The 144,179-nt window shown below is 41.6% G+C and overlaps 2 protein-coding genes and 2 long non-coding RNA genes across 8 annotated transcripts in view; 1 reads left to right on the top strand and 3 right to left on the bottom strand.

Annotated features, from left to right (window-relative positions):
• LOC137298546 (uncharacterized) overlaps window positions 1–6,566 on the bottom strand; it is a 9,716-nt gene extending 3,150 nt beyond the window's left edge. Inside the window, exon 1 of the long non-coding RNA XR_010957754.1 lies at window positions 6,315–6,566. This is a non-coding gene — a long non-coding RNA (uncharacterized lncRNA). The remainder of the gene's footprint in view (window positions 1–6,314) is intronic.
• A 14,396-nt stretch (window positions 6,567–20,962) lies between these two features.
• On the bottom strand, window positions 20,963–28,131 carry LOC137297719 (uncharacterized). The gene is made up of 5 exons (XR_010957697.1): window positions 28,014–28,131; window positions 26,962–27,018; window positions 25,960–26,098; window positions 23,491–23,629; window positions 20,963–21,729 (listed from the first exon to the last, which is right to left on the bottom strand). It is a non-coding gene; the product is annotated as an uncharacterized lncRNA (long non-coding RNA).
• Window positions 28,132–39,983: 11,852 nt separating this feature from the next.
• On the bottom strand, window positions 39,984–67,784 carry LOC137297721 (CUB domain-containing protein-like). Of its 4 annotated transcripts, none has more exons than XM_067829655.1 (5): window positions 67,669–67,784; window positions 53,153–53,510; window positions 51,770–51,904; window positions 41,854–41,992; window positions 39,984–40,096 (listed from the first exon to the last, which is right to left on the bottom strand). In XM_067829655.1, exons 2-4 carry the CDS (start codon window positions 53,499–53,501, stop codon window positions 41,859–41,861), a joined length of 618 nt encoding a protein of 205 aa, XP_067685756.1. In that variant the 5' UTR covers window positions 53,502–53,510; window positions 67,669–67,784; the 3' UTR covers window positions 39,984–40,096; window positions 41,854–41,858. The 4 variants fall into 4 exon arrangements, with proteins under 4 accessions (XP_067685756.1, XP_067685758.1, XP_067685757.1 ...); XM_067829657.1 differs by lacking the exon at window positions 67,669–67,784 and adding an exon at window positions 65,633–65,660; XM_067829656.1 differs by lacking the exon at window positions 67,669–67,784 and adding an exon at window positions 63,529–63,759.
• On the top strand, window positions 65,407–98,346 carry LOC137297720 (uncharacterized). 2 transcript variants are annotated; one of them, XM_067829653.1, is made up of 11 exons: window positions 65,407–65,538; window positions 74,197–74,299; window positions 74,676–74,788; window positions 75,329–75,416; window positions 75,886–76,001; window positions 76,887–76,989; window positions 77,600–77,724; window positions 78,065–78,101; window positions 79,560–79,687; window positions 81,175–81,201; window positions 97,024–97,736. In XM_067829653.1, the coding sequence occupies exons 1-11, from the start codon at window positions 65,412–65,414 to the stop codon at window positions 97,080–97,082; spliced, it is 1,026 nt and encodes a 341-aa protein (XP_067685754.1). In that variant the 5' UTR covers window positions 65,407–65,411; the 3' UTR covers window positions 97,083–97,736. The 2 variants fall into 2 exon arrangements, with proteins under 2 accessions (XP_067685754.1, XP_067685753.1); XM_067829652.1 differs by having other exon boundaries at window positions 65,424–65,538; window positions 77,996–78,101; window positions 97,024–98,346.
• The last annotated feature ends 45,833 nt before the right edge of the window (window positions 98,347–144,179 follow it).

Raw genomic sequence — 144,179 nt, forward strand, 5'->3', positions numbered from 1 at the left:
ACAGAGTAGAAGATAAAACTAGTAACTATATCTAAAACAATTTATCTATAGAGGACAATACAAGATAAAAATGGGTGCTAACAACTGAAGGTAGATCACCATACTAGGGACCATGGGGACTTACAGTACCTTGGCTACCTGCATGGACCCTAGATGGATTTAGATCATCCCCCCAGGCGTCAGCAATTCGGGAAGTCTAGCCATTCAGTAAAAAGACACTTATTCTACGATTAAAAACATGGAAAGTTTGAATTTACTTTGAATATTTGTGGACTTACGTACCCTCTCAGGAGGACAATAGTTTTACAGTACTTCAACCCCCTTTGAGGATACAGCCACTAACAAGCACAGTTACCAATTTAAACTTCCGATAATAAAAAATTATCTATTTACAATTCATTTAATAAATCTAATTCTTTTAAAAATCCAATAATTAAATGAGAACTGATATTAGTAAAAAGGTCCTTCATACTACGTGATTTAAAATAGGTATCCCTTGTGATGGAATATTCCACGCAGTCAAGCAAGACATGCTTCACCGTGATTCTTTCATCACAAGGGATGCAAAATAGAGGATCCTCACCTTTCAAAAGGTATTTATGCGTATATCTGGTGTGACCAATACGACATCGTCGCATAATGACCTCTTCAAATCTGGACTGACAGCCCAAGTAGGTGTAACCAATATACGGTTTTATTTCATGTAATTTATTTATACCTACTTGGGTGTCCCACTTCTTTTGCATCAGATCACGTATATCAGTTCTAACGTTCGCTTTGTAATCTGAGTATGGAATAAGAAGTGGTGTCACAGATTTGTTGAGTGCTGCCTTGGCAGCAAAATCGGCAATTGTGTTCCCTGAAATGCCTACATGGCTGGGTAACCAACAGAAGACGATGTCGTATTGGCCAGTAGCAAGATTATTATACAATTCAATAATGTCAATTAAAAGTGGATGTTTACATGATAAATTTTTAATCGCCTGAAGACAAGAAAGGGAATCTGAATAGATTATATATTGTTTACGTTTAGGGTGTCTTTGAATATATTTAAGAGCTGTTAATATGGCGTTAGCTTCTGCTTTAAAAATAGAACTATTATCTGGTAACCTAGAAGATATTGTTCTGGATCCAATGACAGTAGCACAAGCCACTGCGCCACCGTCCTTGGACCCATCTGTAAATAAGGATTTATAGTTGTTATATTTATGTTTCAATTGATTATATTCTTGTTTATACTGTAATTCATTCGTTTCTGATTTTTAAAATGTAGTTAAGGTTAGGTCAACCTGTGGTCGAACCAATTGCCAAGGAGGAAAAGAAAGAAGACGTGAAGGAGCTATATATTCCAGCTCAATGCCGGCTGAAGAAAGAAAGGGTTTAATTCTTAAACCAAGAGGCGGAACAAGAGAAGATTTCTTTTTGTATACATCCTCATACAGAGAACTGAAAACACAGTTATATGCAGGGTTTGACTCACTGGAATATAATTTTGTTACATACTGTAAAGCTAGTTTTACACGTCGCTGCTCAAGAGATGGCTCATCAGCCTCAACGTACAGGCTGTCAACAGGTGAAGTTCGAAATGAACCAAGACAAAGTCTTAGACCTTGGTGGTGAACAGAATCTAAAAGTTTTAGGTTGCTTTTAGAGGCTCCACCATATACAATGGAGCCATAATCAAGTTTTGACCGGATCAGTGATCGATAAAGCTGCAGGAGGGTAGCTTGATCCCCTCCCCACTTAGAATTTGAAACGACTTTCAACAAGTCAAGTGCCTTCAGGCATTTAGTTTTGAGGGATTTGATATGTGGTAGAAACGTTAAATGCGAGTCAAAAATTATTCCCAAGAACTTTGCCGCCTTTACGACTTTTATGGGAGATCCATTTAGAAACAGTTCAGGATTTTTATGCGGTTTATATTTTCTACAAAAGTGTATACAATTAGAAAATTTAAAGCCGTTTTCTAGACACCATTTATTTATTTTATTTAAGCACAGCTGCAGTTGCCGTTCAATAGTATGCATATTTTTACCACGACAAGAAATATTAAAATCATCCACAAATAACGATCCATCAATTGAATCGTTTAAAACTTTTGACAAACTATTTATCTTGATACTAAAAAGTGTGACTGACAACATACTGCCTTGTGGAACACCCTGATCCTGATTGTAATGATCAGACAGGGTAGAACCCTCGCGGACTTGAAATTGTCTGTCATTTAAAAAGTTTGCTATGAATTGAGGCAAACGACCTCGCAAACCGAAATCATGTAAATCTCTCAAAATGCCATATTTCCAGGTTGTGTCATGCTTTTTTTAGATCAAAAAAGATAGACACAGCATGTTGTGTATGAATTAGTGCGTTTTTAACAAATGATTCTAAACGCACTAAGTGATCGACAGTACTTCTATTTTTACGGAAACCACATTGTATCTGTGGTTGTGAGGTTATTAGTTTCCAAGTACCAAACAAGTCGATTATTTATCATGCGTTCCATGGTCTTGCAAACACAGCTAGTTAGTGAAATCGGACGATAATTGGACGGATCCGTGTGATCACGTCCAGGTTTAGGTATTGGTACTACTATGGCATCACGCCATGAAGAAGGAAATTTCCCGGAAGTCCAAATATCATCAAAAATTGATAAGAGCGTCTCTAAACAGGATTCTGGTAAATGCTTCAGGAGTTGATGATGTATCAGCTCCAGTAGCAGTGTCATGAGCTTGATCAAGAGCAGTATGGAGTTCATGAATGGAAAACGTTTCATTATAGTCTTCCCCATTATCAGAATTGAAATTAATAGTTTTCTTTTCTTGTTGCTTTTGATACTGCTGAAATTTAGGTGTATAATTAGGAGAGGAAGAATGTTTAGCGAGGGTTTTGCCCAGTTTATTCGCAATATCTGATTTATCAGTAAGTAATTGATCTCCATGTTTAAGATGATGGATAGTAGATTTAGTACCTTTACCTTTAATTTTCTGGACCATGTTCCATACCTTGGACATGGGTGTCCGAGAATTTATTTTGGATACATAATTTTGCCAAGACTGGCGTTTGTTCTGTTTAAAAGTACGCCGTGCTTTAGCGTTTAAAATTTTAAATTTATTTAAATTATGCACCATAGGATGGCGACGGAAATAATTTTCTGCTTTTTTCCTTGCCTTTCTAGCTCGTTTGCATTCATCGTTGAACCATGGTTTTCTTATGTGTGGAACTGCAGAGGACTCTGGAATACACTCATCAGCTATGGAGTGCAATTCATCAGAAAAGCACTTAATAGCATCGGGAACGTCAATAAAACGTTGAGGTTTAAGTTTTTCAGCACACAGTGTTTCATAAAAAGCCCAGTTAGCTTTTTTAAAATTCCGCCTTGATGATGAAGGAACAGCAGATGGAGTGACAGATTTTAGTATAGTAGGAAAATGGTCACTTCCACAGAGGTCATCGACTGACCATTCAAATTCATTAAGTAGATTGGAGTCTGCTAGAGACAGATCCAGAGAAGAGTAGGTGCCTGTTGCAGGATGCAGATATGTGCTCGAATCATCATTACATATACACAAATCAGTATTGACAATAAAATCTTCCAGTGTTTTACCTTTAGTGTTTATATGTGTACCACCCCAGAGTGGATTATGACCATTGAGATCGCCCATTATTATACAGGGTTTTGGAAGTTGGTCATAGAGAGCCTGCAAATCAGACAGTTGAAGTGTTGAAGAAGGCGGAATATACAACGAGCATACTGTGAAGGCAACATGAAGAGTAAGTCTCACTGCAACGGCTTGAAGATTAGTTGTAAGTGAGACAGGGCTGTGTATAACATTCTGATTTACAAGGATTGAAGATCCTCCTGTGGCCCTATCACCTGGAGGAGAAAGAGAATGATATCCAATGAACTGACGTAAGTTAAAATTGTCTGCCTGTTTCAGGTAAGTTTCCTGTAAGCAGAAAGTTGATGGTTGTAAATCCTGAATCAACAGCTGTGATTCATTAAAGTTGGTTTTTAGTCCTCTACAATTCCACTGGACAATACATGGAGAAACTGTTTCTATGGGGGATTGATTGGGGATCTACCCCTTGTCTTTTTGGTGGGTGACAAGCTACGAGCTCTACACCGGATGTTGTCAGAAACATCCATATCTTCAAGAGATCCAAACTTATTATAAATTTGGATTGTATTTTCTGCCGCTTTTGAGGTTCTGCCCTTATGGTATTTTTTTGCAGACTCATTTATTGGTTTGATTTTTTGTTTTGGTAGTTGCTTCCTATTATTCCCAGAGGAAAGTTTGGAAATGGGCTGTGATGATGATTGTTCCTGGGAAGATGGCCGAGACTGAACTTCTTCTCTAACAGTTGTTGACGTAGATACAACAGTTTGCGTTGACTGATCAGGACAGTAGATTTCGGGTGCAACAGTGTCAACCCATGTCAAATTAGTTTGGCATTGCGTTGATGAAGTGGACACTGTTGAAGTTACAGTTTGCTTTGTTGATGTTCTCGAAACTGAAGCATAGGACTCGTTTGGTTCTGATGTGTGAACAACAAGTTTCTTTGCATCAGCAAAACTAAGATTCCTTGTGAATTTGATTTTATTAATTTCCATTTGTTGTTTCCAGATCGGACATTCTTTTGAAAAAACTGAATGTGTTCCAGAGCAGTTGGTGCATGTTTTAAAGTTGCTGTCACGGTCTTCAGTAACATGAGTTTTTTCGCTGCAGTCAGCACATGTAATAGCATTTGTGCAGTTCGTAACACCATGACCATACCTTTGGCATTTGAAACATCTCAACGGGTTAGGGATATAAGTATCAACATTGAGATGACAATATCCTGCTTTAATTGCTTTTGGAGCAGTTGGAGAAGAAAAATGGAATAGGTAGGTGTTTGTTGGTTTAGTTTCTGAGTTTTTTCGGGTTGTGAATCGTTTCACAAAAATCACTCCTTGTTCTTTCAATTCTGTGGCTATATCTAATTCACTCATATCTGCAAATAGTTGATCCCGGTCTCTGACAATTCCTTTGCTAGTGTTCATAGTTCTATGTGGAGATACCGAAACCGGTATTCCAGCCAAAAGCTGTGTTGACATCAAATTTGTTGTTTGTTGTTTCCTGCTGCATTCGATGAGCAAAGAGCCTGATCGCAGTCGTTTGATGTTTGGGTCTTCACCTGCAATACCTTGTATACCTTTTGACACTGCAAACGGGTTTAATTTTAAAGGTGACTTGTCAAGTGTCTCAAGAACTAAAAATCGTGGCCAGTATTCAGTTGAGTTAGAAGCTCGTTGGTCATCATCATCACTGTCCAGTTGACGTTTGTTTCGCTTTTGGGGGGTTTTGTATTCCATAGTTAGTGTAGAAGGTTCATCATCCGAGCTCCCCACCCACCACGGAGTATCAGAAGGACAAGGCTATAACCAAGTGGGCCTCCAACTTGCAGCACCAAGGATACCCGGATGATATACTCCAGTAGAAGAATTAGAAATAATTAGTCTACCAGATTGGCCCATGAACCATCGCCTTCTAGCATAAGACTCTAGGCAAAGTTCAAAGCAATATAATTCAACATCAAACATGTTTTAGACATTAAACCCAAGACCAAATCAATCAAAATCAGTTCCAAATCATACTTATGCAATGATAAATAAATGTATAGTCTATGCACAGGGCTTGGCATGACCAGCCGATTGGTTGAATCGGGCCCATTCAACCTCCCGTCTAGGTGAAGTAAGGGTCGAAGGGGTGTGTTGAGCAAAGGGAACACGATTACAGGCCCCCGTTGCCCTCAACCCCCAGACTCCCGTCCTCCACCGACACAGGGCCGCAACCCACGGCAAACGGGTTGGTGGACCAAATATCCCCCCGGGTCCACAACGGGGGTGTCGGCGAGCTCTTAGCATTACCCAGCACCCACCACGAGGAGGTGGCTCGCCACAGGTGCCGTGTAACATTATGACGCAAATGTTTTTAGACAATACGTTCTAGACATTTCATGACAACAGATGTAAGTGCTACAGGGCGGTAATCGTTAAGAATAGATGGGCGTTGTATTTTTGGAACAGGGACAATGTTTGGAGTTTTCCACAGAGATGGGATTTTAGTGAATTTTGGAAATTTGTTTGAAATACATGTGCTAACTGCTGTCCACATTCCTTTAAAATAAAACCACCCAGTTTATCTGAACCAGAAGATTTCCGCCCGATAAGCTGTTTAAAAGAAAGTAGTACATCTGTGATTAACAAGTCCTCGCTCGGAGGTAGTGATAGACACATATCGTCAATTTCACATCTGAAGTCATTAACATCTCACCTGATTGCTGCTCCAACAGCATCAGATTTGACACATCAGGGCTCGGCAGCTCGTTTGTATCCTGAAATGAGTGCCAAGCAGACCATTATTCATTTTAGAACTGGAAAATTCAAGTCAGTGTCAGTCAACCTTGGACAAAGCTTATGAATAAAGTGGTAGACAAGTTACTCGACGCTGTTGAACTGTAATATCACAGACTCTGGTCCCCTCACACACCTCGAGAATAGAGACCAGTCTGAAATGGGTCGACCTGTTTCACTGGACAAAGTATAAAAGCAGCGGCCAGCCCAGTTAGCAGAGCTGTATGATTGCTTATTTCCAAGTAGAAGGTTTTAGGAGGCATGGAATTTGACACTTTTACTAACATACCACCAGAGCCGTGTCTTGCGTTGACGTGTAGAGCAGTTCGGTTTTGTCCAATCCATCGGTACCCTTCTACACTAAGTTTATCTTCTCCAACCAAGTGAGTTTCCACTGTACTTTACTACAACTGAATCAGTCCTTGTTACACACAACTTAACGTAACTTGTGATTTTCAGAAAGGAGGTCAACACATGTTCAAGAACCCGCATGTCACCTATCCACACCGTTGACTGGCTGTTTAGTTGTCCTGACGTCTGACCCCGTGGCGTGGTCTCTGCTGATTGGTGCAATGAGTGACATCACGTGACCTATGTTGTTAAACATTTCCACGCGTTTCTCCTTTGTCGTCTGTGCATGAATTGCTTCTTCTCGCACCTTTGTCGTCGTTGCAGCCCCGATCGCCCCACTCCGAATCGTCCCTCTGCCAGTGGTAGTTTCTGTAGGGGTCTCTTCGACTCTTGTCGGCTCTATGCAGCATGCCGCTCCGTGGCATCCTGATGTTGTCACTCATCGCCTCAGAGACTCGAAGACTCGCTGTTGCCAGGTTTGGTCGCTCATGATGTAAACACTACTGTAGTTACGACTTTCTCTCAGGATTTTCTTTGCCTCGAGTCTAATCTTCTTGTCCTCCTGTGAACCACACTCAGCAATGATTTCCCCGGGGTGTCTATTGTTATGAGAGACCCTTCACTCAGCACATTCTACCTGTATGTGTCTAAGTTTGAGCCCATCTCTGATTACCGTTCACCTCTGAGTTCACATTTTCATTCTCTGATTCAGGGAGATTTCGTATGACAGTGTTCATATGCGTATCTATGAGAATATGATCATGTTTGGTCACTGGCGAATATGGCACATACATATATGACTATTTATTCTAAGAGACGTTGTTCACTTTGACAACGGTCTAAGGGAAACAACTCTGAGACAACTGCATCGATGGAAACCCAGGCCACTGATTGGCTGGAAAGTGTCTCCGCCATGTTTGCTTTTGGAAGAATAAATTAGTGATCACTTCTCTTGACATTTTCCTACTATATTCCAGGTAATTATGACTTCTACATAATAAAAAAATATCCATTGTACTGTATATCTTCACGCCACATGTTGACGAACACAAATGTATACTTAGTATCTGTTAAGTAACATGAAGCTGTGTGTACTGTAAATTTAGCGTTTCGGATATGATGCTATCATACTATGTCCTTTCTCGCCAGTGGCAAGAGGGGCTTCACAATTGGAATGTTTATCGTGTGTATTATTCTGATCACAGGTCTCACCTCGCTGTTTTTAAAACTTGTTGCTTCATTGTTTGTATCATTTTCATCGATAAAGCTTAGCTTTCTCCTGTTTTTTTCACTTCTTGAAGTCGGGACGCCATGACAGCATTCACGAAATTCTGTGAGTCTTTCACATTCATCGATGAAAGTTGAAGTTCAAGTTTGTGTGTAGCGATCCGGGTTTTCAAAGTTTATGTAACTCCTCTTCGAACCTTCATACACACCTTGATAACATGAACAGTCTTCTGAGCGAGTAAGAAGATCAGAAGATCAGAAAATTACTGCTCTACGGGAGCGATAACAATGTCGAGTGTTACCGTGGGACCTTCAGCATGTGTAGATGTGTCCTGAAGTGACACAACCCTGTAAAATTTGCAGTCTGTCATAACTTGTGATACGACGTGACATGATGAAGTTGTTTTAAAAGACTTCGGTTTGGTCACTGTACACAATTTGACTGCACAAGTGTTGTAGATAAGGAAACACATATCTGTTGCTTGTTCAGTCCCTCCTGGATTCCGCGATTCCGTGGTTGCAGAAAAAATCGCAGAATTTTCCTTGCCATGGAGAAAAACGTCTAGTCCGCGGAAAACGCATTTTCGTGCAGAATCCGTGCACTTTTGTGCCGCGGAATTTGCTTATTTTAAGAACTGTGTGAAAACTGACTCAGCCGAAACGACAAGTACAATAATGTCAAAAGTAGGATTATTTACACTTAAAAAGGACTGACATATTTATTGTGAGAACATTTTCAAAATAATCATTTTGCACATTGAAATTATTTCACATTTCTTTTAGGTATGAAATAGTTGTTTGCAAGAAAGCGGAAGTTGTTCGTCTGCATCAAAGTTACGATTGAGAGGAGAAAAATAACTTTCAGCGAGTGTTTAATTCTGAAACACAGAAAAAGGTATACGTGCTTTGTCATCAAACTTGCTCCAGATGTGATGTGTACTGTCGACTTGTTGTAAATGTTTAAATGTTGTAACCGAAGAATGTTTTGCAGAATATTGAAAAGTGGATGTGCAGAATTCGCTTAAATTTGCCGCGGAATTCTGAAAAATTTGCCGCGGAATCCAGGAGGGACTGAAAGTTGTTCTAATCGATTGATCATTTCATCAAAATATTTGAAAGCCAAAAATCCATTCCATGAATTATTTTGAGTGACATTTAGAGGCTGGTGTGATACTTAATCATTGAATGAATGTTGAATATTGAAGTTTGCGAGAAATGGTGGAAATGAACAAATGTACGGGTAGGATTGGTTGGTGTTGGTTTTGGTTAGGTTAGGTTTGGGTGAGTTAGATTAGTATGCATTCGATATACAAGCGTCCTAAAAGGTCGATTGTAAATGTAAAAAAACACCCGAGGCACTGAATGTTTATGAGTAAAGCAATGTGCAGTACTGTGGATAAAGAATTTATATACAAGGGTAAAGCCACCTCAATGTAGTGATGGATGTTCCCACAATATGTATTGTATATTATGTATTGTTACGGTTAAGAATTTACTGTGACAACAGTTTAAGAAATCCTCTTGTAAACCAGCAAAACAGAACAAAGACAAGTTGTTTACGTTCAAATTCTATTATTATTATACCACGAGAACAAGGTATACAAAGTCACAAGTCAATATAACAATGCAGATTTCAGGTACAATTCAAGAGAGACAAAATCTAAGTCAGTGGGTCACAAAATTACAATATAGCATATAACTCACCAATGGCAGAATGTAAACTCTGCGATCGGTGCGACATCAGATAATGTAGATTCAGGCGTTGACGGGATTTCAATCGTTGGCGGTAATGTGAATGAGTATGAGTGTCACCCTCTGCATGGTAACCAGCCCCTATATATATTTACAAAGCCATTTCTCGAGAGTTCTGGCACAAACGAATATCGTCAACACTGTAGAATGGTGACCCATTATCACGAAATGTGACCCATCATATTTAACATTAAAAACACTAAATGTTGTGACCCAAAAATAATTATTACTTAATTAATAACAAACATATACAGAAAATACACACTCATAACACTCTCCCCCTTGAGGAAAAGCGTTGTACAACCATAGCAATAGTAACATAATAACATGACAAGTAATAATATGAGCAATATGCAAACTTCTTGTAAAAGTACAACGACAAAATGCAGATACATACATAGAGCATCATCAAGTCATCAAACATTTATACCCTGGAAAGTGCATCAGCACAAACATTGTCTTTGCCTTTAATGTGTTTGATCACAAGATTGAACCCTTGCAAGGTCAAACTCCACTTCATAAGTCTCTGATTCTTGTTCTTCATTTTGTGAAGAAAAGTCAAGGGATTGTGATCAGTAAAAACTTCAATTGGCAAAGTGGTGGTACCAAGGTACACTTCAAAATGCTGTAAAGCTAACAAAAGACCTAATGTCTTCTTCTCAATGGTAGAATAATTTCTTTGGTGCTTGTCAAATTTCTTTGCAAAAATAACAGACTGGATCTTCAATCAATGAATCGTCCTCTTGAATAAGCACAGCACCTGCACCAACATCACTTGCATCAATTTGCAACTTGAAAGCTTTCTCAAAATTTGGTGCCTGCAATACAGGAGAATTCATGAGTATGGCTTTGGAAAATTACCTTTTCCCCAAAAAGGTTGGTTAGTGGAAATACAACATCTGAGAAGTTTTGACAAAACTTTCTGTAATAGCCAGCCATACCCAAGAATCTCACGAGTTCTCTCTTAGATTGAGGTACTGGAAAATGTACAACTGTCTCAACTTTAGCATGAACCGTGCCAAAAGCCCTTCAGTAAGTCAAACTTAGTTATATATTTGGCTTGACCAATGCGATCAATGCAATCGTCCACTCTCGGAATAGGATACGAGTCAGTTCGTTAGAGTGCATTGACAGCTTTCATGTCAGCACAGCAGCGCTAACCACCTCCACTCTTCGGCACAAGAACACATGGTGAACTCCACGGACTGTCACTGGGTTCAATAATGTCATTGTCCAGCATGTATTTCACCTAGTTCCGTAGAATTTCACGTTTCACTGGACTCTTCCGATAAGGGTGTTGTTTTACAGGCACAGCATCACCTACATCTATATCATGGCTAACAACATCAGTTCGACCAGGCACATCAGGAAATAAGTGAGAGAACTCATAAATCAAATCTGACATCTGAACTTTCTGCTCAGGGGATAAATGTGATAGTTTCTCATCAAGGTGAGCCAACACATCAACATTTCTCAACTTTTGGTGAAACATTATCACTAAGATCATCACACTTCACATCGCTAACACAGTCATCAATGTTGTCAACATTTTCACAATTGTCTTTAGTACAATCAGAAACTGGGGAGAGTGTGGCAATACAATTGACATGTTTGGTTTCTAACCTGTCATGGTATTTCTTTATCATGTTGACATGACACAATCTCATTTGTTTACGACGACCAGGTGTCAAGACGACATAGTCTGTGTCGCTAACATTTTTGTCAACAACATATGGACCTTGATATCTTGCTCTCAGTGGCTGACCAGCAATGGGAAGCAAAACTAACACTTTCTCACCACAAGTGAAATTTCTCTCTTTTGACTTTTTGTCATAGTTAAGCTTAATTTTTTTCTTGTGAAACTTTCAAGTTTCTTCTAACCAACTCACTTGCTTTTAAGAGTCTATCCCTAAATGTAAACACATAGTCTAAGAGATTGATCTCGGGTCTGTCATTGAGCCTTTGTTCTTTTAAGTGTTTTAGTGGCCCACGCACACTGTGACCAAATACAAGTTCAAAGGGGCTAAACCCTAAACTTTCCTGAACTGACTCTCTGACAGCAAACAACAACAAATGCACACCCTCATCCCAATCTTTCTCTGTCTCAAAACAATAAGTCTTGATCATATTTTTCCAAGTTTGATGAAATCTTTCTAAAGCTCCCTGTGACTCTGGATGATAAGCACTAGACTTAAATTGCTTAATACCTAACTGGTACATAGCTTGTTGAAACAACTTAGACATAAAGTTTGAGCCCTGATCAGACTGAACAACATCTGGCAAACCAACTAAGGTGAAAAACTTGATTAAAGCTTTGACAATTACAGGAGCAACAATCCTACGAAGCGCAATTGCTTCAGGAAATCTGGTAGAAGCACACATGATTGTGAGTAAATACTGATTACCAGACTTAGTCTTAGGTAGTGGACAAACACAATCAACAATAACTCTACTGAAAGGTTCCTCAAAAGCCGGTATAGGTTTCAAGGGAACGGAAGGAATTTTCTGATTTGGTTTTCCAACAATTTGGCATGCATGACAGGTCTTACAAAATTCAGCCACATCATGTCTCAAACTGGGCCAAAAGAAATGTGCCAAAATTTTCTCACGGGTTGTGTTTACACCCAAATGACCTGCCATGGGACTTTCATGTGCCAATGAAAGTACATGTTTTCGAAATACTTTCAGTACCACAATTTGATGGTACAATTTCCATTCATCCTCCACAGGAACATCTGGCGACCTATATTTCCTCATCAGAACACCATCCTTGTAGTAGTAATAACAAACTGGAACCTTGCCAACCTCCTCAAAAGAAACAGCCTTGCTAGCCAACTTCTGCACTACAACATCCTCACTCTGTGCACTAATAAGCTGCTCTCTGGAAAGAATGTGTTCACCACCTGACAAACCATCTGACTTATCAAGAAGTCCTGAAGTGCTACTACTCTCTGAAGGTAAGTCCTCTGTCTCCACCTCACACAAAGAATGATCCATGAATGTACCTGACAAATCATAAATGGTATCATTCTGCAAAGAAGTCTTGGAAGAAATGCCTTTCGACATTGAACGAGTCACTGCACAAGAGGGAAAAATACCCGGAAATTCATCCTCCAACTTTTCAGTACTAACTGAACTCTCCGGAAAAACAGTGACAATAGGATCAACGCCAACTTTGGGCCCCATAAAATCATTACCGACCATAAAATCGACACCCGGAACTGGGAGAGAGTCAAGAACACCACCTGAAAACAGACCTGAGGTCAAATTCACAAAATGGAGAGGAGCAGAAAAATTGCCACCTATACCCTGAAGCAAAACATCTGAGTTAGCTGAAGACTCATCACAAAAAGGCAAAATATCCTTCAAAATCAGATACTGAAGAGCTCCAGTATCCCTCAAGATAATAAGGGGCGTGGGGTAGAATTATTTCCCATAAGTGACACAGAACCCTTATACACAAAGGGCAAAAACTCCTTCCGAACTACAGAATCTGGAGACTTACTCTCACAGACAAAACTCTCCTCAGAACCACCTGGAAAGAAAGGCTTAGGTGCGATGGACACAAAGGCATTTGTGGAACCTGTAGCCTGATTTTTAAACTGGAGTTTGTAACATGCACACACCAAATGACTTGGCTTCTTACAATACGCACAAACAGGATCAGAACCACTGGTAGTCTTAGGCTTAGACTGAAAAGTATGTGACTGCTTGCCACTAGAATTTGAACCTGTTCTAACACCACTGTAACCTGCATGTCCTGAAGCCTTAACCGGGGAAAGGCCCTTCAGGCCAGAGAACTTTGTATTACCCGGAGACCAAAAAGAACTCTTGTGAGTCAAACAATAATCATCTGCCAACATTGCTGGCTTATGTAAGTCATCAACCTTTTGTTCATCCAAATAAGTCTTAAGGTCAGCATGAACACTCTGCTAGAAATCTTCCATCAACACTGTCTCAAATCATCAAAATCTGTGACTTCCTTTAACCCACACCACCTATCAAACAATGTTTCCTTTTCTCTAGCAAACTCTACAAATGTCTCATTGTCCCTTTTGTGAGCATTTCTGAATTTCTGACGATAAGCCTCAGGCACTAACTCATAAGCTTTCAAAAGTGTACTCTTCACACAATCATAATCTGAGCTTTGCTGTACTGACAAAGCTGAATAAGCATCCTGAGCTTTACCCTTCAAACCAGTTTGCAGTAACATAGTCCATGACTCTTTAGGCCACTTGAGATTTTCAGCAACTTTCTCAAAATGTAGAAAATATTTGTCAACTTCTTTCTCATTAAAAGGAGGTACAAGACTAGCATTCCGTGCAATGTCAAAAGTGGAAGAATCTGAGGAATGAGAAGGGTTTTCAAGTTTTTTCAACTTAATTTCTCTATCAGTTGCCAATTTTTTCAGTTCTATTTCTCTCGCTATTTCTTTCTCCATCTCAAACTTTTTCAATTCCCTTTCTTCTTTTTCTCTTTCCTTCTCCATCTCAACCTTTTTCATTTCCAACTCTTTCTCCATTTCAAACCTTTTCAATTCTAATCTTTTTATTTCCAACTGGTCTGAACATTCGTCTGGCACCATTTCCAAAACACCATCTTCAAAAATTCCCTCATCAATGTAATGATTCAACACTATTTTCAAAACAAAATCTGAAATTTCGTCATTGCAGGTTTGAGATGTGAAGAAATTTGCAATAAATCTGACTTCCTCAACTGACTAATTGTCTCAAAGTCAGGGGACAACAATTTGCTGGTTCAACAATTAACTTGTTGCAAAATTGCAGAAATTTCGAATATATTTCACGAAAGGTCAAATGTCAAATGAATTCTATCCCGGACAAGCCCCCAATTTTGTTACAGTTAAGAATTTACCGTGACAACAGTTTAAGAAATCCCCTTGTAAACCAGCAAAACAGAACAAAGACAAGTTGTTTACGTTCAAATTCTATAATTATTATACCACGAGAGATCGATTGACCAAGGAGTCATTTACGTCAAGCGTTTTACAAAGACGAACACTTACCTGTTTTCATTTTCTTCTCCTAACGCTCCCAGATCAACAAAGGCAGGATATTGTAACATGACCGTTGACACCTACATACCAAATCCTTTGAAGTGTTTCAAATGCCAGAAATTTGGTCATGGTGTTAGTACTTGTACATTGTCCATTGTATGTGCTCACTGTGGTGAGAAGACACATACAACAGAAGATTGCGAGAGTACTTTTAAGAAATGTTCCAACTGCTCGGGTGCTCACTCCAGTTTGGAAACAGCATATGGAGATCAACAAGATCAAATTTACTCAAATCATTACTTTCTCTGGTGCAAAAAAGATTGTCTTAGGTTCTGAGATTAAGGAAACGCATGCTTCCATATGCAAAAAAAAACACCGTCTGATAAAACCCCTACAGTAACCACGTCATCTGCAAGCTGTCACACAAACATAAAACCGAATCTCCTACGATGCTACCGCCTGTAATATCTACACAAACTGTGGAACCACTTCCTCACACGCCCCAAACCCAATCAGAACCAACGTCTGCTTGTAGCACATCTTCTCAGGCATCTCAAATGACTCAGTCTAACAGAAACGTTCAACCAGTTGTCAAAAGCAAAGCCAAACCGAAACCAGATTCTTTCAAAAAGCAAAGTGACAGGGTCCCAAAGGGGTCAGGTGATAAGATCAGATTATTTAACAGATACGGATCAGTTGAGGACATGGACGTGTCTGAAAACGTCCATTCTAGGGCACATAGCTTGCCGCCCTCGAAAAAGGTACGGGGTAGATTCCCTATTAATCCACCTAAAAGATAGGTCCATCTCAGCATATCGTGCAGTGGAACTGTAGAGGACTACGAACAAATGTTAATGAAATACAATTTTTAATCTAGGATTTAGCACCATCAGTGTTCTGTCTGCAGGAGACATATCTGAAACGGACAGATAACTTTAGTTTACGTCAGTTTGAAGCGTATCATTATTTTTTCCCCTCCAGGTGATAGGGCCGCTGGGGGTTCCACTATCCTTATACGACGGGATGTTATTCACAGCCCTGTTACACTTAAAACTAATCTACAAGCTGTTGCTGTGCGACTGACTCTGAGAGTAGCAATTACACTATGCTCTCTGTATATTCCGCCTTCTTCAAAACTAGAACAGACTGATCTTCAATCACTCTATGACCAACTCCCGAAGCCATGTGTTATTATAGGTGACCTAAACGGTCACAACCCATTATGGGGCAGTACTAACACTAATACTAAAGGCAAAATACTTGAAGATTTCATTTCAAATGAGCACCTATCTGCACCCTTCAACTGGCACTTATTCTTCTCTAGATTTATCTCTTGCAGATTCTAACCTCCTCAAAGAATTTGATTGGTCTGTTCATAATGACCTTTGTGGAGGTGACCACTTCCCAACTATCCTCTCAGAAATTACTCCATCTGATTCTCCATCGTTTACGAGATGGATTTTTTCGAAGGCTAACTGGTCTTTATATCAAACTATGTGTGAATCAAAACTGCGACCTGAGTGTTTCAGTGATATAAATGATCCCATTCAAACTTTTTCTGACATTTTAAATGAAATAGCTGGTTTAATGTAAATTGTAGACAGGTCAGAAAAGCTAGGGAAAAGGCAGAACATTATTTTCGCCGTCATCCAACAGTGGATGATTTTAATATTTCCTGTCGTGGTAAAAATATGCATACAATTGAACGGCAACCGCAGCTATGTTTAAACAAAATAAATAAATGGTGTCTTGAAAACATCTTTAAATTTTCTAAATCCGAAACGAATTGGACACATATTTGTAGACAGTATAAGCCTCATAAGGACCCAGAATTATCTTTAAATGGCACCCCTATCAAAGTTGTAAAGGAGGCCAAGTTCTTGGGTTTAATTTTCGACTCTCATTTAACATTCTTACCACATAGTAAATCCCTTAAAGCTAAATGCCCGAAGGCACTAGATTTGTTAAAAGTTGTTTCAAATTCAAAATGGGGAGGGGATGAAGCTAACATCCTTCCCTTATACAGATCATTAGTACGATCTAAACTTGATTATGGCTCCATCGTATATGGTGGAGCCTGTAAAAGCAACCTGAAACTTCATGATTCTATCCACCACCAAGGTCTAAGACTTTGTCTTGGGTCCTTCAGAACCTCACCTGTTGACAGTCTCTACGTTGAAAAATATTTCTTGTAAACATCCACTTTTAATTGAAATTATTGAATTGTATAATAATCTTGCTATTGGCCATCGTCTTTTGTTGGTTACCCAGCCACGTAGGCATTTCTGGTAACGCAATGGCCGATCTTCCTGCCAAGGCAGCACTCAACAAATCTGTGACACCACTTCTTATTCCGTACACTGAATTTAAGGCTACCATTAGATGGTATATCCGTGATCTGATGCAGAAGAAGTGGGACACCCAAGTGGGTGTAAATAATTTACATGCAATGAAACCATCTATTGGGTATACCCACTTGGGTTGTCAGTCCATATTTGAAGAGGTCATTTTGCGGCGATGTCGTATTGGCCATACACGATATACGCATAAATACCTTTTGAAAGGTGAGGATCCTCCGTTCTGCATCCCTTGTGATGAAAGAATCACAGTCAAGCATATCCTGCATGACTGTGTTGAGTATTCCATCACATGGGATCAGTATTTTAATTCACGAACAATGATGGATCTTTTTACTAATACCAGCTCTTATTTAATTATTGTATTTTTAAAAGAATTATATTTGTTATCAGAATTGTAAATAGATAAATATTTTATTATTGGTAGTCTAGATTAATAACTGAGATTGTTAGTGGCTGTGCCGTCGAGGGGGGTTGAAGTATTGTAAAAGTATTGTCCTCCTGAGAGGGTACGTAAGTCCCAAAACGTTAGATGTAAATTTAAATCTACCAGGTTTTCAATCGTAGTATTCTTGTTGTTTTAATTTTGGTTAGCATTTTGTACACTCGCCAGCAGCTGAAGGGAGGGTGTAAATCCAGCTAGGGTCCATGCAGGTAACAAAGGTACTGTAAGTCCCCATGGTCCCTAGTATGGTGATCTACCTTCTGTTGTTGGCGATCTATAGCCTGTTTTCATATTGTATTGTCTAAATAGTGATATTAGTTTTAACTTTTCATGCTAGTTTTAATTGAAATTGTGATATTCTCGTTGTTTTACTGTACTTCGTTGACAGATTTTTACAATATGCATATATTTCATTTAAGTGTTCATTTAAGTGTTCTCGTCACGCTATGGCTGAGATATTGCCGATGTGACGTTAAATATTAACTCACTCACTCACTCTAAAACACCTAATTGCTGTTGTATGCTGATATTATTGTTCTCATTGTGAACACGGGAGAAAAGTAACGAAAGCCCCTAGAGAGTCTACATCAGTGGTCTAACAAGTGGAATTCAACAGTGAACAGAGAGAAAAGCCAACATTATGCACTACAGAACAGCTTAAACACCTAGATCTAATATTCAGTACAAATGTGGAAATGTTGATATTGACTACTGTTCAGAATATTTATATCTTGGTTTGTGGATTAATGAATATTGTGACTACAAGAAAACATTGAAAGAAACATGTAATGCAGCAAGCCCATCACTTGCAGTTATTTTCAGCGAGTTCAATCATCTGGGAGGTTTACTCCATGCAGTGTATACAAAGCACATGTGTGGCATTAATATGTGTACAGAAATAGGTTTCATCCAGAAAAAAGTGTAAGGGGTTGTGAAAAACATCCCCCCAATGTAGGTGCAAGAGTAGAGACGGGTCGTAATAGAGAAGACAGGACACCATGACTTAAATTGAAGTTTTCGAAGATTCTTAAAATCTTTACCCCTTGAGAGACTTCTGTGTGGGCCATAGTTCAGAAGTGGTTATATACAACAAAAACCTTTAAAGATTCGACATTCATTCAAGTTTAAGATTATTGTCTTCGGAACAACCGTGCTAAATGTCTCTATACATGACTTACAAGTGACAGAAATGGACCTTAATGGCAGGCCTTACTGGAAATTAACTGACGTAATTATCCGAATTGATTAACAACCACCAACATATGGTATCTTCCCTTTACACAAATTAATTGCTAATTATATGATATTCAAAATTATATTTACATTTTCAAAGTTATGGTTGTTTCACATATTCATTGATTGGACCTTAAACTGCTCTATTGTCTAACTGCTCTACGTGTCTATTTAAATGGAAAATCATACTGACTTTATCTGAAAGACGGAATTAACCCAATTAACAGATGTTTGCTCTGTGAAAAATAACCAATATTAACCTAATAGAATACTCTAATCAATTATATTGTTCGCACTGGTCATAGTTAATTTTACAGAGTCCTTTCAGTGACGTGCCCGTGAAGATCCGGGTTAGAATAGAGTTTCAACAGTCCATGTTTGCCATAAAAGGCGACTATGCTTGTCGTAAGAGGCGACGGGTTCGGGTGGTCAGGCTCGCTAACTTGGATGGCACATGTCATCGGTCCGATGCTCATGCTGTTGATCATTTTAACTTTTGATAGTCGGTTTGCGTCGCAATGGCGTTACTGCTTTTAACTCATAAGTGCTTTGCATTATAAAGTTTATGTAATCTCATGAATTACATGAACAGAGAAGCCAGAATCATATTTGATGCTCTGACGCGTCGTTTTTTTTTAATATTCTGGGAATTCTGACAACAGGAACCATGTAATCCCTATTCATCATTATTGATGAAATGTATTTTGTATTCTTCCTCACTGAATTGTCCAGCTGATGGTGCTTGTTGTTATTACGCGCCCTCTGGCAGCAAGGACGTTGAAGGACGTAGCTAGAGGCACTTGTTTACCGTATGATTTGGAAGGCAATTAGTGATTTAATTAAACGCAATTAATTGACAGGTGAAAGTAGTCATTTTCACACCAAATTACCTCCTGGGATAGTTTGCATTTCCCTTCATTTTAGTGATTATATTTTGTGAAATCAGATTCCACAAAAGAAAAAATTTAACATAATGGAACGTAATATATCGTTATTTGATTGGTCATATAAAGACGATGAAATCTATATTGGGACATTTTGACTTTGCCAATCTACTGGACAGTTTCAATCGAAGGGTACATAGCTCATCCGAAATTGACCTGGGTTTGAGCAACCGCTCTGTCCCATTCCCGGAAACGGGGCAATTCATGATTCAATTTGTACAACCCCAGGGAATGGGCATTAGTTAACCGATAATCCAGATGAGTGACAATATGACTAATGTTTATTCTAACAAAAAAAGTATCTTGATACAACGTAACACATTCAAACAATTAGTAATTTAAAAGTTCGAATGTATTTTTTTAAAGCGGAAATTGAAATTGAGATGAAGTTGGTTATTCATTGACATGTGATTAGGCGATTAAAAGATCAAACATTACAGCGGAAAGTACAACAGCTACTTATTTTCATAATTGATATTACGAAGATGCCAATGCTTAGAACATTTATTTACATCTTTGTAGCACATCCTAGATTGCTCATTACCATACATTGTTGTAGCCCTGACCAGTGCCAATACTGACCAATGTTGCAGGGTTTAACATAATTTTGAGTCCCAGCCGCCACAATATTGCTACTATGTGATAAGCTTCACTTTATTTTCCATGTGCATATGTTGTGGAGATGTTGTATATCCACAGTATCGTCCCTCCTTGTCAGTTACATTGCATTATCGGCTGAACCGAAAAGGGTTTACTTGAACGCACAAAAGGTAGGAGCTAATGAACAATAGATCGACAACTTGAAATGTTGTTGTCTTAACTTGTGAATGCTTTAATATCACCTGAAATATTTTTTGCACTGATCTTTGGATGCAATGGTCTTTTGTATTTCCAGCCCAGTGAATGTGTAAGAGGCGACTAACGAGATCGGGTGGTGGCTCGCTGACGTGGTTGACACATCTCATCGGTTCCCAATTGCAAAGATCGATGCTCATGTTGTTGATCACTGGATTGTCTGGTCCAGACAGTCCATTATTTACAGACCGCAGCCATATAGATGAAATACTACTGAGTGCGGCGTAACACTAAACTCATTCACTCACTCCCAGTGCTTGAGGTGAAGGTAATTATATATTTGAAAAAAATAAACCTTGGATAAGTCAAAGGCTTACATTATTAAGATTTTAGCCAGAGTTCTGATTTAGCCAGTCCCAGAAAAATATTGTGCATAAATGGCCTCCCGACTTTGATTTGTTTATTTCAAGAACGTTCAGGTTCCATCAAATTTGCACTGTACTTGTACACGTTTCCTGATATGATATATCATATAATTAAGTATAAAAATAACAATGCTTCTATCGCCAGTGACACAAGATTCTTCAAGTTTTCCCAGTGAACGCTCCACTTTCCAGCTCTTGTCTGTGGAACGCCCCGTTTTCTATCATTCGTCTGTGAAGATGCCATTGATCGCCCTCACTTTCTATCATTCGTCTGCGGAGATGCCATGGAACGCCTCACTTTCGATCTCTCGCCTGTAGAGACGCCATTGAACGCCGCACTTTCTATCATTCGTCTGTGGAGATGCCATGGACGGCCTCACTTTCGATCTCACGTCTTTAGAGACGCCATGGCACGCCGCACTTTCAGCCTCACACGTATGTAGACGCCACTGACGGCCCCGACTAATTCTCCACCTTTAGCCTATGAAGACGCCACTGGGCGCCCCATTCTCCATCTCTCGTTGGAGAAGAAGCCAGATGTAAGAAAACTGAGACCACTCGTATTTCTACTTAGCTGATATAAGCATAATGAGTTGCAACCTGCTCCCATGATATATTTCTTTTCATTCAAGAAGGCTTTAAAGTTGTCCGCTGACACATGATAAATATATTTTATATTTCATTTTATTTTGCTGTAACAAAGGTTTTCAACACACTTCAACCGACTTCGCGCGAGAAATGTAGTATTACACAATTTACTCCGTTTAGCATCTGAAGATGAGGTATCATCTGAAAATAAAAATTATAGACTATATTATCATCAGTGCAAAAAGGATATAGAATATATCATATCACGTGTGAATATTTGGTTGCAATTTTGTAAGTAGCTTTAGAGACACTATGATTTGAATTATTCATGAAACGGATTTCTCTGTGTGCACGGAAGCGTCAGATGGTTCACTGTAAAACTAGGAGAATGGGGCTCATTTGAGGTTCAATTAAACATTTTGCCATATTAACGCAAGCTGTCATACCACATATCATAAATTCTTACGTCAAATGACGATTTCAATACGTACACCGAGGCAGCCATGCTTAAGTTCGATCGCCGTTTTATGAGCAATTTCCCGAGTGGCATACGTCAGTCCTAAAGCTAAACAGATCGTGGAGAATCAGCGAACGCAATAACAGTAGATTTGTTACAGATGTACGCCTAGATATGAGAACTTCTTTTTTTTAAGCGATGACCATTATCGAAGTCCTTAATGGGTGCACGTAAAGGACCATGTCAGGATAAATACTTCTGTATCGCGGAGTTGTATCGCGGCATTCATGGTATCGCGCAAACAACATTTCTGGTTTTCCGTGCAAGACACGCCCCCTAGAGATGATTTGCATATGTAAATCGACAGTCAGGCGTCACTGGCTTGTTTACTTTTTTTAAACCAGTAGGATGTATCGAATTTCCGTAAGTATTATCCAGCAGAAATATCATCATGAAAGTTTAGACTCTTTTGGAATCAATCTGACCCCCATCCATCAAATATCTGCTGTAATACATTTCACATATTTACATTTGTTTTACATTTCACATATGACCCTTGCCAATTTGAACAATATTGTCTGCATATCATTGTTGCTAGAAGTATAGCGGAAGTGATGTCATGGGCTATATTTTTCCCCGTGGGAATGAATTTTGATGCTTACCGCGATCCGATTGAGTAAATATTAACTGGCTTCGTTTGTCTATTGGCTCTCGCCTAAACACTATCAAAGTACAAGTATTACTTTTTCACAAATGCTCTGAATAAATGTCATGTTAACAGGATTTCACAATAATATAGGCGATTTAAGTTCAAGATAATATTTACGATTACGGATATGTCCAGTCCAGCGATATAGCGAGGTCGCAGGCTAACGGTGACGGGCACATACTGGCTAAATAATCAATCAAGATATCATATCAGATTTTTTACCATGTGGGGCAAATAACAATGGACTCTTGAAACTGCAGACGTTATTTACATTGCCATGGTAAGATTATCTTCAGTCACGAGGATGTCAGATAAATGTCAAACCTGGCTATGAAAAGCTCATAATTGTCAAGGTCTTCAAATCCCCGAGGTCATGAAGTGAATGAATACCAAAACCCAAACTACTCCTCGTCAGAGAATGTCTTTTCAGTGCATGGTTCACCCAGTTTCTCACAGCCAAGCAAATAGGTCTCAACAAAGAAAAAAGTTACGAATCATCCTGTATGCAAGCAAAAGTTGGCAACGGACTCTCCGCGCTTCGGTTCTAAAAATATTTTAATGTCAAAACTAAATATTGTCACCATCATTGGTAGACAGTCATTTGGATCGGGTGGTCAAGCTCCCTGAAATGTCATCATAGATCGATGCTCATGCTTTTCCACACTGATTTATCTGGTTTGGACTAGATTACTAACAAGCCGCCGCCATATAGCTTAGATTTTGCTGAGTGTAAAATAACTGAAGTCACCCATTACAACTGTGTTAACACTACCGTGAGAAGCATTCTGAGACTCACCTGGCTTATCCTTGGCAGCAGGTATATTGACCATCAACTGCTGGAGCATCTAGATTGTTACAGGCATCGGATAACAACATACCACCGCATAGACTTGCCACTAAGTCGTTACGGATACATCGCTGTTGACAAGCGGTCGCTGAAATGAAAACACCCACGACTAAACACTTCGTTCTCTGATTGTAGTCATACCAGTTTACCTCTTACACGAAGTACGCTCTATATTAGATACCTATCGGACAAAGCACGCTCTATCCTAGGTACACCAAACTCGCTCTATGTTAAATACATCTCATACCAGACTCGCTCTATGTTAGATACTTTTCAGACTAAACACGCTATATGTCAGATACATCTCACACGAAGCACGCTTTATGTCAGAAACATCTCAGGCGAATCACGTTTAATGTCAGATACATCTCAGACGAAGTACGTTTAATGTCAGATACATCTTAGACGAAGCATGCTCAACGTCAGATACATCTCAGACGAAGTTCGCTCAGTGTCAGATACATCTCAGACGAAGTACGCTCAATGTCAGATACATCTCAGACGAAGTACGTTCAATGTCAGATATATCTCAGACGAAGTACGTTTAATGTCAGATACATCTCAGACGAAGCACACTCAACGTCAGATACATCTCAGACGAAGTTCGCTCAATGTCAGATACATCTCAGACGAAGTACGTTCAATGTCAGATATATCTCAGACGAAGTACGTTCAATGTCAGATACATCTCAGACGAAGTACGTTCAATGTCAGATATATCTCAGACGAAGTACGTTCAATGTCAGATACATCTCAGACGAAGTACGTTCAATGTCAGATATATCTCAGACGAAGTACGTTCAATGTCAGATACATCTTAGACGAAGCATGCTCAACGTCAGATACATCTCAGACGAAGTACGTTTAATGTCAGATACATCTTAGACGAAGCATGCTCAACGTCAGATACATCTCAGACGAAGCACACTCAATGTCAGATACATCTCAGACGAAGTACGCTCAATGTCAGATACATCTCAGACGAAGTACGTTCAATGTCAGATATATCTCAGACGAAGTACGTTTAATGTCAGATACATCTCAGACGAAGCACACTCAACGTCAGATACATCTCAGACGAAGTTCGCTCAGTGTCAGATACATCTCAGACGAAGTTCGCTCTATGTCAGATACATCTCAGACAAAGTTCGCTCTTTGTCAGATACATCTCAGATGAAGTTCACTCTATGCTAGGTACATCTCAGACAAAGCACGCTCTATCTTAGAGATACATCTCACACGAAGTACGCTCTGTGTCAGATACATCTCAGACGAAGTACGTTCAATGTCAGATACATCTCAGGCGAATCACTATTTATGTCAGATACATCTCAGACGAAGTACGTTTAATGTCAGATACATCTCAGACGAAGCACACTCAACGTCAGATACATCTCAGACGAAGTACGCTCAATGTCAGATACATCTCAGACGAAGCACACTCAACGTCAGATACATCTCAGACGAAGTTCGCTCAGTGTCAGATACATCTCTGACGAAGTTCGCTCTATGTCAGATACATCTCAGACAAAGTTCGCTCTTTGTCAGATACATCTCAGATGAAGTTCACTCTATGCTAGGTACATCTCAGACAAAGCACGCTCTATCTTAGAGATACATCTCACACGAAGTACGCTCTGTGTCAGATACATCTCAGACGAAGTACGTTCAATGTCAGATACATCTCAGGCGAATCACTATTTATGTCAGATACATCTCAGACGAAGTTCGCTCAATGTCAGATACATCTCAGACGAAGTTCCCTCTTTGTCAGATACATCTCAGACAAAGTTCGCTCTTTGTCAGATACATCTCAGATGAAGTTCACTCTATGCTAGGTACATCTCAGACAAAGCACGCTCTATCTTAGAGATACATCTCACACGAAGTACGCTCTGTGTCAGATACATCTCAGACGAAGTACGCTCAATGTCAGATACATCTCACACGAAGTACCTTCAATGACAGATACATCTCAGACGAAGTACGTTTAATGTCAGGTACATCTCAGACGAAGTACGTTCAATGTCAGATACATCTCAGGCGAATCACTATTTATGTCGGATACATCTCAGACGAAGGTCGCTCCATGTCAGATACATCTCAGACGAAGTACGTTCAATGTCAGATACATCTCACACAAAGCTCTCTCTATGTCGGATACATCTGACACGAAGCACACTCTATGCTAGGTACATCTGATACCAAGCTTGCTCTATGTCAGATACATCTCAGGCGAAATGCGCGCAACGTCAGATACATCTCAGATGAAGTTCGCTCTATGCTAGGTACATCTCAGACAAAGCACGCTCTATCTTAGATACATCTCAGACGAAGTACGCTCTGTGTCAGTAAAATAACTGAAGTCACCCATTACAACTGTGTTAACACTAACGTGAGAAGCATTCTGAGACTCACCTGGCTTATCCTTGGCAGCAGGTATATTGACCATCAACTGCTGGAGCATCTAGATTGTTACAGGCATCGGATAACAACATACCACCGCATAGACTTGCCACTAAGTCGTTACGGATACATCGCTGTTGACAAGCGGTCGCTGAAATGAAAACACCCACGACTAAACACTTCGTTCTCTGATTGTAGTCATACCAGTTTACCTCTTACACGAAGTACGCTCTATATTAGATACCTATCGGACAAAGCACGCTCTATCCTAGGTACACCAAACTCGCTCTATGTTAGATACATCTCATACCAAACTCGCTCTATGTTAGATACTTCTCAGACTAAACACGCTATATGTACGTTCAATGTCAGATACATCTCACACAAAGCTCTCTCTATGTCGGATACATCTGACACGAAGCACACTCTATGCTAGGTACATCTGATACCAAGCTTGCTCTATGTCAGACACATCTCAGGCGAAATGCGCGCAACGTCAGATACATCTCAGATGAAGTTCGCTCTGTGCTAGGTACATCTCAGACAAAGCACGCTCTATCTTAGATACATCTTAGACGAAGTACGCTCTGTGTCAGATACATCTCAGACGAAGTACGTTCAATGTCAGATACATCTCAGACGAAGTACGTTCAATGTCAGATACATCTCAGACGAAGTACGTTCAATGTCAGATATATCTCAGACGAAGTACGTTCAATGTCAGATACATCTCAGACGAAGTACGTTCAATGTCAGATACATCTCAGACCAAGATCTCCCTGTCTAACACAGATTAGAATCAAACAAATTTGTCTGAAAAGGATCAGCTGATTTGGATATGGGTTTTATGAACAACCCTCTTGTGCGTCACTGAGGCAGGGTTCGTTATTACCTGCCACGTGATGGACTGATGACCGACACAGCTTTACCCGGCCAATGTTCCAGAGAACAACCACTTTCAAACACTACGGTTAGGCACAGAACAGATGGTAAATTGCGCAAATACGGTCCTACCGAACAACGTCGTGGCGATTTCCGGTCCTGTAAGTGCACCCTGTGTTGGTGAGGCCGCTGGAAGGACATAATACAATAACCTAGGCTATACATTTTCAAATTGTTAACTATATGAGTAGTATGGGTAAATGACAAAAATGTTGTTGAAGATGAATTTCATGTATTCCTGAAGTGTGAACGTTTTTCGGATTTAAGATTAAGATATATTCAGAAATATTTGACTGATTTTGATCCAAATGCCAATTTTATTAATGTTACGAAAACAAGTAATGACTATGTTATAAAAGATGTTAGTATGTTTCTGTACTTTGTACTTCAGCGCACTAGAATTGCTTCTTTTAAACAGCATGTGCACTAAATCCAACACCATATGTAAATGACTGTATGATGGGCCTGTGGCCTTTTACTGAATAAACTTGTCTGTCTGTCTGTCTGTACGGGTACTATAAAGTTTACATAGCTTCGTAACAATGATACAGATGCTGTGACTTATGGATTCATGTATTAATTTCAGCCTAATGTTCCTTAACCCTCGTAAAACTTCACACAGAAAATCAAACCAATTTGATAGTAATTTGTTAAGTAACTTTTCTAGTTTGGAGACAAACGACATGAAACTTTTTCCAGTAATTATCTGACGTTTTCATTTCATTCTGCTTTGAAAGGGATGTTTGATCATGAAGCGTTCTGGATTTAGATTTAGAATCCAACAGTGGACAAATATATATGACTTTTGTAAATTCAGAAGTAGAATGCATGCCAATTAATGTAAGCCTGAATAACACCTACTTACACACACATAACACCTACTTACACACACATTTATGAATCAATATAAACTTCAGTACTGAGAAGTACACTATATTACACGAGATATTCAAATGTATGAAAGGTAATAATCATGTGTTTAGCAAAATATATTAACAGTCTGGCATTGTGAATCATTTGTTTGAATTCCCGTGTACTGAAGTACATTTGAAACAATACATCCCTTACTTTTATGGCTTAGTATACAAAGATTATTTGCTTATTTAAATACATAAGTACGTTACATGGAGCAGAGGTCGCACTGCAGTCGTGGTTGGAGGCGGACAGAGTAACCGCCCACATGACCAGGAATGCACATATCATCATCATCGTCGTCGTCGTTGTCCTCGTCATACTGGTTCGCTGTAATTACATAAAGGAGACTACTAATATAATGCTTATAACTCATACTATTGAGAAAAGATGTAGGTGCGTGTGTGCACTTCTTTTTCACCCTAGTTTCAACGGTCTTATAACGAAATGTCATGACCAAAGTAGTAATCTCTAGGGATGGGCACCCCTGCAACACCACCACCACCACTCCACACACCCCATTACCCATCCATCCGTCTCTGGAGCCGCCTGTGGCGTTGTCTGGACAAAGTGCCATATATTTCAGTCGAAATGCGTATAACGAACAACTATTATAACGAACAACTATTGTAACGAACTGAGTGTCGCTCTGAGTACGTAATAATATACTGACCAGCAAAAGAAACGCAAGTCTGGATTTTTGTCACGTTTTTCAATAGAAGACATAAACATGAACGCTTACTTTTATGAGAAAATTGCGTTTCTTTTGCTGGTCATTAAGTATAGAGTATTGTACACGTATACAAACTAGCGTCCAAAAGAAACGACCCAAAACACTAAAACAAAACTTAAAGGTCACATGCAACGTAAAACACAACTTCGCAGATTCTGATACCTTTCGGCATGCAGTTACCGAAACTAATCATCAACATGCCAATTCGACCTATAAAGTTGAGAAATTACGCGATAAAAAAGGTTCGGGAAATCGGTGTTCACATGATTCACCAAAATTCTCCCAGCGCTGGGGGGAAAAGTGGTTTCAACAGCTGTGTTTCGCTGCACCCATAACGCATGCGCAGTGAATAGGTTCGCGGAGCTTGAAACAGGACGCATGCCCGGAGTATGAGGTCGTGAGCAGTAGTCTAATCTTGGTTGTATAAACAAACAAGTATATAATCTACTCGTTACATAGAAAACCTGAAGATTGTGGTAAGCAGCCTCTGTCACAGAGAAAGCTCAGTGTCTGGTTTATTGACACTTATATGTCTGCCTGCCAGTCTGCTAAAGACAATATGCAATACACGGCTTCAACCATTGACCACATGCAATGTAAATTTAACACAGGCTATACGCAATAAAGAAAATATATTGATTTATGATTCGTGCACCCGAGTCCTCTCTGACACATTATGTAATTATTCAGGTGTGCTACTTGTACACATGACATGTTTTTATATCTGTGGGTTGCAAACAAACTACATTCATTAATTCTCGGATGACTGGCTCTGACGGAAACTGGAGCAAACTCTTGTCAGTTTCAAATCCAACTTTGCACTTTGTACAGTTTCCAGCCACGCCGTCTCTACTGAAATGATTTTTTATTCGATCAAACGCAAATTCAGGGAACAATGTATTTACAAAGCCTATCATCTCTGTATACATTATTGATGGATTACAAGTTTTTCTAGTGTATATGATTATGTTTGGCAACGGTATATGAATCTATATTGAAACCACGCATCACGTACAATAAAAGAAGTTGTTAACCATAAAGAATCTTACTTTCTTGTGACTCGCCATACTTCTAAAATGCCCATCAAACAGATCATCTTTCTGTAAACACAATGAGCCCTCAGCGTATCAGCAAATGAATCAGCCAATCGGAAGCCGTCGTTACACTTGAGTGCACATCCACCCGCTACGACTGGATTCGGTCTCCCGAGGACTTCATTTCGAGGGAAGTAAGCCAAAGTACAAAATATGCCACTTTTAGGTCGCGATTGTACGCTTATAATTATGTTTATTTGTTTTTTAACAACCAGCAGTGTATAGCATATGTCATGAATAAGTGATAATTGTATTTTAATTATGTTTGATATTTTTTTGTTGCATGTGACCTTTAAGCACAATATGGTAACATTAAATGTTTTATTGCAAAAAGCAATCAATCAACAATAGTATTTAATGAATAACAGGGAGAAAAAAACACAGCTTGTCATCGAATATCACATGACTGACAGTGGGTGCATTTTCCACCAATGCAGAATCGATTGGGTTTTTTTTCAACTTTCTGAGCAGCACATATTCTTCAATACCGAGTGTGGCCACCCCTAGTAGTGATGTAAGTCTGACCCGGCGTCGAGCTGAGTAGGTGAGTCTTCTGACGTCTTGATTAGGGATTCCATTCCTTTTGCAGGACAGCTGCCAAAGCGTTCCTCGTTAATAGCTGATTTTGTCGTTTCCGAATATGACGTCCCAGTTATTCCCAAAGGTGCTCAGTTGGGGCCAGATCTTGGAGAGCTGGAACTTGCATTCGTGAATAAAGTTCTTTCTTCGCCAGTTACGCTGCTGCCAGTTGGGATTTGGATGGAGAACTTTGACAATGGGCCATTTTCATGATTATTAGCCATTTTCAGAATTTAGAATGGACCACTGCCCTTGCATCATTAGTAAACATCGAATTTTAATAGGCCATTTTGTATTCTAATGTGCAAAATGGCGCATAGCCCCTGCCTTTCCTAATCCTTGTGCCGGTCCTGGTTCATCTCAGTCTGGCACATCGGTGTTGGCCTGTCTGCAGTGCTGCCAGTTTGTCGTAGATGTAAGACAAGTCTTCCGACGGTGGATTTGTTCCTGTTCCATCTGTAACATACCCATTGCGCTGTCCCTCTGCTCTGGTGTTAAATGAGTCATGTTCCTGGTTGTCAATCGATTAAAATGATGTAAGAGAATAAACATGATTAGCTTTTATACCCTAATTTGACACAGTGCACAGTTATTCGTCTTATTCGAATAAATTCGGGATTTTTTTTCACAAAATACGATATGTAAGTGCAAGTCTCTGGAAACAGATATGTTGTGTTCGAGTGATGTGTTTTTCGCAATATTTGAACAGCCTGACAATTATTTTGACTATGTACGGTCGTTTTTATTTTGGTGGCGTTTCTTTTGCCCGCTAGCATTGACGAAAATGCTTTGAAGAAATTTCCAAAACAAACACCAATCCTCAAGTAACCGGGTACTGTAACCTTGTTGTCCGAGGTACCACAATTTGATGTCCAGGCACTAAAATGACTGCATGTGGTTTTGATACACAGGATCGCGCATATTAATATTGATTCTTGATTTATCAGCATCATAGTTATGTGCTCGTAGGTTTAATCAAGAATGTCGAACTCTTAGGAGGCCACTATCTGTATTGGACGGAGACAGATCATGTCTTCCCATTAAGAGGCCACTGTCTGTATTGGACGGAGACAGATCATGTCTTCGTCATAGGAGGCCACTGTCTGTATTGGACGGAGACAGATCATGTCGTCCTCTTAGGAGACCACTGTCAGTATTGGACGGAGACAGATCATGTCTTCCTCCTAGGAGGCCACTGTCTGTATTGGACGAAGACAGATCATGTCTTCCCATTAAGAGGGCACTGTCTGTATTGGACGGAGACAGATCATGTCTTCCTCCTAGGAGGCCACTGTCTGTATTGGACGGAGACAGATCATGTCTTCGTCATAGGAGGGCACTGTCTGTATTGGACGGAGACAGATCATGTCGTCCTCTTAGGAGGCCACTGTCTGTATTGGACGGAGACAGATCATGTCTTCCCATTAAGAGGGCACTGTCTGTATTGGACGGAGACAGATCATGTCTTCCCATTAAGAGGGCACTGTCTGTATTGGACGGAGACAGATCATGTCTTCCCATTAAGAGGGCACTGTCTGTATTGGACGGAGACAGATCATGTCTTCCCATTAAGAGGCCACTGTCTGTATTGGACGGAGACAGATCATGTCTTCCCATTAAGAGGGCACTGTCTGTATTGGACGGAGACAGATCATGTCTTCCCATTAAGAGGCCACTGTCTGTATTGGACGGAGACAGATCATGTCTTCGTCATAGGAGGCCACTGTCTGTATTGGACGGAGACAGATCATGTCGTCCTCTTAGGAGGCCACTGTCTGTATTGGACGGAGACAGATCATGTCTTCCCATTAAGAGGCCACTGTCTGTATTGGACGGAGACAGATCATGTCTTCCCATTAAGAGGGCACTGTCTGTATTGGACGGAGACAGATCATGTCTTCCTCCTAAGAGGGCACTGTCTGTATTGGACGGAGACAGATCATGTCTTCCCATTAAGAGGGCACTGTCTGTATTGGACGGAGACAGATCATGTCTTCCCATTAAGAGGCCACTGTCTGTATTGGACGGAGACAGATCATGTCTTCCTCTTAGGAGGCCACTGTCTGTATTGGACGGAGACAGATCATGTCTTCCCATTAAGAGGGCACTGTCTGTATTGGACGGAGACAGATCATGTCTTCCCATTAAGAGGGCACTGTCTGTATTGGACGGAGACAGATCATGTCTTCCCATTAAGAGGCCACTGTCTGTATTGGACGGAGACAGATCATGTCTTCCCATTAAGAGGGCACTGTCTGTATTGGACGGAGATAGGTCATGTCTTCCTCCTAGTGAGTTAGTTTAGTTTAGTTTCGCGCCGCAACTCCTCAATATTACACCTATATGGTGGCGGTCCGTAAACAGTCGAATAATCATGAAAGTTGGACAGGCCTTCAATACTATCTAAATAGCAAGCTTTACTACCTCTCCGGGCTACAGAACAAATTGGCTTGCTCCGGTTTCAGGATCTTCTTCCATACGCGCAGCAAGCCATATTTTCATGTAAACCTTATATAGTCCAGTAGAAATTGCCCGGAACCCGTACATTTAGTATAACAAGCAAATTTTATGAGTAAGTGAACTTAAATGCAGTACAACGGAAAACCCAACCAAAATGAACCTTTGAGAAAATATAATTTGTGGACCCACATTTTCAAAAACGATGAGAAAATTCTTAAATATTTTAGAACATAATCAAATTCAATAAAATAAACATATTATATAATAAAGGAACCCAAATAGGGTACTTGTTGACCAGGGAAAACCCAATCAATATCAACACTGGGGAAAAGGTCACTTTGGGGCAAAATCCTAAAAATACTTTTCTAAAATCCAAAATCCTAAAAATAGATGAGAAAACTGTTAAGTATGTTTAAGAAGAATTACCCGTAGGATAACAAACACATTTTACAACAAAATGAACCGACATGGGGTACTTGTTGACAATGGAAAACTTATCCCAAATCTACCTGGGGAAAAATGTCATTTTGAGCCAAAATTCTCAAAAAAAAAAGAAGAGAAAATTGTTAAATATTTTTAAACTAAATTACGAGTACGTTAAGTAAAACAAACCAATTTTATGACTAAATGAACCCAAATCGGGTACGTGACCATGAAATACGCAATTCAAAATCTACCTTTGTAGTGTGTACTGTCTAAGGACATTGAATAACTGATTAACAGAAGTTATTTGGGTCCAAAAATGAAAGGAAAGATAACAACACCACATTAACATTTTCTGTGACAGTTCATTCAAAGTAACACTTTATTTTCAAATACTGATGTTTGTTAAATTCAAGGATTGGGAAAAGCGGGGACCTTGGGTCATTTTGCACATTTGAATGAAAAATGGCCCATTAACATGCTGAACTTTACTGTTGATACAAGAGCAATGGCCCATTCTAAATTCAGTGAGTGAATGAGATTTACGCCTCAGTAATATTCCAGCTATGGCGGCGGTCTCTAAACAATCGAGTCAACAACATGAGCATTGAACTGCGTAAATGGATACCAATGACACGTGTCAACCACGTTAATGAATCTGACCACCCGATTCCGTTAGGTGCCTCTTACAATAAGCATAGTCGCCATTTTTGGCAATCATAGCATGCTGAAGCCTCATTTTACCCTGGTTTTCTAAATTTAGAAAATGGGTAATAATGCCGAAAATGGCCCATTGTCAAAGTTCTTTATCCCAATCTCTGTAAATTTTTCATTTTGTCGCATCTTTGACACACCGCCATACATTAACCCATACCTTACAACTACTGACAAACACGAAGTAGGTGGTGCATGGCAATAAGTAAACCCATTTGGTTTGGGAGAGCAGATGCAGGCTATTGCATGTGCATGAAATTGCTCGCTGGACGCGGTCGGCGTAACAACTACACTTGATCGCGGACAACCTCGGACCCCTTCGCTCGCAATGGCCAGGATGGTGGCACGGATACATGCTAATACCGGTCATTTGTCCGATCGATGCTCAACGTATCTTTGTTAGCCACTACATATGTACATTGTACACGATGTGAATTTTAAATACATCAGACACATTAGCAAGAACGTTTAACTTAATCAAGTATATAAATACATAAGTTGAAGTAGTAAACTGCATGTTATTTAGGGGAATCATTGAACAGTATGTAGTCACGCGGAAGCAGTAAACAATATGTTGGTGAGGGGAAACCTTGGGAAAACTCAAAGCTTTCCACAATATTGGTATAAATAAGGTAAATTCCAATAGATGTAGCGTTATTTACTAACCCACTCAACATAAAATGGCATTAGTTTTCAACGGTGGTATGTTAGGGATGATTCAAACAACAGTGTTTCATTACAAGTGACTTTTTGTATTCATGTTTATTGGAAATGGTAAACATTTTTGTTGAAGAATTTGGCAAAGTGATCACAGTTTTCACTCACTTACTGCATTCTGTAATATTTTCTAATATTTCTAAATAAGTTCTATTTTTGAAGTATTAAAAATCTGCTGTTTGGACAATATTTTGCAGGTAAAACGTATCTGCTTTAGACTGATATCAAGCAAACACACCAGAATAAAATCTGCCTATCCAAATGTGTATTAATTAATATAGGCATGGTAGGTAGGTATTGCATAGTGACCAAAAATAAAATATTTTCATTGAAAGCCTATATCTGAAAGATGTTTTTGACTGTAATTGACTACAAATTATTCAAAGACTTTATAATCAACAGACACCTTCATCTTATGTAATGAGTCGGAGGGAAAATAGTATGAACAGGAATGCATTGGTAGCTTAACCAGTAGTTCTATCTATTTTCAAATAAAGTTTTCAAGGTAATATTTCACTTTAGATTTGATTTGATTTGTGCTATAGAACATCCTAAACATCTAATCCATCAGTGTAGGACAAGAACAGCCAGTAGGAAAAGCATCATATTAATCAGACTTGAGGATTATAATTTCAGTAAGAATTCTGTTTAACCTGTTAACAATTTCATTGATCAAAAGTGATTAATAGCATTTCTCAATGCTGTATGTTCTTAACAACTGCCAACAGTTATGACCCTACAGGAAAGCATTCTTAAAACCCATCCGTTTCAAAACTGTTGTCACAACAGTGTCAGCCGTTTGGGCTGTTGCCAAGAAGGGAGATAACTCAGATAACCCTAATCATTCAACTGATATCATATATAATTTCAGCACATCATTGAGGTACGTTTTCAAGTTGATTTTGGTTGTTATAATAAATGTCCAGTTCAGCTTAATTTCATGTCGATTTCTACTGGACTAATAGGACTGCAAAGCTTTCTATTTGGATAACATTAAGGGCTTGCCCAACTCTACTTTTTAGTTGCAATCATGTGTAAGCCCGGACCTTTTTCTTGTAATGGTATCCGGGGTAGAATAGGTCTTCAGCAACCTATATTTGCCGTAAGAGGCGACTAACGAGATCGTGAGGTCAGGCTCGCTGACTTGGTTGACACGTCATCAGATCGATGCTCATGCTTTAGATCACTGAATTGTCTGGTCCAGACCGCCTCCAAATATTTGTAATATTGTTGAGTGCGGCATAAAACTAAACTCACTCACTCTAATAATGGTAGCTCCGCCCCGGGATTCTTGTTAATGTGACAAAAATAACTTGTAAAATTTAGGCTTTTCCTTAAAATAAAAAAAAATACAGCTAACAACACAACATGTTAAAAAATGTGTTTCAACCATGACGTAAACGGAAAATTGCAGACAAAAATATAATTGCATGAACTTATATACAAATGCCCGAAAAGTCTCATTCCTCAAGCTTACACTTCACAACGTTATTGCAAACAGAAGTAATAACGGTATAAAAACACCCCAAAAGAAAACACATTTAGGAGAAATCAAAATAATCCTTCACGCACAATATATATATTTTTTTATTACAACACAATAGTGTTGCAATAGCTGTTTGTATCTGAAAAGCGGTTAACCTTCAGATCTCATTCAAAGCGTTGGAAATCCCATGATATATGTGCAGTAGATATTATTGGGGAAAGCGTTCCCACACATTATGGGATTTTTTGGAGAAGAGAAATGTAGTGCGTAAAACATAACATATGATTGACAATTGAGAGAAAGAGAGAGAGAGAGGGAGAGAGAGAGACTGCGAATACTTACGATGACACTTGTCTTTGTGTTTCATAGTATAGTGAGATATAAATAATATAGCGCCTGTTCCACAGCTGTTGCTGTCATATGACATTGACAGGTGTGGGTAAGACCACGCCCTCCATGGCTGAAATCGTCCCGAGACGGTAAAATGGACCAACACCATTACAACACAGTTACATTTACCGTTAGCCATCAATATATAGGGAGATCCAATTTCCTATGGAAATACATCGGTTGACAGGAAAATACCTGTAACTACCCTTGCTTGTCGTAACAGGCATCTACGCGCAACAGGATAGAGCGGTAGTGCTCACTGACTTTGTTGACATGTGTAATCGTATACCAATCGCGTTGTTTGATCGGATGATGTTGATCACTGGGCTGTATGGTCAAGACTCGATAATTTACAGATCGCCCCCACATACCTGTAACAGTGCGCAGTAAACAAACAACCAGTCAAACAATGTTACAAGTCATTTCAAGGAGGTGTACTCTCATTTGCAACACAAAGTTGAAGGTCAGAAGTAGACACTGAATGTTTTTTCATTATGTTTAGTTGTGAATATGCTTCATGATGCAATATCAAAGTAAGATTCCGAATCCTCCAGCTATTTCATATGTGCTACTCGAGTGAGTCCTGCAACTGTACACATAAAAAATGCTTCTGCAATAACTATTGTTACGACAATAAGATATTGTTTCACAATTTAAAGAGCTTTGTTTTGGAATCATATTCTGTCAGTGCAACTCGCGAATAAAATTATCTTATGAATTCCATCGGGAGCTGATACATCGGCAAAGAAGAGTGAGTGAATGAGATTTTACGCCATGCCCAGCAATATTCTAGCTGCATATGTGTAAATAATCGAGTCAATGCTTAACAGGGTCAGAATTGATAAAGACCCGACTGCTACACCATTCAAGAAAGTGAATTTGGATTGGTGAACAAGCATTGCTGCTTGTGTTAACACGCAACATAATGTACAACATGAAGAGGATGATTCGACGTCATAGATATTGACTAGCGCATAAATATTATACTGGAATAATATCGGAAATGTCTTGGAAACATCATCTTCCCAAAATTGTAAATGTCTTCGAAACATCATCTTTCCAACGTGAAGACATTTAAAAGCTTGTAAATTTTGTTCTTTCAATGCTCTGCTAAATTTCCAAAATATCGCCAACACTTGAAGGGATGATGTAACTCCAACTGAGATCAATGCACAAAGGAAGAGTATTTTAAGATCCCATGGTTCCTGTTATGGTTACTTGCCTTCAGTTGGTGGCGACTAGTAGCACTATTATTTGTATGCATTTTGTATGACAGTAATAAAATGTAATACAACAAACTACTTTTAATCCAAATCTGTGATATTCTTGCATTTTTACTGTCCTTCGACGACGGGCTTATATGACAAGATTTATTATGGTTTTATGAATAGATTGTTTTGGTCATGATATGTCTGAAATACTGTGATGCTTGTTAATATTAAGACACTCACTCACTCGAATTATTTGAGTTGTCCTCCTGCAACATGACTCCTCTTGACCCGAATAAAGGGCACCACAAAGGGTCTCAACACTTCATCCTTGTGTCACAGGGAATTCAATTTCCTCGAATAATAACCAGTATTGTTTTCCTCTTGCCACATGTGACGCCCCATACCATGACGGCTCCGGCATCGAACGGATTTTTGAATGTCATGTTTGAATCGCCTCTACGTCGAAAAACGTGAACTCTGTCATCGTTTCTGAACAGATTGAACCGACTGTCAGCTGTAAAGAACACTCTTGCCTAGTCATTTTGCTGCCATCAAAGTACAGTTCATGCTCATGACAGTCTGGGTTGACAGGACCCGTGAAGGTCCCGGGGTAGAATAGGCCTTCAGCAACCCATGCTTGCCATAAAAGGTGACTGTGCTTGTAAGAGGCGACTAAGGGGATCGGGTGGTCAGACTCGCTGACTTGGTTGACATATGTCATCGGTTCCCAATTGCGCAGATCGATGCTCATGTTGTTGATCACTGGATTGTGTGGTCCAGACTCGATTATTTACAGACCGCCGCCATATAGCTGGAATATTGCTGGAGTGCGGCGTAAAACTAAACTCACTCACTCACTCACTGGGTTCACAGTGTAGACCGGTTAGGGCCATTTCCGGTTAGGGGACGTCTGCTCGTATACCAGCCATACTAACTCGTCGAAGGACTGTTACTCTGCCGGTGGCGCGTCCTTATGCTGTCGCTGTTGACGTTGCCGTCACAATTCTGTTCTGGAGCTGGATCTGTCGGACGTAGTGGTCTTCTGCCGCTGCCTTGAATTTTGGTCTTCCTGATCTTGGGGAAGATGTTACCGATGATGGCTAGGCTGCAGCTGAAGGTCCGTGGCAGCTGACGTTGTCTCCATATTGGTCATATCGGCCGCCCTGTCTCTTATCTCTTCATTATAACTGCGGGCTTCATCTGTACTTATGCCACAAGCATGCACGTGCATTTGGATCAATGTCCTATAGTTACATTCTTCACATGAATTTTGGGAAAAATGCACGATTCGCTTAAAGTCCTCCGACAGCTGTGTTGTTATCGGGATCAAATTGCGTTATGGAATGTTTTCTTCTTGGGTTGAAACCTGTGCCATGCATTGTTTCTGTGGTTGATACAATTACTTCAAAAGTGATAATTTCCTTTTGCGTACTAGCTATTAATTTGTTTCGCACTATATGGCTCAAACATTACCGACTTAATGTATGCGTTTACCTTTAAACGTGTTGGAGCAGAGGTTAAGCAGAGTGTCTTAATGATACGTGAACAGCGCTACCAGATTTTTCTTTCTTATTGAGGCCAATGAACGTCCAAAGCACCATCTCTTGAATAAACACCATCTCTTATTCATAGAGATCGATTATCTTTCACCGATTACGCACGTTGTCAATGCCGTAGTCTCCGTCTTTTATACATAATCCACGTTTTAACGTCTTATACTTTTACATGTAACTCACAAGGCCAACTCCCCATACTCCATCTTTCACCTGCCCACCTTTCAACGTCCCACTTACACTTGTGTCCCATTTACCTTGATGTCAAAGCCCCACTCTCCGTCTTTTACCAGTACCCCACCTTGTCACTGCCACACTCTCCGTCATTTACCTGTACCCCACCTTTTCAACGCCACACTTTCCATCTTTAACGTGTAACCCACTTTATCAACGCTACGCTCTCCATCTTTTACCTGTACACCACTTTTTCAATGCCACACTCTCCATGTTTTATTTGGACCCCACCTTTTCAACTCCCCATGCTCCTTCTTTTACCTGTACCCCACTTTTTCAATGCCACACTCTCCATATTTTACTTTTAACTCACACCAGCGCCCAACCATCTATTGCCTATAACATTACAATTTTTACCTATCGCCTGAGGAGATTCCATTACCGAGGCAATGATTGAGGCAACTGAGGTCAGATCTCAACTTTCCACTGATTGTTGACACAACCCGCAATGATTCCTCAAACGAAAAGCTGGTTCGTCACACGTTATCGCTAAATTTTCCACCCACATGTTTATGAAAAATAGGAATATGTGGCAAATTGCTGCACGATATATATTTTTTAATCTATGAAGGTAATGACATAAGACAATTGTGTGCAACCATTTTATTATATTGTATTCAGGTTGTTATTGACTCTTAGTGACTCTTCCCCAAGGTTGACGCTATTGTTATTGCGCTATGCATTCCGCGTGGGTGTGTCATCTGAAAATTAAAATGATTGAACTGATTAGAATCGGTGTTAACGTGATGGCAATGTAGGTTGACTGAAGTGTGATTATATAATTTACCCCCGATTGTCATGTTGCGAGTAGTTTATCATTGTTGGAACTAATCTCGTGTGAGCTTGAGTGTAAGGTTTAAAAAAGTAAAAAATAAAAAAAAACCCAGACAAATGAAAAAAAAATAAAATAAAAAAACTGGGGCTCATTAATGGTTCGATTAAACATCCATGACATAAGATTAAAATTAGATGCTATATCACATACCATAAACTTGCTACATATCAATTATCATAATGATGTATTCGATGTATTCCTCAAATATGACTCTTCCAAAATATCCACTGTGGCAGTCATGTTGAAGCTTCATAGCCATTGGAGAACATTTACAGATACGGTGGCATATTTCAGTCCTACAACTAAGCAGATCGTGGAGAAACAGACGACAATGTATCTGTTACAGAAGGACGGGCGGACAACACAGTCACATAAGTCGATAAAGAACTTCTTAATTTAAGTTATGACTGTACTCGAAGTTCTTGAGTTACAGATCGGTACAATATATGTATACGCATTAAGGATCACGTCAGTACATAACATCGTGACGGACGCAAATCGGCTAAATAGTCAGCAAAGATATCATACCAGATTATGGTTACCAGAATCATGCGGGGTACATAACAATGGACACTTGGATCCGTACACGTTATTTGTATTGCCATGCTAAGATTATCGGAAGTCAGGAGGATGTCACATATATTTCAAACCTTGATATGAACATAGCCTAATTATCAAGCTCTATAAATCCCCGAGGCCACGGAGTGAATGAATACCACAAGCAAACTATTACTGGTCAGAGAATGTATTTTCTGAGCATGGTTCATTCTGATTCAGTTTGCCACAGCTTAGCAAATGGCTCGAACCCCATCGTCTTATATAAGGAATAATTAACGCCCACTCGTGTAACGCGCTCTCTACCCTGCCTCTTTAAGACCGATGCCGACGCTGAAAATAAATCGTCCCTGTTCAGTTAGACAATTCTCACTTCTACCTTGTCTAATGTGATAACCCTAACGTCACCATCGAAATAGAGGGATAGACCCACGTATCCCCGGAATGGCGTCAGCTGTACTCATACTTTCCTCCAATACACCCATACAGATTAACAAGGCGATATTTATTATATTCCGTACTACATTTACTCCAAAAGTGAAATAAGCTCACTTCCAATGTTTGAAAATGATTTGAATTAAAAACTGTTTCCAAGCACTGTCTGTAAAAAAGATATCAAGTGTAGCATTCGGTAATGAAAATCATGTCTGTGACAAAAATGGGATCTGACGTGGAGAAGCCAGTACTTGCAAAAGCAAATATGACAAGATTTTCCGTTGGCATTCTGACTCATATTAACCAACTTTCTAAACTAGCTAGAGGCCGTCATTTGTTTGCATATGGATCCATTCCAATTGGACCCGTGACGATCAGGGTTATAACTGGTCTTCAGCAACCCATGCTTGTCAGTAAGAGGCAACGAACGGGATCGGGTCGTCAGGTTCGCCAACTTGACTGACACATGTCATCCCATCTCAGATGTGTAGATCGGTGCTCATGCTTTTCATCACTGGTTTGTCTGGTGTGGACTAGATTACTTACACCACAATATAGCCGAGTGCGGCGTAAAACTGAAGTCACCCATTACAGCTGTGTTAACATTACCGTAAAAAGCATTCTGAGACTCACCTGGGTTATCCTTGGCAGCAGGTATACTGACCATTAACTGCTGGAGGATCTAGATCGTTACAGGCTGCGCCTAACCTATTACCACCGCATAGACTTGCCACTAAGTCGTTACGGACACATCGCTGTTGACAAGCGGTCCCTGCAATGAAACACCCACGAGTAAACATTTCGTTCTCTGACTGTAGTCATGCCAGTTTACCTCTTACACGAAACACGCTCTACGTCAAATATTTCTCAGACGAAGCACGCGCTATATTAGATACCACTCAGATGAAGCACGCTCTATGTTACATACATCTCAGATGAAGCACACTCTATGTTCGATACATCTCAGATGAAGCACACTCTATGTTCGATACATCTCAGATGAAGCACACTCTATGTTCGATACATCTCAGATGAAGCACGCTCTATGTTAGATACATCTCAGATGAAGCACGCTCTATGTTCAATTCTTCTCAGATGAAGCACGCTCTATGTTCAATTCTTCTCAGATGAAGCACGCTCTGTGTTAGATACATCTCAGATGAAGCACGCTCTATGTTACATACATCTCAGATGAAGCACGCTCTATGTTCGATACATCTCAGATGAAGCACGCTCTGTGTTCGATGCATCTCAGATGAAGCACGCTCTACGTTAGATACATCTCAGATGAAGCACGCTCTACGTTAGATACATCTCAGATGAAGCACACTCTACGTTAGATACATCTCAGATGAAGCACGCTCTATGTTAGATACTTCTCAGATGAAGCACACTCTATGTTAGATACTTCTCAGATGAAGTACGCTCTGTGATATATGCATCTCAGACGAAGCATGTTAGATACTTCTCAGATGAAGCACGCCCTATGTTCGATTCTTCTCAGATGAAGCACACTCTATGTTCGATACTATGTTAGATACTTCTCAGATGAAGCACGCTCTGTGTTAGATACTTCTCAGATGAAGCACGCACTGTCATATATGCATCTCAGACGAAGCATGTTAGATACTTCTCAGATGAAGCACGCTCTATGTGAGATACTTCTCAGATGAAGCACGTTCTATGTTAGATACTTCTCAGATGAAGCACGCTCTATGTTAGATAATTCTCAGATGAAGCACGCTCTATGTTAGATACTTCTCAGATGAAACAAGCTCTATGTTAGATACTTCTCAGATGAAACACGCTCTATGTTAGATACTTCTCAGATGAAGCACGCCCTATGTTCGATTCTTCTCAGATGAAGCACACTCTATGTTCGATACATCTCAGACGAAGCACGCTCTGTGTTAGATATATCTATCTGTCTAAAAATCAGAGTACAATCAAACAAATGTACATGAGAAGAAATGACTGATTTGAATACTCTCACAGACGCAGGATGTACAGTTACCTCAGTAGTGTAGGGAGTGATAGTCCGATATCAGGGTGATAATTTTACGATGTGCTGCCCCTGTGGGAGTAAAACGTATTGTTTGAATGATGGTGGAGAATCATTCGGGGAACTTGCAAAATGTCACGAAATTCGGCCGAACAGTTCAGGTAATATTCACTTTTAGTGAGCTTGGGGTGGGTCGGGCGAAAGATTAAGTATCCAACGTATTACTTGTTATAAAGTAGGGAGGTGACGTATGTCTTAAGGTAAGCAATTGTCGACAGTACGCCCAGTCAAAAGTTCGCGTCGCTGACATACACAATAAAGAACTAAAGAAAAAATGTACGAACCGAAGTGAACGCAGATTATATGGGATATTTTACACTATTAGTAAGTAAGAGATGACCACTGTAACATATATTCTGACTTGTGCATGGTCTGGACCTTAAATTATGCCTGGAAAAGAAAATCGTGTGAAAGCTTGAGCAGACAGTGCGAGGGATTTCGTTGACAGTGTAGCACAGATTTGAGCCGAGATCCCAGATCAGACCAACTTGAAAAAACCCTACAATGAAACCAGCAACAATAGTGAAACAGCCACTGAATACATCACAAAGAAACGACGGAGTGAGGTCATGCATTGTAATATTGATAAAGCGAAAGGTGTCGATCCCCCGGAATTTCCACCAAGAGCAAGCTTTTACAATACGAGAAGTCGATTGAAGATGTACGAAAGGCTATCGCTGATCAAACTGTTCACCTTGATGCCATGGAAGATAGGATCCTAGAGAAAATGAAAGCTATAGCGAGGAAAGACATCGCTGGTACAGAAAATGGCGTAAAGGGTCAGGTGTCGTGAAATCTGAAGTTTGTATGGATGAAAATCTGAGGAAAGAGAACATGGAAATCAAAAGTATAGATAATAGACAGGAGGACTCTGTAAGAAACATTATTATACGTATTAGTTGCCACTCCTTTGGCGAGGCAAAGGATTTTGTACAGACACCGTGAGCGACATCATTAGCGCGGGTCTGAGTCTACAAGATATTAGCGTGGAGAAGGCTGTAGAAGAGACTCTTGAAACCCTATATTCCCTGTGGTTATAGTTGCCACGTGTAAATCTAGTACCGCCAGAGATAGAGTTATGAAGGAAAGGACTGAAAGACAATGACGAGTATAGTAATGTGTACACTGATGCAGACAAACCCCTACTCGAGCGTGTCATGGAGGCGGACATGCGTGTACAGGCTGACACAATAGGCGGTGGAGTTTCACAAGTGAAAGGCACGAGACTACAACGAGCAACATACGAGACAACAGCAACATCATATGGATAGATCACGAGTTAATAGACGAATGGAACACATCAAGGGAGAGACCAATGAAGGCCCCAGATCAGAGAAACACCTGGTGAAAATGTTTACAGTCCGCGTCACGACCGGAACGACGGCTACTGGTCGAGAGTATATCGCCGTGACAAGAGGCAAAGCCAATCGTTGAGGGAGCAACGACAACCGATACAACAGAAACAACCCACGCCGGCAACAATACTTCAAGTGTGGGTCATGCAATGTCAAGGTTGGGCACGAAATGCTCATTCGCTGACGATATTGCTACAAGAAACCAGGGAGACAGTAACAAGCAGATTAGCCGTAGAGAAATGTGTTGTAAACATGCTGATTGTGACGTCATCGGAATAACTTGAACACATCTTTGTGATAATGAAGCTGTACGTGTAAATGGCTACGCATGGTTCGGATATGCGACTAATCTAATACAACTTCATAAAAACGCATTGAGGTAGTCTTTGTTTTCTAGTAGAAATGTCTCTCTTAAATAATTGTGATATCGAAATTAAAGATTAAACATATTAAGGCATACAATGGCTTAGCATTAAATATACACACAAAGGAATTACAAAATATATGATGTGTTTGCTATTTACCCCCTGAGAACCCCTCTGGAATTATTGATGCTGAACACTTTATAACACTTTATTATCACAAGTGTTCTATTGATTTGTGCAATATGAGACTTTAGATAGCTATAGTAATTTCTCGGCAACAAGGCCCAGTGTTTTAGCTAGTGATGCAGGGTGCGCAGGCGTTATTGATGGGGAAGCTCTCTCCTAGCTAGATCACTAGATGTTGTCATAGCAGTGTGTAGTGTGTGATTCAGTCAGCGGGCATGACTTAATAGACGTCTGTGATGACGTAAGAGAGATATTCACGACGCTGTCCACCAAGTGACTTCCTTAAGTCAGAAGACGTTTAACTTTAAACTTTCAGAGGCAATAGAAAATTTAGAGAAATCTAACAGAGATCGGTTTGAAATGAATAATACGTATAGCAGCTATGCTGTGATAATTTATTGCGAGATTGGGGATAAACTTCCTGTTACGAAACTGTAAACATCCCAGCGTAATACTGCTAACAAGAAACGCCGACGTAACAAGCCTTGGTGGATTGGAAATTTAGCTGATAAGTGGAACGTTATGTGCATAGCAGAAAAGTATAGGCACAAAACTAGTAGTGCGGATAAGAAGAGAACCAAATCTTATTTCACTGATGCCAGGAAAGGTTTCGACTGATGTGTCCAACGTCCTAACAGACAGTACAGAAGTACGGTATACCAGGACCTAGAGGAAATGTGTAAAGAGAACCAATCCGAGTTCTGGAAATCTATGGGGAAAATGGAAGTGGATAACGAAAGACTGTTCTTTGGCAGATAGTGTTTGATGATAGAAACGTGATAAAGGATAAGGAGGCCACATACACAACTGGAGAGATGAGTACAATAACCTGTTGAATGGTGACGTCACGGCTGAGGATGATGTCATTCAGAAGCATACGAATGCCAGAGGTGTCACATTTAATAACGCCATACGTCTACGAGAGGCTGAGCTAGCTGTAAAAATCTAAAGATGGAAATGCTCCAGGCATTGATGAGATCCCTAGCCACTTAATTAAGATTGAACCGATGGTCAAATTGAACCCTGACAAGTATGTAAGGTTCTTTGACAACATCGGAGAAGACCAATTGGAAGTCGCATGTAGCGCTGCTAGTCAACGCCAACAATGCAACACGACATGAACGACAGGTGAAAGTCCCTTTTTCCAAATTTTTGGCAAACAGCCACGTTTACCTGTTGACGTTGTATTTGGAATTGGTTGTCCACAAGGTAAACAACCGAAGACCACCTACATCAAAGATCTGCACCAACGACTCGATGACTCCTACAAGTTTGTCACAACTGCAGCACATAAAACCAGGGAGAAACAGAAGAGTCGGTATGACATCAAAGTCAGAAAAGCCATTCTTAATATTGGAGACTGAGTCTTAGTGAAGCAGCTTGCATTTGAAGGAAAGTACAAACTGGCAGACAAGAGGGAAGACGACATCTATGTTGTGATGAACCAGCCGAACCAAGAAATCCCAGTGTACTGTGTACAAAAGGAAGACGGATATGATCGGCAAAGGACGGTTCATCGAAACTTGTTGCCGCCAGTTGGTTCACTAGACATCAACACTGAAATAACTAGGACTGTTCTCGTCCCGAAACCTAGAAAGAAGTACGTGGGGCTTGTACAGAAGGAACAGGAGTCTACCTAACAAGTATCAGACAGTGATTCCGATGATGACCCAGCAGTACTGGTTGTATCAGAGCCTGTGGACCCCACTGATATATCTTCAGTGGTTAATATTCCATCGAATGCTTCCCCACAAGCTGAAGAAGAAGGACCTGACCAATGAAGATGTTGAATTCAAAGATTCCGTTGCTACAGTTGTTCAAGGTGTGAGAGAAGGTGATTCCACTGCTGGTGACAGTTCTCAACTACTAGCTGAGGGCAGAGAAGAGCCAAATTCGGAACAGGAACCAGAACCATACCCGGATCCAGTACCAGAACCTCTACTACCTAGGAGATCCACGAGACAGCGTAAGCCACCAGCCTGGATGGAAAAGGGAGAGTTTTGCATGCGACAGGCACCGGCATTATTAACAGACTGGAAAACCAGAGCACTGTTCCGAAAAAAAACTCTTGCAGAAAGCAGACTCTTCCAGGACCTCCCGGAAGACGCTTACATGGCCATGTTCTTCCTGCTAACTGGTTCTGGTGTATCATAGAATATATGTCGGGACATCATTTTTCGTGGCAGGGGAGAATGTAGCAGTATGTTTGTAAATAGTATATTGTTAGATTTTAAATCACCAATAATAGTAAACTTATGTAATTAAAAGTAAATTGATAGCCTAAATATTTAATAACCTAAGCTACCTTCAGCACTTGCACAAATCTAATAGTTCATAGGCAAGCTTGGATAGTTCAGCCTTGTCATTGCATATAGGCATACAGGTTTGTGTGTATTGTCACTTGGGCAGTCACAGGATTGGCCTGTGATTAGGGTTTTATTGTTCTTTGGGGTGACATGATTGGTTTAGTCATATGGGGGTCACGGTTGCAAACATTTTGCTATCAGTCAGCCTACTTCTCCTGACCGGCAGTGAGCACGTTTCTTCAGCACAAAATCACATAGGGTAAGTTCATTTGTTACTTTACCTAGAGTCTTAGGTTTGGTTATGTATTTTAGCATTGTTATATATATGTAGTATTTTAGCTAGTAGTGTATTATATAGTAAGGTAGTCTTTATTCAACTTACTTGTGTTCATGTATTTAACAAAGGTACACGCCAAGCGTATTTCATCTGATATGTACATATGCATGTATATGTACATGTAAATAGGTAGTCTATGTATCATGTATGTATGTATTCTATTTTTGATATGTATAATGTAATCTGTACATGTTAATGGAAATGTATCACAATCATTATCCTACATGCATATGATATATTTATTTCTGCAGGGCTTTTCAATGTACTGAGGAATTCTACCTGCGTCCCAGAGACGAGATAATATATATATGTATAACTGTATGTGCATGATATGTATATAAAGTGTAATATGTTTTTATCTAAACGAATTTGTAAAGTGACTAGAAATGGACTGTAAATCTGCAACCCCGTTATAATACTGAACGCAAGACTTGTAACCTGGGCTGAAAAGTACGATATTTCAAACGATGTCTAAAATGGATTCCGAAAGGGACGATCTACTATTGATCACGTCACGACTCTAACTACCATCACTGAATACAGGAAACGAAGTCAGTAATCTGTTTTTGCAGCTTTTACAGACTTTCAAAAGGCATACGACAGGATTACCAAAGCACAAATATGGAAGAGGCAACTGACTATAACATCTGACGTTTCTCGCTACACAGGAATGTACAATGCTGTGTGTGAGACAAAGACGGAATTTTTGGATGTCAATCGAGGACTAAACCAAGGATGTATTTTATCACCATTGCTTTTAATCTATACATTAATGAACTTGTAGATACTATGACTGAACTTGGAAGAGGCGTATTTATAGGAAATGATGTTTTCCCCCCATCCTCGCCTATGCCGACGACATTGTCTTAATTGCTGGATCAGAGAATGACCTGAATTTTATGCTGTCTGTACTTTACAACTGGTGCCAAGAAAACAAGATGTCAGTGAACAGGGATAAATCAAAGACAGTCCACTTCAGGGGGCCTTCAATGCCACAGGCCGAAATCACTTTCAACTTCGGGGAGATAGAACTGGACGATTGCTCACAATACCAATACCTGGGAATCATGCTGTCAGAACATTCGAACTAAAACGTAATGGTGAAGTGTGCGGTGAAGTCAGCAAACACAGCCTTGTGTTCCTCGTCGCTAAATTCAAACGCCTTGGAGGGATGCCTTTCAGTGTAAACACGAAGCTCTATGACTCGATGTTTTGGCCGATTCTAGAGTATGGTATGGGATATGGGGAACAAGTGAACATCCTGCAGTCAACGCCCTTCACCATTGAGCAATACGCTTTTTCATGCGCGTAGGGAAATACACCCCAAATCTCAGTGTGAACGGTGATTTAGGTTGGACACCTCCAGTGATGAGTGCGTGGACAGCAGTAACTAGAACATATGTACGGTTCTTCAACATGAGTGAAAGGATGACAAATAAACCTGTTTTCATCTGGGCTAAAACATAAACAGAAAGTGCTGGACTCGACGTGTTAAGGGCTAGCTAGAGGACAAAGGAATGGGTCAGAAAACTGTCTGTGCAATTCTAGAGATCCACTTTTTAACTAGACAGTTACAAGAATATCTCTTAAAAACTATACATCGAACTGGAGTGAGAAACTAAATGCTAATCGTCAACCGGTCTCAGCAAGCTTCGACATTACAGACTGAGAGCTACCTTACAAACCCTCTAAGTTTAGGTGAGAATTAGCGCCACCGAGGATTGAAACATTCAGACCACAGATATTTTATCCACAGACATTGTTTTAATTGTGTCAACATTATAGAAGATGAAATTAATATTTCACTTTATTGTCCTTTTTAATTGTTTATCCTGCTGTAGTAAGACAGAGGGTTTTGAAATTCCTCAACACGAATAGGTTTATGCTTTGGTTAGTAACCCGATCCTGACCTTCTATACAGCCAAGCTAAGCAATATTATTCTTAATGTTCGTCGTGATATCATCTGCAAAACGCCCCCACACGCTCATTCCGCCATAAGTCATCGAGACCCAATATCAGTTTTCGTCAGAGAAAACTACATTTCGCAACTTCCAGACCACTGGAGACGAACACAATTATGTAACAGTGAGGATCGTACCCAGGTAATACCCCCATATGACCATCGGAATATCATCTGAAGCCCATCTGATCCCAGTTTTACGAAAACCTCAGGGTTCCGATGAAAATTCACCTCCTCAGGGTTCCGATGAAAATTCACCTGACATCCTTTATCATTTTGTTATTTTTCCGGTTTTGGGGGGTGAGGGTCTTCTTTTTCTGTGAAATCCGATAGAGATCAATTAACACTCTCCCGACACCAGTGCGACAAATCCCAATAGTGTTCGAATTTGTCGCCAAAGTCGGCAGTCGGTATATAAAACGGGCTGGACCTCCTGACATTACGTAATATTCATGGATCAACTTACTCGCAACGCTGCAGCTTTGGGCTTCCTTTTCATGTGTCAGCAACAAACCATGCGACAAGATGCAATGACGCTTTAGGTACTGTGAAAAAATAACGATGTCGTTATTGGGTTCGACCATGCATGCAAGCTGGCAGACGGCTGTTATATAGCACACCACCAGACTCGTGAATGAACTCAGAATACAACAGCATTCTTCAACCTCTTGAGAGTTACGCTACAGTTTTGTGACTCGCATCAAGACTCACGAAGGGTGATACCAATGCCAGGAGAAACAATGAACCCGTCTCAAGTTAGTATGCACCAAAAGCACCTTCAGGGTTGCTCGAGAAACCATGTACAAGCTAATCTCCGAAGTCTGTCAATCCATAGTGGATGAGTATGTTGATGAAGTGATCCAGTGTCCCACCACTGAACAAGAAAGGCATGCTTCCATATGTGATAGTGGCACTTGGTGACAAGCACATAACACTCACGAAACCGATGAACTCTACAATCTGTACCTGTCTCTACCATTAATTAGAGACGTTTCCTCCCGATGTCGAGGTAAGGTCTAGGCTTAGTTCCTTCATTGGACAATTTCGCCTCATATCGGATCATGCCCAACACGTCAGTCACTGATCCGACAGTCGACAAACACAAAATTGCTTCCTGTGAGTGACCGATGAGTCGTAAATCTATGGAATAGGGGTATTAGGCCTGACGTTTCTCTGCCTCAAACATCTCCGGACTGTGTCGGCGGGTTGTCCGTGCAGTCTCCTTAGCCCGTGCAGGTGATGACAGACAATCTGTCGATTTATCTCAATGTTATAGGCTGTCTTAAACTCCAACGACGGTCGGATGATTTGGACTCGTTCCTGAAGGCGGCATGTTATTCGAACATGAACACAAAACTGAATGTGTTACAGTGTGGCCAACATTCAGTCTTCCTAAACTATTCCCTCTATTCTATTGATAATCGTGACATGTCGCTACTGTCGAACAGTGAATGATTCTTCTTATAGACATCTCGGAATGCACATGCATTGTCATTTTCATGAAATAAACACGAAACCTCCTCTCATCGTTACTTTAGTAACTGCGTTTTGACGACATGTTTTTGTATCACATACAGAACCTGAAACCAAAGTTTCTTGAACATTGGATACGAAACATGTGTAGCTAACATATAAAAAGTTACAATTTCTTTCTTGTTCGGATTGTGACCACAGCGGACATTTTGCCAGAAGTTTTGGTGTATATCAAGAATGGTCTCAGTTGCCCAGGCTCCATTGGTTCATAATTGTTGGAGCCTATCTGTGTACCTTTTCTACTCCCAGATGGCCAGTGGATCACAGAAATATCACTCATAAGGGACCGGATCTCGGACTATCACTCCCTATATTTCTACCTCCGACGTGATGGATTGATGACAGCCAGCAGAACTTACCCGACCAATGTTCAAAAGAATACCTAAGATCAAACACTACGATAACGCACAGAATAAGTGATACTATGTGGAAGTACGCTCTTACTGAACGATGGTGGTGCGATTTCCGGTCCTGTGAGTCCAGATGTCGTTGTAGCAGATGTTGTAGATGTCGTTGTAGCAGATGTTGTAGATGTCGTTGTAGCAGATGTTGTAGATGTCGTCGTTGTTGTAGTAGCCGCTGGAGGGACATTATGCAATGATCTTGTCTATAAATTGAGGCATTTACAAATACACCAATGTATGGGTTCTATTAACGTCTACAGAGCTTCACGTAACCATATATTGTTATGATATATGGATTCGTGTTTATATATATATATAATTTTTGATTGCGTAAATGCTTGTAAATTATAAGTTGTACATCAAATGTAAGTAACAACTGAAGTTCATTCAACATCATCTGCACATGAAACACACTAATGAATACATAAAAACCCAGTTGAAAGCATACAAATAACCACATCATGCTGCAAACGCTAAATATAATATTATAAGTTATCACATCGTGTCGAGGGAAATACGGGGTTTTATCAGTCCCCGTATTTCCCTCGACACGATGTGATAACGCATTTATCTAGTTGAATGTTTTCACTAAATCAAAACAACACGCATCGAATCGACTTGCTATGCTTGTCGTAAGAGGCAACTAACGGGATCGGGTGGTCAGGCTCGCTGACTTGACACATCGGTTCCCAATTGTGCAGATTGATGCTCATGTTGTTGATCACTGGATTGTCTGGTCCAGACTCGATTATTTACAGACCGCCGCCATATAGCTGGAATATTGCCGAGTGCGGCGTAAACCTACTCTCACTCACTCACATGAATCGACTTGCTGCCATGTTGACACCAGCTGATCGTTTGACCTCAATGCACCGCACGTTACTATGCACGCTTTTCTCACTTCTCGTCGTCACCGAGGCGTAACGGGGTGATATGACTTTCGCGACTTTTATACGACTTTCACACTCCCGCTGGCGGATCGTGATGGATGTACATGGTATTTTATCAGTCACGTGAACCAATCAAACGTCGACATTCTTATATGAGGCTAGATAATTAGGTTTTGCTATTCATTTTGCAAAATGGTCATTGTGATGAAAAACGTTTTCAAGCAGGATTATTCCTACATACATTCCCTGCTTTGGTTTGAAAGCTCAACAACCACTATTTTGTAACAAATCAGGAAGCTGCCAGTTTGTGGAGCTCTGGACTGACTGACTGACTGATTGACTTGTAACAACGCACTAATCATTCTGCTCTGCAATGGGATTTGTGCCTTTGAATGAATGAATGAATAAATATATAAATGAACGAAGCACTCAGTTGTAGCAAATTATGAAGACACCAGTTCTGCAGTGAGATCTGTGTTATTGAATGAATGAATGAATGAATGAATGAGTGAGTGAATGAATGAAGTACTCACTTGTAACAAAGCAGGAAGCAGCCCGTTCTGCAATAGGGCACACGATCTGATGTACCCAGGAGGTGATGGAACGACAGTTTTGGGTAAAGAAGGAGGTGATATTTGAACACTGGAAGCCCTGGAGCTTTTTGCTGCACTCATTCGCACCACATCGACACAGATTCCTTACGGTCTGAGGAAAGCCTGTTTTCACTGAACACCAGTTACAGGATGAACAGTTGCCAATGGTGCTGACAGCATCACAGACATTGGTAATATCGTCGGTCGTAAGGACTTGTGAGGCGGATGTGGCAATAGCCCACGTGACCAGGAATGCACATATCATCATCTTCATCGCTGTCCACGTCATATTGGTTCGCTGTAATTACATAACATAAACTTCCATAATAACGAGCACACTTACAACATATTGATGAATATAACAAAGCTTTCTTTTGTCTGGACCATAAGTCGAAAAGCACATAACGAACTAATATTACTAGGAACTAGGTTCAGTTCGATATAATAGTAGATTGGTGTATACGTACATATCATTGACGAATATGGTTTGAAGGAATCTCCAATGCAAGCATCAAAGATCAATGAATTACACTCTTCTAAAACGGAAACGCAAAGCCCAAATATCAATGGAAATTTGGTGTTATTCAAGGACGTGTAGACCAGCGGAAAACAAAGATACATGAATGAAATTTTGTAGAGCAATGCATTTTGCTATATGTTCCACATTTCATGAGAACAGTCATCACAGTCACTACTACTGTCCACCAGGTGGTGTTGAAGTCAGTAGCCACTTCCAGCTGCTACCACTGCCCGACATCTGGGTACAGTACGAATCAGTCCTTGGATGTTTTGTTGTGGAATCCTTCTCCATTTCTCCTGCAGCATGTGGAACAACTGTTGCAGTTAGGAAGAAAACGTTGATGACGTCCTCTGTAGACACGGTCTCTACCATCATGTTGCCTGAGGAGATAACGGGATTCATCGCTAATGTGCGCCTCCAGTTTGCCAGGTTCCATGACAGCACCGTGTTACACCATCTCACTCGCCGACGTCAAGGTAGTCGTGCCAAGGAGGGGGCAATTTTTATACATTTGGCACGTATCCCTACTTCTCGGAGACGGTTCCTGATTGTCTGATCGGACACTCTTAAAATTATAGAATTATAAGCGTACAATCGCGATTCAAAAGTGCAACATTTTGTACTTGGGCTTACTTCCCTCGAAACGAAGCCCACGGGAGACCGAATCCAGTCACAGCGGGTGTGTGCACTCAAGTGTAACGAGTGTTTTGTTGTCAAACAAAATCATATACACTAGAAGCAGTTGTTATCCATAAAGTATCTATACAGAGATATTGGTGTTTGTAAGTACATGTTCCAGTAAAAAATCACGGTGAACTACTGCGTGGCTGCAAACTGTCATTTGTCCAAGTACAAAAGCAGGACTTGAAACTGACAAAAAATTGCACCAGTTTCAGTCAGTTCCAGTCATCCGAGAAAAATGGATGTAGTTTGTTTGCATCCCACAGACATAGAACATGCCATGTGTACAAGTATCACCCCTGTCTAATTACGTAATGAGACAGGACTCGGGTGCACGAGTCATAAATCAATTTATTTTATTTATGGTGTGTAGCCTGATAGGTGTTAAGTTTACATTGCATGTGCTCAGTGATTGAAGCTGTGCATTGCTTATTGTCATTGTTACGAGTGTGTATTTCCTGTATATTTATGTTATGAATTCGGTAATAATTATTATTGGGTCACAATGTTTAGTGTTTTGAACAGTAAATATTATGGGTCACATCTCGTTTTAATATCTGGTCAACACTTTTAGCATTCTGGCATTCCGGAATGTACCTGCTCCTAGTTTTTGATGTTTCACTTCCGGGATACTGTTTCGAGACCATTCTACAGTATTGATGACTTTCGTTTGTGCCCGGAAATGACTTAGTTTATATATAAATAGGCTGGTTGCCGTGTGGAGGGTGACACTCATTTACATCTCTGCCACGCTTGATAAATCAAATCCTGTCAACGCCCGAATCTACATTATCTGCTGTCGCACCGATTTTGCCATAGCTGTTCCCTCTCACATCAAGACTTTGGTGAGTTTGCTATATTGTATTTTTGTGACCCACTGACTTAGATTTTGTCTCTCTTGAATTGTACCTGAAATCTGCATTGTTATTTTGACTTGTGACTCTGTATATCTTGCTCTCATCGTATAACAATATAGAATTTTAACGTTTACAACTTGTCTTTGTTCTGTTTTGCTGGTTTACAAGGGGATTTCTTAAATAATTTGTGACGGTAAATTCTTAACCGTAACAACATTAGCTAACAGGCAGGCAGACATATAGGTGTCAATAAACCAAACATTGAGGTTTCACTGGGATAGAGGCTGCTTACCACAATCAACGAGTAGATTATTAACAGGACACATTGTTTTGGATAACAACTTCTTTATTGCGTGACTGCGACGTTTCGATACAGATTCTTGACAACGGTACAAGAATCCGTATTGACAACGGTACAAGAATCTGTATCGAAACGTCGCAATCACGCAATAAAGAAGTTGTTATCCATAACAATGTGCCCTATTTGTACACTTTAACTTCTAAAATGCCACTCAAGAGTAGATTATTTACTTGTTTGTACACAACCAAGATTAGACTACTACTCACGACCTCATACTCCGGGCATGCATACTGTTTCAAGCTCTGCGAACCTATTTCACTGTGCATGCGTTATGGGCGCATGGGAGCACAGCTGTTGAAACCAGTTTTCCCCCCAGCGCTGGGGGAAATTTAGTGAATCGTTTGAACTTCAATTTCGCGGGCTTTTTTTCATCGCGTTTTTCTCAACTTTATAGGTTGAATCGGCATTTGTGATGATTTGTTTCGGTAAGTGTATCGCGAAAGGTATCCGAATCTGCAAAGTTGTTTTACGTTGCATGTGACCTTTAAGTAACTGTGTACTGTAGCCGTGCTGTCTGAGGTACCGCAATTTGATATCCTGAGACAAAAATGACTGCATGTGGTATTGGTTCACGGACTCGCACGTGTTGATTCTTGACTGACCAACCATACCTGTGTTTTCGTAATATTCACAAGAATGTCAGAAACTGTTAAAAGTTGTATCGCTTTCCTTAACCCGAGATACCTATGACACTCTGATTCACAAAGCGTTAAACCTAACTAACTCACTCTCAAGAACAGCACATCCGCATCCTTCCAACCAGATGGGTTTCAGTGTGCGCAGTTATGTTAAAATTTAAACAAAGACAAAGGACAAGGTATGATAGAGGCCCTTATTAACCCACAACATGTCATGATTATCAAAATTTTACAACACGATAATTTTAGCATAAAAGGAGCTAAATTAATTGTTGAAGTTACCTCCAATTGCATTTTCATGTTTTTAGTGTTGTTAGTGTTCCTCTTTGAAGACCTCAAAGTTAACATATTTTACAATATCTTCTAGAAACCTACATTTCCTGATTTTCAGAGTGATAGATAAGTGTGAGCAAAAGCGAGACCCATCCCAATTTTTTCACCACATATGAAGAGAGTAAATTAGAATGCACATCTAAAAAACTGTGGTGGGTCACGCTTTTGCTCACATCAAAATCTTAAAAAAGTACATTTTTTCGGTTTATGAAATTGCCCCCTATGAAATTGCCCCCTATGAAATTGCCCCAAGTAATCATTGACACATACTAACATCTTTAAAAACAATCCATCACATTTACACATCTGTGCTATAATACATTATATTTTGAATGGTTTTGTGCACTATAATATACATATCAAACATCGTTATTAAAATTTTCAATATCATAAGGCACTCACAAGGTTGATTTATGAGAGGTAAACATTGGTGTTTGGTTGTTGGTCTCTGCTAGAAAAGTAAGAGAAATGTCTGAAGATTTTTCAAAATATGATCAAGCAGCACTGTAAAGGTGAGAATCTTTGTTATCATGTAAGAATTTGATCATAGTTTTTCTATCATCTGTGTATCAAACACCTTTGAGTCACCTGTCACTGGCAAAATAACACTGTCATTCAACAGGATTGCCATATATAAACATATGCATTTTCCAAGAACTTATGTACCTTGATGTTTCCAATAACAGGTGCAACAGATTTGATTTCATTTCACCAAAATGACTACACGTAACTGTATGTAAAGGATTTGTTTAGCTAGAATACGAACATTGTATCAAGGTCTAGCAGATGATGAATACAAGAAGACGTCAAGTCATACATAGTTGTAAAGTGTAATATATAAGCTTAAATTCAAAGTGGGAGGCAAAGGATTATGTAGCCTAATGGTTGCAGTAGTGGACTGTTGTTGTTTTTTTGTTATCAGACATGCAGGTTCAAGTCCATGTTACTTTTTTTCCCCTGTTTTTTCAAAGTTTGTTTATCAAGTCTACAATGTTTAACTAAACTGTTTCACATCAAATCCAAATATTGCAATTTTTTCTTAAGTTTGGTAATCTATGTTACAACACTGGTGAAACAAGCTTTAATTAATATCATGTAAACCTTTTCTTTAGACACTGACCATTCACCTTTTCAAGTCGGTCTAGTTTGTTCCCAATATTTTAAATTCAGATTTTATACATTTTGATCTACTTTAGGCTTATACACTTTTGAATACTGCTGTTCTTGAGAGTGAATTAGATACTGAGATTGATGACTGTGTGAATGAAGAGTAATAGTGGATGTTTTATATCCTTAAAGTGGATAAGTTATGAATAATTACTCTGTGAAGCATTTTGAATACAGACTTAAACATGCACATGGTGTTAATATGAACCTGCGCTGAGGTCAAGACCTGTGATTTTTAGTGCAACATGGTTGGCTATTGTAATAACATATGATGATTGAGACGGTAACTGTATATTTGCTAAAACTGGTTGTAAATGCTGACTTGCAACACTTACTAGTTAGAACGAAGCTGTGCCCAAAATGAAGCTTCACCCAAAACAGGCCCCTGTGAATCTTAGTGCAACATGATTGTCATCATGCTTACATGTTGTACAATGGACCCATGGATTACATTTGCAGAGAATGCTGTGAATAATGACTGAGTTTTGGGGACACAATTGGCAAGTAATTGAATTAACAATATTTTGCAACCCTAATTGTGCCCCTTGAGGTTAAAACATTATGACATTGACATGTTTTTCAGCATGACTACCTGTCGCAAAACTGCTGTAATTTGTGTTTAAATAAAATAACAGTTGTAAATAAGCCATTATGGCACATTGATATTTCAGACTTCTTGTTATTTTTCATGGGAACTGATAAAACCCATTTTGGGCCCCTCTGCCGTAAAATTACACCTCAGAACATTAAAAATATAGCATTTTTACGCAAAGCTAACTTGTCTCTAAACAAATAGCATGTTTTCAGCCAATTCTGTTAGTGGGCCAAAAACACGGATCTGGGTCAACTTGCCATCGGGCATGAGAAAATACAGTATGCATGGCAGGTCTAGCGAAACACTATACGTAAGTGTTAGAGCTAGGTACATGTTCTGTGCAAATTTCATATCACATATAACCAACCATGTTATCATTCAAACCAACCATGCACGGCTGTAGCGTTAATCGGTGAGTATAGTAGTATAATTATAGAGAGGAATATTACAAAGCAAAGGAGAAATTGAATAATGCATTTCAAATCACCTTGCTGAGGAGTACTAGAAAGAGCACTATTTCTAGAAAAAAGTCCTTAACATGAGCATACTGGCATTGTAGAAGGATCAAACACATGTGCTTGTCCAATTCATGAAATTTTCTGTTCCCATACCCTGTGTAAGTCGATATGATAATGAACTATGAACATCTGATAATGAACTACAAACATCGGATAATGAACTATGCAGTAGATCTATGTTGTGATTCTATTAAAATACGTTGACACATATCAAATACCGACTGTGAACGGGTTCCAGGAGGTAAACAGAAGCGTCTAAAAGAACGGTTTTTGCCACATATTTTCAGTACTCTCAGAAAATAGGTTTTTTTCTTCGTTATTTGCCCATCTCCACACACAAATACAGATGGAAAGCATTAATTGTGATAATAAATACACAGTAGACACACCTGAGCATTAGTATAATTTGTGATGTTAAATATACAGTCATACACATTTGAGCTTTAGCATAATTGTGCATGTGATGACACCCATACAGACACATTTGAGCTTCAGCAGATTTGTGATGTAATATATACAGACACATTTGTGATTAGCATATAGTTATATATACGTTTGTTATAGAATTATATAGTTACGGAGACATTCAAAACTGAGCTGGAAGAAGGCAAAGGTGAGAGAAGATGCACAATGTTGCCCTTGAAGAAGGCTGTTGGGAACACAATAGAAAATATGCTTCCCGGGTTCTGTTCCCGTTGTTGATGAACACCTCTTATTGAGGGATGGTTTAGACAGGAATAAATCATGTTCCTCTTGGAGAGTCTAGAAGGACACTGTATTGAATGGAGATGAATCATGCTCCCGTTATCGAAGGACAATGTCTCTGTTGAACAGAGGCAATTCATATCTTCATCCAAGTAGGTCACTGAATTGGACGAAGAAAAAAGAACATGTTCCACAAAGGGCACTGTCTGTATTTGGTGGGAACAAAACCATGTCCCTCTTGTTTAAATAAACTCTCGGTATTAGACGAAGATGAACCATGTCTTCTTCACTGAAGGCCACGGTTTGTAAATGACAATGATCTGTGATGCTAATTCTAGATGTAGGATACAGCGTCGATCTTATTAATAACATTACTATGAATACTTTAAAGATCGTACGAAGAGTCAATGATAGAATACTAAACTAGAGCAAGCAGTCGGGTAGGAACAAAAACAAACTAAACAACAAATGCATAGCAGAAAAATAATACATATTATGAAGCAAAGGATTAACTTGACTCATTTTGTGTTGCTGAAATAAATAGCTTCAGACTGATGTTGGTGGTTTTGTATGCTTCAATCACACACAATTAACAGCTTGGGTTGTGATCATGTTTATTAATCTAATATCGTTCGCTGACACCCGAGGCAGGTTAACATTTTGTTAAGCACGACTCTTTCCTTTGTTGATGTGAAAGTGCATTACGGAAATATAAGACAGAAGGCCCACCCGTCTCAGTACAAATGACATAAGTTAAGTAGGCCAATTATCACTAATCGTTAATTAATTTACTATATATTTGCAATGACTCAATAGCCATGTTAGCATTTGTTTTGATGTTGTGAGATTTTAGCTTTTAAGGCAGTAAAGATGTATTGTAGTATACAAGATATACCGAAGATTTCGTATTTTAGTCGCGCTTGGATGAACACCTCCAGGTGTATACAGTTCGCAAATATTTGATATCATAAATATTTTGTAATTACATGACTGTACATACGCGCCACATAAATAACCTTCTTTCCACTTTGTGGGTCTGTTAGATATATGGATTATATCAGGACATTTATTTTCTTGCTGGAGGTTACCCGTCTGACAAGTTCCATCAAGGGTAAATGAAAGTATATCGAGTTTTATATGTAACTAAAATTTGAATGGAGTTTGATTATGCCTGTTAAACCGCCTCTCAATCCTGCACCATTTTGTAAAAGTAATTCGTGGCTGGGTAACTTTGGGTAAAAGGGAAAAAGTTCGATGGACACAAATCTACGACATGTATTTATTAATTTACATTCCTTATCATATCTGAAATATTCTCAGGAAATATATAATGGAACACACATGAAAGAGCGATTGCTCCTAAATTCTCTTCCAGGTTTCTCCAGTAGGTATGCATTGCCCTGTGGGCGCAATTCTGGAAATAAATAAAGAAAAACTCGTACTGTCATGTTAACGTTACCTTATTTGTTTCCATCAGTCTACTTTCACTTTGTTCCGATTAATAGTAAACATATCGATTTGCAATGCATAGCTGATAATGTTCGAAGCATTCATCGGTATCTTGCTATTATTCGACTCTTTAGTTTCAAAAGTATTAAAATTCTAAAAGAAATTATCTTTTTAAAAAAGATCCATTTAGAAATATTCGCTTACGTTTATTCATGTTGTTTCAGTTAACAAAAATTAAAGGTATCGACAAATTAACTGAGATGTATGGTTTCTTTGCTCTTCAGTTATGTCTGATCATGCTGTCTCAAAATACAGAAATAGAAATTTCTACACTTTAATGCAGCCTAACCCACAGGACATACGCCAGATCAGGAACACCATGACCTCGACTGAAACATCCGCGACGTTCTAATGCTATCGGTTTACAACCGATCCGGTCAGCATAAATGACTCAGCCGTACAAATAGTTGAATCGTTGATGATACTGTGACAATAATTATAAAATAAACATTGTCATGAAATCCATACGATAATAGGAATAAACAGGTCATCACAACACACACATAGTCATGTCATTGTATTTCATAACGTGGTGGGTTTTAAGAAAATACTATACAACTACAGAACTATACAACTCGACGTCTTTAAGGCATATTTGTAGATAATCCAGTGAATAAACAGACTAGTTTAAGAACAGTCTATAAGTGAGTGAAAGAGTAAAGAGTGAAAGTTTAAAATCCATACCAGTGTTGTTTTCCATCCCAGGGACTAAAATAGGTAAAATGTTAAATGACTCATGTAAGTATGATCGCAGTGAAATAAAATATTACAATTACAATAATTATAAGGTTTATATTTTCAATTAATTTCCATGCTGATTGGTATCTTACGCCCGACAACGTTACCACAAAATACCCTCCACCTTTGGTAACCTACTAGCAAGATATACACAATTACTGCGTAATTAGAGCAACGGATTAACATGCTTGGCCTAGTCCCGAGATACCTGTTTCTAGTTGCCTTGTTATTTGTCAGACAGGAAACATGTACTTTGAAATGCAAAACTTTTCACATTTTAAACGTGTTTTTGTCATATTTATCGCTTGTCATTTTACTATTAAAGAGACTCGTCAAGTCTAGGCTCTGACGTCACGTAGAGATAGGTGTAGACTAGCAGACGCTGTTTCGGGAACACGATTCATCCTTGTTGCATACTTATCCCACGAATGACTTAACAACCAATTTCCCCAGAAATAGGATGGCTGACAAAAACAGGAAAGCATCTGGCTCGTCAACATCTGATTACAGCTGTTGTGTTCCTCTATGTCTGTACATATTAATGTTGCCATGACATGACATGCAGAAATTCGGATGCTTGGTCATCTATGACCAACGCCCTAACCGTCTCAAGTGGACACAATGTTAAACTATAGCATGATTTAATGTGTGTGTAGCCATAGTACTTGGATATCATGGTATACAAAACAAGTGTACAGGTTAGACTGGTGTGTCGCGACCTGTCTCAAATAGACAAGAGTGAACACAGCCACGGCACATATTTGTATAATGGACACCTACCATTGGGTTGGGGTTGCACGTAGACTGGCTTCATGAAACTGCAGTATATTGATCCTGTTCACAAAGGCCTGGTAGGATGAATGGTAGTAATCTGATAGCCAGACAGCTTCAACTGTCAGTTGGATGTATATAGTTGTTTGTGTCGAATATACTTGCATTGCACGGTTGGTTGCCCAACTGGTATCCCTGTGAACTTGCCTCTACGCGCCGACTAAATCTTAAAGCTCACAGCGACTACCACAGTCCACAGGATATAACATTTTAGTGTTACACACAGACACACAAATATAGATACTGTTCACACACAAATGCCTCCACCCCTCCTCCATATACAATTTATATATTGATATACACAACAATTACTGGAAGATTCATAAAAGTAACTATATGTCCCCAAATTAAGTGCAATATATGTATATATTCGTTATTCCCCGGTTTACCAGAGGTAACACTAAGTGTGTGTATGTATATATTATAATTACAATGATTATAAGGTTTATAATTTCAATTAATTTCCATGCTGATTGGAATCTTACGCCCGACAACATTACCACAAAATTATACACACACACACACACACACACACACACACACACACACACACACACACACACACAAACACACACACACACACACACACACACACACACACACACACTTAGTGTTACCTCTGGTAAACCGGGGAAAAACGAATATGGGGGAACAGAAGGAACTCTTTCCCAAACCTACAGACATGTATAAAGAGACGAAGTTCAGCACTATATGGTTGTGTACCCGAGTTACAGTGTATGACATGTATACGCGTGTATACAGTATACAAATTGTGATTACAGTCAGCTGTATAGTTTGTTTACAAGCACGTTTGGTGATTCATTGAAAGCAACAGGTGCACTGTACAGTAAACAAAGACCTACCTCCTACCTCCCTGCTCTGTCGTAAATGTTTCTTCTAAACCCTGTTATGTAATAACAGAATGTTATAACGTAAGTTGAACTCGACGATATTAGGTCACTAGACACATTTCCGCCCCACTTTACACGAGAAGCTCGTCATGAAAATTCAGCTGACTGCTCACCGGTGTTTCGGTTCAAACTTCATCAATGTATGGACATACTAGATAAACATCTCTTTGCTTGAGTGGTTGTGGTCTTCTGACTACACTGACAATTGAGTTCATGTAGTGCAGCAAGCCCCCTGAAAACACTACATAACAATTAACAGGAGTGAGTTTGTAGCGTGAGGGCACGTCGCATGCATCATTATTTCTGGTAGTTTGGGATTAGAGATTGCAATGTCCAAAATTACTCGGGCTAACATACAAGTGGAAAACGTTAGACAAATCAGGGACTTTCTGGATATTCTGTTTATACTTGACTTTCCGCTGCATGTGTTTCTGATGGTTGCCATTGATAAGACATGATACAGTGACCTTTCTGCGAAAACTAGCGTCATCACGAATCGATAATGAATCAAACATATGTTGCTGTCGACATCGTACTGTCTGCACTTTAGCAGAGAAGTCTTATGATTACAGTATAAGTTATGGCCCCTATCTAGCTTACCTGTCTATCTGCCTCTGCATGTGTGTGCGCTTGTGTTTGTGCGTGTGCGTGTGCGTGTGCGTGTGCGTGTGCGTGTGCGCGCAGATTGCATGAAAGTAGGCCATAGGTCAGTATTCATACCAACAACTGGTGTATAAATCATCCCAGTCATTTCATGAATACAGAACAGTGCTACACATGCAATCTGCTTCTATGCGACAAATGCACATTGTCTATTTCTATATCTGGCTCCGTTTTTCTGACATTTTGTAGTAGACGGTGGACCCTAAGTCTCATTACCTGACAGCAGATTCGACGTATGTTGTAACCGGGAAGGGTTATTGCCAGCTATTCATTTGTACAGTACAGACATACTGCTTAGAACATATACAGTGTGTCGGTTTCCACAGGTTTGATAAGTTAGTGTTAATGAATGTGGTGTCGTTCTAATATATCATTCAGTTGAAGCATATGTTATCAATATGTCGTAGTGCCTGTATGAGTGTATTTAATGTAAGTGTAAGAAATGGCATTTGTAAAAAATATTTTTATGGTCATAGGGCATCTGTTTAATTTGATGCTGGTTTTATGACGATACGTCTTGATAATGTTTCATTGTTCTCCACTACTAAACTCGTTAATTTCACCAAATGGAAAACGTTTAAGACTAACATACCTTTGGTCTTTACTACTTCAGCGAGCCGGCACGTGGTGATAGAGCCGAAACAGCTAACAGCTTTAAAACATTACCAGCCACTTGCATTCTACAATACACATTGCTTGATAAGAAGTTCCAGTGTCTCCACTACCACCACCACAACAACTAACATCACCACCGCCGTCGATTATCATAACATTTTGTGTCAGACATATACTTTATGAGGCATACATAGTGTACTCTGACACATATACACGTACCATAATGCTCGCATTGATGTGTATGGTAAATAGAATGTATTGTGTTAGACATATCCATAAGGAAGCATTGATTGTGTGTACTGACACACACGATCACTATCATGCTTATTCTGACGAAAATAATCGTTAATAACATGTATAAAAATGTTAGTAACTGTTCCTGTGTACTGAATAGGGACTGAACAAATATTTTGAACTTGCAACACCTATTTCAATGTACCACTGTTACCGATTCATAACGGACGCACTCACACAAATCTCAAAGCCACGGAAGAATAAAACCCCGTAAAATCTGTTTATAAACACATCGACATTACTGACGCGCCGAAACGCAACAAATGGACGTGAGCGGTATAAAGAAGGCCGGGTATGTTCCTTACTTGAGGGGGCTAAGGGAAATGTTATTGATATCACTGTCGTCACTCACAATGTCGTTGGTGCTGTTGTTGATGTTTGCTCTAACAGGTAAGTGGATAGTTAGAGTGTATGCATTTATTACGTGCCGTTTAAGTTACACAATAATAAGAAAACTGCAGATATAAAGAAAAGTGCACAATACCTGTTGATCTACCGAATCTGGTTGCAATGATATGCACTAAACTGAATTCCCATACATGAATACGTCGTGCCTTTAGAATAAAAAGAGGTAACTCAATATCTGTTCTAAGCCGGATCTTTAGTGGTAATACTACATTACATCCTGGGGTGCATTAGCTAGCAAATATGTCCCTCCTAAATCCTTTGACTGATTTTTTCAAACAGCGATTAAACCCTGGACTATTTCAGTCTCGTCAACCATGTCCTGCTTTGTCGAGAGCATGCATCTGCTTTCTTCACCTTACACATTGACGTATGTGTCATAGCACAATATTAACGTATCTTAAATGCCTGAGGCATTTTGAGGTGGTATATTCACGGAGTTTCTAATGTACGTTGGATCTTTGTTCACAAGGTGTAAAGACCCGGTAGAAACATGCTGACAAACCCAGAAAAGCCCTCAGTTCCTCAACAATCCTCATCCTTGCCGACCTCCTGAGCTGGGTGCGGCACGTTGTATACTATTCATATTATATAAAGGGCACAGGAGTTATACAGAGGACACTATGAGCTGCGGATCCTACGTGAGGGGGACAAAGGTAGACATACACACGCCTAGAAAGCTTTCACCGGGTGAAAGATATATATTATGTTGATATATATTGGAATGTTCATAGAAACTGGGTTTTCTATACCAACTGAGAACCATGCTTTCAAAAACATGTATAGGCATACATACAGTCAGGAGACTTTCATGTGCAAAGATACTTTACCAGATACATACATGTACGCATATAAATCGGCCTGTCAATCAGTATGTCTAGTGTAATTGTATAAACAGGTCATTGATTTTGTCTGTATGATATATTTAGCATGTCTACTGTACTATTTATGTGGCATGTAGAAATACATCAATCTAGAATTTCCATGTTTCGCCTTGTGCAGAATGGTTGTTTTTCAAGCTCGTATACACAATGACGTTCCAGCGATATGACAGTTTTTAACAGATATCAGACATATTATATTCCCATTCCTTAGAAACTCAACTGGACAAGGGCATTCTTTCTTAACTTCATGCGGTGGTAGTTAAAACATTATTTAATGGCGTTAAAATCTGATGTTTGATGTATGATTACATTTTAAAATTGAAATCACTCGGATCCATTATTAAATGTCAACTTCGTGGACGCTGAAGCACACAGAAGCATGCTCATGAAGTAGGACACTTAATTAAAAGTAAAAAAAAATGTGCATGTCTTTGAAAAATTGTGAATGATATTTCATAAAAAGAATTTTGTTCATGAGTACAAGTTTAGTGATCGGAACGTATTGTATGGTCCGTACAAAAACGCAGATTAACTATTGCTGTGAGCAAAATCTCCTCTCCTTATAATCAAATCATTTTACTAATGAATATACACTGTTACTGTCTTGGGAAAATGTTACGTCTAGTCAAACGGTCAAAATTTGCAGTGTACAACGCCTGTCCTCTCTAACATAACACTCAATTTGAACCTGCCACTTCAAGCGCAGTTATCGCTGTAGTTACGCCCTCGTTAACTGCGAGTCTATTGTTATTATTCTCCCACAAATGTGACCAAACGTATACTATCCTCCAAATGAGACCACCTGTATACCATACTGCAAATGAGACATGCATGGCATGCTACAAATGTGACCACATATATACCATCCTTCAAGTAGGACCACATATATGCAGTCCTGCATATATGGCCCCGTATACAAGGTATACATACACACACACACACACACACACACACATATATATATATATATATATATACACACACACACATACACAGATATATATATATATATATATATATATATATATATATATATATATATATATATATATATATATATATATATATATATATATATATATATATACACATACACATACACATACACAGATATATATATATATATTACTTGTGTTATTTGTAATGGTAACTTCATGTTCAATTCATAACAGATTCCTGTATCTACGAATGTACTTATTTGGTTACGATACCAACATTTCAAAATACTTACATCTACAATGCAACTGCGCCAATTGCTTGAATGTGTTCAATTGTACCTTTATAACGGACCTTGACATACAGTTAGACAGCTAACGCATGTTATATGTTGCACCATATGTTGTCATCAGCATGAGGCGTTTCTTAAATCCATATCATATACAAGGTCGCACAGCGTCATGCTCATCCACGTCTGTGTATTGGAGGACAGACATTGCCTACAGCCATACACAATACTTCACTGTGCTGGATTGTTGGAAAACTGAGCTTAAGGCTATGCCATGTTACATACATGAATAGCGTCTGCTTTCTATCTGTCTCTGCTCCTCACATTCAATATTCCAGATGGCCCTGTCTCTAGTTTATACATTTCACAAATTAAACGTACGATCGAGCATTCTCTTTTCATAATGATTTCAAAGACTGTGATGCAACACTTGTTAGTACTTAAGTGAACAATTCATTTTGCACGTGTTGTTTACGGTGCCATACTCATTTATAAACAACTACATGCAATACATTCAGAATCGAAATGACTCTTGAGTCGATTTTCAGAAGGGATTTCTGATAAATATTATATATTGCTAGCTTGAAATCTATAACAATCAAATGTAACATCCAAACATAGAATCGTTAATTATATCCTACATCTGAGGCGTTCTTTTGTTTTGTTCAGAGAAATATACTTGATATTATCAACATTAATTTCCTGCGGGTTCAGCATCATAAAAATGATAGTCTAGTCTTCTTGAACAATCTATCTGAACTCATCACCTAAATCAGCCATATGCTATTTGACGCCAAAGCACGCCTTACGCTTCTTTGACCGCCTTATGTGTTAGTCCGCGGGGCATGTTTTGTAGCATGCTATGTACACGTGTCTAATCGCTTGTCTCCCATACGAAATCGGAAACAATGTTTCAAGTATAATAAATATCATGGGCTATAATATTAATTTCCTTTTATTCCATTTGAATATCCAATCTGACAACAAGATGATGATTGCAGTTCCATGATGCAAAGGGACATGTGTCTTTCTGTGCGATGGCAAATAATAGAGATTACAAAAATGGGATGTACTGGTTACAGTAGAATAGGCCTTTTTTGTTCTTTGTCGATTCTCTTCTCTAGAACTGATCTTCAGTAACCTGTGTTTCTCGGAATTGGTTTCCAACGGTACCGGGAAAAAGTCAGACTCGCTGACTTGGTTCACACATATCATCGCATCTCAACTGCGCAGATCGCCCATGCTATTGATCGCTGAGTTGTCTGATCCAGACGCGAACATTTACAGACCGCCGCCATATAGCTGGAATTTTTCTGAATGTGGCGTAAAGGTAAACATACCTTCTCTTCTCTCAACTGGTGGTCTTAATGTAAATGATGTGTGACGACCGAGACGGGGATCGTAATAACTTCGAGAAGTTTCTTTTCAGGAATATCCCGTGACACGCTGGATCAGACTACGCTGGAATATTCCAACCATAACAAGATGTCCTCATATATACCGTCATATCAGTATGTCCACATATATACCATCATACCAATATGTCCACATATATACCATCATACCAATATGTCCACATATATACCGTCATATCAGTATGTCCACATATATACCATCATACCAATATGTCCACATATATACCATCATACCAATATGTCCACATATATACCGTCATATCAGTATGTCCACATATATACCATCATACCAATATGTCCACATATATACCATCATACCAATATGTCCACATATATACCGTCATATCAGTATGTCCACATATATACCATCATACCAATATGTCCACATATGTACCATCATATCAGTATGTCCACATATATACCATCATACCAATATGTCCACATATATACCGTCATATCAGTATGTCCACATATATACCATCATACCAATATGTCCACATATGTACCGTCATACCAATATGTCCACATATATACCATCATACCAATATGTCCACATATATACCGTCATACCAATATGTCCACATATATACCGTCATACCAATATGTCCACATATATATCGTCATACCAATATGTCCACATATATATCGTCATATCAGTATGCTCACATAAATACTGTGATACCAGTATGCTCACATATATACCGTCATTCCAATATGTCCACATATATACCGTCAAACCAATATGTCCACATATATACCGTCATACCAATATGTCCACATATACACCGTCATACAATATGTCCACATATATACCGTCATACCAATATGTCCACATATATACCGTCATACCAATATGTCCACATATATACCGTCATACCAATATGTCCACATATGTACCGTCATATCAGTATGTCCACATATATACCATCATACCAATATGTCCACATATATATGATCATACCAAGACGTCCACATATATACCATCATACCAGTATGCTCACATATATACCGACATACCGATATGTCCATATATATACCGACATACCAACATGTCCACATATAGATCCGTCATACCAACATGTCCACATATAAACCGTCATACCAATATGTCCACATATACCGTCATACCAATATGTCCACATATATATCGTCATACCAGTATGCTCACATAAATACCGTGATACCAGTATGCTCACATATGTACCATCATACCATTATGTCCACATATACCGTCATACCAAGACGTCCACATATATACCATCATACCAGTATGCTTACATATATACCGTCATACCAGCATGACCAAATGTGTCCCATCACGTCGAATTTCAGAAGATGTACATTCCCGTCATACAAACATGACCAAATCTATACCATCAAACCAGAGATTTCTGTTATGTCCACATCCATGCCGTCATACAAATATGACATGTATACTGTCAAACCAATATGTCCACATATACACCATCAGAGAAAGAGGTACAAGTAAGCACCATCACTAATATGACCGTCAGACTGGGCAAGACCACGTAAGAATATTCCAGACATTTCCTAACACCCACTCTCAATATAAAGACAAAAATAGTTAGGGATATATAAAATTATAAATTGTGAAACTTTGAACAAGGGTGTATTTATTCATTGACACATTGATAAAAGTGTCAGTAACAATAATACCAATATCCCTAACGAATTTTGTCCAGTATACATATAAACTACTATCCTCAACGATATATCAGTCCCTCAATTACATGAGCATTGTTTTACAAGGCATAACGTCACACTATCTGGCGTAAATGTTAGTGAAAAGGGCCAGGATCAACATGTGTCGTATGGATTTATGAAAAGAATCGAAGGCAAGAAAGGAAACAATAAAAAACATATACACAATAAAAGCGAAATAAATTATCTTGTATATATAAACTACCAGGGCCGCAGTGAAGGTCCTGCTCACACGTGAAAGAGGTGAACTGTGTTCCAACTCAATGTCATCACTTTCAAGCCCAGGCTTTGGTAGATTCTTAGGGCTTCCAAATGTCAGCAATACTTGAAAATAAGGACGCTGGGTATATACATTGACATATAATTCAATTATGAATACATGGGCGTGTAATAATATAATTCAGCTCCACGTGTAAATGTGAATGAGGATGGTTTTGCGCCACTGTTAGCAGTTGTGGACGTCAGTTAATATCACGCACTGGACCCATGTTGGGAAGCAAACCCCTGTCTTCTAAGCGACGAGCAAACATCATAACCGCAAGGCTGCCCCACCGACCCTAAGGTCAATAGATACGCGTTGCATTTATACAGTGTTGTGTTCGGGTAGGTGATACCACCACTGTTAGCAGTATTTGAAAAAAAATATGAATATTTTCAATGTATATCATTTCTAGGTTTCAGCTTAAAGACTACAGCTTATAAATGGGAACAGTTTAGTTTTAAGATCATGTACTTAGCATCATTCAGCACAGGATTGCGTTTCTTTAAATTATTCATTTACTCTACACACAACATCTTTTTTTTTATCTTTTAGTTTATAATCCCCTTCTCAATTGAGGATTATCTGACTATTTTCACGTCATGACGTTTCAGTTCAACAAAACATTTGATATAAAGTTTTTGCCTCTCGTGAAATATTGTTCAGTTTGTCCACGGTAAACAACAGACGTCCTAAAAAATAAATTCACTGAGAACACACACATGATATGAAACTGAAGTATTATTTGGTTGAGAGACATAATGTATTTGTGCTTCTGTGTAAATATGACCACCCTCTTTCGTGTATTTTCCATGTCAGCAACTTTCAATATTGGTAGATTTTACTGCAGTCATATACTCGTCAGAAAAATACCTTCACCTCTGCATAGTCCCATTTTACCACGTGATATTTGTGAGTTGTTCTTATATCAATGCCTGTTTACGTTGCTAAACGTTTTATCCTTAAGTGAATTGAACTACCTGAGATATACATGACATAAATCGGCCATCCGTCAACTTTAAGGCTTTTGCTATTATTGAAATTTGTTATTGAAACGTCCCGCTCTCTAGTACTACAATTATTAGTATCGTTTTTGATATAATGGTAGCCATTCTTGTGTAGGTGACGGGTATGCGACAGTGTGCAAAACAATGTCCATCATGCTCCCAACCTACACACATTTCGTAAATACGGGCCAGGATGTGGCCAAACACAATCACCTACACATTCCCTATATAGTAACCAGTGAACCTGTATTAAACCATTGCGATCGATGCTCATGCTGTTGATCACTGGATTGTCTGGCCGAGACGCGATGATTTACAGACAGCTGCCATGTAGCTGGAATACTGCTGTGTGGCGTAAAACTAAAGTCACTCACTCGCTGTACTAAACCAATATATTTTAGAAGGCAGATACGGGGAGGATAGGAACTCATGCATAAATAATGGCAACGCTGAACAAGTGCAATGAAAATAGTTATTTATGTTTCACACACAGTGCCGCATTTGTCATGTAGCACTGTTACGAATGTATGACGTCGCCCTTACTTTGACAAACAAACACACGAACTTGAATGGACCTAATGTCGTGCGATCAGCTTAATGAGGCGGAAAGAGACTGCGTCATACCGTATATTATTTTATTACGGTTTAGAATAAATCAGTAGATGACCCCAGTCTGCTCTTTTACCAATCAGGTTAACGAAGCCAGACTCTTTTAACTGTAATAATTAAATGTGCATAATTATCTCATAATCTAGTTGTCGTTCTTGCACTCGCTTTCATTTTGGCCTGAGAAATTGAACACTAACTAGTGAGCTTCTCAAGACGTTTGACCCTAATTCGTATAACTAAAGACCATGTTATGTGAATCAGTCCACGTATGTTTACCGCAGCAGGGTTAACGTTGGACTACACCTAGGTAAATACTGAACGCTGGATATACCCCATGTTTCAAACTTGAATCCCTTGCTTGATAACGGTGTTACCACCTAAGCCGAAACGTCACACTCATAGCAGTAAAGAAGTTGAGTATCCATAGAACTTGGTTTTCCTTCATCTTTACAGCTTGCCACTCAAAGCAGGATTCTGAAGTCGATTAACGTTTTCCAATCTTTTACACTGTGATATCTGATGATTGTCAGTAGTTTTAAATTTGTTCTTGGTTTAAATACTTTGAATCTTATTATGACATGATCAATAAATACATAAGGATGCATTACTGGCATATTTCACACATGAATGTGAGAAGTTCCCGAACTTGTGGTGGTGGTACCGCCAACTTTGGTTCTACTCTCCACATAGCAAATGAGCTTGTCGTGGTAATGCTGGAACACTGATGAAAAACGAAAAACCTTCACTGCTGTGAAAGTACTGTGCGGTGTCCGTTCCACAATTCGGTCTTAGCCCTTTGGTGACCCCGATTTTTTAAAACAGACATCCATACAGCTTCACTATTGCTTTGTGAAACGTGGTCAAGCAACCTGTTATAGTCATAAGTGAGAGAGTATGGTTTTACGCCGCTTTAAAATATTCCAGCAATATTCCAGCGGGGCACACTAGAAATTGGCTTGACACATTGTACCCATTTGTGGAATCATACCCGGGTGTACGGCCTGACGAACGAACGCTTTGACCTCTATGCTACCCCACCGCCCTTACAGACACAGGACAGAACATGAATGATGTTATTATGATTTTATGCATGTGGCGTTATTAAATGTCGTCAACTGTCACTGTATTAACTCCCACGCTCCCGCATACTCATGTGTCCTTACTCCAGCAAACTACAGTAAAGTAGCGAAACATGGAGGTCACGCTCCCTGACTTGGCTCATGTATTTGATCGTCTTCCAGATCTGCAGTTCGATGTACACGATATCAATGACTGAAATGTCTGGTCCAGACTCCTTGAATTCGATACCTAGGGTAATTAGCAGGACTGTTGATGCGTTAAATAATACCAAACCCATAAAATACATTTATTGTACTCACGTAATGGTGTACGTTATAAAACACGTCAAGGATACCTTGTCGAGATAATAACCCTTCGTCTTTTGTATTTTCATGTTTTGGCTGTGTTTAAATTAGGCCCGTTAGAATTACCCTGATACTTTACAGTAAATGTCATGTTTCAGCTCATACTTTCGGGGAAAAGTGCGTGGACGATTATACCTGTCTGGACAGTCTGTACCTGGCCGTTACCAATCTACAGTCAGGTGACATCAATGGCTATTGTCGGTAAGTCATGTGAATCTTGTCAATGTTGTCAGTGACCAATCTCGAACTGTCTACAGTCTGAAGACTTTAATACTTACTGTCCGTGAATTCCTGGCTTAAACTGTCTACACTTATAAGATCTCAGCGAACACTGCCGGCTGGTCAGCTGTCTACAATCAAACTACCATGCAGGCACTATATATATGAAGTCGATGTAGTATGTGGACATTTGAGTCAAGCTAACTTTCCATTTGTTGCCAAGGCAACATATACAATATTATCTCTGGGTAAAATTCACATTCATTTGTAGGAGATGAAAATGTTCATACATGAATTTTAACACTTAATGTGACTTTAACGTCTCACGTGAAGGGTGTTTTACCTTCTCTCCTTTCAGCAACTCGGAAACGTATGTAACGTGTTACGAAACATCGCATGCTGGGTGTAACACAACCACCTCGAACTTACTCAACCACACCCGACAAACACAAGCTGTTTACTGCGCAAGCGGTACGTATTTGTTTGGTTACCAACCCATGACTGTCACACGGACGTATAAGACTCTGTAACATGTGGTCAATACCTGAAACCGTTTTGGAAATGGTCGCGATACAACTTACTGAGGGAAGAAAGCCGCCGTGTTGCACAGCCTTTCGACATTTATCCCTTCGTGGGAACCATCAAACGCGGAAGTTTACAGAACTTCATACAGCATAGATTAATACGCGTTTTACGTCACGTACTTGTGTCTAGTTTTAAAGAGTGGATGGGTCTAGTGTTGGTAAACGAACTTAAGTCTAGTTTCGCAGATTGAATTGGTATGGTGTAAATATTATTCCAGTACGATCACTGCTGGTGTGTTTTACAGCGATGGGAAATCAGGCTTAGACATTGTTCCGCTTTAGCTCCTATGCTATCTCGCCCCATTGGTTATTTATTATCGAACAACAAATAAATTGCATGTATTCTTCAGGTACTCTGGAAGTAACGAGGCATGTAGTGTCCTTTGTGTGTCTATTATATGTCTGATTGTGTCGTTATATTTTCCAGAAAGTAACCCTGGTTACCTGGAGTGCCTGTCACGTCGCAGAGTCTGCGAGACAATATACAAACTGTTCCAGGCCCTTTCACTGTGCAGGTATTGTGCTATAGTGAGTGACTTAACAAGCCGCAACAAGGTTTCATTTACATCGGGCGTCGGTGTAATGAGTAAGGATATTCTAGGCTCAAGCAGTGCCCATTGATTCCTTTTCCGGAATCCAGACAAGTTTAGGGACATGACACAAGCCACAAGACACTCTTTGTCTAGATATATTCAGCAGTAATTCAGAAAACCCAAGCATCGTTTCACAGACTCTGGCCCGACATTGTACTCAGTGAAATTAATGGAAAACGAGACAATGTTTACCTAACACACACGTATATGTACATATGGATTTATGTCATTTGAACATGTTGTTATTGAACCCATTGTGGGTCTGAAGTCCACATTGCAGTCATCAATGAAATCTCACAAAACAAATGTCAGTCAAATATTATATCTCATATACCTGCATTGTGTATTGGCATGCATGTGTTAATTAAAGCATGACATGGTTTGTTCACAGTGACTTGGATCGATATGTTGTGTGTGTTCTAAATGACCTGTCGTCATGTCACCAATCAGTCTTCAACACCACGTCGATGACTCTAGCATTGAAGGAGAGCAGTAGTTTGTCCTGTGGTAAGAGCCAACTGTCAGTGATTAAAGATGTGAGGAGTAAATTTCTACTTCGCTCAGATAGCTGTATACGTCATTTTTAAGGACACAAAACGTGAAAATTTATTCATAATGTCCAGGGTTGGGTTACAGATTTCCGGTTTAGGTTTCAGTTACGGTAAGGGTTAGACTAAGTTAGTGAGTGTGGTTTTACGGCGGTATTACCGCGATATCACCACTTGGTAAGGATTAGGGATAATACTAAGTTGGCAGACTGAAACCATTATTTTACCCTGGTCCGGATAACTAGATAAATGATCACATACAGCCGTTTAAGCATCAATGCTTGAAACATAAAGCATAAGGACGCTTTTGGCTTAAGAGAAGTGTCATTTACATATTTTATCAAATATGAATAATGATTAATATTTTCGAACTTAACTTGTGTTAAACGTTTAAAGCCACGGAGGCTTATGGTAGGCTAGTGGTTGGAGCATGGAGCATGGAGCATACTACTGTGATACTGTACTTAAAGGAGCCGCTATATTTTGTTCGTTACTGGCATTTCGACTAAGATATGCCGCCATGGCTGGGACCAAGGCTTTGTTATATCAGTCAGTCATGCCTTACGTCATGAACGTATTGGACTGTGCCAGCCATCAAGTGAGTTTATGAGTTCAGTTGTAAGCGGCCCTGAGCAATATTTCAGCAATATAACGGTGTGGGATGCCAGGATGGGTTTCACGCACTGTACCCTTGTGCGCGATCGGACAGATGTCTTCGATGCTAACGAGGCTATACAGACGCATCGTTTAACCTTTCACCTGAACACCATGTTGATGTGCTGATAATAGTGATACAAGATGGTGTACACATTCCCCTCCCTCTATGTGATGATTTTTTCTGTAGGTACTGGGAACGCATCGTGCGCTGTCCAGTACATCACGTGTCTGACTACGTCACTCCTGGTCACCCAGAGTCTGGAGGTCAAGAATTGGGATGACTTCTGCAGGTCTGTTTGAATGTTAGACATGAAACGGAAACGTACTTTATTACGAAAATTCACGTACATGAATGTTCATTCGTGCCAATACCGTAACATCCGACATGGAATTTCTGAATAACTGTAAATCAGTTCGTTCATTTCCAGACGTTTATACTTCCGGAAATAAGAAATATGCACTTTTCTGTTTAGATTCATATTTTACAGCCAACATCTGATGATATATTCCGTATAACATAGATACATTTACGAACCCATGCTTAGTGAGCCATGCTTAGTGTGTGTGTGTGTGAGAGAGAGAGAGAGAGAGAGACAGAGAGAGAGGGAGACTGCGAATACTTACGATGGCACTTGTGTATGTGTTTCATACTGTAGTGACATCCAGAAAATATAACGCCTATTTGACAGTATTACGCCGCTTTTACCAATGTTCCATCAATATCACGATGGGGGACGCTAGAAATGGGATTCAGACACCGTACCCAATTGGGAATCGAACCCGAGCTTTCGGTGTAACAATCGAACGCCTTTACCTCAAGGCTATCCAAGAGACACTGCTTAGTGTAACTTTAAGGAAAGATATATTACTACTCAAGTCACCAATCTCCAATCTCCACAGCCATGCTGACACCTTCCTGACGTGTAGAAGGACTCTGCATGATGGCTGTGGCGACATCTATACCACACTGTTACTCTCGGAGGACATGGTAACGAAGGAAAAAGCTTTTTACTGTACTCCGAATGGTAAGATGTTTCAGTCCTTGGCTGTTTTACAGTTGTGGTCACAGTGATGAGATTTTCAAAATCCTAAACACATATTAATGACAAAATGAATGGACTTAAGTCTTCCTTGTAACACAGTATTAAAACAGTGGAGTGGTATACATTTGATAACGCCTTTGACATTCCGACGAAACAGTGGATAATGGAGAATCAAAATGCTCCTAACAAATTTCAGGTAGAAATGGTCAAACCTGCATTTAAGAAACATATTTCTTACATTTTATGTCACTAGGATCCAGTCCAAGCTATTTTTCATGTTTACAAAAAAAGAAGTTCTGCGAATCACGACTTTATATCACAGGCGACATAGACAACACGGTGGTTCTGTATTACTGTAGGTGAGTATACATATATCTTGTCCTCATGAAATCTGTCATAACGTTAAAACAGCACGATCTCTGTAGCGTAACATTACATAGCTACAACGCCCAGTAAAGGTCGACTGTTATTACTTTCCGATGATCTTGTTAGAAAAGAGGTCCTTTTGACCTCCTGTCGTTCAAAGTCATAGCATGCATGACTAACTTCTTGCGTTTTATGTGCAGTAAACGTTCCTTTCAATGTAAAGCTGGGTTACCTGGAGAGGTGACGTTGGGTGCTCGGTTCTATGATCAATTTAGCCCCGGGAGACTATAGTTAACCCATCTTTACAATCTTGTTACTCACTCCACAATCACAAACATAAAATAGAAATATGCTGGCACTGAGGCAAATGTGTATAGTAGGTCCTTTAAAATAATTTAAACAACTACTGTTTATCATCTCCAAATAAAGTATGTCGCTGTATATTTTTTTTTCAACACCCGGAATATAAGCATTGAAAGTAGGGTATGACAGAATTTGATAAACGCAAATACGAAGTTTTCACACCTGAAAAGACGAATTTAGACTTCAAATGTATTTTAAAACTAAACTAACATATAGCAGAGATAGATGCTAAAGTCAAACTTTCTACAGTCAATAAAACATTGTCTAAGATTATTTCTACAGCCTTTCTGGACAATCATTTTACCGTAAAATACGCTCTGAATTTTGTAGTTCTACACATCGTTACTTCCCGCTGATGGCTATCTTTGATGAGAAGCACTATTCTTAGATATTTAGCTTTCACGATGAATTAGTCATCAGAGCTGCACATTGTAATTTGAAACCAGAGCTGGATCAATTAGAATGAAAGCATCTCCATTCGTCTTGTTTGTAATTTTTCAGCAGCTCACAATGTCGATAACTGTATCTGAACGTTATCGAATTAAAGTATTATTACTTAAATACAATAACACTGACTGAGTATTAATATTTTTGTCTACTCAGTGCTTGATTAAAAAGTGTATCACAACGCAACTGCATTATCTGAATGTTAACATTATCGACTTACAATATCAGAACACAATAGCATATTAGGTAATTGTAGCATTAACTGAATATAAACGGTAACTACAGTAATATTAACAAAATATAAACATGCATCATTTCACAATATCGAACTCAATATAATCATCAATCGCCTAAGAGTATCAATAATAAACATGTCTTGCTGCACAATATTAACTGAATATACAATATCATAAATTGAATAATTATAAAGAGTAAAAGTGATTATAGGACTGTTGTTTATTTCTGTCAAAGGGTACTACATTTCAGCACCATCGTCTTCAATATAACCTGTTGATGTCATTTATTTATAGAAGTGATGGTGTAGTGAAGTAGAGGAACACTTGTCACACGTCGAATGGCAGGATTCGAAGTTTGCGCTCGGTCATACCATGGGGGATTATTAGTGTTGGATTTTTTTGCAGGTCAGTAGTCGAATTCAGGAAGTGTGTGTCACGTGACCTAGCAGCCTGTCAGCAGGACAGCATCAATCTCCCGGCATTACTGGCCTCGATCACGACCAACTTCACACGGACTTGTTCTGGCATCAACAGTGAGGCGCAGTTTCATTTATCTAATTATTACAAGAGTGTTTGGTGGTAAGATTATGTGTGGTCGGTTTGGTTTTCTTTTTTGTTTAGAGGTGAACTGGAGAGGTATGCATGTGGACCAGCGATGTCATTCGTGTATATCGGCGCCGACAAGAGGATGGTTATCACAATGTGGCACGACCGCTGTATCTATTACTTCCTGTCGATAGCGTTGACCATTTAGTGTCTCCGGTCCCGTAATGGTACCGGTATTCGAAATACAGGCAGAGGACAGGCATACCCACACCACTGCGGAGTCACCATTAAACGACTGAAGACCACCAGTAAAGCATAGAAGGTAGCGGCTGTCATCAGACCAATGAACGCTATGTTCTAAAGTTGCGGTTGTCTAGGAGCCACTCTAGTCGCTCCAGTCTGTGACTGACTGTGAAGAAGAGATGTCTGTTCAGCCGACGAGTTCTCAGGCCAGCCTACTTTCTGAATATGATGGTATTCGTCGATAGTCTCTCCGATTGAGTCCCCATCATCTGCTGAGTTCTCCTGCACAAGTCACTTGAATGTGCCTTGACAGACCAATCGTCATTACATTTATAATTGGTCATCCAGGCCACGGCCATCGTTTACAGCATCAGAAATGTGGTGTAGAAAATTGTGCTGCACATATTGTAAGTAGGAAAATGACACCCCAATGTGCCTGGCTGTCAGCTTCTTCATTTTAATATGAGGAACAGGGCGTATGGTACTATATTCTCACACTTTCATCAGAAGGTTTTGAGATAATGCGTTAGCACTTGCTTTACATGAATTCAAGTATGCTTTGGTAGCATTGCCTTTTGGGACCAAATTCTGGAATTTTTCCAAGGATTCAGATGCTTTTAATAAATTCGCATCACATTTAGCATGTTTGCAGAGATTGATATGGTTTGAATGTGTCCTTCAAACATGTCCTACACATGACACGCTGACGAAGGTATTACCTTTCAACAATACGCGACAGCTGGCGTGTGAAAATCTTTATTCAATATACTGAAAAAAACCCAGAATCATTTAACAGGCGGAACTCTAGTCATTGAGGCGTAGTACATGCGACGAAGTATTCATTATGCCTAACGTACATATTAAAATAGAGAACATGCTTTCCTGCACAATCAAAGTATTGATTTATGTATTACGGCCCTCAGCAATCCGATTGCTTAATGGTGCATGTCTTTCTGGTCTACTGTAAATACGTTGATACCACCCTGAAGATACGTGTGTAATGATGATATGATGATGATGATGATGATGATGATGATGCTGATGATGATGATAACCATCATCATCTACTTTCTTGTCGTCTTTTTATAGTACTATTATAAATATCATGACGCTTTACGGGAATCAGTTGTGATTTACGCCTTATCGCCCTAGAGCGTTTGTCCCCCAGATTCCCAGGAAGATTCCCTAGCGATTCTGTAACGATATTCATCTAGTTTTATCTGTGTTTCAGTTAATGTTGGTGTCCAGGAAATGTGCTGTAAGTTGTATAATTACATACACGTAATCTTTCTGTGTATTTATTCCACAAATTCATCTGAAGTGAGAAAACTGAGATACACAAGGCATACTGAAAACACCATATCTCACCACTAAAAGACAGAATAAAATAATGTATCAAGATTTAATCCATTTTAAATGCTGATGCAAATAGGATGTTTCACTTACTTTGTATTGCTCACCCCTGAAGCAACCGACTATTAAAACAGCACCATTATTACACTATGTGAAATGGGGCTAAATTGGCCAATGGTCTTGTTCGGTAGCACTGTGCAACCTTTAAATAAGTGTTGAAAACACTGCTTACTCGTTGTCGAACGGGCACCGGTTGAGAAATATACTACCGACAGAAAATAAGGGAACCAAGAAATTGAATGTAGATGACTTTGACTGTGACAGGGTCCGTTATCGTGGCGTATCTCCCAAACGCAACATCCAATGAAAAAGGAATTTCGCATAATGCATGCCCAGCACGTGCTACACGTGCACACAGAAGTTAACTCCTGTAAATGTACTGGAGAAGTCGCAAATCACTAATGCAATAGAGACACTTACTGACAGAAATGCCTCCGAGGCAGTATCTCAGTGAAGCAACAAAATGGAGAATTGTGGGGATGATGGTGGGGGACATCGTTATGTGAAGTTGCCCGGCAGATGGGTAAATCAAAAAGTGTCATTTCACGCCTGTGGGATAAGTACCGTCAAACGGGTGGGGTTGCAACGAGACCTGGGCGTGGTAGACCAAAATCAACAACATCACGACAGGATCGTCTCATTACGTTAATTGCTCTACGGGATAGGTTTAAATCGGCCCCTGCCATCAATAGAGAATTCCGCACACTCACTGGAAGACGCATTTCAACCTCAACCGTTAAAAACCGACTCTATCAAGCTCGTCTGAAAGCAAGACGGCCTTTTAAGGGTGTCACCCCTTCAGCTCACCATAAGCGCCAAAGATTGGCATGAGCTAGGCAGCATCAGGGGTATCAGGCTATGCACCACTGGCGTTACACCATGTTCTCTGATGAGTCAAGGTTTTGCCTACGATTCACAGATGGCAGAAAATGGTGTTGGCGTCGGAGCGGGGAGCGATATGCCAGAACAGCAATTCTTGACCATGATCGATATGGGGGTGTTAGTGTCATGGTGTGGGGTGGGATTACACATGACAGACGATCAGATTTGGGCATCATTTACGGAGCCATGACTGGTCAGCGATACGTTGACCAAATATTGCGTCCTGTTGTGGCTCCATTGGCTAGAGTTATCGGCCGAAATTTTGTATTCCAAGATGATAATGCCAGACCACATCGGGCCCGAATTGACTCCGCTTATCTCCGACAAGAAAGTATCCAGACATTGGACTGGCCCTCTATGTCCCCAGACCTGTCCCCAATTGAACATCTCTGGGACGTTCTTGGTCGAAGGGTGTACGCCAGGGACCCAGGACCCGCCAACCTAGCCCAGCTTGGTGCAGCTCTAAAAAAAAGTGGCGGGCAATACCACGGGCAACCATCCGGAAATTGATTAACAGCATGCCATCAAGGTGCCGTGAATGTGAGTAGTATAGGGAATGACAGTTCTGGACCACTTTCAAGAAATGTCTCTACAAAGCCTTATTTACTAAATAAGGCTTTGGTTGGGCCCTTAGCTCTTGCTACTATTACCCCTACTACAAAATAGTTGGCGGTAATTACTATGCCTACTTTGTGTTGGTAGGAGGTAACACTGTGCCGTACGGTACGATCAATAATTCTTCTCTTACAAAACCCCTACCCGGCCCATCCCTCAAGTAGTATAAGTTAGGTTCGTCGGCTTTCATATCCACTTTATCTATGTTGTAAGTTTTGACTGACCATATAGGATCGGTGGCCCGCTTACGGTTATCACCCTCGTGTTCCCCCGGCTGGTATAGATACCTCACTTTGGCGGCCTATGTCATGTTTATATCGATGAAACAGTTTAACGTGAACCGCCTACGATCTCTTTGGTGTTCATAATAAAGGCTTGCTGGGCTTTTTGTATCCCCTGTTCTATGTACTTTTTTTTCTCGTCCTCGCTGATAGCAGACTTACGAGACTTGGATCGAATATCTTGTTTCATTCCGTTATATTTTTTGAGTTCAGAGAGGATTGAACGAAACTCCTCTTCTGAGATCTTACTATCAGAGAGTGCCGTGGAAATACGCTCACTCACTGTGTTCAGCTTTGCTTCGGCCAGAACCCTGATCTCGTCGTGTTTCAATGCCTTACGATTAAGTCTGCGTGATACTAACTTAAGCGCCAATCCTGCTAACCCTGCCACCCCTGCCGTTATTTCAATACCTAGCACTATAGGTGCGGCCACGATGGTAGCCAACAACCCAACACCTGCCGCCCCTAGTCCCATGCTGGTTGCCATAAGGGTAGTGTCAGCCCCGTCCACGATATTGAAAGCTCTATTGTACTTTTTACATAGTGCTTTCCGCGTGTCACGGTCTTGTTCTAGTTGACGTTTCACATCACATAACTGTCTCAAGCGGAACCCATCTACGGTTTCCAACGTCTTCGCTACTTCCTCTACGACTGGGTACAGACCCATCCTATAATATATATTTTAAAAGATATTTTAATTGGGTTTCATTTAATAGTCCTTCAATGTATTTGAAGTCTACAAGTTGTATACTAGTATTCAGGGTAATAGGTGAGAGTCTAATAGAATTTTCTGTTGTAATAAAAACCCCACTGAGATTTATTAAGCGGTTTATAGGACCCCCGTAGGTATCCCGTTGTATAACAATACGACAATATTTTCTTGTGTGTTCGTCAAACCAGTGTATTGACACCCCGGGTAAAATTTGGTGTACTTTTGAGGTGTTTTCATTACCTAAAAATACAAAGAAGACTTCTATGATGAGTGTGAAAGGGGAGGATGTATTAAGACTTACGTTAGGATTATAATTGATAAATGCTAATTTATTGTCTTCTCCAGGCATTAACCTATTTTTTTCGGTCTCAGAAGTTGCTATGAATACCCTATCCGGAATGAAATCCCCGGTCCAGATACCGTTGTTCCTAATCTTAGTGACATATTTTGTATATGTATCCATTGTGATATAAGGTGAGGTGAGTGTTAAGTTGATCAGCCATTTGGGCTCTTTAAAATCTGATAACGGCACCCGTCTGTACACGTTGTCTTTGAAGTGCAGGATATATAATTCATCTTCCTCACCAGGCTGATCGAATCCCTCCGTGTCTCCTAGGTCGTTAAGCGTAGTGTTGGGATGATGACTGGTCATTATTATACTATTACGATATAATTTCCAACTGGTTTTCTGATAATAATTCAGGGGTTAACTTCATACCCATGAAGTGTATGTTGTCAGGCAGGAAGATATTGATTAGTGATATCTTGTTTTCCACGATCACGTTGACCCCCTGCAGACTGGTCTTGGAGTCGACACCCACCCGCACGTAAACATTGCAAACTTGATACTGATGTTGTTTGCCCCACCCGAGTTTGATCCCCTTCACGATCTCGACATCATTCCCCGATGGTTCCCCTAGGTAGACTTTGATGATCAGTGTTGAGTTTGCCGGTAGATCCTCTAGTATAGTGACCACACCTTCGAATTCAGACACCAACTGCAATTTCACGTTTTGTATGGCTGGTTTACTCGATAGCATGTGGGCTGCTATAGTGTTGACTGGGCTGACGACTATGCTACGTCTCTGAGTTGGGACGTAAGCCACGAGCAGGGTTCCATTGTTCACGACTTTATTTAGGTGGTTGTCTTTGTTATCAGTAAACACGTAAGGGGAGACGAGTCTAATATTGATAAACCAGTCGTTATCGGGTAACAACACCCACTTGTCATCTTCGGTGAAGACGAGCATATATGGCTTGTTTCGGGCGACGGTAGTGCTCTCAACATCGTCTAAGTCGAACAGTTTACCCCCGAACGATGGGTATATTATCCAATTATTATCACCGGTGTTGACAAGGGCGTACTTAGTGTTGACTGTTGCTCTTGTGGTATCTACTATATCACTTAGGGTTCCACCGGAGGGGATTTCAATGCGTTTGTAAATGTTGTTTTTCAGTTGCAAGGCGTACGATTTACCATCTACTCCGGGAGCGTCGAAACCGCGCGTGTCTCCAAGGTCGGAGATCCCGATATTAACGCATTTTTTCACTCCGGGCCCTTGTGCGCTGGTCATTTTACATGAAGCGTTAAGCTGAGGTATCCTATATTTACAGGATTATGATTTATATCTAACACCGATATTGTCAGCTCAGGTATGTTGCCCTGGATTAATCTCTTATACTGCCGTGGTGAAAACGACTCGGTTCTACCGAGCACCGGCACTGCTCTCAGTATAGTGGAAGGGTGACCTCCTTGAATGTTGTACGTTGTGCTCACCTGATCGAGATGAATGTACAGCTCTCGGTACGGTACTAGGTCGGGTAACTTTGTGCCTGTGACGGTTGTTGTTGGTTTTATCTCGTCAGGAGACATACCGAGTATCCTCGCTAATGGTCGGCCTAGCCTTAAGGGGTTTCTTCTGTTGTTGATTAACACCACTGTGCCGTTTGAGTCGTTCATCTTGAGTTCGGCTCCCAGGGGTTTGAAGACCTCGTCGTTTAGAGAGCACACGCTGTAGTAGCCGTCAGTTATCTGACTGCGAGTTCCACTGACGAACAGCTTATTGTTGCTGGCGTTGATGTTAGTCCATTGCGGTAGGTAGGTGATATCGCAGAGTGCGACTTCGAGTTGACCTGACGTGTTATCGATCGCGTGCGTCAGCTGAACGGCCTCACCGCTCGTTATTCCTGGAAGTGTTATGTACATATTATAATATATGAATTATATATTATAATATGGATTTAGCACACTTGAAAATCGTGGTGAATGCAGATGGTACGGGGTTTAAAACAACCTTTATTAATATCTTTGAAAAATATGTCGTGTCCGTTAATAACGCGCAGGCGGTGGTAAACTGGAATCAAAACCCAATGCAGTTTTGGCAGAACCAACTCAACTTTGCTGTGTGGTGTGCGACGACAGGGTCGGGTGTGACACCAGACTACGGTATAGACGAACTGAGTAAGGCGGTTATTTTGTTTCATATTTATTATCAAACGAGACGAATATTGAAGGAAATAAGTGCTCCTCTTCCCCAAGATAAAGCGTGGAGTATGACGAATAACCCCTATGATAGGCGCGCTTATGAACGTGTTTGTGGGGAGTTTGAGATTCCAACGAATAAAGACTTTCGCCTTCCTGGTGTGAACCATGGTCTCGGTATAGTTCTCGTGTACTTCTACAGGTCCGGAACATATTATGCCGGTTCTAAAGATGGTTCATACAACCCAAACCGGCATACATTTACAGGCCCCACAACGAATGAAAAGATCCATGTCAGCTGTATAAAGCAAACCAGTCCTGATGCAGCCACAGCCTGGACTAAAATGATCTCAAAAACATCGAAAGAATTCACTCGTGCTGGTACAATACGCTTGAACGACTCGATTCGAACGTACGTGTGGGCGCTGTTGGGTGCGCAGTCGATGACGCGTTCCAACATCCTCGGTAAGGGAACTGCTTACGACGCTCAGACACAATTCGTTTCCAACGTTGATGATGCTATCAATTCTCCAGTTGATCTCCCGAGGGCCATCGACCGTTACCAAAACGTGTTAGAATATGCCAGATCGAAAGTCAATTACGTGTTCGGCGTGGGGTTGTACATGGCTCCGAGTGATATGCAACTGAGAATAAAAAAAGTGGTGGGTTATAACAACAAAATAGTCATAGCCACGGCGGACCAAAAGTTGGGTATCAACCCCGATATTAACACCCCCTATATCCCACACATCCCACCACGTGAAAAGGGTATAGTGGCGCCACCTCCGGAGCCTAAAGTTCAACCAACACCACACCCCCATATTCATGTGGGGGTACCCCCCTATCAGCAGCATATTGATAATAAAACAGCCCTAGTGGTTGGTGGGGTAACTTTGGGACTTATTTGGTTAAAGATTTCTTAGCCGCTACGTACACCAGACCCGCCATGGCGACGATGGCTGCCCACAGGTTTTGACTGAGCCACATGGCAGTTTTAGACAGAGCGCTCAACAACCACGAGACGATGCTACCCAGGATGCCGGGAAGGGCTTCGGCGGCTTTACCAGCCAGTTTAGCTAGGCCTTCCCCGAGTTTTTTTATCCAGTCTTTAACACCACCGCCTGTGGGAGTGGGAGTTCCCCCGCCGGCAGGTGTGGGGGTTCCCCCTGTCAGTGACACCACCAGGGTTGATATGATGAAACCCAATGCAGTTAGAATGCTGACGATGGTGATCCCTTGCTCCCGGAACAATATCCGAATCCTGTTGGCTAAAGTTGTATCCTCATTCAGTATTCTATCGATTGTTTCCCGAATACGACTGATCTGGGATCGAAGCTGTTCACGATTCGAGGAAGCGGATTCCAATCGTGTACGTCTCTCGTCTTCTAAATCGCGTATTCGTTCATTGATACGACGCTTCATATCATCGTTTTCAGTTTCGTTGAGTTTGGTTTTTTCCCTAGCGATGTGCTCGTCGATTTCGTTCAGTTTCCCCATGTTGTTCACGAGTTCTCCACGCACGCGTTTCACGGCTTCGTCTAAGCCGCGCAGTTCCCTTACCGGGAAGTCAAACCCCGGTAACGGTTTGTCCCAGTAGGTGCTCAACAGTTTTTCTATGCTGTCCGAGGCTTCTGTAGCACGCTGTGGTGTCATTTCATCTCTAGTGGTGAGGTGGGATCTGGTAGCTTGCAGATCTTCTTTAACGGCCTTAGGTATTGCACCACCGTAATCATTCATGTTTAGATTTTTACGGATAAATTCGACACCATGGCGGCTGGCTAGAGTTGACAAGGCCAGTGGTTTTTTATTGCTCTTGTTAAAGAGGTCAACCCCTGGGTCAGACTTAAGGCGTAGAACACCCTTTGTATCAATAAAAAAATTCTTATGGTATCGACCCTGTGGTTCAACGTAGTTTTTATCTCTTCTTAAACTTTCGTAATAATCATTTACCGTTGTTTCCAAGAGTTCTTGGTTCAATGGTGAACTAGTAAATGAGGTCTCCTGCTCATCATCGAATGCCTAGGCACTAGCGCCCGGCATCTCCGTCATATCTATGTCTTCATCCATTAGTATTAAAAATATATTTCTTTTATATAACAATGTACGGCAGAAAATTAGATCCTTTCAGAAGATTGAGAGAGCCATTAGGGGCCAGAGCCGTGCGACAGTCGGTGACCATCACCAACAATCCCAGCAAGATAGACCAGAATCAAACTCTGGTTAGATTTCCAAACCTTGGTGAGAATGACCTCATTGTACCAGGCACTGTTCGACTGGCGTTCAATATCACGTTGACTTCCGACAACGACAAACGCGAACTAGTGCGGAACGTGGGTCGAGCTATCATCAAGAAAACGACCGTCAAGATCAGCGGTAACGAGGTGCTGAGCATCGACGACAGCGACGTGTTTCACTGCTACAAGGATCTCTGGAAAAGCGAGGGAGAACGAGTCAATGATGTGTACCAGGGTATCAGCAAATCAACCCGGGCGCGCATAGGGTATGTCTTCACGCAAGACCAGCAAGACAAGCTATCGGACGGTGAAAAGGCCATCGCTCGAGCATACGGGAATCGATTCTGCGTGCCGCTCGACTTCGAGTTGCTCACGGGACACGCGCCGTTTTACCAGGCCGCGCTGGGTGATAGGCTCGAATACGAGCTCACGTTTAACGACTATAGCAAAGTAGTGCGTACGCCGAACGGTGACGAGGCCAGTTATGCCATAGACAACATCTCTCTGGAGTTCGACATGGTCACTAGCCCTGAGCTGGCCAGGCAGGTTCGAAGTCAGTACTCTGGGAAGATGGCTATCCTGTACGATCGCGTACTGAGGCATAGATCAGTCGTGCGAGATAAGAGCGACACTGTGTGGAATATCAACCTGAACGTGCCGGCGCGATCGATGAAAGGTATCCTGGTCGTCCCCGTGGAGTATTACGATCCATTCCGAAGGGACAGCGAGAAGTTTTTCAACCCCGAGATTGAAAAGGTGGAAGTGACCATCGAGGGCATGCCAAACCAGCTGTTCAGTCATGGTATGAGGCCACACCAGCAGTGGGATGAGATAAAAAAGCTACCAGTGGGGGATTACATAACAAAGGACCTGGACCTCGGCTCCGTGCAGATTGGTGAATACTTGACCACCAAGTACGCCCTATGGTTGGACATGCGATCCACGGATGATGATAAACTGCACGGTAGCGGGCGTCGTATAGATAACGGCAGCGAAGGGATAACCATCCAGATTACTAAGAAGGCTCAAACCGCTGGTAAGTTGAAATTATATCTGTACGTTATTATGGACGCGCAACTTAATATAGACAATGGGAGATTCGTGCAAGCCATCTACTAGTGGGGGAGACCCCCAGGGATACCCACAACTACCCACTGACCCACACTGCGCTATAGTGTGCGGGCAGACTGGCTGTGGGAAGACCGTTTTCGTGTTGGATATGTTGGAGGGTTACTACAAGGATGTGTTCGATAACATCGTTATCATGTGCCCTACTCTGAGCATGAATAAAACGTACGCGCGACCTTGGGTGATGACGGACCCGGACGTACACAAAATCGACCCTGGAACATGCCTGCAGGACTGGTTGAAAGCTCTTCACGAGAAATTTAAAGGGGATCCGACGCTGTTCATACTGGACGACTGCAGTGCTAATCGCGAGATAACAAAAAAGAGAGAAATGCTATCGTACCTGGCCTTCTCCGGCCGGCATGCAAATCACAGCGTCTGGGTGCTAACGCAGAAGTTCAACTCGGTGTTGAAAGACCTCAGGGAGCAGACGCGATGGGTGGCCTTATTTCACTGCAAGGACAGGGATTCGTTCGAGGAGTGTTTGAGAGAGAACGATGTGATGAGCAAATTAGAACGGGAACGGGTAAAGAAACAGCTCGCTGAAACTAAACACGCTAAGCTCGTTCTAAAAAACGACCAACCAGTAGCATATATAGTATGTTAATGCTAAGCAAAGCTAAGCAAAGCTAAGCTAAAGCTAAGCAAAGCTAAGCAAAGCTAAGCAAAGCTAAGCATATAGCTATGATATTTGAAGTATTTGTCGTGTGCAACTTAACCTTCATTTCTCTGTGTTTTGTCTGCATCGGGTATTATATAGTTAAAACTAAATCTTACTTGTTATATTATAAGATGGAGTGTGAGGAATTGCTCGAACAGTTGGGGGTCTCCACCACGCCGCCGGCAGGCCCCACTGTGGGGGATTCCCCCAAGCGAGAGAAACTGGTGGCGTTGGCTGTTGGCGGCAAAGCCAAACATTACTTTGGAGACTACACTGCGGATAAAATTCACAAAATGTCAGCCTAAGAAATCGATAAGCTGTACGCTAGATACGAGTCCCGGCTTGGAGCAGAAATGACAAAGACAATAGGATCGGCTATGACCCAGATATACACCGGTATTGTATCACACTTCCTTCCCATTCCACCAGAGCGCCGACTTTACCTGTGGGAGGACCTCGAGAAAGACCCTTTTATCGAACACGCCGTGAGCTCTATCAGCTGCGGGCTGTACCACAAATATGGTATGTTGTTGGCTCCAGTGACGGCGGCGATTATCACGGCAAAACATTGTCAATTTGAGAGAAAGAATAATAATAATAGTATAGATGGATGCTGCACAGGAAACCCCAGTGGAGGAGACCCCACCCCCAACAGTGAGTCCCGAGGTGACGGTGGAGACCCCTTCAGTGGGGGTACCCCCAACAGTAACCAGGCAGAAGAATCCTAAGAGAGTAGCTGCCGGTAAAAAACGGTGGTGTAACCAACATAAAGTGACCAACCCCCGACTGTTGTTGGCTGTAGGTGTAACTGCTGCCGTGGTTATAACATGGTTATACGTGGGGGTACCCTCCCACAGTGAGCCCCCACCCAATAGTGCAGGATATGGGTATGCTCATAATGAACCTTGGTATGGCGATGGCCACAAAAGACATCCTAGTAAAACAAGGAATAATACCTGATAATATAATGAAATAAATATAGGGATGGCCACGATAGCTATGATGGTCGGTGGGGCGTTAGTGAATGCCCTGGCATTTTCCGGGAGTAATTTCCTCTTCTTGAAACTACGAGATGATCACGCGGCTGAAATACAGGAAGAAAGGAAGCGGCACGATCTCGCTACTGAGAAATTACAAAGAGCACAGGCTGAGTACGCTAAAAAACGCCTCCAGAGGATCGATTTTATTAACGAACAACTCAAGCGTGAAAACCATGCCATTAAAACATTCTACGATGCCGATGAAGCAATGAAAGAATACTATCTACTAACTGGTAAACAATTGGAACCGCTCAATAAACCCACACTCGCTCGTACTACACACCATCCAAGGGACAAATGAATCGTGAACTGGGCTTCATAGTGTTGGGTATAGCAGCTACTGCGTTGGTTGCGAAGCAATTAAATTAAAATACCTATATAAGTAAACATGAGACCTGCTCCATACCGATGCGAATACATACTTATGGGGAAGACCGAGGCCTGTGGTAGGAAATGCAGGAATCAGGGGTTCTGTTGTTTCCATATGGGAAGTCCTAACTACACGTGTTCTGTGTGTGGTATCGGGGTTAAAGGACACTACTGTCTATGTAAAGCTCACGGAGCGAACGTAGTCAGACATCAACTCATCTACGAGAATAAAAAAGGCTACATAAAAGAACGTAGGCGACTGCTCAAGATAGCCACTTAAGGGTTACCTCCCTTTACTGTGAAGCAATTAGACATTGGTTCTCTTAGGTGTAAACACAATGTCTACTGTACGCGAGCTCAAGCGGGTCGCAAAACAGAGAGGTGTGATCGGGTATTCTCGAATGCGGAAGTCAGCATTGTTGAGATTACTAGGTTTAGAAGCCCCTCCTACGGTAAAACAATTAAAAGCTCAAGCAAAACAGCTTGGATATACGGGTTATTCAAACCTGGGGAGAGCCAGGTTAACAGCATTGTTATCACATGCCCCCGTAGCACGTCCCACTGTAAAACAACTGAAAGCCGAGGCACAGGATTTGGGTTTAGGCGGGTATTCCCGTATGAGAAAACCACAGCTTGTAGAATTATTACGACAGAATAGAGCTATTGACCTACAGTTCGTGCGCACTGAGCGCGCTGTAGGTAACTATTTGAGAGGTTGGCGCATGCACGTTGATAGAAACATAAACATTACAGATATCAAGCCTCTGATAGCTGATAAGGTCAACCAGGAACTAAATAACCTAGGAAGTATCAAGTTTCAGATCACAGTGAAAATGTCGCTCGATAAGCAGGTTGGGAGTACCACTGAGTATGTTCAGCCTTACTTCCGAGGTCAACAAGAGGTCGCCACACATACAGAGACCATTGATACATCAATCGATACCAGTTTTCAGCAGATACGAGAATACCTAGAACGCTACACACACTTGGGGTCCGGGTGGGCTGTAGATAAAATCGATAATGTCTATCTAGACATAGCTAACTACGTGCCGTTCAGAGGCGGGTCATACCTAGCCTTGCCTCCCTACTATAGGAATAAACATGCCATAGTAAACGTTAAGAATAGAGGAAACGATTGCCTGAGGTTAGCTATCAGGTCAGCCTTATTTCCAGCTGGCACTCATTCAGATAGGCTTTCTAGCTATCCCCAAGACGATGGGCTCAACTGGGATGGTATAGATGAACCCACCCCCATATCCCAGATCACTAAAGTAGAAAAACAGAATAATCTGGCTATAAATGTCTTTGGGCACGAAGGTAACACAACAATAGTACACAAGGTCAGCCCGGTGAAGGATCGCCAAGTTATCAATATATTCATGATCCAACTAGGTGAAAAGTATCACTACACGTGGATAAAACATCTCAGCCGGTTGTTGCACGACCAGTCGAAACACGATGGGGAAAAACACTTTTGTGTACGATGCCTACATGGCTTCACCCGAGCTGATTTATTAGAATCCCACCGGGATGATTGTCAAGGTGTGGGGCAGATGGCCATACGAGTCGACATGCCTAAGGAAGGTGACAATATCCTAAAATTCAGTAACCACAAGAATCAAATGTCTGTGCCTTATATTATATACGCCGACTTCGAAGCCTTAGTTGTGGGGGATACCCCCAGTGGTGCCGCCGGCGAGGCTCCCTTCACCCACAAAACACAAGAGCATAAAGCCTGTTCGTTTGGATACATTGTCGTCCGTTGTGACGGGGAAACGAAAGCTCCGGTAGTGTATAGGGGGCCTGACGCGGCTGAAAGGTTTCTAAAGTGTTTGCAGGAGGAAGAAAAAATTATTAGGAATGCATTGTATAAAATCGCTCCCATGCGTCTGACCCGAGTCGACAGGCTAGCCCACGCTAGTAGCACTAACTGTCACGTGTGTGAATCACCACTTAACGGTGATTCGGTGAGAGATCACTGTCACATAACTGGTAAGTATAGAGGCGCCGCTCACAACGCGTGCAACCTCAAGCTTAAAATCAACCCTAAGACAATAAACATCCCCGTTGTCTTTCACAACTTGAGAGGGTACGACTCACACTTCATCATGCAGGCCATCGCGAAAATCGATGGTAATATAACGTGCATCCCCAACAACATGGAGAGATACATCTCCTTCAGCTTAAACGGACTTAGGTTCATTGACTCGTTTCAGTTCCTCCTGTCGTCACTCGACAGTCTGGTCAAGGCCAACAATACCTTCCCTATCACCGATCGATACACAGACGCCGAGACTAGACCCCTGCTTATGAGGAAGGGTGTGTACCCCTATGAGTACATGGATAGTTGGGCTAAGTTCACCGAGACCAGACTACCCCCTATTGACTGCTTTTATAGCAAGCTGAATGAGGCGTCCGTCTCACGAGATGATTACTCGCACGCGACTAACGTATGGAATAAACTGGGTTGTAAGAACCTGGGTGATTATCACGACCTGTACTTGAGGACAGATGTACTGCTGTTAGCCGACGTGTTTGAAACGTTTAGGCGGACATGTTTCAAGCAGTATAAACTCGACCCCGCATGGTATTACACCAGCCCACGTCTGTCGTGGGACGCCTTGCTTAAAAAGACCGGAGTTAATTTGGAATTGCTCACAGATTACGACATGCACCTATTCATTGAGAAAGGTTTGCGAGGTGGGATTTCCATGGCATCCAAACGATACGCGAAAGCAAATAATCAATACGTGAAAGGTTACGATCCTAACAAACCAACCAATCACATTCTCTACCTCGACGCAAACAACCTGTACGGCTGGGCCATGAGTCAGTATCTACCTACAGGGGGATTCGAATGGGTACCCCACGTTGATGTTATGGGGGTTGCACCAGATTCGAACAAAGGTTATATCCTCGAGGTTGACTTAGAGTATCCCAAGGAATTACACACATCACATAACAGCTACCACCTGGCCCCCGAACGTATGAGGGTTAACCCAGACTGGATGTCTGAGTACCAACATAACTTGTTGGGTGGGCGTGTGACAGACGTTGAAAAACTTGTGCCTAACTTAATGAATAAGACCAAGTACATCGTTCACTATCGCAACCTACAGCTGTACCTGTCGTTGGGTATGAGGCTGACCAAAATACACAGGGTGCTCATGTTCGACCAGAGTCCATGGATGGAGCCCTACATCAGAATGAACACAGACCTACGAAAAAAAGCCACCAGTGATTTTGAGAAAAATCTCTACAAGCTCATGAACAACTCGGTGTTTGGTAAGACTATGGATAACCTGAGGAAACGCGTGACCGTGAAGCTGGTTCGGTCGAGTGAGGAAGACAAGCTCAGGAGATTGATAGCCAGTCCGGCATTCAACCGTAGTAAGATATTCACAGACAACCTGGTTGCCCTACACATGAAGAAAAGTCACATAAAATTCAACCGGCCTGTTTACGTGGGGATGAGCATCCTCGATTTATCCAAACACCTGATGTACGACTTTTACTACAACGAGCTCAAGAAACAGTATGGCGACAGGTGTGAAGTGCTGTACACTGACACGGATTCCCTGCTGATGGAGATTCGAACCGAGGACGTGTACGAGGACATGAAAAAACACCTTGATTTATACGACACCAGCGATTACCCTAAGACCCATGCCATACACAGTACTGTAAATAAAAAGGTCCTAGGTAAGATGAAGGACGAGTGTGCTGGCACGCCCATAGCCGAGTACATAGGGTTGAGACCGAAGATGTACTCCATACTGAAAGCCGACAATAGTGAGATCCGGAAGGCTAAGGGGGTTAAGAAGTATGTGGTGAAACAACACATCAAACACGCCAGATTCAAGGAAGCCCTGTTCAAGACCCGTACCTTTAGGCATAAAATGAACACACTTAGAAGTGATGGACATAAGATATACGGACTGACTATAAACAAGACGTCCCTGTCGCCTATGGACACGAAACGTTGGATAGCTATTGATGGGATAAACACATATGCATATGGACATGAAAAAATTTGAGGCTATTTACTACAGCCCGCGTGGGTACTGGAAAGGAGCTAGCGCAGTAGATAAGCTAGCTAAAATAGCGCGAGTACCCCCGGAGGAAGCCAAAGCGTGGCTTGAAAAACAAGCCCTGTGGCAGATCTATTTGCCGGCACCACGCTACGTGCCTAGAAGGAGGTTCGGTATTAACATACCTAATAGCGTTCACCAGGCAGACCTACTGTTCCTACCCCACGACAAGAGGTACAAGTATGCCTTAACCGTAGTGGACGTAGCCAGTCGTTACAAGGAAGCCGAACCCTTGACCACGAAAGATTCGGCCCAGGTAGCCAGAGGATTCGAACGCATATACAAACGCAGTCCGCTGACGTGGCCAACAGAGCTGCAAGTTGACCCCGGACGGGAGTTCATGGGTGCCGTGTCACAACTGCTAGCCAAACACGATACAAAGGTCAGGCGTGGCACGGCCGGAGCCCATCGCAGCCAAGCCATAGTTGAAAGATTTAATAGGACTTTGGCTGAGCGCTTGTTCGGCTATCAGTATGCTAGGGAGATGGCCACCCCTGGAAAACGATCGACTGAATGGGTCACGAGGTTACCCAAGGTGGTGTCGGCAATCAACCATGAAGTCACCCGTCTCACCGGTAAGAAACCGGCAGACGCTATCAAACTAAAATCAATAGTTGCAGAGTCGGCCGCTCCATTGCGTGGGAAGGAGAAACAGATACCAGATAGGGCCCTAGTGAGGTATCTATACCAGCCGGGGGAACACGAGGGTGATAGCCGTAAGCGAGCCACCGATCCTATATGGTCAGTCAAAACTTACAACATAGATAAAGTGGATATGAAAGCCGACGAACCTAACTTGTACTACTTGAGGGATGGGCCGGGTAGGGGGTTTGTAAGAGAAGAATTATTGATCGTACCGTACGGCACAGTGTTACCTCCAACACACGTTAAGTAGTAGGGGTAATAGTAGCAAGAGCTAATGGCCCAACCAAAGCCTTATTTACTAAATAAGGCTTTGTAGAGACATTTCTTGAAAGTGGTCCAGAACTGTCATTCCCTATACTACTATGTGTTGCCCAACATGGTGGACTTGACGCCTAAAATTGATTTAGTGGATATTTAAAGCAGTTTCAAATTCGCTATTATTTCATTAGTTCCCTTATTTCTTGTCGGTAGTATATGTAGTAGCTATGTTAACACCTGTAACACTGTATACACTTCCGCCTTTGCAGGTTTACCGTCTACGTTGCTGTTGACGTTGGCTGTTGTATTGGTAAACGTCGTTCCCTGATGTAACCAGGCGATGAAGCGGAATTCCATATAAAACAGTTAATGTGTAAAAGTGGCATTACCCCCTATGTTAGGTGTGCTGCCGACTACATTGGACTGAACCTGAACGTCACTGAGCAGGAATCAGACAGGTGCCATCTAAACAGCTAGAGTTCGACTACATACCAAGACATTTTCCTTTGTACACAGCCAGGTTGATTTTTTTAGTGTGAGTCAAACTGCCAAAATGGGAGAAGGATATTTGTTTACGACCATCAACTCATACCCTGACTTTGATCTGGTAAAGCAAATTAAGGCATTCCATTTCCCAGCAAAGGAACCAGTTATATCTACTTAAAACCTTCGCAGTTTCCAACATCATGTGAAGCATGTAATGACATATAGCAAAGAAAACTGACGGACATTTAAACACATCAGTGGTATTGTATGCGTTTGCATACACGCTCTTAAAACACTGAGTACTGGGACTAGTGGGAGCCCTTTATGCTTGAAATTCTTCAAATCATTGAATTTCATTTTAAAAAAATTTAATTAATATTTCCTCCCAAGATGTTATGAAATTATTATATTTTGGCGTTTGTTTTGATACCGCATAAAGTGATGGACTATCGTTGTTTGTCATTGCAGCAAACGTATGATAAATTTCTCTTTCAAAGATTTTAGAATTTGTTAATTCGGGAGTACATTTTACTACATACCTAAATGTATGTTTGTCACCTGTTATTGTGTGATTTAATATGTGTCCTTGCTCAAGATCAGAAATTTTGATAAACTGGTATTTAGAGGAAAACATCTGTTATGCCAGATTTCAAGATCATTCCAAATATTTGTGTTTCCATCAATCCCAGTACAAATGGCAAACACCCAAGTCTTCAAAGAGGCAACACAAAACATTATCAACAAACTTCATTTTAAACATTTAACTTTTGCAGCGAACAATTCACTGCATTAAACGTAGCCCAAGTAAATATTTTTCATGTCAAAAGTTCACTAAATGTGAAACGAAATATAAAATATTGAATAGCCAAATAACCTAATACCTTTAAACTGTCGTCAGTTAGAAGCTAAAATGAAGGTTTCATGGACACATCAACAAACGAATATGACCGACAAAATACATCACGGTCAAGAAATGAAACCCAGGTATTGATGCTCGTGTAGCGGCGGCGGCCTCAGCTCATCTATATAGTTACTACTATTGTCTCTGTGGCATTGATGCATTGCATGTCATGAATTCTGTGTTCAATAATCACACACATATCCTCTGTCTGTTTATGTGTTCGTGAAAAGGGCGTTTTAAGCTGGCAAACATTTGCCTAATCTGCTTCATCTTTTATGTCAATAAGATATGTTTAAAGCAGATTACTATTGGCATGTGTCACTTCGTCCAATAATCTAGTTCGCGTAATAAACACGTGTCGCTAAAATATCCAGTCATAAAAGCAAGAGAAATTCGTCGTTACCTTCAAAGTTTCTGACCACAAACGTAATTGCAGTATGAGTTGCTTGTAATTCGCTGAATGTGTTTGAAACATATTTTATTGATAAAAGATCAAATGAACTGGACAAACATTCTCTGAATGAAAACCGTGACCATGAACAACTTTCAGACAACACCACTTTTGTGTCACATAACCTCAAGGATGAATATCATCTGTCAAACAGTCAATTAACATTGACAAAACCATTATGGTCATTAAAATACAATGAATAATGTGAACATATGTGATACTGTCTCTGCTTGAAAACACGTCATTTGTCACTTGGGGGACAGCTGTATCTAAATTAGGTGTAACCAAAAAACATATGACTTAATAAAAATGAAAATAAGCTTTGCTTTACGGGTTTCATGTGGTAAACATAGACATATACTGCACAAAAGTATATTGGAAATGACGTTCAAAAAGGCAGCATTATATGACAAAATATTATAGACGCTGTATAATCAGACACAGACAACTGACACCTGAGGTTCAAGGTCAATGGTCTCAGGCGACATAGACAACACGGTGGTTCTGTATTACTGTAGGTGAGTATACATATATCTTGTCCTCATGAAATCTGTCATAACGTTAAAACAGCACGATTTCTGTAGCGTAACATTACATAGCTACAACGCCCAGTAAAGGTCGACTGTTATTACTTTCCGATGATCTTGTTAGAAAAGAGGTCCTTTTGACCTCCTGTCGTTCAAAGTCATGGCATGCATGACTAACTTCTTGCGTTTTATGTGCAGCAAACGTTCCTTTCAATGTAAAGCTGGGTTACCTGGAGAGGTGACGTTGGGTGCTCGGTTCTATGATCAATTTAGCCCCGGGAGACTATAGTTAACCCATCTTTACAATCTTGTTACTCACTCCACAATCACAAACATAAAATAGAAATATGCTGGCACTGAGGCAAATGTTCATAGTAGGCCCTTTAAAATAATTTAAACAAATACTGTTTATCATCTCCAAATAAAGTATGTCGCTGTATATTTTTTTTGAACACTCGGAATATAAGCATTGAAAGTAGGGTATGACAGAACTTGATAAACGCAAATACGAAGTTTTCACACCTGAAAAGACGAATTTAGACTTCAAATGTATTTTAAAACTAAACTAACATATAGCAGAGATAGATGCTAAAGTCAAACTTTCTACAGTCAATAAAACATTGTCTAAGATTATTTCTACAGCCTTTCTGGACAATCATTTTACCGTAAAATACGCTCTGAATTTTGTAGTTCTACACGTCGTTGCTTCCCGCTGATTGCTATCTTTGATGAGAAGCACTATTCTTAGATATTTAGCTTTCGCGATGAATTAGTCATCAGAGCTGCACATTGTAATTTGAAACCAGAGCTGGATCAATTAGAATGAAAGCATCTCCATTCGTCTTGTTTGTAATGTTTCAGCAGCTCACAATGTCGATAACTGTATCTGAACGTTATCGAATTAAAGTATTATTACTTAAATACAATAGCACTGACTGAGTATTAATATTTTTGTCTACTCAGTGCATGATTAAAAAGTGTATCACAGCACAACTGCATTATCTGAATGTTAACATTATCGACTTACAATATCAGAACACAATAGCATATTAGGTAATTGTAGCATTAATTGAATATAAACGGTAACTACAGTAACATTAACAAAATATAAACATGCATCATTTCACAATATCGAACTCAATATAATCATCAATCGCCTAAGAGTATCAATAATTGAAAATAAACATGTCTTACTGCACAATATTAACTGAATATACAATATCATAAATTGAATAATTATAAAGAGTAAAAGTGATTATAGGACTGTTGTTTATTTCTGTCAAAGGGTACTACATTTCAGCACCATCGTCTTCAGTATAACCTGTTGATGTCATTTATTTATAGAAGTGATGGTGTAGTGAAGTAGAGGAACACTTGTCACACGTCGAATGGCAGGATTCGAAGTTTGCGCTCGGTCATACCATGGGGGATTATTAGTGTTGGGTTTTTTTGCAGGTCAGAAGTCGAATTCAGGAAGTGTGTGTCACGTGCCCTAGCAGCCTGTCAGCAGGACAGCATCAATCTCCCGGCATTACTGGCCTCGATCACGACCAACTTCACACGGACTTGTTCTGGCATCAACAGTGAGACGCAGTTTCATTTATCTAATTATTACAAGAGTGTTTGGTGGTAAGATTATGCGTGGTCGGTTTGGTTTTCTTTTTTGTTTAGAGGTGAACTGGAGAGGCCTTCATGTGGACCAGCGATGTCATTCGTGTATATCGGCGCCGACAAGAGGATGGTTATCACAATGTGGCACGACCGCTGTATCTATTACTTCCTGTCGATAGCGTTGACCATTTAGTGTCTCCGGTCCCGTATTGGTATTCGAAATACAGGCAGAGGACAGGCATAGCCACACCACTGCGGAGTCACCATTAAAGGATTGAAGACCACCAGTAAAGCATAGAAGGTAGCGGCTGTCATCAGACCAATGAACACTATGTTCTAAAGTTGCGGTTATCTAGGAGCCACTCTAGTCGCTCCAGTCTGTGACTGACTGTGAAGAAGAGATGTCTGTTCAGCCGACGAGTTCTCAGGCCAGCCTACTTTCTGAATATGATGGTATTCGTCGATAGTCTCTCCGATTGAGTCCCCATCATCTGCTGAGTTCTCCTGCACAAGTCACTTGAATGTGCCTTGACAGACCAATCGTCATTACATTTATAATTGGTCATCCAGGCCACGGCCATCGTTTACAGCATCAGAAATGTGGTGTAGAAAATTGTGCTGCACATATTGCAAGTAGGAAAATGACACCCCAATGTGCCTGGCTGTCAGCTTCTTCATTTTAATATGAGGAACAGGGCGTATGGTACTATATTCTCACACTTTCATCAGAAGGTTTTGAGATAATGCGTTAGCACTTGCTTTACATGAATTCAAGTATGCTTTGGTAGCATTGCCTTTTGGGACCAAATTCTGGAATTTTTCCAAGGATTCAGATGCTTTTAATAAATTCGCATCACATGTAGCATGTTTGCAGAGATTGATATGGTTTGAATGTGTCCTTCAAACATGTCCTACACATGACACGCTGACAAAGGTATTACCTTTCAACAATACGCGACAGCTGGCGTGTGAAAATCTTTATTCAATATACTGAAAAAAACCCAGAATCATTTAACAGGCGGAACTCTAGTCATTGAGGCGTAGTACATGCGACGAAGTATTCATTATGCCTAACGTACATATTAAAATAGAGAACATGCTTTCCTGCACAATCAAAGTATTGATTTATGTATTACGGCCCTCAGCAATCCGATTGCTTAATGGTGCATGTCTTTCTGGTCTCCTGTAAATACGTTGATACCACCCTGAAGATACGTGTGTGATGATGATATGATGATGATGATGATGATGATGATGATGATGATGATAACCATCATCATCTACTTTCTTGTGGTCTTTTTATAGTACTATTATAAATATCATGACGTTTTACGGGAATCAGTTGTGATTTACGCCTTATCGCCCTAGAGCGTTTGTCCACCAGATTCCCAGGAAGATTCCCTAGCGATTCTGTAACGATATTCATCTAGTTTTATCTGTGTTTCAGTTAATGTTGGTGTCCAGGAAATGTGCTGTAAGTTGTATAATTACATACACGTAATCTTTCTGTGTATTTATTCCACGAATTCATCTGAAATGAGAAAACTGAGATACACAAGGCATACTGAACACACCATATCTCACCACTAAAAGACAGAATAAAATAATGTATCAAGATTTAATCCATTTTAAATGCTGATGCAAATAGGATGTTTCACTTACTTTGTATTGCTCACCCCTGAAGCAACCGACTATTAAAACAGCACCATTATTACACTATGTGAAATGGGGCTAAATTGGCCAATGGTCTTGTTCGGTAGCACTGTGCAACCTTTAAATAAGTGTTGAAAACACTGCTTACTCGTTGTCGAACGGGCACCGGTTGAGAAATATACTACCGACAGAAAATAAGGGAACCAAGAAATTGAATGTAGATGACTGTGACTGTGACAGGGTCCGTTATCGTGGCGTATCTCCCAAACGCAACATCCAATGAAAAAGGAATTTCGCATAATGCATGCCCAGCACGTGCTACACGTGCATACAGAAGTTAACTCCTGTAAATGTACTGGAGAAGTCGCAAATCACTAATGCAATAGAGACACTTACTGACAGAAATGCCTCCGAGGCAGTATCTCAGTGAAGCAACAAAATGGAGAACTGTGGGGATGATAGGGGGAGGGGGGGGGGAGGGGGGGACATCGTTATGTGAAGTTGCCCGGCAGATGGGTAAATCAAAAAGTGTCATTTCACGCCTGTGGGATAAGTACCGTCAAACGGGTGGGGTTGCAACGAGACCTGGGCGTGGTAGACCAAAATCAACAACATCACGACAGGATCGTCTCATTACGTTAATTGCCCTACGGGATAGGTTTAAATCGGCCCCGGCCCTGCGCACACTCACTGGAAGACGCATTTCAACCTCAACCGTTAAAAACCGACTCTATCAAGCTCGTCTGAAAGCAAGACGGCCTTTTAAGGGTGTCACCCCTTCAGCTCACCATAAGCGCCAAAGACTGGCATGAGCTAGGCAGCATCAGGGGTATCAGGCTATGCACCACTGGCGTTACACCATGTTCTCTGATGAGTCAAGGTTTTGCCTACGATTCACAGATGGCAGAAACTGTTGTTGGCGTCGGAGCGGGGAGCGATATGCCAGAACAGCAATTCTTGACCATGATCGATATGGGGGTGTTAGTGTCATGGTGTGGGGTGGGATTACACATGACAGACGATCAGATTTGGGCATCATTTACGGAGCCATGACTGGTCAGCGATACGTTGACCAAATATTGCGTCCTGTTGTGGCTCCATTGGCTAGAGTTATCGGCCGAAATTTTGTATTCCAAGATGATAATGCCAGACCACATCGGGCCCGAATTGACTCCGCTTATCTCCGACAAGAAAGTATCCAGACATTGGACTGGCCCTCTATGTCCCCAGACCTGTCCCCAATTGAACATCTCTGGGACGTTCTTGGTCGAAGGGTGTACGCCAGGGACCCAGGACCCGCCAACCTAGCCCAGCTTGGTGCAGCTCTAAAAAAAAAGTGGCGGGCAATACCACGGGCAACCATCCGGAAATTGATTAACAGCATGCCATCAAGGTGCCGTGAATGTGAGTAGTATAGGGAATGACAGTTCTGGACCACTTTCAAGAAATGTCTCTACAAAGCCTTATTTACTAAATAAGGCTTTGGTTGGGCCCTTAGCTCTTGCTACTATTACCCCTACTACAAAAAAGTTGGCGGTAATTACTATGCCTACTTTGTGTTGGTAGGAGGTAACACTGTGCTGTACGGTACGATCAATAATTCTTCTCTTACAAAACCCCTACCCGGCCCATCCCTCAAGTAGTATAAGTTAGGTTCGTCGGCTTTCATATCCACTTTATCTATGTTGTAAGTTTTGACTGACCATGTAGGATCGGTGGCCCGCTTACGGTTATCACCCTCGTGTTCCCCCGGCTGGTATAGATACCTCACTTTGGCAGCCTATGTCATGTTTATATCGATGAAACAGTTTAACGTGAACCGCCTACGATCTCTTTGGTGTTCATAATAAAGGCTTGCTGGGCTTTTTGTATCCCCTGTTCTATGTACTTTTTTTTCTCGTCCTCGCTGATAGCAGACTTACGAGACTTGGATCGAATATCTTGTTTCATTCCGTTATATTTTTTGAGTTCAGAGAGGATTGAACGAAACTCCTCTTCTGAGATCTTACTATCAGAGAGTGCCGTGGAAATACGCTCACTCACTGTGTTCAGCTTTGCTTCGGCCAGAACCCTGATCTCGTCGTGTTTCAATGCCTTACGATTAAGTCTGCGTGATACTAACTTAAGCGCCAATCCTGCTAACCCTGCCACCCCTGCCGTTATTTCAATACCTAGCACTATAGGTGCGGCCACGATGGTAGCCAACAACCCAACACCTGCCGCCCCTAGTCCCATGCTGGTTGCCATAAGGGTAGTGTCAGCCCCGTCCACGATATTGAAAGCTCTATTGTACTTTTTACATAGTGCTTTCCGCGTGTCACGGTCTTGTTCTAGTTGACGTTTCACATCACATAACTGTCTCAAGCGGAACCCATCTACGGTTTCCAACGTCTTCGCTACTTCCTCTACGACTGGGTACAGACCCATCCTATAATATATATTTTGAAAGATATTTTAATTGGGCTTCATTTAATAGTCCTTCAATGTATTTGAAGTCTACAAGTTGTATACTAGTATTCAGGGTAATAGGTGAGAGTCTAATAGAATTTTCTGTTGTAATAAAAACCCCACTGAGATTTATTAAGCGGTTTATAGGACCCCCGTAGGTATCCCGTTGTATAACAATACGACAATATTTTCTTGTGTGTTCGTCAAACCAGTGTATTGACACCCCGGGTAAAATTTGGTGTACTTTTGAGGTGTTTTCATTACCTAAAAATACAAAGAAGACTTCTGTGATGAGTGTGAAAGGGGAGGATGTATTAAGACTTACGTTAGGATTATAATTGATAAATGCTAATTTATTGTCTTCTCCAGGCATTAACCTATTTTTTTCGGTCTCAGAAGTTGCTATGAATACCCTATCCGGAATGAAATCCCCGGTCCAGATACCGTTGTTCCTAATCTTAGTGACATATTTTGTATATGTATCCATTGTGATATAAGGTGAGGTGAGTGTTAAGTTGATCAGCCATTTGGGCTCTTTAAAATCTGATAACGGCACCCGTCTGTACACGTTGTCTTTGAAGTGCAGGATATATAATTCATCTTCCTCACCAGGCTGATCGAATCCCTCCGTGTCTCCTAGGTCGTTAAGCGTAGTGTTGGGATGATGACTGGTCATTATTATACTATTACGATATAATTTCCAACTGTTTTTCTGATAATAATTCAGGGGTTAACTTCATACCCATGAAGTGTATGTTGTCAGGCAGGAAGATATTGATTAGTGATATCTTGTTTTCCACGATCACGTTGACCCCCTGCAGACTGGTCTTGGAGTCGACACCCACCCGCACGTAAACATTGCAAACTTGATACTGATGTTGTTTGCCCCACCCGAGTTTGATCCCCTTCACGATCTCGACATCATTCCCCGATGGTTCCCCTAGGTAGACTTTGATGATCAGTGTTGAGTTTGCCGGTAGATCCTCTAGTATAGTGACCACACCTTCGAATTCAGACACCAACTGCAATTTCACGTTTTGTATGGCTGGTTTACTCGATAGCATGTGGGCTGCTATAGTGTTGACTGGGCTGACGACTATGCTACGTCTCTGAGTTGGGACGTAAGCCACGAGCAGGGTTCCATTGTTCACGACTTTATTTAGGTGGTTGTCTTTGTTATCAGTAAACACGTAAGGGGAGACGAGTCTAATATTGATAAACCAGTCGTTATCGGGTAACAACACCCACTTGTCATCTTCGGTGAAGACGAGCATATGTGGCTTGTTTCGGGCGACGGTAGTGCTCTCAACATCGTCTAAGTCGAACAGTTTACCCCCGAACGATGGGTATATTATCCAATTATTATCACCGGTGTTGACAAGGGCGTACTTAGTGTTGACTGTTGCTCTTGTGGTATCTACTATATCACTTAGGGTTCCACCGGAGGGGATTTCAACGCGTTTGTAAATGTTGTTTTTCAGTTGCAAGGCGTACGATTTACCATCTACTCCGGGAGCGTCGAAACCGCGCGTGTCTCCAAGGTCGGAGATCCCGATATTAACGCATTTTTTCACTCCGGGCCCTTGTGCGCTGGTCATTTTACATGAAGCGTTAAGCTGAGGTATCCTATATTTACAGGATTATGATTTATATCTAACACCGATATTGTCAGCTCAGGTATGTTGCCCTGGATTAATCTCTTATACTGCCGTGGTGAAAACGACTCGGTTCTACCGAGCACCGGCACTGCTCTCAGTATAGTGGAAGGGTGACCTCCTTGAATGTTGTACGTTGTGCTCACCTGATCGAGATGAATGTACAGCTCTCGGTACGGTACTAGGTCGGGTAACTTCGTGCCTGTGACGGTTGTTGTTGGTTTTATCTCGTCAGGAGACATACCGAGTATCCTCGCTAATGGTCGGCCTAGCCTTAAGGGGTTTCTTCCGTTGTTGATTAACACCACTGTGCCGTTTGAGTCGTTCATCTTGAGTTCGGCTCCCAGGGGTTTGAAGACCTCGTCGTTTAGAGAGCACACGCTGTAGTAGCCGTCAGTTATCTGACTGCGAGTTCCACTGACGAACAGCTTATTGTTGCTGGCGTTGATGTTAGTCCATTGCGGTAGGTAGGTGATATCGCAGAGTGCGACTTCGAGTTGACCTGACGTGTTATCGATCGCGTGCGTCAGCTGAACGGCCTCACCGCTCGTTATTCCTGGAAGTGTTATGTACATATTATAATATATGAATTATATATTATAATATGGATTTAGCACACTTGAAAATCGTGGTGAATGCAGATGGTACGGGGTTTAAAACAACCTTTATTAATATCTTTGAAAACTATGTCGTGTCCGTTAATAACGCGCAGGCGGTGGTAAACTGGAATCAAAACCCAATGCAGTTTTGGCAGAACCAACTCAACTTTGCTGTGTGGTGTGCGACGACAGGGTCGGGTGTGACACCAGACTACGGTATAGACGAACTGAGTAAGGCGGTTATTTTGTTTCATATTTATTATCAAACGAGACGAATATTGAAGGAAATAAGTGCTCCTCTTCCCCAAGATAAAGCGTGGAGTATGACGAATAACCCCTATGATAGGCGCGCTTATGAACGTGTTTGTGGGGAGTTTGAGATTCCAACGAATAAAGACTTTCGCCTTCCTGGTGTGAACCATGGTCTCGGTATAGTTCTCGTGTACTTCTACAGGTCCGGAACATATTATGCCGGTTCTAAAGATGGTTCATACAACCCAAACCGGCATACATTTACAGGCCCCACAACGAATGAAAAGATCCATGTCAGCTGTATAAAGCAAACCAGTCCTGATGCAGCCACAGCCTGGACTAAAATGATCTCAAAAACATCGAAAGAATTCACTCGTGCTGGTACAATACGCTTGAACGACTCGATTCGAACGTACGTGTGGGCGCTGTTGGGTGCGCAGTCGATGACGCGTTCCAACATCCTCGGTAAGGGAACTGCTTACGACGCTCAGACACAATTCGTTTCCAACGTTGATGATGCTATCAATTCTCCAGTTGATCTCCCGAGGGCCATCGACCGTTACCAAAACGTGTTAGAATATGCCAGATCGAAAGTCAATTACGTGTTCGGCGTGGGGTTGTACATGGCTCCGAGTGATATGCAACTGAGAATAAAAAAAGTGGTGGGTTATAACAACAAAATAGTCATAGCCACGGCGGACCAAAAGTTGGGTATCAACCCCGATATTAACACCCCCTATATCCCACACATCCCACCACGTGAAAAGGGTATAGTGGCGCCACCTCCGGAGCCTAAAGTTCAACCAACACCACACCCCCATATTCATGTGGGGGTACCCCCCTATCAGCAGCATATTGATAATAAAACAGCCCTAGTGGTTGGTGGGGTAACTTTGGGACTTATTTGGTTAAAGATTTCTTAGCCGCTACGTACACCAGACCCGCCACGGCGACGATGGCTGCCCACAGGTTTTGACTGAGCCACATGGCAGTTTTAGACAGAGCGCTCAACAACCACGAGACGATGCTACCCAGGATGCCGGGAAGGGCTTCGGCGGCTTTACCAGCCAGTTTAGCTAGGCCTTCCCCGAGTTTTTTTATCCAGTCTTTAACACCACCGCCTGTGGGAGTGGGAGTTCCCCCGCCGGCAGGTGTGGGGTTTCCCCTGTCAGTGACACCACCAGGGTTGATATGATGAAACCCAATGCAGTTAGAATGCTGACGATGGTGATCCCTTGCTCCCGGAACAATATCCGAATCCTGTTGGCTAAAGTTGTATCCTCATTCAGTATTCTATCGATTGTTTCCCGAATACGACTGATCTGGGATCGAAGCTGTTCACGATTCGAGGAAGCGGATTCCAATCGTGTACGTCTCTCGTCTTCTAAATCGCGTATTCGTTCATTGATACGACGCTTCATATCATCGTTTTCAGTTTCGTTGAGTTTGGTTTTTTCCCTAGCGATGTGCTCGTCGATTTCGTTCAGTTTCCCCATGTTGTTCACGAGTTCTCCACGCACGCGTTTCACGGCTTCGTCTAAGCCGCGCAGTTCCCTTACCGGGAAGTCAAACCCCGGTAACGGTTTGTCCCAGTAGGTGCTCAACAGTTTTTCTATGCTATCCGAGGCTTCTGTAGCACGCTGTGGTGTCATTTCATCTCTAGTGGTGAGGTGGGATCTGGTAGCTTGCAGATCTTCTTTAACGGCCTTAGGTATTGCACCACCGTAATCATTCATGTTTAGATTTTTACGGATAAATTCGACACCATGGCGGCTGGCTAGAGTTGACAAGGCCAGTGTTTTTTTATTGCTCTTGTTAAAGAGGTCAACCCCTGGGTCAGACTTAAGGCGTAGAACACCCTTTGTATCAATAAAAAAATTCTTATGGTATCGACCCTGTGGTTCAACGTAGTTTTTATCTCTTCTTAAACTTTCGTAATAATCATTTACCGTTGTTTCCAAGAGTTCTTGGTTCAATGGTGAACTAGTAAATGAGGTCTCCTGCTCATCATCGAATGCCTGGGCACTAGCGCCCGGCATCTCCGTCATATCTATGTCTTCATCCATTAGTATTAAAAATATATTTCTTTTATATAACAATGTACGGCAGAAAATTAGATCCTTTCAGAAGATTGAGAGAGCCATTAGGGGCCAGAGCCGTGCGACAGTCGGTGACCATCACCAACAATCCCAGCAAGATAGACCAGAATCAAACTCTGCTGGTTAGATTTCCAAACCTTGGTGAGAATGACCTCATTGTACCAGGCACTGTTCGACTGGCGTTCAATATCACGTTGACTTCCGACAACGACAAACGCGAACTAGTGCGGAACGTGGGTCGAGCTATCATCAAGAAAACGACCGTCAAGATCAGCGGTAACGAGGTGCTGAGCATCGACGACAGCGACGTGTTTCACTGCTACAAGGATCTCTGGAAAAGCGAGGGAGAACGAGTCAATGATGTGTACCAGGGTATCAGCAAATCAACCCGGGCGCGCATAGGGTATGTCTTCACGCAAGACCAGCAAGACAAGCTATCGGACGGTGAAAAGGCCATCGCTCGAGCATACGGGAATCGATTCTGCGTGCCGCTCGACTTCGAGTTGCTCACGGGACACGCGCCGTTTTACCAGGCCGCGCTGGGTGATAGGCTCGAATACGAGCTCACGTTTAACGACTATAGCAAAGTAGTGCGTACGCCGAACGGTGACGAGGCCAGTTATGCCATAGACAACATCTCTCTGGAGTTCGACATGGTCACTAGCCCTGAGCTGGCCAGGCAGGTTCGAAGTCAGTACTCTGGGAAGATGGCTATCCTGTACGATCGCGTACTGAGGCATAGATCAGTCGTGCGAGATAAGAGGGACACTGTGTGGAATATCAACCTGAACGTGCCGGCGCGATCGATGAAAGGTATCCTGGTCGTCCCCGTGGAGTATTACGATCCATTCCGGAGGGACAGCAAGAAGTTTTTCAACCCCGAGATTGAAAAGGTGGAAGTGACCATCGAGGGCGTGCCAAACCAGCTGTTCAGTCATGGTATGAGGCCACACCAGCAGTGGGATGAGATAAAAAAGCTACCAGTGGGGGATTACATAACAAAGGACCTGGACCTCGGCTCCGTGCAGATTGGTGAATACTTGACCACCAAGTACGCCCTATGGTTGGACATGCGATCCACGGATGATGATAAACTGCACGGTAGCGGGCGTCGTATAGATAACGGCAGCGAAGGGATAACCATCCAGATTACTAAGAAGGCTCAAACCGCTGGTAAGTTGAAATTATATCTGTACGTTATTATGGACGCGCAACTTAATATAGACAATGGGAGATTCGTGCAAGCCATCTACTAGTGGGGGAGACCCCCAGGGGTACCCACAACTACCCACTGACCCACACTGCGCTATAGTGTGCGGGCAGACTGGCTGTGGGAAGACCGTTTTCGTGTTGGATATGTTGGAGGGTTACTACAAGGATGTGTTCGATAACATCGTTATCATGTGCCCTACTCTGAGCATGAATAAAACGTACGCGCGACCTTGGGTGATGACGGACCCGGACGTACACAAAATCGACCCTGGAACACGCCTGCAGGACTGGTTGAAAGCTCTTCACGAGAAATTTAAAGGGGAACCGACGCTGTTCATACTGGACGACTGCAGTGCTAATCGCGAGATAACAAAAAAGAGAGACATGCTATCGTACCTGGCCTTCTCCGGCCGGCATGCAAATCACAGCGTCTGGGTGCTAACGCAGAAGTTCAACTCGGTGTTGAAAGACCTCAGGGAGCAGACGCGATGGGTGGCCTTATTTCACTGCAAGGACAGGGATTCGTTCGAGGAGTGTTTGAGAGAGAACGATGTGATGAGCAAATTAGAACGGGAACGGGTAAAGAAACAGCTCGCTGAAACTAAACACGCTAAGCTCGTTCTAAAAACCGACCAACCAGTAGCATATATAGTATGTTAATGCTAAGCAAAGCTAAGCAAAGCTAAGCTAAAGCTAAGCAAAGCTAAGCAAAGCTAAGCAAAGCTAAGCATATAGCTATGATATTTGAAGTATTTGTCGTGTGCAACTTAACCTTCATTTCTCTGTGTTTTGTCTGCATCGGGTATTATATAGTTAAAACTAAATCTTACTTGTTATATTATAAGATGGAGTGTGAGGAATTGCTCGAACAGTTGGGGGTCTCCACCACGCCGCCGGCAGGCCCCACTGTGGGGGATTCCCCCAAGCGAGAGAAACTGGTGGCGTTGGCTGTTGGCGGCAAAGCCAAACATTACTTTGGAGACTACACTGCGGATAAAATTCACAAAATGTCAGCCTAAGAAATCGATAAGCTGTACGCTAGATACGAGTCCCGGCTTGGAGCAGAAATGACAAAGACAATAGGATCGGCTATGACCCAGATATACACCGGTATTGTATCACACTTCCTTCCCATTCCACCAGAGCGCCGACTTTACCTGTGGGAGGACCTCGAGAAAGACCCTTTTATCGAACACGCCGTGAGCTCTATCAGCTGCGGGCTGTACCACAAATATGGTATGTTGTTGGCGCCAGTGACGGCGGCGATTATCACGGCAAAACATTGTCAATTTGAGAGAAAGAATAATAATAATAGTATAGATGGATGCTGCACAGGAAACCCCAGTGGAGGAGACCCCACCCCCAACAGTGAGTCCCGAGGTGACGGTGGAGACCCCTTCAGTGGGGGTACCCCCAACAGTAACCAGGCAGAAGAATCCTAAGAGAGTAGCTGCCGGTAAAAAACGGTGGTGTAACCAACATAAAGTGACCAACCCCCGACTGTTGTTGGCTGTAGGTGTAACTGCTGCCGTGGTTATAACATGGTTATACGTGGGGGTACCCTCCCACAGTGAGCCCCCACCCAATAGTGCAGGATATGGGTATGCTCATAATGAACCTTGGTATGGCGATGGCCACAAAAGACATCCTAGTAAAACAAGGAATAATACCTGATAATATAATGAAATAAATATAGGGATGGCCACGATAGCTATGATGGTCGGTGGGGCGTTAGTGAATGCCCTGGCATTTTCCGGGAGTAATTTCCTCTTCTTGAAACTACGAGATGATCACGCGGCTGAAATACAGGAAGAAAGGAAGCGGCACGATCTCGCTACTGAGAAATTACAAAGAGCACAGGCTGAGTACGCTAAAAAACGCCTCCAGAGGATCGATTTTATTAACGAACAACTCAAGCGTGAAAACCATGCCATTAAAACATTCTACGATGCCGATGAAGCAATGAAAGAATACTATCTACTAACTGGTAAACAATTGGAACCGCTCAATAAACCCACACTCGCTCAGTACTACACACCATCCAAGGGACAAATGAATCGTGAACTGGGCTTCATAGTGTTGGGTATAGCAGCTACTGCGTTGGTTGCGAAGCAATTAAATTAAAATACCTATATAAGTAAACATGAGACCTGCTCCATACCAATGCGAATACATACTTATGGGGAAGACCGAGGCCTGTGGTAGGAAATGCAGGAATCAGGGGTTCTGTTGTTTCCATATGGGAAGTCCTAACTACACGTGTTCTGTGTGTGGTATCGGGGTTAAAGGACACTACTGTCTATGTAAAGCTCACGGAGCGAACGTAGTCAGACATCAACTCATCTATGAGAATAAAAAAGGCTACATAAAAGAACGTAGGCGACTGCTCAAGATAGCCACTTAAGGGTTACCTCCCTTTACTGTGAAGCAATTAGACATTGGTTCTCTTAGGTGTAAACACAATGTCTACTGTACGCGAGCTCAAGCGGGTCGCAAAACAGAGAGGTGTGATCGGGTATTCTCGAATGCGGAAGTCAGCATTGTTGAGATTACTAGGTTTAGAAGCCCCTCCTACGGTAAAACAATTAAAAGCTCAAGCAAAACAGCTTGGATATACGGGTTATTCAAACCTGGGGAGAGCCGGGTTAACAGCATTGTTATCACATGCCCCCGTAGCACGTCCCACTGTAAAACAACTGAAAGCCGAGGCACAGGATTTGGGTTTAGGCGGGTATTCCCGTATGAGAAAACCACAGCTTGTAGAATTATTACGACAGAATAGAGCTATTGACCTACAGTTCGTGCGCACTGAGCGCGCTGTAGGTAACTATTTGAGAGGTTGGCGCATGCACGTTGATAGAAACATAAACATTACAGATATCAAGCCTCTGATAGCTGATAAGGTCAACCAGGAACTAAATAACCTAGGAAGTATCAAGTTTCAGATCACAGTGAAAATGTCGCTCGATAAGCAGGTTGGGAGTACCACTGAGTATGTTCAGCCTTACTTCCGAGGTCAACAAGAGGTCGCCACACATACAGAGACCATTGATACATCAATCGATACCAGTTTTCAGCAGATACGAGAATACCTAGAACGCTACACACACTTGGGGTCCGGGTGGGCTGTAGATAAAATCGATAATGTCTATCTAGACATAGCTAACTACGTGCCGTTCAGAGGCGGGTCATACCTAGCCTTGCCTCCCTACTATAGGAATAAACATGCCATAGTAAACGTTAAGAATAGAGGAAACGATTGCCTGAGGTTAGCTATCAGGTTAGCCTTATTTCCAGCTGGCACTCATTCAGATAGGCTTTCTAGCTATCCCCAAGACGATGGGCTCAACTGGGATGGTATAGATGAACCCACCCCCATATCCCAGATCACTAAAGTAGAAAAACAGAATAATCTGGCTATAAATGTCTTTGGGCACGAAGGTAACACAACAATAGTACACAGGGTCAGCCCGGTGAAGGATCGCCAAGTTATCAATATATTCATGATCCAACTAGGTGAAAAGTATCACTACACGTGGATAAAACATCTCAGCCGGTTGTTGCACGACCAGTCGAAACACGATGGGGAAAAACACTTTTGTGTACGATGCCTACATGGCTTCACCCGAGCTGATTTATTAGAATCCCACCGGGATGATTGTCAAGGTGTGGGGCAGACGGCCATACGAGTCGACATGCCTAAGGAAGGTGACAATATCCTAAAATTCAGTAACCACAAGAATCAAATGTCTGTGACTTATATTATATACGCCGACTTCGAAGCCTTAGTTGTGGGGGATACCCCCAGTGGTGCCGCCGGCGAGGCTCCCTTCACCCACAAAACACAAGAGCATAAAGCCTGTTCGTTTGGATACATTGTCGTCCGTTGTGACGGGGAAACGAAAGCTCCGGTAGTGTATAGGGGGCCTGACGCGGCTGAAAGGTTTCTAAAGTGTTTGCAGGAGGAAGAAAAAATTATTAGGAATGCATTGTATAAAATCGCTCCCATGCGTCTGACCCGAGTCGACAGGCTAGCCCACGCTAGTAGCACTAACTGTCACGTGTGTGAATCACCACTTAACGGTGATTCGGTGAGAGATCACTGTCACATAACTGGTAAGTATAGAGGCGCCGCTCACAACGCGTGCAACCTCAAGCTTAAAATCAACCCTAAGACAATAAACATCCCCGTTGTCTTTCACAACTTGAGAGGGTACGACTCACACTTCATCATGCAGGCCATCGCGAAAATCGATGGTAATATAACGTGCATCCCCAACAACATGGAGAGATACATCTCCTTCAGCTTAAACGGACTTAGGTTCATTGACTCGTTTCAGTTCCTCCTGTCGTCACTCGACAGTCTGGTCAAGGCCAACAATACCTTCCCTATCACCGATCGATACACAGACGCCGAGACTAGACCCCTGCTTATGAGGAAGGGTGTGTACCCCTATGAGTACATGGATAGTTGGGCTAAGTTCACCGAGACCAGACTACCACCTATTGACTGCTTTTATAGCAAGCTGAATGAGGCGTCCGTCTCACGAGATGATTACTCGCACGCGACTAACGTATGGAATAAACTGGGTTGTAAGAACCTGGGTGATTATCACGACCTGTACTTGAGGACAGATGTACTGCTGTTAGCCGACGTGTTTGAAACGTTTAGGCGGACATGTTTCAAGCAGTATAAACTCGACCCCGCATGGTATTACACCAGCCCAGGTCTGTCGTGGGACGCCTTGCTTAAAAAGACCGGAGTTAATTTGGAATTGCTCACAGATTACGACATGCACCTATTCATTGAGAAAGGTTTGCGAGGTGGGATTTCCATGGCATCCAAACGATACGCGAAAGCAAATAATCAATACGTGAAAGGTTACGATCCTAACAAACCAACCAATCACATTCTCTACCTCGACGCAAACAACCTGTACGGCTGGGCCATGAGTCAGTATCTACCTACAGGGGGATTCGAATGGGTACCCCACGTTGATGTTATGGGGGTTGCACCAGATTCGAACAAAGGTTATATCCTCGAGGTTGACTTAGAGTATCCCAAGGAATTACACACATCACATAACAGCTACCCCCTGGCCCCCGAACGTATGAGGGTTAACCCAGACTGGATGTCTGAGTACCAACATAACTTGTTGGGTGGGCGTGTGACAGACGTTGAAAAACTTGTGCCTAACTTAATGAATAAGACCAAGTACATCATTCACTATCGCAACCTACAGCTGTACCTGTCGTTGGGTATGAGGCTGACCAAAATACACAGGGTGCTCATGTTCGACCAGAGTCCATGGATGGAGCCCTACATCAGAATGAACACAGACCTACGAAAAAAAGCCACCAGTGATTTTGAGAAAAATCTCTACAAGCTCATGAACAACTCGGTGTTTGGTAAGACTATGGAGAACCTGAGGAAACGCGTGACCGTGAAGCTGGTTCGGTCGAGTGAGGAAGACAAGCTCAGGAGATTGATAGCCAGTCCGGCATTCAACCGTAGTAAGATATTCACAGACAACCTGGTTGCCCTACACATGAAGAAAAGTCACATAAAATTCAACCGGCCTGTTTACGTAGGGATGAGCATCCTCGATTTATCCAAACACCTGATGTACGACTTTTACTACAACGAGCTCAAGAAACAGTACGGCGACAGGTGTGAAGTGCTGTACACTGACATGGATTCCCTGCTGATGGAGATTCGAACCGAGGACGTGTACGAGGACATGAAAAAACACCTTGATTTATACGACACCAGCGATTACCCTAAGACCCATGCCATACACAGTACTGTAAATAAAAAGGTCCTAGGTAAGATGAAGGACGAGTGTGCTGGCACGCCCATAGCCGAGTACATAGGGTTGAGACCGAAGATGTACTCCATACTGAAAGCCGACAATAGTGAGATCCGGAAGGCTAAGGGGGTTAAGAAGTATGTGGTGAAACAACACATCAAACACGCCAGATTCAAGGAAGCCCTGTTCAAGACCCGTACCTTTAGGCATAAAATGAACACACTTAGAAGTGATGGACATAAGATATACGGACTGACTATAAACAAGACGTCCCTGTCGCCTATGGACACGAAACGTTGGATAGCTATTGATGGGATAAACACATATGCATATGGACATGAAAAAATTTGAGGCTATTTACTACAGCCCGCGTGGGTACTGGAAAGGAGCTAGCGCAGTAGATAAGCTAGCTAAAATAGCGCGAGTACCCCCGGAGGAAGCCAAAGCGTGGCTTGAAAAACAAGCCCTGTGGCAGATCTATTTGCCGGCACCACGCTACGTGCCTAGAAGGAGGTTCGGTATTAACATACCTAATAGCGTTCACCAGGCAGACCTACTGTTCCTACCCCACGACAAGAGGTACAAGTATGCCTTAACCGTAGTGGACGTAGCCAGTCGTTACAAGGAAGCCGAACCCTTGACCACGAAAGATTCGGCCCAGGTAGCCAGAGGATTCGAACGCATATACAAACGCAGTCCGCTGACGTGGCCAACAGAGCTGCAAGTTGACCCCGGACGGGAGTTCATGGGTGCCGTGTCACAACTGCTAGCCAAACACGATACAAAGGTCAGGCGTGGCACGGCCGGAGCCCATCGCAGCCAAGCCATAGTTGAAAGATTTAATAGGACTTTGGCTGAGCGCTTGTTCGGCTATCAGTATGCTAGGGAGATGGCCACCCCTGGAAAACGATCGACTGAATGGGTCACGAGGTTACCCAAGGTGGTGTCGGCAATCAACCATGAAGTCACCCGTCTCACCGGTAAGAAACCGGCAGACGCTATCAAACTAAAATCAATAGTTGCAGAGTCGGCCGCTCCATTGCGTGGGAAGGAGAAACAGATACCAGATAGGGCCCTAGTGAGGTATCTATACCAGCCGGGGGAACACGAGGGTGATAGCCGTAAGCGAGCCACCGATCCTATATGGTCAGTCAAAACTTACAACATAGATAAAGTGGATATGAAAGCCGACGAACCTAACTTGTACTACTTGAGGGATGGGCCGGGTAGGGGGTTTGTAAGAGAAGAATTATTGATCGTACCGTACGGCACAGTGTTACCTCCAACACACGTTAAGTAGTAGGGGTAATAGTAGCAAGAGCTAATGGCCCAACCAAAGCCTTATTTACTAAATAAGGCTTTGTAGAGACATTTCTTGAAAGTGGTCCAGAACTGTCATTCCCTATACTACTATGTGTTGCCCAACATGGTGGACTTGACGCCTAAAATTGATTTAGTGGATATTTAAAGCAGTTTCAAATTCGCTATTATTTCATTAGTTCCCTTATTTCTTGTCGGTAGTATATGTAGTAGCTATGTTAACACCTGTAACACTGTATACACTTCCGCCTTTGCAGGTTTACCGTCTACGTTGCTGTTGACGTTGGCTGTTGTATTGGTAAACGTCGTTCCCTGATGTAACCAGGCGATGAAGCGGAATTCCATATAAAACAGTTAATGTGTAAAAGTGGCATTACCCCCTATGTTAGGTGTGCTGCCGACTACATTGGACTGAACCTGAACGTCACTGAGCAGGAATCAGACAGGTGCCATCTAAACAGCTAGAGTTCGACTACATACCAAGACATTTTCCTTTGTACACAGCCAGGTTGATTTTTTAGTGTGAGTCAAACTGCCAAAATGGGAGAAGGATATTTTTTTACGACCATCAACTCATACCCTGACTTTGATCTGGTAAAGCAAATTAAGGCATTCCATTTCCCAGCAAAGGAACCAGTTATATCTACTTAAAACCTTCGCAGTTTCCAACATCATGTGAAGCATGTAATGACATATAGCAAAGAAAACTGACGGACATTTAAACACATCAGTGGTATTGTATGCGTTTGCATACACGCTCTTAAAACACTGAGTACTGGGACTAGTGGGAGCCCTTTATGCTTGAAATTCTTCAAATCATTGAATTTCATTTTAAAAAAATTTAATTAATATTTCCTCCCAAGATGTTATGAAATTATTATATTTTGGCGTTTGTTTTGATACCGCATAAAGTGATGGACTATCGTTGTTTGTCATTGCAGCAAACGTATGATAAATTTCTCTTTCAAAGATTTTAGAATTTGTTAATTCGGGAGTACATTTTACTACATACCTAAATATATGTTTGTCACCTGTTATTGTGTGATTTAATATGTGTCCTTGCTCAAGATCAGAAATTTTGATAAACTGGTATTTAGAGGAAAACATCTGTTATGCCAGATTTCAAGATCATTCCAAATATTTGTGTTTCCATCAATCCCAGTACAAATGGCAAACACCCAAGTCTTCAAAGAGGCAACACAAAACATTATCAACAAACTTCATTTTAAACATTTAACTTTTGCAGCGAACAATTCACTGCATTAAACGTAGCCCAAGTAAATATTTTTCATGTCAAAAGTTCACTAAATGTGAAACGAAATATAAAATATTGAATAGCCAAATAACCTAATACCTTTAAACTGTCGTCAGTTAGAAGCTAAAATGGAGGTTTCATGGACACATCAACAAACGAATATGACCGACAAAATACATCACGGTCAAGAAATGAAACCCAGGTATTGATGCTCGTGTAGCGGCGGCGGCCTCAGCTCATCTATATAGTTACTACTATTGTCTCTGTGGCATTGATGCATTGCATGTCATGAATTCTGTGTTCAATAATCACACACATATCCTCTGTCTGTTTATGTGTTCGTGAAAAGGGCGTTTTAAGCTGGCAAACATTTGCCTAATCTGCTTCATCTTTTATGTCAATAAGATATGTTTAAAGCAGATTACTATTGGCATGTGTCACTTCGTCCAATAATCAAGTTCGCGTAATAAACACGTGTCGCTAAAATATCCAGTCATAAAAGCAAGAGAAATTCGTTGTTACCTTCAAAGTTTCTGACCACAAACGTAATTGCAGTATGAGTTGCTTGTAATTCGCTGAATGTGTTTGAAACATATTTTATTGATAAAAGATCAAATGAACTGGACAAACCTTCTCTGAGTGAAAACCGTGACCATGAACAACTTTCAGACAACACCACTTTTGTGTTACATAACCTCAAGGATGAATATCATCTGTCAAACAGTCAATTAACATTGACAAAACCATTATGGTCATTAAAATACAATGAATAATGTGAACATATGTGATACTGTCTCTGCTTGAAAACACGTCATTTGTCACTTGGGGGACAGCTGTATCTAAATTAGGTGTAACCAAAAAACATATGACTTAATAAAAATGAAAATAAGCTTTGCTTTACGGGTTTCATGTGGTAAACATAGACATATACTGCACAAAAGTATATTGGAAATGACGTTCAAAAAGGCAGCATTATATGACAAAATATTATAGACGCTGCATAATCAGACACAGACAACTGACACCTGGTCAAGAATTGGGATGACTTCTGCAGGTCTGTTTGAATGTTAGACATGAAACGGAAACGTACTTTATTACGAAAATTCACGTACATGAATGTCCATTCGTGCCAATACCGTAACATCCGATGTGGAATTTCTGAATAACTGTAAATCAGTTCGTTCATTTCCAGAAGTTTATACTTCCGGAAATAAGAAATATGCACTTTTCTATTTCGATTCATATTTTACAGCCAACATCTGATGATATATTCCGTATAACAGAGATACATTTACGAACCCATGCTTAGTGAGCCATGCTTAGTGTGTGAGAGAGAGAGAGAAAGAGAGAGAGAGAGAGAGAGAGAGACAGAGAGAGAGGGAGAGAGAGACAGAGAGACAGAGAGGAGAGAGAGAGAGAGCGAGAGAGAGGGAGACTGCAAATACTTACGATGGCATTTGTGTATGTGTTTCATACTGTAGCGACATCCAGAAAATATAACGCCTATTTGACAGTATTACGCCGCTTTTACCAATGTTCCATCAATATCACGATGGGGGACGCTAGAAATGGGATTCAGACACCGTACCCAATTGGGAATCGAACCCGAGCTTTCGGTGTAACAATCGAACGCCTTTACCTCAAGGCTATCCAAGAGACTCTGCTTAGTGTAACTTTAAGGAAAAATATATTACTACTCAAGTCACCAATCTCCAATCTCCACAGCCATGCTGACACCTTCCTGACGTGTAGAAGGACTCTGCATGATGGCTGTGGCGACATCTATACCACACTGTTACTCTCGGAGGACATGGTAACGAAGGATAAAGCTTTTTACTGTACTCCGAATGGTAAGATGTTTCAGTCCTTGGCTGTTTTACAGTTGTGGTCACAGTGATAAGATTTTCAAAATCCTAAACACATATTACTGACAAAATGAATGGACTGAAGTCTTCCTTGTAACACAGTATTAAAACAGTGGAGTGGTATACATTTGATAACGCCTTTGACATTCCGACGAAACAGTGGATAATGGAGAATCAAAATGCTCCTAACAAAGTTCAGGTAGAAATGGTCAAACCTGCATTTAAGAAACATATTTCTTACATTTTATGTCACTAGGATCCAGTCCAAGCTATTTTTCATGTTTACAAAAAAAGAAGTTCTGCGAATCACGACTTTATATCACAGGCGACATAGACAACACGGTGGTTCTGTATTACTGTAGGTGAGTATACATATATCTTGTCCTCATGAAATCTGTCATAACGTTAAAACAGCACGATTTCTGTAGCGTAACATTACATAGCTACAACGCCCAGTAAAGGTCGACTGTTATTACTTTCCGATGATCTTGTTAGAAAAGAGGTCCTTTTGACCTCCTGTCGTTCAAAGTCATGGCATGCATGACTAACTTCTTGCGTTTTATGTGCAGCAAACGTTCCTTTCAATGTAAAGCTGGGTTACCTGGAGAGGTGACGTTGGGTGCTCGGTTCTATGATCAATTTAGCCCCGGGAGACTATAGTTAACCCATCTTTACAATCTTGTTACTCACTCCACAATCACAAACATAAAATAGAAATATGCTGGCACTGAGGCAAATGTTCATAGTAGGCCCTTTAAAATAATTTAAACAAATACTGTTTATCATCTCCAAATAAAGTATGTCGCTGTATATTTTTTTTCAACACTCGGAATATAAGCATTGAAAGTAGGGTATGACAGAACTTGATAAACGCAAATACGAAGTTTTCACACCTGAAAAGACGAATTTAGACTTCAAATGTATTTTAAAACTAAACTAACATATAGCAGAGATAGATGCTAAAGTCAAACTTTCTACAGTCAATAAAACATTGTCTAAGATTATTTCTACAGCCTTTCTGGACAATCATTTTACCGTAAAATACGCTCTGAATTTTGTAGTTCTACACGTCGTTGCTTCCCGCTGATTGCTATCTTTGATGAGAAGCACTATTCTTAGATATTTAGCTTTCACGATGAATTAGTCATCAGAGCTGCACATTGTAATTTGAAACCAGAGCTGGATCAATTAGAATGAAAGCATCTCCATTCGTCTTGTTTGTAATGTTTCAGCAGCTCACAATGTCGATAACTGTATCTGAACGTTATCGAATTAAAGTATTATTACTTAAATACAATAGCACTGACTGAGTATTAATATTTTTGTCTACTCAGTGCATGATTAAAAAGTGTATCACAGCACAACTGCATTATCTGAATGTTAACATTATCGACTTACAATATCAGAACACAATAGCATATTAGGTAATTGTAGCATTAATTGAATATAAACGGTAACTACAGTAACATTAACAAAATATAAACATGCATCATTTCACAATATCGAACTCAATATAATCATCAATCGCCTAAGAGTATCAATAATTGAAAATAAACATGTCTTACTGCACAATATTAACTGAATATACAATATCATAAATTGAATAATTATAAAGAGTAAAAGTGATTATAGGACTGTTGTTTATTTCTGTCAAAGGGTACTACATTTCAGCACCATCGTCTTCAGTATAACCTGTTGATGTCATTTATTTATAGAAGTGATGGTGTAGTGAAGTAGAGGAACACTTGTCACACGTCGAATGGCAGGATTCGAAGTTTGCGCTCGGTCATACCATGGGGGATTATTAGTGTTGGGTTTTTTTGCAGGTCAGAAGTCGAATTCAGGAAGTGTGTGTCACGTGCCCTAGCAGCCTGTCAGCAGGACAGCATCAATCTCCCGGCATTACTGGCCTCGATCACGACCAACTTCACACGGACTTGTTCTGGCATCAACAGTGAGACGCAGTTTCATTTATCTAATTATTACAAGAGTGTTTGGTGGTAAGATTATGCGTGGTCGGTTTGGTTTTCTTTTTTGTTTAGAGGTGAACTGGAGAGGCCTTCATGTGGACCAGCGATGTCATTCGTGTATATCGGCGCCGACAAGAGGATGGTTATCACAATGTGGCACGACCGCTGTATCTATTACTTCCTGTCGATAGCGTTGACCATTTAGTGTCTCCGGTCCCGTAATGGTATTCGAAATACAGGCAGAGGACAGGCATAGCCACACCACTGCGGAGTCACCATTAAAGGATTGAAGACCACCAGTAAAGCATAGAAGGTAGCGGCTGTCATCAGACCAATGAACACTATGTTCTAAAGTTGCGGTTATCTAGGAGCCACTCTAGTCGCTCCAGTCTGTGACTGACTGTGAAGAAGAGATGTCTGTTCAGCCGACGAGTTCTCAGGCCAGCCTACTTTCTGAATATGATGGTATTCGTCGATAGTCTCTCCGATTGAGTCCCCATCATCTGCTGAGTTCTCCTGCACAAGTCACTTGAATGTGCCTTGACAGACCAATTGTCATTACATTTATATTTGGTCATCCAGGCCACGGCCATCGTTTACATCATCAGAAATGTGGTGTAGAAAATTGTGCTGCACATATTACAAGTAGGAAAATGACACCCCAATGTGCCTGGCTGTCAGCTTCTTCATTTTAATATGAGGAACAGGGCGTATGGTACTATATTCTCACACTTTCATCAGAAGGTTTTGAGATAATGCGTTAGCACTTGCTTTACATGAATTCAAGTATGCTTTGGTAGCATTGCCTTTTGGGACCAAATTCTGGAATTTTTCCAAGGATTCAGATGCTTTTAATAAATTCGCATCACATGTCACATGCAGCTGGCGTGTGAAAATCTTTATTCAATATACTGAAAAAAACCCAGAATCATTTAACAGGCGGAACTCTAGTCAGTGAGGCGTAGTACATGCGACGAAGTTTTCATTATGCCTAACGTACATATTAAAATAGAGAACATGCTTTCCTGCACAATCAAAGTATTGATTTATGTATTACGGCCCTCAGCAATCCGATTGCTTAATGGTGCATGTCTTTCTGGTCTCCTGTAAATACGTTGATACCACCCTGAAGATACGTGTGTGATGATGATATGATGATGATGATGATGATGATGATGATGATGATAACCATCATCATCTACTTTCTTGTGGTCTTTTTATAGTACTATTATAAATATCATGACGCTTTACGGGAATCAGTTGTGATTTACGCCTTATCGCCCTAGAGCGTTTGTCCACCAGATTCCCAGGAAGATTCCCTAGCGATTCTGTAACGATATTCATCTAGTTTTATCTGTGTTTCAGTTAATGTTGGTGTCCAGGAAATGTGCTGTAAGTTGTATAATTACATACACGTAATCTTTCTGTGTATTTATTCCACGAATTCATCTGAAGTGAGAAAACTGAGATACACAAGGCATACTGAACACACCATATCTCACCACTAAAAGACAGAATAAAATAATGTATCAAGATTTAATCCATTTTAAATGCTGATGCAAATAGGATGTTTCACTTACTTTGTATTGCTCACCCCTGAAGCAACCGACTATTAAAACAGCACCATTATTACACTATGTGAAATGGGGCTAAATTGGCCAATGGTCTTGTTCGGTAGCACTGTGCAACCTTTAAATAAGTGTTGAAAACACTGCTTACTCGTTGTCGAACGGGCACCGGTTGAGAAATATACTACCGACAGAAAATAAGGGAACCAAGAAATTGAATGTAGATGACTGTGACTGTGACAGGGTCCGTTATCGTGGCGTATCTCCCAAACACAACATCCAATGAAAAAGGAATTTCGCATAATGCATGCCCAGCACGTGCTACACGTGCATACAGAAGTTAACTCCTGTAAATGTACTGGAGAAGTCGCAAATCACTAATGCAATAGAGACACTTACTGACAGAAATGCCTCCGAGGCAGTATCTCAGTGAAGCAACAAAATGGAGAACTGTGGGGATGATAGGGGGAGGGGGGGGGGGACATCGTTATGTGAAGTTGCCCGGCAGATGGGTAAATCAAAAAGTGTCATTTCACGCCTGTGGGATAAGTACCGTCAAACGGGTGGGGTTGCAACGAGACCTGGGCGTGGTAGACCAAAATCAACAACATCACGACAGGATCGTCTCATTACGTTAATTGCCCTACGGGATAGGTTTAAATCGGCCCCGGCCCTGCGCACACTCACTGGAAGACGCATTTCAACCTCAACCGTTAAAAACCGACTCTATCAAGCTCGTCTGAAAGCAAGACGGCCTTTTAAGGGTGTCACCCCTTCAGCTCACCATAAGCGCCAAAGATTGGCATGAGCTAGGCAGCATCAGGGGTATCAGGCTATGCACCACTGGCGTTACACCATGTTCTCTGATGAGTCAAGGTTTTGCCTACGATTCACAGATGGCAGAAACTGTTGTTGGCGTCGGAGCGGGGAGCGATATGCCAGAACAGCAATTCTTGACCATGATCGATATGGGGGTGTTAGTGTCATGGTGTGGGGTGGGATTACACATGACAGACGATCAGATTTGGGCATCATTTACGGAGCCATGACTTGTCAGCGATACGTTGACCAAATATTGCGTCCTGTTGTGGCTCCATTGGCTAGAGTTATCGGCCGAAATTTTGTATTCCAAGATGATAATGCCAGACCACATCGGGCCCGAATTGACTCCGCTTATCTCCGACAAGAAAGTATCCAGACATTGGACTGGCCCTCTATGTCCCCAGACCTGTCCCCAATTGAACATCTCTGGGACGTTCTTGGTCGAAGGGTGTACGCCAGGGACCCAGGACCCGCCAACCTAGCCCAGCTTGGTGCAGCTCTAAAAAAAAAGTGGCGGGCAATACCACGGGCAACCATCCGGAAATTGATTAACAGCATGCCATCAAGGTGCCGTGAATGTGAGTAGTATAGGGAATGACAGTTCTGGACCACTTTCAAGAAATGTCTCTACAAAGCCTTATTTACTAAATAAGGCTTTGTTTGGGCCCTTAGCTCTTGCTACTATTACCCCTACTACAAAAAAGTTGGCGGTAATTACTATGCCTACTTTGTGTTGGTAGGAGGTAACACTGTGCCGTACGGTACGATCAATAATTCTTCTCTTACAAAACCCCTACCCGGCCCATCCCTCAAGTAGTACAAGTTAGGTTCGTCGGCTTTCATATCCACTTTATCTATGTTGTAAGTTTTGACTGACCATATAGGATCGGTGGCCCGCTTACGGTTATCACCCTCATGTTCCCCCGGCTGGTATATATACCTCACTTTGGCGGCCTATGTCATGTTTATATCGATTAAACAGTTTAACGTGAACCGCCTACGATCTCTTTGGTGTTCATAATAAAGGCTTGCTGGGCTTTTTGTATCCCCTGTTCTATGTACTTTTTTTTCTCGTCCTCGCTGATAGCAGACTTACGAGACTTGGATCGAATATCTTGTTTCATTCCGTTATATTTTTTGAGTTCAGAGAGGATTGAACGAAACTCCTCTTCTGAGATCTTACTATCAGAGAGTGCCGTGGAAATACGCTCACTCACTGTGTTCAGCTTTGCTTCGGCCAGAACCCTGATCTCGTCGTGTTTCAATGCCTTACGATTAAGTCTGCGTGATACTAACTTAAGCGCCAATCCTGCTAACCCTGCCACCCCTGCCGTTATTTCAATACCTAGCACTATAGGTGCGGCCACGATGGTAGCCAACAACCCAACACCTGCCGCCCCTAGTCCCATGCTGGTTGCCATAAGGGTAGTGTCAGCCCCGTCCACGATATTGAAAGCTCTATTGTACTTTTTACATAGTGCTTTCCGCGTGTCACGGTCTTGTTCTAGTTGACGTTTCACATCACATAACTGTCTCAAGCGGAACCCATCTACGGTTTCCAACGTCTTCGCTACTTCCTCTACGACTGGGTACAGACCCATCCTATAATATATATTTTGAAAGATATTTTAATTGGGTTTCATTTAATAGTCCTTCAATGTATTTGAAGTCTACAAGTTGTATACTAGTATTCAGGGTAATAGGTGAGAGTCTAATAGAATTTTCTGTTGTAATAAAAACCCCACTGAGATTTATTAAGCGGTTTATAGGACCCCCGTAGGTATCCCGTTGTATAACAATACGACAATATTTTCTTGTGTGTTCGTCAAACCAGTGTATTGACACCCCGGGTAAAATTTGGTGTACTTTTGAGGTGTTTTCATTACCTAAAAATACAAAGAAGACTTCTATGATGAGTGTGAAAGGGGAGGATGTATTAAGACTTACGTTAGGATTATAATTGATAAATGCTAATTTATTGTCTTCTCCAGGCATTAACCTATTTTTTTCGGTCTCAGAAGTTGCTATGAATACCCTATCCGGAATGAAATCCCCGGTCCAGATACCGTTGTTCCTAATCTTAGTGACATATTTTGTATATGTATCCATTGTGATATAAGGTGAGGTGAGTGTTAAGTTGATCAGCCATTTGGGCTCTTTAAAATCTGATAACGGCACCCGTCTGTACACGTTGTCTTTGAAGTGCAGGATATATAATTCATCTTCCTCACCAGGCTGATCGAATCCCTCCGTGTCTCCTAGGTCGTTAAGCGTAGTGTTGAGATGATGACTGGTCATTATTATACTATTACGATATAATTTCCAACTGTTTTTCTGATAATAATTCAGGGGTTAACTTCATACCCATGAAGTGTATGTTGTCAGGCAGGAAGATATTGATTAGTGATATCTTGTTTTCCACGATCACGTTGACCCCCTGCAGACTGGTCTTGGAGTCGACACCCACCCGCACGTAAACATTGCAAACTTGATACTGATGTTGTTTGCCCCACCCGAGTTTGATCCCCTTCACGATCTCGACATCATTCCCCGATGGTTCCCCTAGGTAGACTTTGATGATCAGTGTTGAGTTTGCCGGTAGATCCTCTAGTATAGTGACCACACCTTCGAATTCTGACACCAACTGCAATTTCACGTTTTGTATGGCTGGTTTACTCGATAGCATGTGGGCTGCTATAGTGTTGACTGGGCTGACGACTATGCTACGTCTCTGAGTTGGGACGTAAGCCACGAGCAGGGTTCCATTGTTCACGACTTTATTTAGGTGGTTGTCTTTGTTATCAGTAAACACGTAAGGGGAGACGAGTCTAATATTGATAAACCAGTCGTTATCGGGTAACAACACCCACTTGTCATCTTCGGTGAAGACGAGCATATATGGCTTGTTTCGGGCGACGGTAGTGCTCTCAACATCGTCTAAGTCGAACAGTTTACCCCCGAACGATGGGTATATTATCCAATTATTATCACCGGTGTTGACAAGGGCGTACTTAGTGTTGACTGTTGCTCTTGTGGTATCTACTATATCACTTAGGGTTCCACCGGAGGGGATTTCAACGCGTTTGTAAATGTTGTTTTTCAGTTGCAAGGCGTACGATTTACCATCTACTCCGGGAGCGTCGAAACCGCGCGTGTCTCCAAGGTCGGAGATCCCGATATTAACGCATTTTTTCACTCCGGGCCCTTGTGCGCTGGTCATTTTACATGAAGCGTTAAGCTGAGGTATCCTATATTTACAGGATTATGATTTATATCTAACACCGATATTGTCAGCTCAGGTATGTTGCCCTGGATTAATCTCTTATACTGCCGTGGTGAAAACGACTCGGTTCTACCGTCGTTGTATTTCTCAGTTTTCACCGGCACTGCTCTCAGTATAGTGGAAGGGTGACCTCCTTGAATGTTGTACGTTGTGCTCACCTGATCGAGATGAATGTACAGCTCTCGGTACGGTACTAGGTCGGGTAACTTCGTGCCTGTGACGGTTGTTGTTGGTTTTATCTCGTCAGGAGACATACCGAGTATCCTCGCTAATGGTCGGCCTAGCCTTAAGGGGTTTCTTCCGTTGTTGATTAACACCACTGTGCCGTTTGAGTCGTTCATCTTGAGTTCGGCTCCCAGGGGTTTGAAGACCTCGTCGTTTAGAGAGCACACGCTGTAGTAGCCGTCAGTTATCTGACTGCGAGTTCCACTGACGAACAGCTTATTGTTGCTGGCGTTGATGTTAGTCCATTGCGGTAGGTAGGTGATATCGCAGAGTGCGACTTCGAGTTGACCTGACGTGTTATCGATCGCGTGCGTCAGCTGAACGGCCTCACCGCTCGTTATTCCTGGAAGTGTTATGTACATATTATAATATATGAATTATATATTATAATATGGATTTAGCACACTTGAAAATCGTGGTGAATGCAGATGGTACGGGGTTTAAAACAACCTTTATTAATATCTTTGAAAAATATGTCGTGTCCGTTAATAACGCGCAGGCGGTGGTAAACTGGAATCAAAACCCAATGCAGTTTTGGCAGAACCAACTCAACTTTGCTGTGTGGTGTGCGACGACAGGGTCGGGTGTGACACCAGACTACGGTATAGACGAACTGAGTAAGGCGGTTATTTTGTTTCATATTTATTATCAAACGAGACGAATATTGAAGGAAATAAGTGCTCCTCTTCCCCAAGATAAAGCGTGGAGTATGACGAATAACCCCTATGATAGGCGCGCTTATGAACGTGTTTGTGGGGAGTTTGAGATTCCAACGAATAAAGACTTTCGCCTTCCTGGTGTGAACCATGGTCTCGGTATAGTTCTCGTGTACTTCTACAGGTCCGGAACATATTATGCCGGTTCTAAAGATGGTTCATACAACCCAAACCGGCATACATTTACAGGCCCCACAACGAATGAAAAGATCCATGTCAGCTGTATAAAGCAAACCAGTCCTGATGCAGCCACAGCCTGGACTAAAATGATCTCAAAAACATCGAAAGAATTCACTCGTGCTGGTACAATACGCTTGAACGACTCGATTCGAACGTACGTGTGGGCGCTGTTGGGTGCGCAGTCGATGACGCGTTCCAACATCCTCGGTAAGGGAACTGCTTACGACGCTCAGACACAATTCGTTTCCAACGTTGATGATGCTATCAATTCTCCAGTTGATCTCCCGAGGGCCATCGACCGTTACCAAAACGTGTTAGAATATGCCAGATCGAAAGTCAATTACGTGTTCGGCGTGGGGTTGTACATGGCTCCGAGTGATATGCAACTGAGAATAAAAAAAGTGGTGGGTTATAACAACAAAATAGTCATAGCCACGGCGGACCAAAAGTTGGGTATCAACCCCGATATTAACACCCCCTATATCCCACACATCCCACCACGTGAAAAGGGTATAGTGGCGCCACCTCCGGAGCCTAAAGTTCAACCAACACCACACCCCCATATTCATGTGGGGGTACCCCCCTATCAGCAGCATATTGATAATAAAACAGCCCTAGTGGTTGGTGGGGTAACTTTGGGACTTATTTGGTTAAAGATTTCTTAGCCGCTACGTACACCAGACCCGCCATGGCGACGATGGCTGCCCACAGGTTTTGACTGAGCCACATGGCAGTTTTAGACAGAGCGCTCAACAACCACGAGACGATGCTACCCAGGATGCCGGGAAGGGCTTCGGCGGCTTTACCAGCCAGTTTAGCTAGGCCTTCCCCGAGTTTTTTTATCCAGTCTTTAACACCACCGCCTGTGGGAGTGGGAGTTCCCCCGCCGGCAGGTGTGGGGGTTCCCCCTGTCAGTGACACCACCAGGGTTGATATGATGAAACCCAATGCAGTTAGAATGCTGACGATGGTGATCCCTTGCTCCCGGAACAATATCCGAATCCTGTTGGCTAAAGTTGTATCCTCATTCAGTATTCTATCGATTGTTTCCCGAATACGACTGATCTGGGATCGAAGCTGTTCACGATTCGAGGAAGCGGATTCCAATCGTGTACGTCTCTCGTCTTCTAAATCGCGTATTCGTTCATTGATACGACGCTTCATATCATCGTTTTCAGTTTCGTTGAGTTTGGTTTTTTCCCTAGCGATGTGCTCGTCGATTTCGTTCAGTTTCCCCATGTTGTTCACGAGTTCTCCACGCACGCGTTTCACGGCTTCGTCTAAGCCGCGCAGTTCCCTTACCGGGAAGTCAAACCCCGGTAACGGTTTGTCCCAGTAGGTGCTCAACAGTTTTTCTATGCTGTCCGAGGCTTCTGTAGCACGCTGTGGTGTCATTTCATCTCTAGTGGTGAGGTGGGATCTGGTAGCTTGCAGATCTTCTTTAACGGCCTTAGGTATTGCACCACCGTAATCATTCATGTTTAGATTTTTACAGATAAATTCGACACCATGGCGGCTGGCTAGAGTTGACAAGGCCAGTGGTTTTTTATTGCTCTTGTTAAAGAGGTCAACCCCTGGGTCAGACTTAAGGCGTAGAACACCCTTTGTATCAATAAAAAAATTCTTATGGTATCGACCCTGTGGTTCAACGTAGTTTTTATCTCTTCTTAAACTTTCGTAATAATCATTTACCGTTGTTTCCAAGAGTTCTTGGTTCAATGGTGAACTAGTAAATGAGGTCTCCTGCTCATCATCGAATGCCTGGGCACTAGCGCCCGGCATCTCCGTCATATCTATGTCTTCATCCATTAGTATTAAAAATATATTTCTTTTATATAACAATGTACGGCAGAAAATTAGATCCTTTCAGAAGATTGAGAGAGCCATTAGGGGCCAGAGCCGTGCGACAGTCGGTGACCATCACCAACAATCCCAGCAAGATAGACCAGAATCAAACTCTGCTGGTTAGATTTCCAAACCTTGGTGAGAATGACCTCATTGTACCAGGCACTGTTCGACTGGCGTTCAATATCACGTTGACTTCCGACAACGACAAACGCGAACTAGTGCGGAACGTGGGTCGAGCTATCATCAAGAAAACGACCGTCAAGATCAGCGGTAACGAGGTGCTGAGCATCGACGACAGCGACGTGTTTCACTGCTACAAGGATCTCTGGAAAAGCGAGGGAGAACGAGTCAATGATGTGTACCAGGGTATCAGCAAATCAACCCGGGCGCGCATAGGGTATGTCTTCACGCAAGACCAGCAAGACAAGCTATCGGACGGTGAAAAGGCCATCGCTCGAGCATACGGGAATCGATTCTGCGTGCCGCTCGACTTCGAGTTGCTCACGGGACACGCGCCGTTTTACCAGGCCGCGCTGGGTGATAGGCTCGAATACGAGCTCACGTTTAACGACTATAGCAAAGTAGTGCGTACGCCGAACGGTGACGAGGCCAGTTATGCCATAGACAACATCTCTCTGGAGTTCGACATGGTCACTAGCCCTGAGCTGGCCAGGCAGGTTCGAAGTCAGTACTCTGGGAAGATGGCTATCCTGTACGATCGCGTACTGAGGCATAGATCAGTCGTGCGAGATAAGAGCGACACTGTGTGGAATATCAACCTGAACGTGCCGGCGCGATCGATGAAAGGTATCCTGGTCGTCCCCGTGGAGTATTACGATCCATTCCGGAGGGACAGCGAGAAGTTTTTCAACCCCGAGATTGAAAAGGTGGAAGTGACCATCGAGGGCGTGCCAAACCAGCTGTTCAGTCATGGTATGAGGCCACACCAGCAGTGGGATGAGATAAAAAAGCTACCAGTGGGGGATTACATAACAAAGGACCTGGACCTCGGCTCCGTGCAGATTGGTGAATACTTGACCACCAAGTACGCCCTATGGTTGGACATGCGATCCACGGATGATGATAAACTGCACGGTAGCGGGCGTCGTATAGATAACGGCAGCGAAGGGATAACCATCCAGATTACTAAGAAGGCTCAAACCGCTGGTAAGTTGAAATTATATCTGTACGTTATTATGGACGCGCAACTTAATATAGACAATGGGAGATTCGTGCAAGCCATCTACTAGTGGGGGAGACCCCCAGGGGTACCCACAACTACCCACTGACCCACACTGCGCTATAGTGTGCGGGCAGACTGGCTGTGGGAAGACCGTTTTCGTGTTGGATATGTTGGAGGGTTACAACAAGGATGTGTTCGATAACATCGTTATCATGTGCCCTACTCTGAGCATGAATAAAACGTACGCGCGACCTTGGGTGATGACGGACCCGGACGTACACAAAATCGACCCTGGAACACGCCTGCAGGACTGGTTGAAAGCTCTTCACGAGAAATTTAAAGGGGAACCGACGCTGTTCATACTGGACGACTGCAGTGCTAATCGCGAGATAACAAAAAAGAGAGACATGCTATCGTACCTGGCCTTCTCCGGCCGGCATGCAAATCACAGCGTCTGGGTGCTAACGCAGAAGTTCAACTCGGTGTTGAAAGACCTCAGGGAGCAGACGCGATGGGTGGCCTTATTTCACTGCAAGGACAGGGATTCGTTCGAGGAGTGTTTGAGAGAGAACGATGTGATGAGCAAATTAGAACGGGAACGGGTAAAGAAACAGCTCGCTGAAACTAAACACGCTAAGCTCGTTCTAAAAACCGACCAACCAGTAGCATATATAGTATGTTAATGCTAAGCAAAGCTAAGCAAAGCTAAGCTAAAGCTAGGCAAAGCTAAGCAAAGCTAAGCAAAGCTAAGCATATAGCTATGATATTTGAAGTATTTGTCGTGTGCAACTTAACCTTCATTTCTCTGTGTTTTGTCTGCATCGGGTATTATATAGTTAAAACTAAATCTTACTTGTTATATTATAAGATGGAGTGTGAGGAATTGCTCGAACAGTTGGGGGTCTCCACCACGCCGCCGGCAGGCCCCACTGTGGGGGATTCCCCCAAGCGAGAGAAACTGGTGGCGTTGGCTGTTGGCGGCAAAGCCAAACATTACTTTGGAGACTACACTGCGGATAAAATTCACAAAATGTCAGCCGAAGAAATCGATAAGCTGTACGCTAGATACGAGTCCCGGCTTGGAGCAGAAATGACAAAGACAATAGGATCGGCTATGACCCAGATATACACCGGTATTGTATCACACTTCCTTCCCATTCCACCAGAGCGCCGACTTTACCTGTGGGAGGACCTCGAGAAAGACCCTTTTATCGAACACGCCGTGAGCTCTATCAGCTGCGGGCTGTACCACAAATATGGTATGTTGTTGGCTCCAGTGACGGCGGCGATTATCACGGCAAAACATTGTCAATTTGAGAGAAAGAATAATAATAATAGTATAGATGGATGCTGCACAGGAAACCCCAGTGGAGGAGACCCCACCCCCAACAGTGAGTCCCGAGGTGACGGTGGAGACCCCTTCAGTGGGGGTACCCCCAACAGTAACCAGGCAGAAGAATCCTAAGAGAGTAGCTGCCGGTAAAAAACGGTGGTGTAACCAACATAAAGTGACCAACCCCCGACTGTTGTTGGCTGTAGGTGTAACTGCTGCCGTGGTTATAACATGGTTATACGTGGGGGTACCCTCCCACAGTGAGCCCCCACCCAATAGTGCAGGATATGGGTATGCTCATAATGAACCTTGGTATGGCGATGGCCACAAAAGACATCCTAGTAAAACAAGGAATAATACCTGATAATATAATGAAATAAATATAGGGATGGCCACGATAGCTATGATGGTCGGTGGGGCGTTAGTGAATGCCCTGGCATTTTCCGGGAGTAATTTCCTCTTCTCGAAACTACGAGATGATCATGCGGCTGAAATACAGGAAGAAAGGAAGCGGCACGATCTCGCTACTGAGAAATTACAAAGAGCACAGGCTGAGTACGCTAAAAAACGCCTCCAGAGGATCGATTTTATTAACGAACAACTCAAGCGTGAAAACCATGCCATTAAAACATTCTACGATGCCGATGAAGCAATGAAAGAATACTATCTACTAACTGGTAAACAATTGGAACCGCTCAATAAACCCACACTCGCTCAGTACTACACACCATCCAAGGGACAAATGAATCGTGAACTGGGCTTCATAGTGTTGGGTATAGCAGCTACTGCGTTGGTTGCTAAGCAATTAAATTAAAATACCTATATAAGTAAACATGAGACCTGCTCCATACCGATGCGAATACATACTTATGGGGAAGACCGAGGCCTGTGGTAGGAAATGCAGGAATCAGGGGTTCTGTTGTTTCCATATGGGAAGTCCTAACTACACGTGTTCTGTGTGTGGTATCGGGGTTAAAGGACACTACTGTCTATGTAAAGCTCACGGAGCGAACGTAGTCAGACATCAACTCATCTACGAGAATAAAAAAGGCTACATAAAAGAACGTAGGCGACTGCTCAAGATAGCCACTTAAGGATTACCTCCCTTTACTGTGAAGCAATTAGACATTGGTTCTCTTAGGTGTAAACACAATGTCTACTGTACGCGAGCTCAAGCGGGTCGCAAAACAGAGAGGTGTGATCGGGTATTCTCGAATGCGGAAGTCAGCATTGTTGAGATTACTAGGTTTAGAAGCCCCTCCTACGGTAAAACAATTAAAAGCTCAAGCAAAACAGCTTGGATATACGGGTTATTCAAACCTGGGGAGAGCCGGGTTAACAGCATTGTTATCACATGCCCCCGTAGCACGTCCCACTGTAAAACAACTGAAAGCCGAGGCACAGGATTTGGGTTTAGTCGGGTATTCCCGTATGAGAAAACCACAGCTTGTAGAATTATTACGACAGAATAGAGCTATTGACCTACAGTTCGTGCGCACTGAGCGCGCTGTAGGTAACTATTTGAGAGGTTGGCGCATGCACGTTGATAGAAACATAAACATTACAGATATCAAGCCTCTGATAGCTGATAAGGTCAACCAGGAACTAAATAACCTAGGAAGTATCAAGTTTCAGATCACAGTGAAAATGTCGCTCGATAAGCAGGTTGGGAGTACCACTGAGTATGTTCAGCCTTACTTCCGAGGTCAACAAGAGGTCGCCACACATACAGAGACCATTGATACATCAATCGATACCAGTTTTCAGCAGATACGAGAATACCTAGAACGCTACACACACTTGGGGTCCGGGTGGGCTGTAGATAAAATCGATAATGTCTATCTAGACATAGCTAACTACGTGCCGTTCAGAGGCGGGTCATACCTAGCCTTGCCTCCCTACTATAGGAATAAACATGCCATAGTAAACGTTAAGAATAGAGGAAACGATTGCCTGAGGTTAGCTATCAGGTCAGCCTTATTTCCAGCTGGCACTCATTCAGATAGGCTTTCTAGCTATCCCCAAGACGATGGGCTCAACTGGGATGGTATAGATGAACCCACCCCCATATCCCAGATCACTAAAGTAGAAAAACAGAATAATCTGGCTATAAATGTCTTTGGGCACGAAGGTAACACAACAATAGTACACAGGGTCAGCCCGGTGAAGGATCGCCAAGTTATCAATATATTCATGATCCAACTAGGTGAAAAGTATCACTACACGTGGATAAAACATCTCAGCCGGTTGTTGCACGACCAGTCGAAACACGATGGGGAAAAACACTTTTGTGTACGATGCCTACATGGCTTCACCCGAGCTGATTTATTAGAATCCCACCGGGATGATTGTCAAGGTGTGGGGCAGACGGCCATACGAGTCGACATGCCTAAGGAAGGTGACAATATCCTAAAATTCAGTAACCACAAGAATCAAATGTCTGTGCCTTATATTATATACGCCGACTTCGAAGCCTTAGTTGTGGGGGATACCCCCAGTGGTGCCGCCGGCGAGGCTCCCTTCACCCACAAAACACAAGAGCATAAAGCCTGTTCGTTTGGATACATTGTCGTCCGTTGTGACGGGGAAACGAAAGCTCCGGTAGTGTATAGGGGGCCTGACGCGGCTGAAAGGTTTCTAAAGTGTTTGCAGGAGGAAGAAAAAATTATTAGGAATGCATTGTATAAAATCGCTCCCATGCGTCTGACCCGAGTCGACAGGCTAGCCCACGCTAGTAGCACTAACTGTCACGTGTGTGAATCACCACTTAACGGTGATTCGGTGAGAGATCACTGTCACATAACTGGTAAGTATAGAGGCGCCGCTCACAACGCGTGCAACCTCAAGCTTAAAATCAACCCTAAGACAATAAACATCCCCGTTGTCTTTCACAACTTGAGAGGGTACGACTCACACTTGATCATGCAGGCCATCGCGAAAATCGATGGTAATATAACGTGCATCCCCAACAACATGGAGAGATACATCTCCTTCAGCTTAAACGGACTTAGGTTCATTGACTCGTTTCAGTTCCTCCTGTCGTCACTCGACAGTCTGGTCAAGGCCAACAATACCTTCCCTATCACCGATCGATACACAGACGCCGAGACTAGACCCCTGCTTATGAGGAAGGGTGTGTACCCCTATGAGTACATGGATAGTTGGGCTAAGTTCACCGAGACCAGACTACCCCCTATTGACTGCTTTTATAGCAAGCTGAATGAGGCGTCCGTCTCACGAGATGATTACTCGCACGCGACTAACGTATGGAATAAACTGGGTTGTAAGAACCTGGGTGATTATCACGACCTGTACTTGAGGACAGATGTACTGCTGTTAGCCGACGTGTTTGAAACGTTTAGGCGGACATGTTTCAAGCAGTATAAACTCGACCCCGCATGGTATTACACCAGCCCAGGTCTGTCGTGGGACGCCTTGCTTAAAAAGACCGGAGTTAATTTGGAATTGCTCACAGATTACGACATGCACCTATTCATTGAGAAAGGTTTGCGAGGTGGGATTTCCATGGCATCCAAACGATACGCGAAAGCAAATAATCAATACGTGAAAGGTTACGATCCTAACAAACCAACCAATCACATTCTCTACCTCGACGCAAACAACCTGTACGGCTGGGCCATGAGTCAGTATCTACCTACAGGGGGATTCGAATGGGTACCCCACGTTGATGTTATGGGGGTTGCACCAGATTCGAACAAAGGTTATATCCTCGAGGTTGACTTAGAGTATCCCAAGGAATTACACACATCACATAACAGCTACCCCCTGGCCCCCGAACGTATGAGGGTTAACCCAGACTGGATGTCTGAGTACCAACATAACTTGTTGGGTGGGCGTGTGACAGACGTTGAAAAACTTGTGCCTAACTTAATGAATAAGACCAAGTACATCGTTCACTATCGCAACCTACAGCTGTACCTGTCGTTGGGTATGAGGCTGACCAAAATACACAGGGTGCTCATGTTCGACCAGAGTCCATGGATGGAGCCCTACATCAGAATGAACACAGACCTACGAAAAAAAGCCACCAGTGATTTTGAGAAAAATCTCTACAAGCTCATGAACAACTCGGTGTTTGGTAAGACTATGGAGAACCTGAGGAAACGCGTGACCGTGAAGCTGGTTCGGTCGAGTGAGGAAGACAAGCTCAGGAGATTGATAGCCAGTCCGGCATTCAACCGTAGTAAGATATTCACAGACAACCTGGTTGCCCTACACATGAAGAAAAGTCACATAAAATTCAACCGGCCTGTTTACGTGGGGATGAGCATCCTCGATTTATCCAAACACCTGATGTACGACTTTTACTACAACGAGCTCAAGAAACAGTACGGCGACAGGTGTGAAGTGCTGTACACTGACACGGATTCCCTGCTGATGGAGATTCGAACCGAGGACGTGTACGAGGACATGAAAAAACACCTTGATTTATACGACACCAGCGATTACCCTAAGACCCATGCCATACACAGTACTGTAAATAAAAAGGTCCTAGGTAAGATGAAGGACGAGTGTGCTGGCACGCCCATAGCCGAGTACATAGGGTTGAGACCGAAGATGTACTCCATACTGAAAGCCGACAATAGTGAGATCCGGAAGGCTAAGGGGGTTAAGAAGTATGTGGTGAAACAACACATCAAACACGCCAGATTCAAGGAAGCCCTGTTCAAGACCCGTACCTTTAGGCATAAAATGAACACACTTAGAAGTGATGGACATAAGATATACGGACTGACTATAAACAAGACGTCCCTGTCGCCTATGGACACGAAACGTTGGATAGCTATTGATGGGATAAACACATATGCATATGGACATGAAAAAATTTGAGGCTGTTTACTACAGCCCGCGTGGGTACTGGAAAGGAGCTAACGCAGTAGATAAGCTAGCTAAAATAGCGCGAGTACCCCCGGAGGAAGCCAAAGCGTGGCTTGAAAAACAAGCCCTGTGGCAGATCTATTTGCCCGCACCACGCTACGTGCCTAGAAGGAGGTTAGGTATTAACATACCTAATAGCGTTCACCAGGCAGACCTACTGTTCCTACCCCACGACAAGAGGTACAAGTATGCCTTAACCGTAGTGGACGTAGCCAGTCGTTACAAGGAAGCCGAACCCTTGACCACGAAAGATTCGGCCCAGGTAGCCAGAGGATTCGAACGCATATACAAACGCAGTCCGCTGACGTGGCCAACAGAGCTGCAAGTTGACCCCGGACGGGAGTTCATGGGTGCCGTGTCACAACTGCTAGCCAAACACGATACAAAGGTCAGGCGTGGCACGGCCGGAGCCCATCGCAGCCAAGCCATAGTTGAAAGATTTAATAGGACTTTGGCTGAGCGCTTGTTCGGCTATCAGTATGCTAGGGAGATGGCCACCCCTGGAAAACGATCGACTGAATGGGTCACGAGGTTACCCAAGGTGGTGTCGGCAATCAACCATGAAGTCACCCGTCTCACCGGTAAGAAACCGGCAGACGCTATCAAACTAAAATCAATAGTTGCAGAGTCGGCCGCTCCATTGCGTGGGAAGGAGAAACAGATACCAGATAGGGCCCTAGTGAGGTATCTATACCAGCCGGGGGAACATGAGGGTGATAGCCGTAAGCGAGCCACCGATCCTATATGGTCAGTCAAAACTTACAACATAGATAAAGTGGATATGAAAGCCGACGAACCTAACTTGTACTACTTGAGGGATGGGCCGGGTAGGGGGTTTGTAAGAGAAGAATTATTGATCGTACCGTACGGCACAGTGTTACCTCCAACACACGTTAAGTAGTAGGGGTAATAGTAGCAAGAGCTAATGGCCCAACCAAAGCCTTATTTACTAAATAAGGCTTTGTAGAGACATTTCTTGAAAGTGGTCCAGAACTGTCATTCCCTATACTACTATGTGTTGCCCAACATGGTGGACTTGACGCCTAAAATTGATTTAGTGGATATTTAAAGCAGTTTCAAATTCGCTATTATTTCATTAGTTCCCTTATTTCTTGTCGGTAGTATATGTAGTAGCTATGTTAACACCTGTAACACTGTATACACTTCCGCCTTTGCAGGTTTACCGTCTACGTTGCTGTTGACGTTGGCTGTTGTATTGGTAAACGTCGTTCCCTGATGTAACCAGGCGATGAAGCGGAATTCCATATAAAACAGTTAATGTGTAAAAGTGGCATTACCCCCTATGTTAGGTGTGCTGCCGACTACATTGGACTGAACCTGAACGTCACTGAGCAGGAATCAGACAGGTGCCATCTAAACAGCTAGAGTTCGACTACATACCAAGACATTTTCCTTTGTACACAGCCAGGTTGATTTTTTTAGTGTGAGTCAAACTGCCAAAATGGGAGAAGGATATTTTTTTACGACCATCAACTCATACCCTGACTTTGATCTGGTAAAGCAAATTAAGGCATTCCATTTCCCAGCAAAGGAACCAGTTATATCTACTTAAAACCTTCGCAGTTTCCAACATCATGTGAAGCATGTAATGACATATAGCAAAGAAAACTGACGGACATTTAAACACATCAGTGGTATTGTATGCGTTTGCATACACGCTCTTAAAACACTGAGTACTGGGACTAGTGGGAGCCCTTTATGCTTGAAATTCTTCAAATCATTGAATTTCATTTAAAAAAAATTTAATTAATATTTCCTCCCAAGATGTTATGAAATTATTACATTTTGGCGTTTGTTTTGATACCGCATAAAGTGATGGACTATCGTTGTTTGTCATTGCAGCAAACGTATGATAAATTTCTCTTTCAAAGATTTTAGATTTTGTTTTGTATTTAGAGGAAAACATCTGTTATGCCAGATTTCAAGATCATTCCAAATATTTGTGTTTCCATCAATCCCAGTACAAATGGCAAACACCCAAGTCTTCAAAGAGGCAACACAAAACATTATCAACAAACTTCATTTTAAACATTTAACTTTTGCAGCGAACAATTCACTGCATTAAACGTAGCCCAAGTAAATATTTTTTATGTCAAAAGTTCACTAAATGTGAAACATATGTGACATATGTGATACTGTCTCTGCTTGAAAACACGTCATTTGTCACTTGGGGGACAGCTGTATCTAAATTAGGTGTAACCAAAAAACATATGACTTAATAAAAATGAAAACAAGCTTTGCTTTACGGGTTTCATGTGGTAAACATAGAAATATACTGCACAAAAGTATATTGGAAATGACGTTCAAAAAGGCAGCATTATATGACAAAATATTATAGACGCTGCATAATCAGACACAGACAACTGACACCTGGTCAAGAATTGGGATGACTTCTGCAGGTCTGTTTGAATGTTAGACATGAAACGGAAACGTACTTTATTACGAAAATTCACGTACATGAATGTCCATTCGTGCCAATACCGTAACATCCGATGTGGAATTTCTGAATAACTGTAAATCAGTTCGTTCATTTCCAGAAGTTTATACTTCCGGAAATAAGAAATATGCACTTTTCTATTTCGATTCATATTTTACAGCCAACATCTGATGATATATTCCGTATAACAGAGATACATTTACGAACCCATGCTTAGTGAGCCATGCTTAGTGTGTGAGAGAGAGAGAAAGAGAGAGAGAGAGAGAGAGAGAGACAGAGAGAGAGGGAGAGAGAGACAGAGAGACAGAGAGGAGAGAGAGAGAGCGAGAGAGAGGGAGACTGCAAATGCTTACGATGGCACTTGTGTATGTGTTTCATACTGTAGCGACATCCAGAAAATATAACGCCTATTTGACAGTATTACGCCGCTTTTACCAATGTTCCATCAATATCACGATGGGGGACGCTAGAAATGGGATTCAGACACCGTACCCAATTGGGAATCGAACCCGAGCTTTCGGTGTAACAATCGAACGCCTTTACCTCAAGGCTATCCAAGAGACTCTGCTTAGTGTAACTTTAAGGAAAAATATATTACTACTCAAGTCACCAATCTCCAATTTCCACAGCCATGCTGACACCTTCCTGACGTGTAGAAGGACTCTGCATGATGGCTGTGGCGACATCTATACCACACTGTTACTCTCGGAGGACATGGTAACGAAGGATAAAGCTTTTTACTGTACTCCGAATGGTAAGATGTTTCAGTCCTTGGCTGTTTTACAGTTGTGGTCACAGTGATAAGATTTTCAAAATCCTAAACACATATTACTGACAAAATGAATGGACTTAAGTCTTCCTTGTAACACAGTATTAAAACAGTGGAGTGGTATACATTTGATAACGCCTTTGACATTCCGACGAAACAGTGGATAATGGAGAATCAAAATGCTCCTAACAAAGTTCAGGTAGAAATGGTCAAACCTGCATTTAAGAAACATATTTCTTACATTTTATGTCACTAGGATCCAGTCCCAGCTATTTTTCATGTTTACAAAAAAAGAAGTTCTGCGAATCACGACTTTATATCACAGGCGACATAGACAACACGGTGGTTCTGTATTACTGTAGGTGAGTATACATATATCTTGTCCTCATGACATCTGTCATAACGTTAAAACAGCACGATTTCTGTAGCGTAACATTACATAGCTACAACGCCCAGTAAAGGTCGACTGTTATTACTTTCCGATGATCTTGTTAGAAAAGAGGTCCTTTTGACCTCCTGTCGTTCAAAGTCATGGCATGCATGACTAACTTCTTGCGTTTTATGTGCAGCAAACGTTCCTTTCAATGTAAAGCTGGGTTACCTGGAGAGGTGACGTTGGGTGCTCGGTTCTATGATCAATTTAGCCCCGGGAGACTATAGTTAACCCATCTTTACAATCTTGTTACTCACTCCACAATCACAAACATAAAATAGAAATATGCTGGCACTGAGGCAAATGTTCATAGTAGGCCCTTTAAAATAATTTAAACAAATACTGTTTATCATCTCCAAATAAAGTATGTCGCTGTATATTTTTTTTCAACACTCGGAATATAAGCATTGAAAGTAGGGTATGACAGAACTTGATAAACGCAAATACGAAGTTTTCACACCTGAAAAGACGAATTTAGACTTCAAATGTATTTTAAAACTAAACTAACATATAGCACAGATAGATGCTAAAGTCAAACTTTCTACAGTCAATAAAACATTGTCTAAGATTATTTCTACAGCCTTTCTGGACAATCATTTTACCGTAAAATACGCTCTGAATTTTGTAGTTCTACACGTCGTTGCTTCCCGCTGATTGCTATCTTTGATGAGAAGCACTATTCTTAGATATTTAGCTTTCACGATGAATTAGTCATCAGAGCTGCACATTGTAATTTGAAACCAGAGCTGGATCAGTTAGAATGAAAGCATCTCCATTCGTCTTGTTTGTAATGTTTCAGCAGCTCACAATGTCGATAACTGTATCTGAACGTTATCGAATTAAAGTATTATTACTTAAATACAATAGCACTGACTGAGTATTAATATTTTTGTCTACTCAGTGCTTGATTAAAAAGTGTATCACAGCACAACTGCATTATCTGAATGTTAACATTATCGACTTACAATATCAGAACACAATAGCATATTAGGTAATTGTAGCATTAATTGAATATAAACGGTAACTACAGTAACATTAACAAAATATAAACATGCATCATTTCACAATATCGAACTCAATATAATCATCAATCGCCTAAGAGTATCAATAATTGAAAATAAACATGTCTTACTGCACAATATTAACTGAATATACAATATCATAAATTGAATAATTATAAAGAGTAAAAGTGATTATAGGACTGTTGTTTATTTCTGTCAAAGGGTACTACATTTCAGCACCATCGTCTTCAGTATAACCTGTTGATGTCATTTATTTATAGAAGTGATGGTGTAGTGAAGTAGAGGAACACTTGTCACACGTCGAATGGCAGGATTCGAAGTTTGCGCTCGGTCATACCATGGGGGATTATTAGTGTTGGGTTTTTTTGCAGGTCAGAAGTCGAATTCAGGAAGTGTGTGTCACGTGCCCTAGCAGCCTGTCAGCAGGACAGCATCAATCTCCCGGCATTACTGGCCTCGATCACGACCAACTTCACACGGACTTGTTCTGGCATCAACAGTGAGACGCAGTTTCATTTATCTAATTATTACAAGAGTGTTTGGTGGTAAGATTATGCGTGGTCGGTTTGGTT

The sequence above is a fragment of the Haliotis asinina genome, chromosome 10 (assembly GCF_037392515.1).
Source record: "Haliotis asinina isolate JCU_RB_2024 chromosome 10, JCU_Hal_asi_v2, whole genome shotgun sequence".
Taxonomy (NCBI): Eukaryota; Metazoa; Mollusca; class Gastropoda; order Lepetellida; family Haliotidae; genus Haliotis; species Haliotis asinina.

Coding starts and splice junctions, on each gene's coding strand:
- LOC137297721 (XM_067829654.1), bottom strand. Junction 51,905..53,152: donor TGCTTCCTGCTTTGTTACAA/GTGAGTACTTCA, acceptor ATGTCCCTCCAG/CGGCTACTACAACAACGACG. Junction 41,993..51,769: donor AATCGCACCACCATCGTTCA/GTAAGAGCGTAC, acceptor GTTTCATTGCAG/GGACCGCTTGTCAACAGCGA.
- LOC137297720 (XM_067829652.1), top strand. CDS start 65,472: ATGTTATTGATATCACTGTCGTCACTCACAATGTCGTTGGTGCTGTTG. Junction 75,417..75,885: donor CAGGCCCTTTCACTGTGCAG/GTATTGTGCTAT, acceptor GTTTGTTCACAG/TGACTTGGATCGATATGTTG. Junction 79,688..81,174: donor GACTTGTTCTGGCATCAACA/GTGAGGCGCAGT, acceptor TCTGTGTTTCAG/TTAATGTTGGTGTCCAGGAA.